The following is a 111790-nucleotide window of genomic DNA, read 5'->3' as shown; positions in this document are numbered from 1 at the left end:
AGAATGTGTCTATGCTTGACCATGTGTGATCTACTATTTAAGAGATTATCCTGCATCTAGAAAAGTTGTATTAAAAAATAGACATAAATAAAATTATAAATTAGTAAATAAATATAACTATAACTATAAAATATTATATAAACAAGGTTTCTGTGAAGATGAGTGCCCTTACATTATAAAGTATATGTCCAAACTGTGTGAAAATGTCTTGGTCATGATCATATAAAAGAAAAATATTTGTAAAAAGAACTAAAGTCTTAAAATCTCTTTTGGTTTGTGGGAACATTTAATGGCAAGATAGGACACTAAGGGAGAACATACCTCATTTGTTTAGAACCAATTAAGTAATAATGTAATTGTAATAAAGGCAACTTTATTAGGATGCTTGAAAGTGCAGGTGTCTTGTCCACAATTATGTATTAAGACAGATATACAGCATTACTCTTTATTGTATACTAAGTGTTATAGCCATTTTCTGACAGAAGTGTTCAAAGAAATTTAAACAATTTCCTTTGCTGCAACATTATATTAGTTGTACTAAAATTTGACAACCACAATGAATTGAAATACACTGCAAAGAGGCAAGCTGCACAAAGCCACCTTGACGAATGATACAAGTGATCATACCATTTCCAAGGAAGCAAAGCTTTCAAGCAAATCACATGCATAAAGTGTTTGTGTTCTTTTTCAGAGCACAGTATTGTAGCTAGAACTGCTGTATCATTTCACAGGCAGAAAAATGCTGATGTCCATATCCCCAACAGCCTTCTCAGATCTATGCCGGAAACATCTCTTGCACTCCCCAAATTTTTATTGCATGATCCACTGTTACCAAGAATCTAATAAAAACCATGTCCAGAGGGTGAGTCAGACTAGTATTTCTATTCAATTGATTAGGGTTTAATTCCCTCTCACTCACCTTGTGGTAAGTGGAGCATGAATATTCAGAAGACTTAAAAAAACTTCCGTAACTCCTAAACAATTGCTGAATTTGCAGAGATTATCTTTCAAACACAGTAAGCACCAGTATCATCTCCTGACATGAGGAATATTATGGAAGACAGTCAGATTCCATACCCGACATATTGCTGGAAGGACAAAATCAGCTTTATAGAACAAAGGCCTCCTTCTGGAGGAAAACAACCAAAGAGTCAAAAAATAAGGAAAATCTAAAGGCAGAAGTCACATTGATATGTTTTAAAAGCAGGGGTAAAAAAGTATGGAATAACCCCATCTTTGGGCGCAAGTGTAAGTGTGTATACAACACTGCTGTCAGTGTGCATCTGTGAGCAAGAGGAGAGGCCTGAGAGGAGGCATGGTGCCAGGGGAGGAAATACACCCCGTGCAAAGCTTAGTACACGGCCCTATGACTCAGACATGCTCTGTACACCTCTTCAGAAACTTACCAGAATGTGACAAGAATCCCAAACAACACTCACCAAACATATCTTTGCTTTGCAATTCCTCCCTCTCTCCCCCATACTGAAATTTCTCTAACTTTTATCATAGCATTCAAAACCAAGAAGTTGTCATTTTTGGCTACATTACTGACAACATTTGAACATTAAGGCCTCCTTCTTTGGTTATACTGTTATCAGAAATTATGATACTGCAGGTAAAACAAGTCAATACACTATTGCATTGGAGATCAATGCAAATGATTACGCTTAATGTTATATTGAATTTTTCTTCCCACCTAACTTTTAAAATCATACAAGGCACAAATGGCTAACAAGTTTTAACAAGGTTCTGTCTCTTCCTTGCTGTTCCTCTTTTGGCCCTGGTTTAACAATCTTCCGTGGCTTCAAGTGATGACAGTGGGTCCCTTTCGTCCTGTCCTCTCATGAATCTGAGATATTTTCAGCGCAATTGCAATAAGAGGACTCAGGACGGCCTAAAGATGAAGAAATACATTGAATTACATAAAGCAGAAATATCAAAAGACATCTTACATTTATAAATCCTTCTTTTAACTGCACAATTATATAATAATAATAGTAAATAAGAATATCAAAAACTGACACAGCTATGGTGTCTATTGCTGTTATACTTGACACAATGAAGTATCATGCTTAGCATATGTTTTGTGAAGTGTTACATTGAGTATATCTAAGCTATGCAGAACAGAGAAACAATAAATATACACTGTACTGATCACTCTCTGTGAAACGGGAAATGTGAAGCTCTTTGAAATCTGCAGTAAAAAACAACCCAGAAATAACAGAGGTAGACCAGCTTCTATTCTGATGAGGGGAAATCAAACAGATGATATTTTCTTCTTTCTCTAAATACACTTAATATGTGAAGCTTAGGGTCAGAAGGGACTGTAACAACCAACTACCTTAACAGAATTCACAGAAGTGTGTTTTGACTAATATCACATGCAACTGTATTAACAGGATAAATTCCAACAGAACAGCATGAACTTTCAAGTTTCAGGCTACAGACTTTATTAAACAGCCATTTATAGGCTTGAATGAGTGAGTACAGATGATAGCTATGATAATACCACATGAAAATCAAGTAAAACACAATTTTTTAAATCACAATTGGATCTTCTTTCAGTTAGTTAAATGATCCACAAAGATAAAATGGCAGAACTGAGTTTTGTGTGAAAATTTTCTTTTCAGAGACTCATATATTTGGTTACCAAACTAATTCTTTTATCCCTAGAGATTTTCTACAGCTGTCTCTTTCAAATAAACTAATTCCAGCTTCACATACATTAGGTTTGAGAATCAAATGAAACAGAACAGTAATTCTGGAGAGCCGAAATTTACAGATACCTTTTTTTATAAGCCTGTATAATCAATACTTTGAATCTGCTTCAGACACCTGACAGTTTCTGACAGGATGAGGTGTTTCTTTACTTATGCAAACAGTCAGACAGTTAAATCAAAAAGAGTGAAGAGACTAACTGTGCAAGCAGAGTCATGGAACAACTCCATGAATGCCACTGGTGTCAAGTGAGTTTATGATTAAGCTCAGTTATGCACAAGTGTGAGCAGTCTGACATGTTATTATTAAAAAAGCTCCATATTTGTAGATATCTATCTTCTGAATAATCACTGAAGCAGAACACAAGTCTATTAAAGTCAAACATACTTAGAGAAGATTAATATGTAGAGCACAAACTCATATCTGTGAGCAAATGCTGCAAAAGTAAATATTAAAATGTGCCAATTTATAAGGTCTGGATGAGACTAAAGCATTTGAAGTTCTCCAGCACACCCCTAAGAAACCTCTTCCTTATTTAATCTAAAAAGTACAAGAAAAATCAAAAAGCAACTGTCCTGACCCACTTTACTGGATCCTGCTTTTTTAGGCAAGAAATGCACTCTGAATTAAAAAAAAAAAAAATCCACATTGAACATTTTACACAATGCTGGAACAAAAACACAGAATCAAATGAGTTTATGTGACACCCATTTACAAAAACAATTCAGCCTGCCAAATGATTCCAATTACTACTAAGTATTCTGCTTGTTGCAATCATGCTTCTCAACAGAGAAAGTCCTTTTTTAATTCTGTCTTTCCACACTTCAATTTAATTTTTATACTTTCTTCATCCAAAATATGTAAAAAAGGCAAAAGTGCATAATATAGGGAATGGCAAGAACAGGACAGAATAACAAGAAACTAGGACTACATATGCCTTTTAAAAATTCCTTTACATCTGCCATGAATAGTTTATATTTCAGCTGCAAGAGATAAATCTCAGCCAACAATCACTTATCACTAATATTCCTCTAGAAAGACTTCTATATCTCAAGGAGATCTTTTGTAAAAGTATTTTTTATTGGTTCTGTCTACTTGAAAAAACTGTAAAACTTTACTATTGACATTTCAACTCTAAGTGACAGTTGAAATTATTCTGGATGTTAAATAGCCCACTTATCTCTTGGCAACTGTTAAGGACATATGGCATGTTACCCTTTAGATAAAATATAAGAATTGAAAATTAACAGAACTGACTTAATCAGAATCTTGCTTTAGTAATCATAGGTAGAAGTTATATCTCTAAAAAAATAGCTTGGAGGAATGATTACGAGAAAATAAATCAAGCAAGCAGATATCTAACATCAGGCACATACAGATTAAAAGCTTTTTCCTTGGGAATAATCTGTACCAGAGCTGTCAGACACAGAGCTGTATAATTCCTCTTGGCTTGTTAGCAATTTTTCTGTCTGTGATCTTGCAAGAAAATTCCATACAATTTCCTCTCTTCTAATCAAGGTCACAGAAAAGATTTTTCCCAATGACGCATCAGGTTTATCAAAAAGTTAGGAAGGGCTGAAATGTACCTGATTGCATGTTAAAAAGCTCAGCATTGTGCCTGTACATCCTGCCGTAGGGGCTCAACACAAAGCTCACCACAGTGTGCTTGCTTTGGCCTTCCATTCCAAAAACACCCAGAAGTCTTTGGAAAGGTTTATGCTAACAGCCACCTGCTCTAAGGATCTAAGGGATGTGGTTCATTGTGAAACAAACTGAACTGACTCTGTAATATGCACAGCACTGGTGGTGTTCGCTTGATTCAGCTGAGAAGAACACATTCCACAGAAAAAAAGGAAACTGACCTCTCTAGTCTTGTGCATAGTCTGCCTGTTAACTCAAACAGAATTACAATAAAGGTCAAGAAACCAGTTGTTCTGCCTCTGGCAATAGAGGAGGGCAGGCATGAAAGGTGAAATAAACAGGAGGAAAATGGAAACCAAGTGGAGCATGAACTTCTCTTATGTTCACAAAAGATTAGTTCTTTTCTAGTACAACTGAAGAGCTTTAAGGAAAAATTAGGTTTGATTAACTAATTTCCTTGATTCGTGGAATATTTGATAACTAGTGTCCCATGATTTATTTCCTTTGCAGTCTCAGTTGATTTAAAATTTCTTCACTCTACAGTATGACTTCGAGAAGAATCTGAAGCTAAATTACCTGAATAGCACAAACATGCTGCATTATCTAAGTGTGTTCAAACAGACATAAGTCTCCACATTCCTCGTGTCCTCTGAGAAAATCTTATGAATTTTAACAGTAAAGGCAAAACTTTTATTATGGTTCAACTCCAGCCAGCAACTAAGTGCTCCACAGCTGCTCGCTCACTTCCCTGACCCTGGCAGATTGGTAGAGAACTGGAAAAATGTAAAACCCATGGACTGAGATAAGCACAGCTTAATAACTGAAATAAATTAAGATACAATAACAAAACTAATAATAAAAGGAAAAAGAGTGAGGAATAAAATCCAAATAAACTCACACAAATTATGCATAATGCAGCACCCACCACCCACTGACTGATGATCAGCCTGACCTGAGCAGCCATCAGCTCCTCACAGCTAACTCCCACACAGTTAATACACCAAACAAGACATGCTGTGGTATGGAATATCCCTTTGGCCAGTTCAGGTCACCCATCACAGCTATGGTCCCTCCCAGATTCTTGTGGACCTCCTCACTAAGAGAGCACAGGAGACTGCAAAGTCCTTGACATGGGTTAACTTCTACTTAGCAACAACTACAACATCAGTGTGTTATCAGCATTATTCTCATACCAAATCCAAAACAGCACTGCACCACCTAGTAAGAAGAAAATTAATTCTAGCCACATGAAACCAGAACAATTTCATATAATTTTTATGGACTGTACTGTCTGTTCTGATAGCTAAACAGAGTAATGCTAAAAACCCCTCAAAAGTAAACAGAGAGGCAATAATTGTCTAGCAAACTGCACTTGTGCTTAGTGTTGTATGTGCCTTGCAAAAACCATACAGATTCCTTTATTTTTGTCCCAGTGAAGTGATATAGAACCCAGGACTTCTGGATTGTTCATCTCAGTTCCCTGCTCTTAGACCATCTCACACCATAAACAATAATTTTCTATAATCACTCATATATACAATCACATATAACAAAAATTTCTCATATACCAAACAAGATCCACCTGCAAATCAGAGGGTTTTTCTCTCTGCTTCTCACTTTTCAAAGCTCATTTCAGAAATTCATGAAATGAATCTTTGATGATCAAGATGTATTTTTAGCCTTTTTTTTTTTTTTTTGTGCTTTTTAATTGGCTTGCCTTTTCCAATAAAAACACAAAGAAGCAAGTCCTGCCCCAAAGTCTTTGCTTGGCTACTGCTAATCTTATGATTAGCATAGTAGCTAACTAGTCCGTTATTTACTAGTCTACAGCAAAAGTAACTGAAGTATTTGTGAGTCACTGCATCCCATTTGAAGAGTACCCAATATAGACTGCACACAACTGAGGGAATTGGTTGATATAATTGCACAGCCACTCTCCCTGATATTTGAAGTCATGGCAGTCAGGGCAAGTCCCAGGTAATTGGAAAAAAGGAAAAACATTGTACCCACCTTTAAGAAGGGTAGAAAGGAGGAATACTGAAAAATACTGACCCGTCAGCCCCACCTCTGCCTGGGAAGATCACAGAACAGATGTCCCTAGAGCTGTGCATACGTAGGACAGGGAGGTGGTTCAGGACAGACAACACAACTGCACCAAGGGCAGATCCTGTCTGATCAAGCCAGTGGCCTTCTGCAGTGGAGTGATGGCATCAGTGGACAAGAGAAGGGTTACAGGTGTCATTTATCTTTATTTTACTGTAAAGCCTTTGGCACAATCCCCCACACCATCCTTCTCTCTTGACTGGAGAGAGATGGACTCAGTGGGTGAACTGTTCAGTGGAATTGGTTTGACAGTCACATCCAGAGGGTGGTGGTCAATGGCTCAGAGTCCCAATGGACTTGAGTGAAAAGTGGTGTCTCTTGGGGGTCCATAATGGCACTAGTGTTATTCAGTATCTTCATTAATGAAATGGACAAAGGGATCAAGTGCATCCTTAGCAGATCTGCAGATGACACCAACCTGAGTGTTGCACTTGACACACCTGAAAGATGGGATGACATCCAGAGTGACCTGCACAAGCTTGAGAAGTGGGCCCATGGAAATCTCACGGAATTTTTAAGACCAAGTGCGAGGTGCTGCCTGTGGGTCAGAGCAGCCCTGGTACCAGCACAGGCTGGGGATGAACAGATCCCAGCAGCCCTGCCCAGAAGGAATTGAGGGTGCTGGTGGCTGAGAGGCTGGACATGACCCAGCCATGGGCACTCCCAGCCCAGAGAGCCACACGTGTCCTGGGCTGCATCCAGAGCAGTGTGGGCAGCAGGGCCAGGGAGGGGATTCTGCCCCTCTGCCCTGCCCTGCTGAGACCCCACCTGCAGGGCTGCATCAGCTCTGGGCTCCCAGCACAGGAAGGACAGGGACCTGTGAAGCAAGTCCAAAGGAGTGACACCAAGCTGAACAGAGGCATGGACCACCTGCCCTATGAGGAAAGGCTGATAGAACTGAATATGTTCAGCCTGGCAAACAGAAGGCTTGGGGGTGGCCTAACTGCAGCCTTCCAGCACCTAAAGGGAGCCTACAAGAAAGAGAGGAACTTTTTACATGTAGTGACAGGGCAAGTGGTAATGGATTAAAACTGAAAGAGCACAGTTTAGATTAGATACTAGGAAGAAATTCTTTACTGTGAGGCTGCTGAGGCACTGGAACAGGCTGTCCTGAGAAGCTGTATATGTCCCAAACTCCATCTTCAAAGTCAGGTGTGGATGGACCTCTGAGCAATCTGGTCTAGTGAGGAAGGCTGGAGCTACATGATCTTTAAGGTCCCTTCCAACCCAAAACATTCTATAATTCTGTGACTCTATGTCAACACCTATTTATTGCTGACAGAACTCACATAATAAATTATAATGTACTGTAAACAGAGCTAATTAAGTCATTAGCAGAATAATGGGGACTAATGACTACTGACACTCTTTTCAGGACATTTACCCTGAAACAGCAGCACAACACGTGGTTGAAGAACACACTGGATTTACAAGTACAATCATGGCAGCTCATTGCTTTCTTTGCCTTTGTATATGAAACTTCCTGTTTGAATCTTATCCAAGTTCAATAATACATCCATGTGGCTAAACAAAGGACAAGACATGTGGGGATGTACAAATATCAAATATTGAGGTAACATAACAAAATAAGGCTGTAAGTGAGATTAAAGGTCAACAAAGTCTTATTTTAGTAGTTCATGCCCATTGAACATCTCTCTACTTTTTATAACTGTATTAAATTTAGGAAAACTCATAACTCTGTTCACTTAGAAAAAGATACATGCCAATGCATAAAAGTCCAATTCATGTAAGATTTCAGAGAGAAGCCTGTTGTTTGTTATAATGAACTGAGCTTTCTGAAATGCTAGTTGGACGTCTATTTGAATAGTTAAAAACTATTTAAAAATAGTTAAAAACTATTTAAAAAGAAATACTTTTTAAATATAAATTTTCCATGTAAAAACTATCTGGAAAGCACTATTCTCAGGAATGCCCAGTGATGAGGGGCATCACTTGTGACAAGCCACATCAACAGAGTGATGTTCAGTTTTAGAGCAGAATATTTCAGTTTTAGAAAAGTGTTCAGACTTTGTTTTAGATCTAGATTGCATCACCACTCTAAGTTATGCAATATTCAAATGAGTAATATATTGAATTGAATTTGATTTGTTTGAATTGAAAACATTGAGTTGTTTCTGATATACTTTGGACAAAGTATGATGTTAATTTTTCTTTATTGCTCCTGATTTTCACTGTTGATACTGGCTTGCAGAAAGAACTGAACAGAAAAAAGCAGCAACCCCTTATTTCGCAGGTGTCCATGAAGCTGCTTCTGCAAATTTCTTTAAATGGATCATTCAACAGCCAGAAGTCATGGCTATTCACATTTGTCCATGACCTCAAACATACATTATTGGCATGTTTTACCACTTTCCTCTGAAGACCTTTGTTGTAAATCAGGAAGTTGTCGGTGCTTTATGCTAGGTAGAAAGTACTACCAATTAATTGTACAAAAGATAGTACTAAAATATGATTTGGGTGACTCTTACATTCATTAACACCCATGGTTTACAACACATACTGGCCTACATATAAACTGGAACAAAAGGTCAAGAAGGTCCAGTTCAACTCAAAAAGTGCCACAATTAGTGTTCCAGAATAATATGCACATCTCAACATGCTTGGAAGATGTAGCTCAGACATTTACTTATCTGTGAAAAATTCAATGTCAAAGACTGCAGAAGCAAAATAAAAGAACTTGAACACTACCGTAAAGTTGGATGATTAATTTTGGAAAAGGCTTTGTCTAGAAAAGGAAAGGGGGTGAGGGGGGAAAGGATGCTGGTATGAGGCAAAGTCAAGCTAATTACCATAAGGATTCCACAAAATGGAACCTCCAACATGACTGAGTTGCCTGTCAAGATGGAGACATTTATTTTCTGTCACAAAAAGCAAAAGATGTATCAAGGTATTTTTGCCTTTCAGTTCAGGTTTTGACTGGAATTGTCACCAGGCAAAAACATGGAGCAGTGCATTATCTAAAACAAGGTGCTGGAAAGACATGGTGCAATAAACAGGACCATCTGAATATTTACTTAAGCAGCTAATCATCAAATAATCTTGTTTTGCTTTATGATATAAAAGGTATGGAAGGGAGATTTTCTTGATCAGCTGTTTCAAAAAGAGTGCAATAATACAGAAACCACATACAATTGTCTCCTCAGCTACAGAAAATATAATTCAAAATGTAACAACTTTCTTAAATACCATAAGGTAATACATAAAGTATACATATATAATTAACATACTCCTTTATGTCAGTGGTTTTTCCATAACTGACCATTTACATATATGCTGTGTTCCTATTACTGACAGCAAATAGGCAACAAAGTTCTTGAAACTACAAATCTGTCACACCTCTTTTAGATGCGTGCATGTCAATATGAACTTTGAAGCAAACTGAACAATAAAGGAACAGTATCAGGAAAACTATGGCACCCCTTTTTAACAATGCTGTTTTCTGAAAAAGGAGTATTTTATTCACATTCTTTTACATACTTCACTGAAGACTATCAAATGTTCTCCTGGGAAACGTTTAGTTATTTTTGTACATGAGGATCTCCTAAAATTTATGCACTGTCTTGAAGTCCGCCATCTGCCTGTCGGATACAACCTATGACCTTGTTGTTTCTAATGCACTCATGTTGTTGGCAAAGCATGCAGCCAGGGCAAGGAAAGAGAAGCAGTGGGAACTGTGCAATATTAAGCAATGAGAAACCAAATAAAGAATTTATTGTATTAATTGAGATGAAACTTCTATTTATCCCAGATGTTATGCACATGGCAGGAGATGAGGAGGGTGTTTACAGTACCATGTATTTCCTGAGGCAGTCTGGATATCAAAATGCCTGTCTGCACTGCATAAATGCAGGAAAGTCCCTGTAGCAAGTTTCAAGGCAATGACGTTTCTGCCCCTGGGATTATTTGTTCACTAGTGAATATTCTGATTAAACAGCCAAAAGTGCTGTGATCTGACAGGCTCTGTTACCAATACAGAAAAAAAATCCCTTCCAACCTTTTTTCTGTTCTTGGGAATAACAGACCCTTTTGGTGTGCTGAATAAAAGACCAAACTCTGAAATCCTTGAGGACAGTCATAAGCTATTCTGACCTGTTTAGGATCCCCTGAGGACTTTCCCCTGCACCCTGGCCAAGGTCCATTACATCCTGTCCATGGGGTGCTGGTCCCTGCCTGAGCTAAGCAGGAGTGCCTGTCTCCAGCCTTATCTCTGCCTCTGCTGCCTGGGTGAACCTCAGGCCCATGCTACGGGCAGCTTCTTTCCCTGAAAGACTGCTTGGATATATGCTGTATCTTGTCTCCAGTTTTGACTTTGACCCTGTCTCCTAAGTAGGTTTACTCATCCTTGTCTCCAGCTTTGTCTCTGGTTCCATTTCTGCTGCCCCAGATGAACCCTGCCTCTGATCCATCACTTGTTGAGGGAGCTTTCTACCAGAGAGCTGCCCTGTCCTCCTCACTTTCCCTGCTGTAGGACTGTCCCCTGGACAAGGAGGGCGCTGCCTGTGGTGCAGCAGGAGGCCTGGCTCCTACTGCCTTGTGCAGCAGACCCATTCCTACTGCTCCCTGGACATGGTCTGTATTCTGGCAAGACTTCATGCACCTCTCTCAAGCAAAAGCAAGCAGAATTTAATAGATCATATCTTCAGGCATGGGATCTGCAACATTTCTGTGACAACTGAAGCACTTTTCATGACTGATATGCGACTGTTTAAAAGCGTAAGAAGAAACTCACTAAGTTTATGGTCAGAATCTGGTGAAGCATCAAACACTTACCTAGAGTTCAAATTCCTTTGACAGCATATGTGCTTTCCTAGATTTGCATTTGCATTCCAGTCATGAAGACACAACTACATGAGACTTAATACTATGGAGTTTTGATTTACTACAAGCAAAATGCTTAACTTCTTTTCCATGAAATATCCTTAGTCCTCTCTTGTATATCACAGCATAAAGAACATTTACTGAGAAGAACTTATGAGTGTGGAGCGTGATTTATTTTATTCATTGCATAAGGCATCTGCTGGACAATCCAGCAGCTTGCTCTTAAGCTTTACTCTTCTTAAGAAAAATTCTGGTTATGATATGAGATAATTCTGAGACAGCTACAAGTCTTTCCCTTACAAGGAATCCCTACATTGTTGAGACTCTGGTATCCACATTTCCTAACTGTACTCTGATTGTGAAGAGTCCTTGGGATGGCCTAATTAAGTGGCTCTCAGATAATCTCCTTCAAAAATGGTTATCTTATTTTTTAAGTACTGTTCCATAAATCAAATCACAACTCTAAAAAACTTCTGAAAAAAATTCTAACTAGAATGACTTCTCTTAACAGACTTGAAGTCATTGATTAAAACTGCTGGTCCTTCCTCAAAAGGTGTACACTTACAAGACCAGGGAAATCATCTACAAACACAGTACATGGGCCAAAGCATTGAGTGCTGCCTCTGATCAAAGATGAAAACCTGTAGCCACTGCTATTACCGAGGCAGTGCTTTACTTACTGACCTACTACGATCCTGTTGCATTACCTGTGGTTCCTTATTGTGTTGGCTAGGATCCTTTTCATAACTCTCTGCATAGATCCGCAGAGTAGCTCTCACATGACTAGAAGCACTCATTCTGAAGATGAGTCTGGAAGCATCTGAAAAAATAATCCGCAGCCCCTAGGAAAGGAGAAGGAACATCATACATGGAACATCATACAGTACCTTAACAAATCACCAGCCACTGCTCCAGAACAAAAGTGAAAGGAAAAGTCATCTGAATGCCATTCTTCTTTCCCCACATTGGGGGGACAACACACTCATTACTCTTTGTTCTCGGTTGACTATATGATGCTTTTATCCTCAATTGTCTTGTTCTGTTTATGCTGAATAATAAGTTTTGCACCTTTAAGACATATTCCAGAGAGTGAAGGGGGGAGAGACACTGCACTCACTCCTCCACACTCCTGCTCCTGGACTGTGATGTCTGCGGATGGATTTGGATCTCTTCCAAATTTACCCTGAACCAGGACACTCTTTTTTCCCCTCTGAACACTAAAAAAGATGTTGTGCATTCCCTCCCACTCCTAATAACAAATACTCTCTTACTGTGGTTTTTCTTTTACTTGATTTGCTCTTACTCTGTTTGGCAAAGCACAAAATCAACAGCCTGAGAAACAGGTATAAGATCACTAAGGGTAAGTGGCTAACAAAACAGCTACAGAATCCCTGGATCAAAAAATAGCTGTCAATAGTGAATACAAGAGACAGGACGAGCTGCTACCCCTCAAATACTACACAGCAATATATGACTGCAAGAATTTTAGTAAGTCTATAGTACAATTTGGAAAACTTAAGGTGTTAATTGATTTCAAGTACATTACTTCATGCACATTAACTTGTGCATAATAAAGAGGATTGATTAATTAATTAACTAAAAATTTGCTCTTTGCTGCCATCTTCACATCTTTTTTTCTTTTATCCTCCCCCCATTGTACTGCACATATGAACATTTTTTTCTACAGACCACAGGTCATATTCTTGGATCCACAGCTTCTGTACAAGAAGGCCATTAAGGCCAGAGGACTAAATTGCACAGATAAATTGTTGTAGTGTTGCAATATTCTACCAGCTGTGCACTAATACACATTCTAGTTCCATTTATGTAAATGGTATCCTTAGACTAAGTACAGCCTATGATAAGCCACTGAACTTTTCTTCCCCTTTGTCCTTCTGCTGTCAAAGGTCTAGTGCACAAACTGAGATCCTTGTTACTTCTGTTTAAAAGGCAGTAAGCCATTAAAAAATGAAAGAAGATAATTAAAAAATATGCATTTTATTTTTCCAGTTTTATCAGCAGCTTGTCAAGACACCGATGTTGGAAATGCAGTGTGTCAATATTCTAAAGTATACGTAAAACCTAAGTAAAACCTTTGTTTCCTTAGATATATGCCAAAACATCTTTAGCACCATATAAGGCATTGTTTGATAATCACAGACTCATAGAATGGTTTGGGTTGGAAAGGACTTCTGAAAGTCATCCAGTCCTGATGTCATCAGGTCATCAAGTTCACTGCAGTGGGCAGGGACATCTTCAATTAGTTGCTCAGAGCCCCATTCAACTTGACCTTGAATGATTACAAGGATGGGGCATCCACCATCCCTCTGGACAACCTGTTCTAGTGTCCCATCACTCCCATTGTAAAAAAAAGTCTTCCTTACATTTAGTCTAAATTTATTCTTTTAGTTTAAAGCCATTACCCCTTGTACTACTGCAGCAGGCTCTGCTAAAAGAATTGTACTCATATTTCTTACAAGCCCTCCTGAAGTACAGAAAGGTCACAATAAGGTCTCCCTGGAGCCTTTGTCTCTTAGTATAATGGCCAACTTTTACCTCTCATCCTTATAATTCAGATTTTACGTAAAAATGCCACTGGTCCCATCCCTGGCTTGCTGGACTCTCAGGAGCAGCATTTTTATGTGCTGATATGTGCAAAAACACAGTACAGCTTTAAAAATTAGAAGTCTTCAAGAACAACAGAATGTTTCATTTGATTTTAAGTCTCATTATTGCAGCATGACAAACAATATTAATGGATTTCAAGAAACAGAATTAATCAGAAGCAACGGTCTGTGTGTATTGTTTGTTTTCTATTTTCTCATTGCTGTGTTTTCTGAATATGTTGTTTATTAACACTGAATAACTACCATGTAGCCAGCTTCTCATTCATTGCAGTTACACTGAATATAAATCTCTCTCCCCTGTGTTCTGGGGAATAACACTTGGCACATGGTCCTGAACACTTAGCTGAAAAATCCACACAAAGCCTATGACAGTCTGAAAGAGATAGCTGCATTTAGATGATGAGCAAGCTACCCAAGGAAAATGGCAGCAGTGAACTGTTGTTTCATTTGCATAGATCAATAACCTCTCCAATTTAGTGTGCTTGGAGAATCCCACTGAGGCTACAGACATATGAAGCTAGGAATGTGTCCTTGCCAAAGGACAAACTGGTTGAACTGTACTCTGAATAAATAGGAGCTACTCCCTATGAAAAGACATGCTTTCTGGTTTTATGGGCTCCCCTTCAGAGTCTGTCTGAAAAACCAAGTCATGTTTCTCTGTTTGTGTTACATGGTGATATGATTAGCAATTATATTCCCCATACAGAGTAAGTGCTTTGGACGAAAAAATTAAGGGAAAGAAAAGTGCAATTAAAATTCACAAGCTGCTTTTTGAACTACAAAGGTCACGAGTTAGCCATGTCTGTAATTTTCCACTCGACTTGGATATGACAATATCCTCATATCTTGTTTCAGCAGTAATACGCAACAAGAAAGTAGCACAGTGGCAGACAGGCTGCTCATATTTTCTGGAGGCAATGATGAATGGAAACTACAAGGACTCTGAGAAGAAAGGCATGACGATAGTTTTAATGGCTTGTAATATCATTTCCTAGGGTCTGTTTAGGTCAAATAATTTAAAAACTAGAGAAACTATGACCATAAAAACATAAACAGCATAAAATCAGGACAAACTTTAATAGGAGTCACAGCTCATATTCTAGTTACTTGAATATAAATTTACACCTGGTAAAAGTACATAATGAATTTCGAGCACATAATGAATTTTGAGCACATAATGAATTTCCAAACACTGAAAGCTCAGTTTGAACTGCAGTTCTTGATAACCAAGGAATCTCAGTCCAGAAGGAGCTGGTAATTTGGGCTAGGGATGTCAAATATGCCTGCACAGGCTACAACCTTCTAAAGTCTTCTGCATCCTACTGGCTACAATAGATTTTTTTTTTTTTAATGGATAGCCAGTGGAGATTTCAGACAGCAAATTGCAAAAGGGAAGACCTTCTTTCTGTATGGTATTTTCTGCTGCTCTGGAAAAGGAACCCTCCCTGTACATGCATTGCTTTCAACAGGGACTTCATCCCATCCTATGCTCACTGCGTCACTATTGTCCCCAGTTATGTACAGCAAGCACAAAATAAAATAAAGGTGGATTATCTTATCCAGGCTGAGCTAATCTTAAGTAGGAAATGCAGTATCTATCACAGCAAGGGAAACACCATCCCATAAATAAATGGACAGTGTTGCCAGCTGAACTTCAGAAACAACACTGTTGGAGACAATATGACAGCTGCAAAATTTTGCTAATCCATCACTACAGACATACCTGTCTTTTGGTCACAGTGCCATCCACAGGATCTATGTACTCAAAGCTGTCTGTTCTTTCCACACTGTAGATATTGTTACCCACAGCAAACTGCTGATGGCTGAATGATTTGTCAGTGATCAAAGCTTCCAGGTCTCTCATTATGAAATACGCTGTTCTGGGTTCCAGTGCTTCGTAATCAAACCTTGCACATACATCAAAAAAAAGATAGAATCAGAAAGTAAGTCCCCAGAGCTGAGAAGACAGTTCTGCTTTCAGAGAACTCGATATACTCAGAGTTAGCAATTTACTACTTACTTCAAAAATTAGAAATGTACCACCGAAATACTGATTGCAAATGAAACCAGCACACACATGCCAATCCTGTGCCATCCAACCATTACATGTGTGCAACCACAGTTCTGCATTGGCCACCTGACTCTAAAATCAACAGAAAGCATCTAGAAAATGCAATTTCTAAAGCAGCACAGAAAACACACAGCTAGCTTTCAAAACTTAATGACACAATCAGTGCAGTGCTCAACAGACAAGTGAAATAGAGAGAACTTTGCTACAAGTTTTGAGGAACAGCTGTGTGCAAAAGATCTTACAAATGGCAAACCCTGGATTAAGAGAGAGGCAGAAGCAAAGATGAAAATGACAGCTAGAACTCACCATACTGAGACCTTAATAAAAATAAGTAAATGTTTTTATCTTTGGAGGAGTTATCCTGAATTGGAAGCAGGCATAGGTTTCAGCTCTCACTAAAACAATGTCACATGGAGGCACTTACAGAAAAAAATGCAGGAACAAATCTTGCTGGGATTATGTTTCTTTTTCAACATCATGTAACAAGGTGCACCTATATATTCCACAAGTAAATAATTCAAATCTTTCTGCCATTCAATATTTTAAAATTACTCATATGCTAGCAGTGACATATACATGTAGCTCCTTTTTCTTACTCCTCCAAAAAAGCCTGTCTACAAAACAGTCATAATCTGAGGCACATTTTCATTCTGTATGAATGCACACCTAAGTGCAGCTGAGCACATCTAAACAAGCAATGATTGTAGCAGAATGCTCCTATCAGCTGCGTAAGTGCCTTTTCCTCAATTTTCTCACCTGCAGTAGTAGTGCCGGCCAAATTTCGCCCAGTGATCCCTGACAATCTCCTCCACACTCTGCTTTCGAGCTGCAAGGATTGAAAGCCAAACTAGCACAGCCCACAGTCCATCTTTCTCTCGAAGGTGGTCAGACCCTAAAGAGACAGACATTAAGCACATTGTTTGGTATCACTGCAAATCTGAAAACAAGGTAAGAAGGCTGGGAAAATGTCTCATTTGACTGTGCATGCCACATAAAAGTAATCAATAGTACTAGCCCCAGCACCTCTGATATGTTCTAGACAGAAAACCAGAACTAATGCTTAAAATGTGATCTATTTATACATGACAAAGCTCATACTTGCAAAGTTAAATAAACATCTGTGCAAGTATCTGAAGATAAACAGTAGCAGTATGAAAACATGTGTAGTCATTATTCCTTCTTACTGATATACAGTGTTTTCACATCTCTGCTGCTGTTTCCCAGAACTGGGCTAGATATGCGAAACCCAGACATGAGCTGAAGATTCTCCTTTGTAGAGTCAAGCTCAACAGCATCTCCTTATCTCTGCAGATGTTCATCTGCAGATGTCAAACTGCAGAGAAAGAACTTCCCAAAATTGGGAAATTTCCAGAATGTTCATGACCTCCAGTCAGGACAACAAGCAAGTGCTTGAAATGATTCTTCCAGAGCGAAAAAAGAAACCAAGCAAACTAGAGAGTGGGACTGCTCCCTTTTTTATACTTCTTCCTACCTCTCAGTGCTAAAGAAGACTGGATGCTCCTGTCTAGATCCCTTCATAGGTTTGTATTTATGAAGAAAAAAATTGTTCCAACAACGAAGACTAGGAACAGTTTTGGAATCCCCCACACGATTCAACATGTGGTCTCAGATCTCAGTAAGATCCAAGTCCACTGGCACACAGTAAATACTGTTGGCAATTTTATAAGCTAACAGACTCAAGAAACTTGAAGAGATATCAAACAGGTAGCCACTGCTCTGGCATAATACTACTAAATTTGGTTAAAGTTTGTTGGCTGCAGCCTTAGGGTTTTCTGTCTAGTCACACATTATTTAAACCATGAGTACAAAGCAAGTGCAGCAATTCAGAAGTTTTGTTTACTTCATGAAGTACCTACTGATTATGGAGGCAACCAATTAAATTATCTGTCCTTAGTTAACAAAAGAGAGGAATCTAAAAACTCTTATGCTGAAAACCTGTTTTCTGAAATATTCTCCTCCTCAAACACAGAAATCCTATTGCAGCAAGACTGCTTTGTACAGCTTGGCTTTACATAACAGGCTGCAAGGTCCACACAGCCAGCCATCTGTCAAAATAGCAGTGTTTTGCTACTGGCAGAGGACAGTTCCCATAATATAAATTGATGAACTGAAGCTGTTAATCTGGTGAAAAATTGTCAACATATTAAAGCCATATAAGGAAAATAACAAGATGTGCAGAGAGACACCATGATTCCTAGGTCAATCACTGCTGTTACCTTGAACTTGCAATCCCTCTTCTTGGGAGAAAGCAACAATCAGCAGCCTCTGCTCATATGGATTTTCTAAGAGCCCATTGTCCTGGGTCTGCCACAGATCTGCCTGCCACTTAGGCTTCCTGCATTACATTCAACCTCAACACTGTTTATTTAACATTAATTATTTTTAACATTAAGTTAACTACCACAGGGTTAAATAAATGCAAATTACTATTCAGCACAATATTCAAGCTGTATAGGAATGATTACTGAACACTTGTTGATGAGGATAAAGATTTGCCTGAAGATTTTGTTTATGTCTGTGTGTTAGGTTTTACAGAAAACAAGAACACTCTGGATGGACTTAAGAGCTGAGACAGTAACATGCCTTCACATTTGCAAAGTAGCTGTCATGATAGTAAGAATATCTCTTTTTTGCTACTGGTTCTGTAATCTGCAAGCTCTCTGCAACAACAGCAGTGCCCTATTACAACAGCCAGAGTTTAGGCCTGGTGCTTGAGGAGCTGCTGGAAGAGGAGACACAGCTCACTCTTATCCCTGCTCCAGTACCGTGAAAGCACGGAGTGCCAACCAGTCACAAAAAAAGGGCAGGGTTATTTATGAGCTCTCAAAGCTTTGCAAATAGCTTCAGATAAGAAAGGAAAACAAACGTCCCTCTACAGAGAGTCAGTCTCTCAGACATTCAGGCATAGAATCACAGAATTGTTAGGGCTGGAAGGGACCTTAAAGGTCATCTCTCACCTCTTCTACTCCCTCACTGCAGAAAGGGAGTAGATCAGCTTAAGGATATCTTCTACAGGAACAGCAGCAATATGTCCTATGTATAATAAAGGCAAAGCAGGTAGCAGAGTCACAGTCATTGTCACCAAAGCCAAGAGTCTGTTCCCAGATAATGGTGCAGGCTTCTGCCGCTGCCACCAAAAGAGAAATCCAGAACAGAGCTTTCACTTCCCCGTGATATATTGTTCCTCTGGTAACAGCAAGGAAAGTTATTACATCACCACAGGGGCTGGGGACGCTCAGGGGACTGGGAAGAGCAGGGCAGGAGCAGCCAGGCCAGCAGCCAGGGCCTGCCCAGTCCCACCACCCGCACAGCAGGGCAGCTGGGGTACCAGGGCAGCCCCAGCTCCAGCCATCAGGCACCTCCTGGGAATGGGAATAGGGCAATACCAGGCCAGGATGTGGGAGCATGGACAGGCCTGGCTTTGGGGAACCCCTGGCCTGGCATGGCAGAGCTGTGGGGAGCTGGACACTGGCCCTGCTGCAGCATTGCTGGGGTGCTGCACCAACAGCCCTGGTGCTGCTCCTGGGCAGAGTGAGGGAGCCCCAGGGCCCAGACAAGGCCCTGGTAACAGCAGGCTCACCCACCATGGCTGTTCCTTTCCCTCTTAACCTGCATGTCTCCCCTTTCAGCCACTCATCCTTAGCACAGAAAAAAATTCTGTTTTGCCTAAAACGTCATCTCTGTTGCTGATTATCAACAGCCATTTAAATGGCTTAAGTGTCTCAACAGACACCAGCAAAAGTGGAGACATGGAACTGAGCTTAACCTCTCAGAAATTTGTCCCAATATGAATGACCACTTATTCTCCTGCTACATAACACTCAGCAGGCTGCAGGCCAGAAAATCACACAGTAAAGAGCACTGCAGTCCTTCAGCAAAATGGTCTATATCATGACAATGGAACAACGGGCTACGCTGAACATTAAAGAGATGAGTTCTGATTTAGCAAACACTTTAAGGATATTTCACTGAACCAAAATGTTCTAGTGAAACATGGACAGAAGCATTTCTGAAGAGCTCTTTGCTACATTCTGAACTTTGTTCTGGTATGGCTTAAGTGCATAAATCTATATGAGGACAGCTGAATGTATTATTCTTCATAAACATTTAGCAGATTTGGCATGTTCTCTATCCTTGCATGCCCCTCAGGACATAAATTGTTGCTTCCCTGGAAAGAGAAAGCAATGGGAGAAGGTAACCAAGAGACAAAAGTCTGGACATCTAGGATCTGGATAACCTGATTCTATTTCAGAATCAAAAATCACCAATTTAAAAATACCAGCCTGACACAAGAACAAAAATTCTTTGTGCCCAGAAAGTGTTTCAGTTTGTTAGTATTAATGGAAGTGAAACTAAAAACATTGATCAGCTGCATACATATATGTTCTTGTACTTATTGCCCTTCCTCCTTTCAGCAAATTAAAATCTATTTCTGCAATTTTGTAACTCTGATTTTCACCATCTGTAGGTGTCTTCACTTGCTCTGTCTTAACTTAGTCCTACTGCCCAGCTCACATTGTAGAAACTCTCGGGAGGGAGTTTCTGCTCTGCTGCCTCAGTTCAGCTAACACCATTCTTTGCTCTACAGATCCAATGAATTTGCAGAGGCAGACCTGTCCTGAACAAAGGGAAGAAGGAAAAGGTGCCTTGCAGCTCTGTATTCCTGAAGTTGCAATACTTACACTGGCCCCAGCTTTCTTGGGGCTCTGAGTAACCTCAGGATGATTCTCAGTGCTACTTTTAATTGAAACATCCTGGAATTAATTAATTCCTGATTCTGTTCAATGACCTGAAGCAGAAAGAGACAGCAGAAAAGAGGAGTAAACGAATTTTTTTTCTGATTAACCCTTTATATTTAATTTGCATTTGTAAGAGAAATTATAATAACTGCAAGTGTTTCAACAAATTATTTTTAAGTTAATTCATTATTTCTCTATATAACAGTAGGAAAAGTTATTTTTTTACTACAGTTAATGGCTATGTCCAAACTCAGAGTAAACAAACTGGGTAAAACTCTCAGAGCATGTTCCCATTCATAGAGAAGTACGCCACTTACACAGTCTGCAATGGAAGAAAAATCTTCAGAGGCAGTAGCTTGAGAAACAAAGCAAAATCATGCAAATATGTTCATATTATGATTTTTCTACTATGTGAAAGCTAATTTTTTTCTGTATCTGAGACATCCAATTCTGATAGGGAAAGCAAACCTTGTGGGTCATATGCATGAATAAAAGATAATTGCTCTTCCATAAATTAGTAATCCCAGTCTATCATACTGCATTCTATAAATGTGATTTTAAAACAAGAAAATCACAGGAGTTCACAAGCTCACACCAAATAATTTTGTTTGCACATACCTGAGTCTTACAAATTTTTCATCCTGCTGAAACTTAGCAATATTTTAGGCAAATGGAGATTTAGGGGCATTCTGATCTGATCATTTTTTCAAATTACTAAGATTATTTTAGATTTGTATTACTGCAATGGGCAATCAAATAGCTCATTTGTGGCTTTCATTCATGTCAGCAATCACACATTTTTATACTCTCCACTAGCTCTTCTTCCAAATAATCTTTCAGGAGAAGGGGGTTGATGTTAATAGAATCTGTGAATTTGGAGATGAAGCAAGCAAATTATGAAAGTTGTAGCATTCAACCTGAAATGGTTTAAACTGCAATAAGATAAATCAGCCACACAGTTCTCCTAATCCTGATTAATAACTTGCTGATGAAATTTAGAAAGTAATTGCTGCTGCCGAGGCCTTCCTTTGAACTCTGTGCCGGGCATTAGTCACAGAACCAGAAAGCTACTAACCTCATCTGACAAGCTCCCCACACTGCTACAAAAATGGAAGAAGTTTTTAAAGCATTGGTTTAGCTCCAAGATCAGCTGCCAGAAAACAAGTTTGGGAAATACAGCTGTATGGGATGTTTTCAACATCTTTTCTCCTTTTATAGCAGAAAATTTGCTTTTATTTACTCACCACACCAAAGTCCCTTATGTTATAAAACCAGGGCTCTGTACTACTTGGAAATTTCAGCTGGGCTTTATTACCTGGCTACACAAACAACTGATTTCCAATGCAGTTTGATGAAAAAGGTGGATTTTTAAAACTCCTTTCTCTTACACAGAGCTGTGAATTTCCCCTTCTGATCACTACGTAGTACACTTACATAATTATTCCATGCTGAAAGCTAAAGAAGTGCCAAATTTCAGTTCCCTAAATAGGTATGACTGGGCAAAAGCTGTAAAATTGATTCAAATGCCCAATACTGGCAGAAACATGTGAGGGTCACACAGCTTAGGACATTACTAAAAGATTCGCAATAAGGTAAATATTTACTGCTAAAAACAGATCACATTGCTAAAGTACTGGTCATCTACAAATCAGAACATGTCTTAAAAATAAACCAACCTCCTGGCATATGAGGACACTTTTCAGACATCTGCACTGAACTGAAAGATGATAAGGAAATTGAGGCAGTGAGAAAAACAAACTTTAGACATCACAGTCATTACATAATTTGCCCCAAAAGTGTCACAGGATCACAGAATGGGTCGGGTTGGAAGGGACCACAACAGGGCATCTGGTTCAATCTCCCTGCTCAAGCAGGCTTATCCCAGAGCACATGGCAAAGGATTGAGTCCAGACGGTTCTTGAGTATCTCCAGTGAGGGAGACTCCACAACCTCTTTAGGAAATATCCTTCTGAATCATACTTTTTTACACAGCAACAACACACGGACTGAGGAATTCAAACCCCGTGCTCAAGTTCTCTGGATGCCCATGGAATCGAATCTTGAGTGTCCAGATTTGCCTTTAGATGGAATTGGATAAAACTGGAGATCAAGAGGCTTTCTGCACTGAAGTGCTGCAGGTACAACAAAGTTAATCTGATCAGAGCATACCGAGATGCCAAGATAATGCTGTAGGCTAGCTCTCCATGCTGGCCAGCAGTATGTTCTTCAAGCACTCATTTACGAGAGTTAGGATTTATGAGGAATCTAAAGAATTGATGATAGAATAGAAGAACCAGACAATGTAAGAACACAGAGTGGTAAGGAATGTAGAGACCAGTCTAAGGTCAGGTCATGCAACTTTGGAAGAGAGGCTATAGTACAGAAGTTTTATAGTACAGAATTGTTTTAAGGCCTCACATTGTTTAAGGCAAAGAAAAATGTCAATGGCAAGTGAAGAGAGGTCAGGGTAATTTTCTTGCCTATCTAGAACAGTCAAACTCTAGAGGCACTTCCATGACCTCCATGAGTGTTTCTCTTCCCAAACACAAACACTACTCAGGAAAATAAAATTAGACCTACAGAGATCATATTGTCCTCATTGTTACAGTAGGTCAAAACACATTTTCATTTCTATGTGACTGCTCTCCAGGGATAAAATCCACCAGTACTTGGGACAACCTGCTTAGCAATACCTGAATGTGCTTTTGCAATGTGAAAGGGAAATCTGATGTTTGTCTTTTTTTATAACTGCACCATAAAGTTTAAATGGCAAGTTACCTCAAAGAAGACACGGCTTCTACTGAGCACAATCAGTAATTCCTCTCTTCTCCCTCAGTCAGAAAGCATCTGAAAGAGTCCTACTCAACACCATCAGATGAAGATGGTCTAGGATAATAACTCCTCAAGCTGAGACAGAGCTGTGGCAGTGGTTTGTCATGACATATGGCACATATGTCATGACAAACCACTACTCTACATATAAGCCTACATGCAGCAGGAGGTGCTGCACTCTGCAGGCTAAGGTACCTAGATATACTTCTAGATATACTTCAACATATGGGAACTCACCACCAAAACTCTTACAAGCTCCTTGTAGTTAAAATCCACACTTAACTTTCTTCAGTAGGATGATGAAGCCAGGAGTTTTCTTCCAAATAATTTGTGTGCTACTGAGGTCCTACCAATGTCTTTAGAACCAGACAAATTTCACCAAAGTATCTGGTTTTGCATGCGCAAGAGGAACTTCAGTTTTTAGACAGAAGAGGTATAGAATTGGCCCAGTGAAAAAGCATTAAAAAGCAGTGAGAGTTGAAAACTCCCCAGTTCACATCTCGCATGGGTTAATGGAAATGCACTTCAACAACACACAACAAATAGCAGTACATTCTGAAAGGTAAAAGATCTTCCTGCCCTTCTCTCCTCAAATTACATCTCTCTGAATGACCTCATAGAACACACTGTAGAGGAAGTTTGCATTCAAAAGATATAGTCAAGGCCATACAAACCTGTGCCACTCAGAGCAAGTAGTGAAGGCATACAGTTTGCCAATCACAGGACATAGGTTCCCATTGGCAACAAAAAGAAAATGATCATTAATTATAAATTTAAATTCTCTTCCTTTTTACATATAAGACCCCCAAAAATACAACATATTTTTTATTCTTGCATCATAGCGCATTCAGATCCATAGAGCAAACAAGAAGATAAATACATGAAGTGCTATGTCTATGGCTGTTTAAGTTATCATTCTTTTTTAAAAAGCAACATTCTGCTCTAATTGATCCCAACCAACAAACATAACACTGGACATAAATCAACTAAAGCAAAATGAAATTTGTAATCAAGTTTCACTGCATGGTAATTAATTTTCTACAAAGAGCTGCAGCCAAGGTATTACACATTCAAAATAGAGAACTCCATAACTCCATAACTCACATCAAAACATAGAATAAACTACTAGCCAGGCAAATTATTAAGTTATTCTGGTCTGTGCTTTTTCAAAGACTTGTAATATAGCCCTACTGATAAACAAAAAGGAAGAATTTCTGTGCCAGAATCCAGGAAAGAAAAAAATAAACACTCTGAAATTTATTTTATCATTCTCATCGACTAAAACCACATTTATGTACATTTATAGACTACATACTTCAATTATTTGCTCTATTTCTTACTGTCAATACTATATTTCTGATGGCTCAAATTTGTCATTTATTCTGCATTCTGTTGTTTGATTGGTTCTTGGGACTGATATGGCAGAAATACCTAGGGAAAACACAAATGCTCACATGCAAGTGAATTTCTTCTAATGATGATTTTATCTGACACTTGAGCAATTGTGATGTTCCAAAAAGGAAAGTCTGAAACAGTTTTCTTAGATGTACCATCAGATATACCAATCCTCTGTACACCTAATCACATTAGGAAAAAACATGTGGCTTCCATATAGGCAAAATCCCTCCAAATGCTGCTGCAGTCTGTGAAGACCTGCAGAGGAACGAGTGAGGCTTTTTTGCATTATGTTCAAGTCAGAAGAGGCACCTCCAGAAGCTGTCTGGGCAGCAGTAAGGTTGCTTGCCTCTGCTGAATATCCATTTCCCGTATTTTTCATGCCTCAAGTGCTGAACACCATACTTACAAGATGAACCTCAAGATGTGAACAACAGAAAGTTCTCTGTTTCAGCACGAGACAGAGCTAATTTGCTGATTGTTCTGGGTTTGACTTGAGGCATCCAGGAAAAATTAAGTTTGTGGTAATTTCTGATTATGTATTACTTACCAGTGCCAAAACTCTCCTCACCACAAAGGGAACAACGTCCAGAGTCCATGAGATTGGAAAAATACCTCCATCCTGCTGGTGTCTCATATACAGGAACCTTCATTACTTTTGCCACTCTGGAAAACATACAATAAAACATCACATGATTAAGATCATGCTTTTTTTTACATATGATCTGAGGTCAGTTGATGAATATTCTACGTCTCATTTCATCTCCTGACAGCTGGAGTAGAAGTAGAAAAATAAAAACCAAAACCAAGAACAGATCAACACTACCATTCAAAACTGATCCTTGTCTCAGTATCTAACTTCAGCCAGAACCCAAGTATGTTTATACATTAAGTGTATTATTTTGGAAAATGTAGGACCTCAGTTCAATAGGCTTTACCAGTATCTTTCCCTTCTTACTGACCAAGAAACAGCTAATCTAAGGATGGACAGTTTTGCTGTACTAATATTTTAATGAAAGTTAAAACATCATGTTGAAGCACCCTCCTTTACAAAATACAGATAGTCAAATATCAAAATGTTTGAAAGATACTTTTACTTCTTGTAATGTCTTCAAAGACAAGAAAATACAGGAATGCTTCCAGTATGTTCTTTAAAAACCTTTCCTAGTCTCAACCTGAATCTCAACTTATTTTCCCTGTCTCCTATCATGTAATACAAGAAACCCACTCACTATCTGTGTGATGTGTCAGTGTTTTCAAGAAGCAAAATTAACAACCTTGTAAGTTGGATATGCATTCTTTTCCCCAGCTTGTTAGCTGGTAAATATTCCTGTTAAAAACTACAATGAAAAAACCCTTGCTTGGACTAAAAAACAAGAAAGAAAGAAAACCCACCCAACAACTCCAAAGAACTCTAAGTCTCAAAATGGGATTTACACAAAATGGGTATAACCAGTCTTCTTTCTAATTATATTTTCTGGTTTTCATTGTGTGCCTAGGGTTTTCAGAACCAACTGTTTTATAACATGGAAAGTAAGAACTGAGATACAGTGAAGCAATCTGACCAACTACCAATGACCTTATGATTGCTTCAACAATCATACCTAACAATACTTCTCAAAGCAAGAGAGTTTACTTAATTTTAACTCCAGTCAAGCCAAAGCAAAGTCAATTAATCAAAGATGGATTCAACACAATACAATCTGTCTAAAAGTGTCAAGGTGAAAGCAGTCACCCTTCTGGTAAAAAAACCACCTGTTTTCTGATGGCACATCTCTCTGTCTTACATTAAGTGCATAAAATAGATGGGATAAACTATCAAAATATGCCAGCACTGACCCCTTCAAAACCTGGTACATAAATATATCTAAATGAGAGAATCACAGAATCGTCAAGGTTGTAAGAGACCTTCAAGATCATCTAGTCCAAACATCAACCTAGCACCACCATAATCACCCCAGGTGCCACATCCAGACACCTCCTGAATACTTCAGAGAGTTACTCTGCCATTTCCACGGCCAATTTATTTCAATGTCTAGCCACTCCTTCAGCGAAAAATCCTTCTAATATTGAATCTGAACCTCACCTTGCACAACTTAAGGCCACTTCCTCTTGCCCTTTCACTTGATACATGGCAGAAGAGATTGACCACCACCTGGTTAAAACCTCCCTGCAGGCAATTATAGAGTGGTAAGGCCTCCCATTTTCTCCAGGTTAAAAAACTTCAGCTCCCTCAGCTGTTCCTCACAGGACTTGTGCTCCAGACTCACCAGCTTCATTGTCCTTCTCTGGACATGCTCCAGCACCTCAGTATCACTATCCAAGTACAGGGGGACAATCCCTGCCCTGCTCCTGCTGGCCACACCATTGCTGGCACAGGCCAGGATGCCATTGGCCTTCTTGGCCACCTGGGCACTGCTGGCTCCTGTTCAGCTGCTGTCACCAGCACCCCCAGGGCCTTTTCCTGTGGCAGCTTTGCAGCCACTCTGCCCCAGCCTGTGGCACTGCCTGGGCTTGCTGTGACCCAAGGGCAGGACCCAGCACTGGGCCTTGTTGAACCTCACACCACTGGCCTTGGCCCATGGTCCAGCCTGTCCAGATCCCTCTGCAGAGCCTTCTGCCCTCCAGCAGATCAGCACTCTGGCCTGATGGTGGTGCTTGTGAAATGACTGAGCTGAATTATATCCCCTCATCCAAATGATTGATAAAGATGTTAAACAGGTCCAGCACCAGTACTGAGCCCTGGGGAACACTACTGGTGACCAGCCACCAACCAGATTTAGTTCCATTCATCACCAAAAGTGGTGTCAATACAGTTCAGCCCTTAAGTATTATCTCTGAAATTTTTTACACTGTTAACCTGCACTGTAATGTAGTCTCCAAATCAACCTTTCTTTTATGTAAGAATATCCATTCTAGGTGCTCATATTACATCTAAAATCAGTGATTTTTAAATCAGATGGAGTAAGAATTGCTGATATTTATTTGAAAAGAGACAAAAATGTACATGAAGAAAAGGTATGTACATATTACCAAAGGGTATTACCAGAACTTTTAATCCTGAACTCAGATTTCATACGTCTACTTTAGAGGTAGGGGCGAGTACATACCTCCTCGTGTTTATACAGCACTACATGTATTATTAACCCTTAGAAATGTTGTTCCATAAAGGGAGGTTTCACGGGGCAGAGCTGAACAGGTATCTGTCTGGCTCTTCAAAAAGTCAAGAGCAAGAAAGAATTTAATCTCTGTGTGACAATAACTTCAGGCTGAAAACAGGACTGTACTGCCAAAAAAAGAGAAAACAATAAACCAGAAGGCAATACCTAACATGCTGGCAGAGCAAAACCAATTCTCTTAAGGTAGCCTAACAATACAGCTGAAATATGTTGGCTTGCAGAAATGTTCCCATATCCTGGTACAGTTTTTGAAGAAGGAAATAATTTCCCATTTACTTTTCTACATTCCTCTAGATGGGGAACAAATAGCCTAGGATGGAGTTACCCTGACCACCACTAAAAGCTTCAAAAGGCTGTAGCTGTTTTCAAAGAGTTCTAGGTATAGGCTAGCAATGAAAATACAAATGTTGTTTCTGTTGGCGTGTGGGCTCACTTTGAACAGAGTTTATAGTACAAATAGTTTGTAGTAGGAATATGACAGATTGTTCCATGCACCTTCTTTTTTCTTATTGTTTCTGGCTCTTAATAATTCAACAAAGTAAGTAAGTAGAAGTACACTGAAAATCAAGCATACTCCTTCCTTACTGACATTTTTCTGAAATAAAGACTCATCACTGGAAGTCTCAACAAATGCAGAATGTGCCTTTATGCAGCCTATAGACATTCACGGTGAAAAATCACCCCAGAAAACATGAGGGGGGGATTCCCACAGAAAGTTGCAAAAATTCTCAAAGCTGCAGACTCTGAGAAATAATATGCTGCATTAGATCAAACACATAATCACACAAAATACAGGAAAACACCCTCAGAGGAAGGAAGCTAATATGTGATGGTGAAATTACTAGATCTTCAAAGCCAGGGAAAACAGAGATTAGATGTGGGAAAGGGGAGGGATTTTTAATGCTCCTACATCTACATCTTTCTAAACTAAAAATATGACTGGGTATTCAGGAGAGAAAAAAAAAAAAAAAAAAAAAACAACCCTCATTTTTCCAGTATTTTTTTCACTCTGTATTTACCAATCTGCTTTTTAATATAGACAAAATTCCTAAATCAGAGCTTTCAATCATTGATACAACAAGAAGCCAGATATTTTTTTAAAGAAGTTCCAGTTGAGACTGATAGAATCCCTGTGGATCAAATTTGAAATTAAGTTTCTGTGTTCTGCTGAACTGAACATTTGCAGCACTATTTAATGGAGCATATGGCTTCCTGACAGGTTTGATAGATGCTAGGCAAATAAATGCTTAGGATAAGGGTTTCAGGAACTTGCAACTCTGCAAGAACTGCTGATGAGTCACGGTAAAGATTTTTATCTTCAACAAATCATAGGTCCATTAATTACATTTTACAATGTTTTTAGAAATGCACCTTCACAGGACAGTTCAACCAAGACTACATATGTACAGCTTTTTAAGTTTCTCTTCTTTCTGTATACTTACACTAGATCCCCAAATTTGGGGAGTTAGAAATGTAAAGTCAAGTAAATGTAAAGAGTTTTGTCTGTATGAGCTCTCTTGATGAGAGAGGATACTCCTTCTCTCAGGAAGTGAGTCTTAGAACTGGTACTACAAGTGGTATTTATCTTGAAGAAGTCCCAGATAACACAGTAAATTTTATATATCCTTAGATATGTATAATGCATCATCAACAAGATACTGATACAGCAGTGCACCTGTAAGGGTGATACCTCAAGCTCCGAGCTTTCATGTTGTAGGTATTGGCTGTTAAAAGGCCTGACTTAATGGATAGAATATACTTCCAGAGCAATTCAAAATAAAAGCTGGGGAAAAATATGCCCTATAAACAGGTTCATTTCCCTAGTCTATTTGAAGTAAAGACATTCTATTTATGTCTAACCACACAGTTGATATACCTGTGTTTATATGTTCCATGAGTATGAACTATGTTGAAAGAAGACAACAAACCATGGACATTCTGGTTCTTGTCATCTTGGACATTTAATGGGACTGACTTCAAACACTACACTTGCTTGCCTTCCTTTAGTTTAAGTGCTCACTACATCAATGAGATTATACAGTAAAGTTTCTTCTGTCTGTGTTTGGCAGTAACTACCCCTTGCTAGACTAGGAAACAGAGTATTTACATTTAGAACCAAACTGTAAGGTAACCTTAGTTATAACCTTAGAATAACCTTAGTTAGTCTGCCCATATCAGAACTAACAGCATTTATGTTCCCAAGATGCTGAAATACTAATTAAGGAGAAAAAGGTTAAATCAAAGAAGAGTGGACTGTACTTTTTGCAATTACACATTATTTATAATTATACTTTGTGAATTTAAAAAATAGTAGGAGCAGATGCTTTTAAATGAGGCTGTAACAAAATGAGTGAAAATAGGAAGATAAATATTGTACAGTTCCATTGTTAAATTTACCCTCCTACTGTTTCACAGTTGCACTGTAATTTTTATTTTGAAGAGCTAGTCCCACGTTACCTATACTGACTGCCCACTTTATTTTTAAAGATAAGAAGAATGTATACAATGCAATGCTGAAAATCAGTTTGAGTTATTTCATCTCTAAAAAATAGAATTATTGGAGTTTAGTACCAACACAGAAATGTGAAGCCAATTCTTGAACTACACAATAAGGCATGACCTCTCACTAAATCATGAGCTGGCCAGCTTATAATAAAGATAATAATGAACATAATTATAGTCTTCTAATAAAGATTAGAATTTTTTAAAATTTCCTGACAAGGAAAAAAAAAAGTAACAGCTAGTTCTAACATTACCCCTGAAAGACCTAACGGACTAATGCGGAAAACTTTACCAGGCAACTGGACTACTTATTGTACAGTTTCACATCTGAATATCACAGGTCTTCTTCCTTACACTTCATAGCCATCTACATGCCACCTAACTAGGAAAACAGAAGGTACAGGACTCTTTGATAGCCCAGATTATTTTCCTTGTAATTCTAAAAATATTAGCCTGCTAAACTGTGTAAAAAAGATTTTCATTTTTCAAACACATTTTTTTATTTAAAAGCGTTAAAGATCCTTGGTTAAAGATCACAAAAGTTATTCATGATAATTTTATTTCAGTTTTCAGTAGACACAACAGACTATTTTTCACAGATTGGCTCATAAAACCAAGTGGTCCTTGATGGTATCTCCCAGACATCGGGGTTTTGCCCTAGCAAAACACCTGTGACACCAGAAGAATGACCCTGACTTACAACAAGAGTCAGAGGGAAGTTTTCTCTAACCTAATCACTACAATGACACAAAAACATCCCGATGAATATAAATCATTCGAATACAACAGCCTGCAGCAAGCTGACTTTCTTGTGCCAGTGAAACTCTTATAACTTCCAAGAATAGATCAGTCAATCAGACAGAATCATCCTGCCAAAGTTGTGATGCCTGTTCACCACAAAGATAAAGGTCACAACACTAGGGGAAGGGCCTTCTTTGACAGGTCTCATGAACTTGTAAAGATTTAAGCGACTGGCTAGAGATTTGTATTGTAGGTGAAATGCTGTCTAGGGTAAACTCCAGCACCACTTTCATTCTGGAGTCTCAATTTGGAGGAAGAAATAGGTATTAATGAAAGAAACACTAGAGAAGCAGCTATACATGTCCTTGTCTCTCATCTTCCACCACCTGTAGGTATCAGCTGACATGTGAAAGATGCTAATAGGCACCTGGATGAACAGGCTTCAAAACACTGCCTGGTGTTCCATGGATACACTGATTTTCAATTCTGCTCCTCTCTGTGGTGCCAGCACTGAGGTAGATAATTCAGAGATGATCCTTCAGCACGTCTTCCTCTGCAGAAGGGTAAGCACTGACAGGCACTAACAATCAGGAATTGAAGGAATTTGTGGGACAGATGTGGGCCACTGAAGGATAGTATGTTGTAGCAGCACTCCAAAAGAGAAAAAACCTCTGTAATGGTTTCTTTCAGAGTTACTATGGCTATAGAAGGAAAAGGTTTCTCACTACATCTTCTAAATCTCTACTTAGCCACTGAAGTAGTCTTTGTTATCTAATCTCCAGCTGATAAAAGCCTAATTTGATTTTAGGTGTGAAGCACATTTTATTTCAAAGACAAGATTATTATTTGACTGAAACTAACAGACACTGTTTTTCTTTCCACTTCTGTAGTTTTGCTTCATGCAAAGAATTAAACATGTCTCAATAAGGGACCTGCATCTGATTTACCAAGAAGATAATTTCTCTAGCTGAAAGCAAGTCTTCACACACAGTCTAACCTTAACCTACAAACCTTTGTATTTGATATTTTACTACCTGAGTTGCTTGGATTTTTTTTCCATCACTCTGGACATTTCTGAGGTCAACACAAGTCATTTCTGTTTGCCTACATCAATTTTGCTATCCTTTTAATAAAGATACTGGGTTGGCTGTTTTCTAACCATATACTACAGAATTTGTCTTAAGTGTACTTGCAACCAGACCCAAAATTTAATGGTTGCATTCTTTTAGACCACTGGGTCCCATCCCATTCTCACTGCACGGTATTTCCACTTGTTCTCTTTTTGGTCTCTTCTTTCCAGTGTTGGAGAGCTCTTTACTACTTCATTTTTCAACTTCTTTAGTCTAATTAATCTCACCTTTGGTCAGTTCTCTCTTCGTTCTTACTATTTCTTAGGATGCAAGAATCAGGAACCAAATGGTTGTAACTTTTTTTTTAGTCCCATCTCTAAGTCTTCACTTTTTATCTATGCAACTGCAATAGACTGTGAGAAATTCATAGTAGCAATGACAGCAGGAGCACTGGCACCAACTATAACATGAAATAGATGTTCTGCTTCTGGATGTTTTCACTCTGTCTGCCCCACCTTCCCTTAAAAGGCTTCAACTGCATATTGTGCAAGGAGCAGAACTAAAACAGTCATCTCCCTAATATGGTCAAGTATTACAGTGTTACTCCTTCCCAGTCTTTAATTTATTAAGCAAAAAGCAGTGGAATGCTAGGCCCTCACACACAACACAGATAACCAGGACATCACTAAGATAAGATGCAAGGTGTCATGTCTGGCAGAGAGGCTGTCAGGACACTGTGGCAGAGAAAAAAATAGACAAGTTCCCTTACTTTTTGCTTTCTACTATGCTACATCCCACAGAGAACAATCCCATAAAATGAATCAATACAGAAAAAGCATCTGGAGACACTTTAACTATGAAGCATCTAAATAAGTTAGGATTATTTTTTGTTTTCCTTCCTCCCAACCCCTGCAATGTTTTAACTAAAGTACTTAATACAGGTGGAATAAAGGTACACTGAACCAAGCTCTGGTGTTCAGGGATAGCTTCTGTCTTGAAAACTGGCAACTTAAGGTGAATTTTTTTTGGCTGACAATAGTCCTAAGTAATGGACTGCTAATAATTGCAGACATCATCAATAAATCTAATCAGTACTAGGTGAATTAGCTTTCTATCGATGGAGCCTCCTGGCATTCATGTAACATAACTTGCGCCAATAAACTGTTCCAGTATTTTCTCCTGCCTCTCAGTCTCATGTTGGCCTCTCTTTGTTTTTGAAATCTTTCAACAGCAGAAACTAAAAACTGCTCTAGCAGAAAGGCAAAGTCATAGAATCGCAAAGTCACAGAATCATAGGAGGAGTTGGATTGCAAGTGACTTTGAAGATCATCTAGTTCCATGGTAAGGATGGAACTAGATGTGACAGGTAAGGATGCTACCCACTACATCACATTGCTCATAGCCCCATCCAACCCGGCCTTGGGCATTTCCAGGGATGGGCTGTCCACAACTTCTCTAGGCAACCTGTTTCAGTGCCTCACTACCCTCACAGTGAAGAATGTTTCCGAATTTCTAATGTCAATCTCTCATATTCAATTTGAAAACATTCCCCCTTGTCCTATCACTACGTGTGCATGTGGAAAGCTGTTCTCCATCTTGTCATAAGCCCTCTTTAGGTACAAAAAGGCTCCCCCAAGGTCTCCCCACAACCTTCTCTTCTACAGGCTGAACAACCCCAAGTCTCTCAGCCTGTCCTCACAGGAGAGGTGCTTCTGACTTCTGATCACCTTCATGGTCCTCTTTTGGACCTGCTACAACAGGTCCACACCTTTCTTGTGCTGAGGACCTCAGAACTGAATGCAGCACAGCAAGTGGGATCTCACAACAACAGAATCCCCTCCCTGACCCTGCTGGGCACCCCTCTTTATGATGCCATGTGGGACCATGTCAGTGGCCTAACACAAACTTAGGTATATGACATCTGTCAGTCTTTGTCAGCCATGGTAATCTGGTAAACTCCATCATACAGGGCCATCAGGCTAGGCACAATTTGTCCTTAGTAAAGCTGTGCTGGCTGCCTTGGATCACCTCCTTGTCTTGCATGTGCCTTAACACTGCTTCCATGAGGATCTGCCCCATGATCGGCACAGTGGTGAGATCACCAGTCTGTAGTTCCCAGTCTTCCTTTCTCCCCTTTTTAAAAACAGGACTGATGTTTTCCTTTTTCTAGTCGCCAGGGGCTTTGCGTGACCACCATAACTCTTCAAATATGATGGAGAATGGCTTGGCAAGAATATCCCTCAGGAACCTTGAGTGTATCTCATCAGCCTTGGGCCTATTTAGCTTCATCAAGTGGTCTCATATCCACTCTTCACTGCCAGTGATATGAACTTGACTCCCCCAGCCCCCACCTGGAGGTTCAGATACTTGAGAGATGTGGAAAGCCTGACTGCCAGTGAAGACTGAGGCAAAGAATTCATTGAGTACCTCAGCCTTTTCCATTTCTGTTTTCACCATTCTTCCTTCTCGTTTACCACGGCCTTTATTTTCAGCCTTCCTTTTCCAAGCTATGTACTTACAGAATTCTTTCTTGGTATTCTTCACATCCCTTGCCAAGTCCCATTCCATCTGTGCCTTAGTTTTCTGACCCATCCTTACACATCAAATCTGTATCTCTGTACTCTTCCCAGATCACCTGTCCTGCTTCCATTGGCTAAGTACTTCCTTCTTATTCCTCAATATGAGAAGCAGGTCCTTGCTCAGCCATACCAGTTTCTGTCCCTCTCTCTTTGATTTTCTAAACACTTGAGCTCAAAGAGTTGCCAGCTATGGTCTGCTCTTCTATCCTTAAGGACAATTTCCCAGGGGATCACATTCACTAATTGTTTAAACAACCGGAAGTTTGCTTTTCTAAAATTCAACATCCATTCTATATTCCTTGCCAGGCCCATGCTCCTTGGGATCATGAACTCAACCCAGGCATGGTCACTACATTCCAGTCAGTCTCCGATCTTAACCACTCTAATGAGCTCATCACTGGCACTAGTCCAGGCCCAGTAATGCTTCTCCTTTGCTCAGTTTAGCTAATAAATCCATTAGTACAATCTACCTGCCTCGTGTCTTGTAATACCAGACACATACAAGCAACTGGGCTACATGGAACTCCTGTTCAGCACAGTCACCACCATACCCAAGGAATATCGTGTGGAAAGTCAGACACTTGACTTTAAACCTCTGAACCAAACAAATTTAAAACTTAGAATCTCCCTTTGGCCCCTTGAAGTTCACTGGACTTCATCTGTCTTCCTTAGGAGCAGACTTGCACCATCACAAGAATGATTAAAGCACTTATCCCAGGACTCAGGCTCCCCAATACCCACAGTGAGGCCTTGCAGTCAGTCATATTCCTTGATGCCACCTGTAGGTCATGGTGTGAACAGACAGCTCCATATTTCACACCAAGTTTTCCTACACAAGCTCTGCAGCACCCCAGCCAAATGATACAAGCACCTTGTGCAACACACAAAAAAGACAGCACTCTTGAAAGTACCTGAGACACTTTACAAAATAACAGAAAACTAATTTGTGTCCCAATCCCCACAGGTAACTTTCTGATTCTATCCCAAAGGGTAAAAGTAAAGTAATTTGCCTAACTGCATAGCCTGATACAGAGCCAGTGGAGCACTGTAGAACTGAAATGCATCTGTAAGCAGGTCAAAAGCTGCAGCACAGATCTAATCAAACCCCAGAGAAAGGACTGCAGAAAGCCATTGCCTCTTCCTTACTCCTCAGGGAGTTAAGTGGTCAAAGTAAAAATAGCCAGCACAGCTCCTTGCTGAGTCTGCCTTTGCCTTCAAAGCTAATGTGATAATCCTGTCCTCTATGGGCAGGAGGTGCAAGGATACTTTTTATGGACACTGTACTCTAGCCTAGTCTCACTAATATGTGATGGGGTGAACTGCAGAACTCACTGGTGAACAGAATGGTAAATGCACCTTTAAAAAATACATGAAGCAGATAGCACACAAAGATGGGATTTATCACCCTACAATTGCAGGTGCTGCAAATAGGTTATTGTTGCAGTGACCAAGGTATGAAATTACTGCCAGGGTTAAAACTATCACGTGAATGCAAGTTATACACATGTTGTAGTGAGACTGTTACCATCCCAAATTTGGAAGTACTATGAGCCATTAAAGAATCTGCTTTCTGGAAGTTAAATCACTTTTAGGAAGTTACGCTGGTGGAGTCCTCATATGCAGGCCTAGGTTTTAAGGCCTGAACTATAACTTTGGCTGGTCAGTCCCCCTCTGAAATGTGGACAATAATACAGAGTTCTAACAACGAGACTCCATAAGAGAAAACAGTCCTCTGAAGAGCTAAATGTTTAATTCCATTTAAATGATGTTTGTACGTATAGAAACTGAGAGCTATCCCTCGTTTTGAGGAAATTCAGCCTTAAAAAATCCTACCATGGATTTTATGAGAAGCCACTCACTTCAGACATGAAACCAGCCAATAAGTCTGAGGCATCTGCTTCTGCTCAGTAAGACTATAATGGTATGGATACTCCTGTCAGCATGAAAGCAGGGTAGGTCAAACTACAAAACACACAATTCCTTGCAGTCTCCAGAAAACAAAAAAACATCACAACCTAAACCTACTCTGTCAGCTTTTAATAAAAATCATAGCAGAGATTTTAGCATGGAGTAGGTCTTCCAAAAGGAATCAGAAATGGATGCAACTCCTAGATAATAGCCTTTGGTACAATAATAATAAAATTTCATCAAAATACCAACTCAGGTGGAGTTTCCTACGAGTAGAGTTACTAAGGAGCACTGTCTTGCTCATCTGTATTAAATACATTGTTAGGTCAAGAGAAAACCCAACATTCCTGCTTTTTTTTAAAGAAAAGTTAATTTAATCATAATGCAAAACCCTTAATTTCAAAGGAAATATTTGTACTCTCATTACAAACAATTAAATCAGTGAATTAACTTTTAACTGCTAGAAATTACCCTTAGTTACCTTTTACTAGGAATAAGTCCATTTTAAAATTCTTTTTCCAAACTATTAATAGCCTTTTGAACTTATCACACTACCAACACTGATCTCTTCTTTCTCTTCCACTGAATGATAAAATTCAGAACGATTCCACTGTGTTTAGAACTAACCCAGACTGTCAACCTGAATGCCTGTATCTGGACTGAGTATCTGTATCTGAGTTTGCAAAGAGCAAGCGTTTATTTTAAGTACGGTATTTCTAATAGTGTTCTTTTCTGCTGTGTGTGCAGGAAAACACAGACATGGCAAGATGAGAATAAACAAGAAAGGAGACTAGAAAAAAGTGTGCTGCATTTCTCAGGGGCAGGTCTACAAAGTTCATAGCCAAACTTTTTGTGGGAGGACTACGGATTTAAGCTCAGCTGCATACTCAGCCACTTTAGGCACCTTTGAAGGTGAATAAAAAATGCCACACTGACCAACAGAGCATGGTGCAGGTACCTTTAAGCTCAGGGTGAAGGAATGATCTGTTAAGCAGGAAGCAGTCTGGGCCCATCAGTGTGGCACTGTGCCCCTGTTGGCTAATCCCCTTCACAGGCCAGGTTTGGTGCTTTGCAGACACAAACAGGCAGTGGGACTCTACAGAATATCATCTGCACTGCCCTGCATAGATACCATGTACATACAGGCTTATCCAGGCTTCCATAAAAAACACCTCACTGCATGAAGAATGTGTAATTCAGGGTCTGATGAGTCTGTTACCTTCCTTAACGGCAGCAGTGTTCACAATGTTCACAAGCTCTACATGATTTCACACTACAGTACCGTCTGTGGACATGCAACCTCATCTTCTGAGTTGTGCTCTTCAGCACTCTTCCCCTTCCATATCTTATGTCCTTCTGGACCAGCTACAGCATGCCACCCACACTGAGATTTATGAAGAGATGCAACCTAGGAGGTTTGTGCTGGGGGATGCTGACTCAGGCACAGCACAGCTTCAATTTCTCCTTTACAGAACAAGTGTTTTATACAAGGGTTCAGTGCCAGAAAAAAATGAGTAAATAATAAATGGATGAAAATAAAAACAAATAAGTAATAAAAACTCCAGTACTTCCATACAGACTTTGTTTTTCCTATATTCTCCATCCATTTATTTTTTTTATTTTTTTAAACTTCTACAAAAGGATTTCTTACTTCCTTTCAAATCTCTAGGGGTTCTCATGAGTCCAAAAGTAAATGTGCTTAATTACTTCCTTAACTGGTACCAAGAGCAAAATGTCAACTATTTTGCTTTACTGAGTGTTTAATAGTTGACATTTTACTCTTTTATTATAAAGCAACATTAGTTATGTGGACTGTAAGAGCTGTTTCCAAAAAATCTGTTAACAAATTCAGTACCTTACAGACAGAAATACCACTCCCTGGGAAGAGGGGAAAAAAGTTATACCAAGGTGAATAGGTCTGTGTATAAATAAAAATAAGTTGGAAGGTTTATTGTTTAAAAAGGAGGGAAGAAGCAATTTCAAAGTACAAAATTTGAGTGTTCGTCCTCTTGCTTCTGATTTCTCATTATAATTTTTAATCTACAGAGAAAAACAGGATGCTGTCAGCATACTGTGCAAAGAAGCCAAATGATTTGTAGTTTAACTACAAATCACTAAGAGGTTTATCTGTGCTGAGACTACAGATTGCAAGGGTTCCTCCTACCTAGCCCCTGCAGACTCCTCCCTTGCCTTTAAGCAGAAGTACCAATAGGAAAATTCTATTTTCTAGAGGAAAAACTCTAACATTCCACTTAAAGCCCATCAAACCAGCTTGACCGAGTATCAGTCACCACCACTAGGTTAACTGTAGCTGAGATGGACTTCAAAGCCTACAGGAGGAAGGCCAATTTGTCAGATCCAGACAAGGAAAGGAAAACTCCTAGAATAAACAGCTACTGAATGTTAAGAAATTAATTTCCTTCACTGAGACTCTGCCCATATAGATTCCACTAACTTGGGGTCACCTTCCAGCACTCTCCCAACTCACGGTAACATTTAAAAGATTTAAAGATAACTAACCAAACAAGGAACATGCAGAACAGCTCTGGGGCATGAGCAACAGGCACAGGAAAAACACAGTGGACTCCTTGCCCATTTTGCCTCAGGTATGGAAATACTCGTAGCCAATGCTTGGCCAAAGCATTTCCAGGACTCTCATCCATTCATTAGTAACAAATTTTAATGTTCTGAATGATTCATTTGAAAAATTTCTAGAAAAGTTACTGCCAGGCTTTCCACAACTCTTTCCAGTGAAACAAAGAATTGACTGATCTGATTTAAAAAAAAAAGAAATCTCTAAAAATTTGACATGTGGGCCTTGATATATCCTTTAATGGTGGCTGTAAAGATAGAAATGGAAGGGTCTGATGGGTTAATTCAAGCTGCAGTTCAGTATCATTACAGTAAATTCAGCAGGACAGTCTACATAATTTCAGTGAGCTACAAGAACTTTAATTAACTCTCTAATTTTGCTGGCTGAGTGATACCCACCACAAAGACAATTTCTGCAAAGGAGCAAAGTCAGATTGAAACTGGACAAGAAGCTTACAGCTCACAGACCGTAATGATGTCAGTAAAATTCTCTAATTGGCAAAAGCAAGAATGAATCAATCATCTTAAGCATTTCTAAATGATGGAGGAGAAAAACAAACTTTATTTGTGCAGAGATTTGACAAAAATAAGCAAACAGAGCTTTAGTTGTACCTGACAGGGAGTTGATTCATTTGAACAAGAGAAAGTACTCTTAGAAATCTATACACAGCAGTGTTCCTGAGACCACATTAATTTGATTTTAGACAACAATTTCTTGTGTTTCTGAAGAACAATTTACTCAATATTCTGTTATCTAGGAGAGGTGTAGAATTAGCTCTTGATTCTGGAAACTTCAAGACCTCATAGCTGGTGTGGACCACTGACAATCAGTGCTGACTGGCCCACAAAGGAGCTATCCTTACAGTCCCATCATGTTCCATCTTCTCTAAGAAATCAATTTGCACTTGGGAGGAAAGATACTGAGAAAAAATACAACACTGGATGATTGCAGAGTTAAAACAGCCCAGTAGACTACTCCATCACTGAGTGATCAGCCAGTCAGGAGCATATCCTAAAGAACTGAATTCCACAATTTACAAGTAGAGCTCTGACTAAGTGAATTTTCTAATACAACTCAGCAGTAACTTTATGGAGACATTTTCTCTATCTATATTATTCCTCTCTGGAATCACAGAAAGATTCTGCAAGCCAGTCAAACCATCCATAACTACACATACTACACCTCAGATCCATTGTACCAAATGAAATAAACAAAAATATCAATCTTTTAAGTAAATTTACAGACTATGGCTTAGTTCACTCAGTAATATTCTGGCAACCTCATGATGTTGCACTAGTGGTAATAAAATGCTACTTGAACTGTGAAACTACACTAATTTTCATCAAAAGCAAAGCCCATACTTCTTATAAACTCAGACAAATTATATAATTGATAAAAGTGATGAAAATAAAAATTCTCACTGGTTTCCCAGTCAAACCAGTTAGGATAAAAAACAATATATATGGGCAACATATCTTCTCTTTAACATAAGTTACACATCCCTCCATGTATAATACACAAGTTTGTGAAAATGCCATAATTGCCTTTGAAATGGACCTTTCCACAAACTCAAAACTTACAAGTCTGATAACTTCCAACAAAGTGTAATGGAGCAACTAATGTTTCTAACTGTTTATCTTGGTTACAAATGTACTGGAAGCTTTGCACAAGTCTGTGTAACTCTTTCTTATTAGGGGGTTGTTTTCCTCAGTGTGTGGGTTGTTAACAGGTGTACTCATCATGATGTTCCACACCAAATGCTGTCTCATGTTGCTTTAGTCATCAGACTGAGATTGAGATCCAAAATGCATAACTTCTCACCCTCTTTTGCAAATGTTTCAAGAGTCAACTCCCAAAAGAAGTATAACCTTCAGGACAGCATGCCTGTGACTCCATGCCTTATGAAAACCTCATTGTCCTTTTCACACAAGCTCTAATAGAATGATTAGAAACAGCTGTTGACATATACAGTATTCAGCTATGGCTGGGCTAGAAGTAAGGATAAAGCAAGAGACAAAAGCTGCTTTGCCACAGACAACTAGCAAATACACACACTTCTTTGAGCATAATGAGAGATGTGCTTTGGCAGCAACATACACCAATAGAATTTTGTCTTTCACATGATAAAACCAGCTGGCACAGTGCTCAGAGTCTTTGTGAGGTGAAATTAGAATCATATAATGTCTCAAGTTGGAAAGGACCCATAAGAATCACCAAGTCCAACTCCCTGCCCCTCACACGATGACCTAACAATTAACCATATGACTGAGATCATTGTGCAGATGCTCCTTGAACTCTGACGAACTTGGTGCTGCAACCACTTCCCTGAAAAGCCTGTTCCAGTGACAAATTGCACACATGTGTACTACATATCCACAGAGAATGAGGTTTGATTGCAGAGTTCACAGTAGTAATGAAGAGAAGTCCAACCAGCTGGAAATCATGCAGCCATGCTCTCCAGATGTACTGCGGTAATCCCTAGGGTTATTCATGCCCTTCCTGGCTGAGATACAAGAACCACTTTTCGTTATTATTTCAGTACTCATGTGCCTATAGAGTAAGTTAACTCCTCATCGGCAGGACGAAGAGAATGCACAGTGATCAGATATGATGACTTCTAGCATTCTGTGAACTTTTACACAATAAATTTAATTCCTTTTAAAATTCCAAGTTTATTTTAGCCTTCAAATTCTGCCATGGCTAAGCAGCAGGAAGATTATGCCTTGCTCTAGAAAAGACACTCTCCACTTCTTTTATGGCAACAACTGACTCAGTATTAGACAGCCTGTCTCTGCCCCATTCCCAAAAGCATGGCCTGTGATGAGCTAAACGCTGTGAGCAAAGGCAGGGTTTTTTGAATATACATACAGAAAACCAGCTGTCATTGCTATGCTGCAGTATGCTGTGTTAACAGCCTGACTTGTTGATGGTTTCCCGAGTAAGACAGGAGACCAATCTTCCTAATGCATGGAAATAATAGAAACAAACAAAAAGGCTGATTATAGCAAGCCAGTCCCTGGAAAATGAAACTTACCTGAGAATGTAAGAAACACCCGAGCACAAAATGACACAAATGAATTTTAGTAGTGGACCTCATCTCATTAAGGAAAAGCTTTGTGTTTAGTGCAACAATGAAATATCAGCCAGGTAATGAACACAAACTACAGAAAAACAAAAAAATCCCAAAGTATGAACAAGGAAAAAACAACAATTAAAGCCTTCTCACCTCCCCACCCTTAAACAAGTACCTTTTCTGTTCTAGTCCCAAGTCCTGCACAGTCACTGCTGCATACAGAACCCATGGGTTTTTCAGCAATACAAAGGTCTATGAAGGCAAGGAGAAATGCTTTCTAAGTTTTCTAATTCAACAGAAACTTTCAGGAAGATTTTATTATATCAGAGAAGAAAAATGGCATGATGAATTGTAAGGTGTAATAAAGAGGTATTCTCCTTTATATTCTTCTGCAGATACTTAGTGAGGTGAACATCAATAATGTCATAACTAAAGACTGGCAAGACCCAGGGTCACTTTCCAGATATGCAATAATCCTATGAACTAAGCACAGGCAAAATACCCTCCACTAACTCGGGAGTACACATCTCATATTCATTAGCCTTTCCTGGCTACTACAGTGAGGTCAGCTGGTTCACTGTGCCTATGCTCATTGATGAAGATGCAAACCAGATGTGAATATATCCCCTACATGTGTTACAAAACTCTGTGTTGCTGCCATTCAAATTGGATTACCCGTACCCTGAATTATCTGAACAACAGCGAAAGAATGGCTTTAGGTACATATCAGAAGTTACTGATTGCCTCCCTAGCTGCTTCTTCCCCTCCTGAGTACCATAATACTACTTCCATCCTCTCATTCAGAGACAGCAGGATAGCTCGGAAAATGATCAGGACAGAAACAATGCAGTTTCTCTAGATGGACAATTCTTTGGTTTTGAAGAAAATTGTAAAAAAATAATATTACGCAACATAATTTTTTTTCTATAAAACACCTTGCTGCTACATAGTAACTACAAGAGTGCAAAGGTGCAGGCAGGCAGGCTCAACAATCTTGGTGGTGTAAGGGCTTTCCTGCAAAGGTCTCTTTATAAGGACACAGTGCTATAACTTAGATTGGAAGTGACCATGGAATGTCTCTAGTCCAACATCCTGGACACAAAACTTGCTTCTTTCAAATTTCTTTGGCCCCTGTCCTTCCACCATGCACAGCTGGAAGTGCCTGGCTCCAGGCAGTGGCTCTCAACAGGCACTCTCTGTAGGTATGGGCAGCTGTTGCTAGGTCCCACCAGAGAAGCCATCCTTCTCCAGGCTGAACAGAGCTCCCAGCCTCTCCTCTCAGGGCCTGTGCTCCAGCCCCCATCTGTGCTGGTGAGCCTATGCTGAACTCACTCCACTTTACTGATGTTTTTCCTATAGTGGGGACCCCAAACCAAACACAAAACAAAATATGGGAGTGGTTTCACACATGATAAGAAGGGAATAATAACTTCCCCCACCCTCTGCACCACTATCTTATTCATATAGCCCAGGATGTCACTGGCCTCTTCTGATTCCAGAGCACACAACTTCTCAGACAACTGTCCCCCAGGATGCTGGCCTGTCTCTGCAGAGCTGCTGCTCAGTTCCTCTGCTGCACTCCACATCACGGCAGGACTCTGCCTTTCTGAGGGCACAGTTTGTCATTGCTGAATTTCATTAGGTCTTTGCCATCCACTCCTGCCAGTTGTCCAGGTTCCCCTGACTGAATCAAGAACAGTGTGGCCAGTAGGGCCAGGGCAGAGATCATCCTCCTGTATTACTCCTGGTGAGGCTGCAGCTGAGTACTATGTCAATTTTTGGGCCATTCATTTCAAAAAGGACTTTGAGATTCTGGAACATGTCCAGAGAAGAGCAACAAGGTTCATGAAGGATCTAGTAAAAAGGAATTTCTGAGGCATCTGCATTTGTTTAGTCTATAAAAAAGGAGGCTCAGGGGAGGCCTAATCACTCTCTACAATTTCTCTGCAAGGAGGTTGTTATTTGGTGGGGGTTGGTCTCTTGTACTGTGGCTACAGTGAGAGGACAAAGGAAATGGCCTTAAGCTAAGAAAGGGGATATTCAGATTAGATAATAGAAAAAAATTTTTCACTGTTAGAGTGGTCAGGCACTGAAATAGGTTGCCCATGGAAGTGGTGGAGTCAATATCCCTGTGTATGTTCAAGAAGCATCTAGATCTGGAGATGGGTTTGGTCGTTTAGGGGCAACAGTGGCAGGCAGTGCCAGGTGAGTGGTCAGACTGGATGCTCTTGTAGGTCTCTTCCAACCTTGATAATTCCATGACTGCTGGCTCTGCTCTCCAGCACATCAACGGGTCCCACACAATTTGGTGTCATCTACAAACTGGGTTTGAGTGTCCTCCATCTCCCCCTTCAGACCACTGACAAATATGTTAAACAGGACGGGTCACAGAACAGACCTCTGCAGTACCCCACTTTTTACCAGTTCATTAACCGATTGCCTGTGAGTCTGAGCATCAAACCAGACTTTTACCTACCTAGCTCTCCACCCATTGAAACATAAAGTTCCTGGATACAGAAATAACATGGGACTGCTAAAATGGCAGTAAATGACATCTACTATCTTAACACCATCAACAGATTCCATCATTTTATCAGCCAGGCAATCCGTTTAGTTAGACACTATTTATTCTAGTAGCTCCCTAATGATGCCATTAAATTGGGATTGCCTGGCTTACACTAGTTTTCCTTTGCTCTCTCGCAAACTGTTCTGTATATTTTAAAGACTGAAAATTGTTAAGTGCTCTTTTTGGTTGTAGGACTTGTCTGGGAAGGGAAAGGAAGAAAGTAGACAAGTATATTATAGTGCTCATAGAAAAAATACAGAAAGAAGAAAGTATAGTATGCCATAGGTATAGACTGTTACTACAGAATCAAAGAATTGTTGATGTTGGAAAGATTTTCCACTTCTTTCATTTCTCCCACAAAAGGAAACAGGAGACAATGTTTCTTCTCCTTCAAAATCAATACAATAATTCAATTGATTATTACTTAAAATAAGATCTGGTCTAACAGGACTCTCCATCTTCTTCAAATAATTTTAAGTTCCCTGGCTCTGCCAGTCTTACAGTGACCTTCAAAACACACAGAATGTAAAGAACAATTTACTGTCCTCTTAATTTCTAAACAACCTAAGAAGATTATACTTTAATACACCCTAGAAGTAGAATTTTAAGCACACTGTTTTGAAATTCTGAGCCAGGGAAATTTTCTTTTAAATCAGCAGGAAGCATTCTCCATGAAGGTCACCCATTGACATAAAAATCCTTTGATGGGAAAGGCTGCTCTTGGGTTGATACCAGCTGTGCTTTCCAGCCTGGGCAAAACATGTTCAGACATGCTGATATACCAATGAGCCTTTCTAAGTTGAAGCATATAATAAGATTGCATAAAACCTGAAAGAAAAGGGGCCTTTAACTTTTAAGTAGTCACAAAATCTTCTGTAACTGACTGGATGCAAAATTCCTCAGATTGTTTTAATTAAAACACTTCTGGACTTTTTACCAGATTTGTAGGAATTCCTGCTCTTTATTCATAGCTGTATACTTTCTGAGATAATTAGACACGTGGCACTAAGAATCTGTGACTTTGTGTTACCTGCCATCAATCTATTGCACACTACAAGGCTTGCTCCAGGCATTTTGCAAAACATTTTTTTCTCAGGTAGTTTTTCAGATACAGCACATTAAGCTTAAACAAAAGTCTGTTTGTTTGTGAGAACTACAAATACACATACATCTAAACAGGAGTCAATCGAGGTTACAAAATATATTTATTTCTCACCAAGCACCAAATCTTTATCTCTCTAAGTCTGGTTGACAAACTGACTTCACTCTCAGCCAAAGATTAAGCTGGAAAGAGAGCACTGCATAGTTTTCAACTCATATTTTCTCTTACATGAAGAAAGCTTTCAAATCACCTTTATGTATTCAGTCCTGCAAGCTTCGCATTGCACAACCAATGAACCTGCTCATTTTAAGCTAAGCAGCTATAGCAGTCCAGTCCATGCACAGGCCAGAATCCAGCTACCTTTGTGTAAAAGTAAGAGCTGTGTGTTGAGTCAGGCTGCTCTGCAGCCTGCCATTCTCAACAGGGAACAGCTGCCTTCAGGCCCAGAACTGGCCATGGAATCCATCTCAGAAGGGAATAATAAAGCTAAGTTGTGTGCCAAGTAAAAGCCATGGGATTGCTTAGCGTCTCTTGCCATTAATCTATAAAGGACAACACAGATACTCAGATATGACTGAAATATCAGTATTCTACTGATATTTCACAGGACAGGACACCATCATGTTTTCTATCCTTTTATTCACGAGCAGCCACTGAAAAACACAAGATTCATTTTCTCCTGTAAATGTCAAGAATATGCAATAGATTATATGCTCATTTTTATCTTTCACTGAAAAAGCGTTTGAGTATCCAACTGCCATTGTCCTGTAAAGTGTTGAGAATAAACATTTACCCCATACACATTTAAAATGTAGCCTGTCATGACTACAGCATGTTTGGACCAGTGTGGGCTAGGATAATGAAACACTGGATAGTCAAGCATATGGTGGGTTTGCAACAGTCAAATATGCCACACTATAGTAAAGCATAACAAATCCACCATCAAAAAAAGCCATAAAGACCAAGACAACTCCCTAAGGATATCTTTGAAAATGTTTGCAATGATAAATCACCTCCACTGATTAAAAACATTCAGGGACAAAAGGATAGCAGCTAGATTACAAGCACACTGTAGAAATAATATCAAGAGGCACAGCTAAAGTAAGAACATCAGTGCTTTGTAATGATAGCTGGTTTTTCCTCCATGAGTCTTCTCAAACATGTCATATCTGTGTAAATAAAACATTTAGCTGTAGAACATATTTGAAAGCTGTTACAGAAAAAAACCCTATTGTTTTACTATATATGCAAGTATACAAAGGATTTATATGGACACTTTTAATATCGCAATGTTACTCTAGAAGTTACAAATCCTAAACACCTTTCCAATCACAGTGCTCCCCAACTTTATATTACACTTCAAACACGTTAAATTACATTCATGAAGGTTTTATGCAGTTGTCCTTCCGCATTCCAGAACACAAATTGTCCTTCTGCTTTATCTAATTTAAAAACTGCTTATATGTGACATGCACTAAGTTTGACAGAGGTGTCTTAAAAAATTCACAGCGAGCCTATTCCAGATAAGAGGGAGTGAGACTGAATTATCATGCTGAAGAAAGATAAAAAGAGGAAGGTCATGGCTGGCATAACTTGAACAAAGCACAGTCACAAAGTGAATACAGTATGAACCATGCAGAAAGGCATATTTATGACTTGGAGAAGCCTTTATGTTGAAAAAAATCCCTTAAACTCAATAGTAAAGGGTGTCCATGCAGGGAAAAAGAAATACACAGTACCTATCCTGCTTCTGGCACACAATTTTTCAGATGACCAACAACATAGAAGAAATGCACAAGAAAAGACAGACAAAAATCCATGCAGGATTTGCATGTTAAGAATTCAAGGAAATAATGACAAAGGCACAAGTAGGATGTGGTGTGTTGTGGCCTGAGGTACATATTTGAAGAAAAAGAGGGGACGCTGAATGGGAAGGAAGTGGGATAAGAGGAACAGGGGAAGACATGGAAATGTGAAAGGTAAGAGAGAACACAAAGATAGATGAAAATAAATGCAGTGTTTCGAGAAAGAAGAGAAGAAATCAAAAATGTAAGAAGAAGAAGGAGGGAGGGAGGGCGGGTGGGCTGGACTTCATGATCTCATTGGTCCTTTCCAACCTAAATGTTTCTATGACATAAGCAAAGCCTCTTGGTGTGCTTCAGACAAAATGGACCACACTCTAAACCGCAATGCTTCTTGCTGTCAGGGGCAGCCTCCTTAAGGCAGATTGGTTAGAGCTCATAGCATCTCTGCCCTCCATGTCAACAGGAGGTAAACAAGCCAGAACACTTATTGTCACCACAGCCCCCCTTAGAAGCTGTCTCTAGATGATCAGACAACAAAGACAATCAGCAGACAGAACACTGATGTGTGGAAGTTGCATTAAGAGACAGGCTCCCAGATGTAAAGTGGCAGGGTACAGCACAGTAAAGTGCTTAGCTTTGCCCAGGCCAAGTGTAATGAAAGCACTTACATGCTGTTGAAAGAACCTTGCCGTAGAAACAACCTATCAGATGCCAGTCTAAGAATATAGTATTCTCTCAGAAACCTTTTTCTCCAGTACCATCTTGACTGCTATTTTATACACACACCCAACTTTGTATTTCCTACAGAAACAATTTTTATTCACCCTTGTGATTCTCATTTTGTACACTGTTAGCAAACATCTCAGTATTTCGTTTCCTTTCCTGTTATGCAGGCATCAGATAAATCAGAATACAAGGATATGAAACAAGAATAGTTTTTTGAACAGGGAATACAGGTTCACATTCCCCAAAACAAAAAGAACACCAGCCTATGAGTACATATTGCCAGAAAATTGAAGTCTGGAGACATACTGCCACAATCCTGTTGATGTTGGAGCATATTAAAGCAGATGTTTCCTGTCAAGTGTTATCCTCTCCCTACAGGCCATACCAGTATATTCCAGCAGTCGCTTCAAGCAAATACAAGCAACACTGGTTAAGTATTTTGAGCGAATTCTCTTGTAATTCACTGCTCCATTTGTTAATGCCATATTTCTAAGCAACATTTAGAGTCTTTTAGATTATTACTTCCTTCTTTTTAAGTTCAATAATGCGCTTTGAAAAAGTCTTAAGCAACACATCATGCACACAAGCAGAAAAGGAACAGATTTTCTAAATCCCTAAGTTATTGTGCATAATTTGTTTTTCTTTAATAGAGCTAAGGAAAAGTTCCAGTTCTATTATTTAGGCTAAACTCTGGCCACACAATATGGACACACCATACAAAGAGGTGGTTTTCATTTGCTGTCTAGCACAGACTTCAGGAAAGATCTCTGTGACCTCAGAAGACAGAAGCCAAGTGGGCAGGAATTGATCCAGTTCTCCCAGAGGAGAGCCACGCTTATTACCAAGGTTCAGAAGCAGGCTAAAGCTCAGTGAACTTCCAAGGAAGTTCCAGGCGTGTACGATACTTCTTAACAGTGTTCTAATCCATGCAGTCAGCCCACACCCACCCACCCAGGGACAGATAAGGACCTACTGAGATTTTAGGGGACAGGATTAAAGGGAGAGCAGTGACTGGAGACATTACAGCTTGAGGGTCTGCCATAGGCCACCTGACCAGGAAGACCAAATGGATAAAGCCCTCTACAAACAGACAGGAGCAGCCTCACCTTCACAGGCCCTGGTGCTCATGGGGGCTTTCAATCACCCTGGTATCTGTTGAATGGACAACACAGCAGGGCATTTACAACACAGGAGTTCCTAGAGGGCGTGGATGAATTTTTTTTTTTTTTTTCTCCAAGTGACAGGGGAGCTAACAAGGAGATATCCTAAGCTGAACCTTGATCTCATCACAACAAGGAGCTGGTGTGGAATGTGAAGTGCACTGACCATGAAATGGTGGAATGCAAGATCCTCAGGGCAGTGAGGAGAGCACACAGCAAGCCCGCTAGCCTGGACTTCAGGAGAGCAGGCTTTGGTCTCTTCAAGGATCTACTCCATAGAGTGCCATGGGACAAAGCCCAGGAGGAAAGAAGGGCACAAGAAAGCTGGGTAACATTCAAGGATCACCTCCTATAGGCTTGACAGAGATGCATCCCAATGAAGAGGAAGTAATGCGAAAACACCAGGAAGCCTGTGTAAATGAACAAGTTGTTCCTGGACAAACTTAAACACAAGAAGAAAGCCTAGACAGTTTAGAAGCAGGGGCAGGTAGCCTGTGAGGAATACAGATTAATTGTCCAAGTAGCTGGAGATAAGGCTAGGAAAGCTAGAGCCCTGATAGAATTAAATCTGGCCAGGGATGTCAAAAGCAGCAAGTATAGTTTCTATAGGTACACTGGTGATTAAAAGAAGACTAAAATGTGGACTCTTTACAGAAAGAAACAGGAGACCTGGTTACTGAGGACATGGAGGAGGCTGAGGAACTCAGTGGCAGCTTTGCCTCAGTCCTTACCAGCTACAGCGCTCCAGCCACACTGCCTGAGTTGCACAACCAGTGGAAGGTATCCTTGCCCATGGCAGGGGGTTTGGAACCACATGATCTGTGTGAAAACTGCACGATCTACACTGAACTACATGACAACATGGAACTCCTAAGTCTTCAAGAAAACAAGGAGAACCACAAAACAAAATTAAAAAATAAATAAATCAAGTGTCCTGGATACAGACTAAACACGTAGTAACAATAAATATTTGTAAGAATGGAAGGGAAAATATTAAGTCCTTCCATGATTATCAGTTGCTCAGTTTTATTTAATAATCAGGCTTAGCTCCACAAAACTAAATAAGGCAGTAATCACCATGAAACAATCTTTGTGCCAGAAGGTCAAGTAAACATCGCAAAGAATATAATTCAAACAGTCACAGAGCATTGACAGGGACTTGAGTTCATGCTTTCTGCCATATTTATCAAACTTTATGAAAAGCAGATAGAAAAACATGTTTAAATGTCACTGTTTCTTCAGTTCTTACAGAAATGCAGATATGGTGTTTACATACAAAATGAATTCTACTTATATTGTATTTCAATGTAACGATAAGGAGATTTTTTGACCACTGAAGAGAATAAACAAAACACACCAAACACTGACCTAACAGTATTTTCTTAAACTAGACTATCTACCCATAAGTAAGGAATATATCCCCAAAGACTCTGTCAATCATTAGAGGAAGCTGCAAGCTCTGAATTTAGTAACACCTCAAAACTTCCTGAATAGGCAAACTGTAGATACAGCAATCAACCTTTCCATACAACCCACCTTTCACTTTAAAATTAATATTTCCTGATTAGACACACTTAAGGGAAGCAGCAGATCACTCTTGTCATAGTAAAGCTATGCAGCCAGATGAATTGAGACACAATTGATTAATAATATGTTAATTTAATGTTAATAATTGATTAATAATATATTAATAATATGTAATCATCTTGTTTTGATATTTACAGTAAACTCAGGCCTAGGTGAAACTTTTTCAAAATTCAGCTGCTAACACAAGATGCTCATATGTCCTCAGTCTAAGGAGAGTTTTGATTTTTTGTATTGAATTATTACTTCATCTTTTTTTAAATTCCACAACTTTCATAAAAAGGGCTGCCTGATTAGGCTGTAAACCATTATTTACTAATAAAAAGAATAAAGTTTTATGGAAGAATACAGTGAAAATATTGGTACATGAGATTTACCAATTTACTTCCTCTCCAAACTGAATTAAACTCTTTTAATGCAAGTAAAAACAGGAAAAATTAGTCTAGGTAAAACCAAAATCTTGTCAAAACCAGTTTAAAAAATAAAGCACATAAAGATTGGGAAAATTAGAAGCTCTTATCAAAAGACTTCACAGTTTTGGAATTGCTATCTAATAAAAAGTAGAGATAACTAATGTAATGACCAAGGTGATACAAATAAATATTTCATCTTACTTGTCCAGAGCTGTGCTGGTAGGCATGCTCCTGCCAAATCCTCGGACACCCATCTGACAAAAGTATGGAATGCAAGACAGATTGGCAGCAATTATAGCCAGTGAATCTGATGCATTAACAAAGAAACCATTTTGGCCAAGGATCATGTAGCGGTCCTGGAGAAGAAAACAGATTTAAAATAGCATCCTAAATTCCATGTATTGAGGACACCTAATTTCTTTTCCAAGATCCACTGGAGGTAGAGAGAAGAAGGGCAGCCTTTGGGTAACTCATATCCCTCTCTGGGCAGAAAAATTTACTGGAATCATCCTGGCATGTTTATAATCTCACTATCACACCATCACTCCCTCCTGCCTTGCAAATCAATGCTCCTGATCAACTTCTAGCTTCTGCCTCCTACGTGTCACTTCAGCAGCTCTGTTTCTGCCAAGAGAATGCCTGTGTAGGAGAATCTTTTTGCCAACGGCACACACTATTATGGGTGTAGGAGAGTGTTTTGTGTTTACTGAGAATAGAAAACAGCTTTTGTTCTTCAGAACCTTTTAATCTTTCTCCCACCTTGTCAGGGCAGAAAGTTCTTTTGTAATACAATGCTTTTTATTATGGTGACAATGCAACATAAAAAAATTAAAATAAACAGAGGTTATGACTCAGTGCTTTGTTTAGCTAAAAAGCCCTTACTTCATGATGCTAACCAAAAAGGACTTAATGTTGTTACTCTTTACTGTGAACAGTCTGTATCATCTACATGCTGTGTGCTCCTAACCAAGGAAAAAAGCGTTACACCAGCACAAGACAAAACCAGCCTGATACTTAAATAATTCTCATCCCACCTTCAAATTCTACTTGATTTTCAGTCATCTGCAGAGAAAAATTACAACATATGTGTCTGATTTATGGGTTGCAAATGTTACCATCTGTACCTGAAAGTAATACCACGTTCAGCTTCAGTGGGTTACTGAAAACCAGATAAATTATACTTACACGTCCCATATCTGACCCCAGACACAATAACAACTACGGTAGAACCTCAGGACAGATCTAAATACTTACTCCATCAGCATCAAAAGCTGCTCCAAATCCATACTCGCCACCTTTCATAGCCTCCAGCAAGGCAGTTGCGTATGTTAAATTTGGATCAGGAGGCTGTCCACCAAAATCCTCCAGAGGAATACAGTTGATGGCAGAATTTGCAGGAGCTCCCAATTCATCACACAAGATTCTTCTCACATAGGGTCCCATAACTGTGAAAACAGAAATCTGCCATGCAATCACAAAAGCATATGCTTGACATTCAAATTTTTCACAGCACTGTGGACATTGCATACAAAACATAATTTCAGCAATTCTATGCATCTGTCCTTGCAACAACCCCCAAACTATTATTTCAAAGTGGAATATGTGATTGTCCTCAAAATAAATAACTAATCATTACGAAAATAATCAATTCAACATGAAAATCAAAATGGTGAAAGACACAGAGGTTTTTTTACAGATTATTAAGTAAAGAAATTATCATACACATAAAGGAGGTTTTCTCACTAAAATAAATAATAAAAAAACACTATTCTATGTGTTTAAATAACACATAATAGCAAGGAAAGTTAACAATAGTAGGTGAATACCTATGGGAAATACACCTACCTTAAGATTACAATTCATGTGAAAATTGCAATAGATATGTCCACTAAAGAATTTTACCACATTTTAGTTGTTACCATGCAGAGAATAAATTAAAATTTTCTCAAAACTAACTCCAAAGTACTTCTTTGTTTTGTTAAAGATATGACCAACTAAAACCCCATGCTGTTACGTACCATAATTACAACCTTCATTTGGTGACTGAAAGGTCACTGCCTGTGCACTCTGCCTCCCTGATGCAGGTGTGAACAGGCCACTCAAAAGTAAAAAATGCATGAGTGACTGCTCTCTCTTTCTCCTACCTTACTCCTAAATCTTGCTAATTGGAGCAGCAGAGACCTGAGGTAAAACTGTGTGAGTGAAAACTCTTCATGAAAATGTAGAGATGTTAATTCCATAAAATATACCGTGATTCAGATTGGTACCTAAAGTGAACTCCTATCAAATTGCTCTTTTCTCTGCCAATGTTAAACTACCAGCATGTACAGCCATAAAAATACATTCCATTTGTATACACTTAATCTACGTGTACTTTAAATTATAGATACCCATCTCTCCACCAAAACGCAAGCTCACAAAGCCAATTCTCTACCACCTTGCAAATAAAGTAAACAAGCTATGTCCTTTAAAATCTTTGTGATGCATCAGTTTTTCTAATCCTAAACAGACTATGCATCTTTTTGACAACTTGTAAAAATTCTGAACATGACAGCTCCAAGGTATTTTAGTAACATTCTCTCCAGTGTAGTACGCGACAAGGGGCAGTGCCTTCCTCACTGCTCCCTCTGCACTGCTAAAGGGCACCATCTGCCTTTCTGACACAGTCTGGCAAAACTGGGTGATCAGAGCTATCACGCTGTACTAGATAAAATGCTTTACAGAAGTTTTCTAAGTCTGTCCAACTCCTTTTATGGGTCTGGTTTTGTAATCCCATTAAAGAATGAAACCTGGTTTGCTTGACGTAATCTGTTTTCCATAAGATAATGCTGAACAGTCTTACTCACGCTCCTATCCTTCAACTCATTATCTGCAGCAATCCTTATTTATATATTCATCATGTAGCCTAAAACAGATCTTATCCTGGTTTGTGTTTCCCCAAGTGACACAGCTTATATTTTTTTAATATCAGTACACCATTGATCCCCTTGCTGTCTTCTATGACACTTTCAGCTTGTCCACAGTACTCTGAAATTTGCTCACTTTTAACATTAGTGAGACAGAGGTCTGAGCTAACTCTTTAATTTATTTGTTCAGACTTTACTAGTTTTATACCATTTATAATTTCCTCTTAGTAGAGACAGCCTTGTAACCTCCTCAGTCACTGGACACTGCAATACACTTCATCACCCTGTCATGGCAAGATTACCTCACCCTGCTTGCTTCCAATGCAGAAAAAAAACTTTTATTGGACACATATGTCCTTACTTATTTATCAAGTAAGATAAATCTCTTTGCCTGGTAAGAAATATAACCTGTTACTAAGACTGTCTTTGTTGTTAGTATAAGGTTCAAATCCTTCCTTATTACCCTTAGCTTCTATTACATAAAAGTCCAACGTTTATATGCTATATGTTATTGGGAAACCACTGCAGTATGCAACTTTTTTTGGGAAGTTATTTCAGAGTACCTACTGAAATTCTGTCCCAACAGCACTTAATTCCATACCTCCATTCATGGCATCAATCCTTATTTTAATCTGATTGGGTCCAGTCAGCAAATTTCTGATGGCGTTGAAGTCAAAAATACTTCGAAGGAGATTGAGGTAGATTTCCACAGAATCCACAATTTCCACTAGAAAAATCACACCAAAAAAGTGACTACAGTTCATCCAAGTTAAGTTATTTCTTCCAGCTCTCTTCCACCCAACAGAACTAAAGTCAGGGCACACAATCCCACATCACACAGCTTTGCTTTGAAAAGAGGAAGAGCCTAAGGCTCCCTCTGCCTTCAGTGTGGCTATTATCAAGCTTTAAGCCTTGAAAAGATCAACAGTTTTGCCTGCCAAAAGACTGCAGAGATAATGTAAGTTGACAGCTCCTATTTCACTGAAGACATTAATGAGTGTACCTTACATCAAAGTAAACTCTTAACAGATTGTTCATTAAACCACTGAAACACTTTGCAAGCTAAGCAGGTTTATTTTCAGAGGAAAAGGATGTTCATGGCAAGTTAACACCACTCAACTTCTACCTGACAGCAGTATCTATCTGCATAATTCCTTCAAGAGAGACATACAATCTATTTTCTAAATTCTGGCACCAGGAATACCTGTGTTCAGTTTGTTGTAGATGGATAGCAAACTATACTTTTGCATTGTAGATCTCATTGATTTAGGCAAGCAAAGGCTCACCGGTATTCTTGCTAAATTCTTGATAACTTGAAATTTAAATTCGTAAAAGGAGAGCACTACAGTTTTTCTAGTTCTTTTGGATGTAAAACATTAAACAAAAATGAATTAATGAAAATAAGTCTGTCATAACAAAAGCAGTAACCAAACAATAGTCAAAAGCCATGCTTCTCAGTCATCTTGGAGTTAATTACTTTTCCTGATTAAATTTAAAAGCATATGTTATACAAATGTCTTTTCATCTGGTTAAATTAGTATCTTGAAATATCTTACTTATAAGTTAAATTATTATTAGAATCTCATCCAATTTTGCACAGAAACACTGACCTCACACTAATGCTCTTCTTTAGAGTAACATGAAAATGAGAGACATGAAAATGAGAGACATTTTTTGAGCCTGAGAAAAACACTTATAATAGATTGTGACAATATGCTTGAAGAAACAAAAAAAGGTTCTCAAGGCTGAAAAATTATCTGTAAAACCTACTTGAAAAAGAGTCAATTCTATGCTATGTGCTGAAAGTTTTAAACACTTACTAGGACTATACTATTTGTCTTCTATGCCCTGCTCCTTACAGCATTTTAGCAGGCCCTAAGCTTTACACATATGAACAAACATGGCAACTCTGGTGGAGCTGCTCACACGTGAATATAAAGCACATGAAGGATTAAAGTCTAAAAATTATTTCAACTCCAGCCAAACCCAACCTCAGTTGTTCCAGCACCTCTTGATTCATAGAGGGTTGGATTCTTGTAGCCTTGATTCACAGAAGTTAGTTCATACAACTGAAGAAAAAGTTTCAAATACATAAGAGAGTATCTTAAATTAATTTTTCTATTATTTTCATTCTATCTGCACCTTCAATCTGCATTGAAATCTGTGTAAACTGTATTTATTTATGCACTTATAAGCCAATTGCATTGCTTCAGTAGAGCTCCCTGATAGCTCTACTGTCTCAGGTTGATGTATTCTTAGAAGATGTGATTGGAAAATGATTTTTTTTTCTTAGAAAAACATACAGAAAACCTGCAAATATTTGTATACACTTTTATACACATTTGGGGGAGAGGACTGTCTCTTTTTGTTTGCCTAAAAAAGCCAAACATGTTCTTTACAATAAAATAAAATACCCCAGGGAAATCCAAATTTAAAGACTTTTTTAAAATGAAAAATTTTATTTCTCAAAATGTAAATGTCTCAAAATTTGAAGTTTGGGTGAAAAACAAAATGGCTTTAATTCTAGGGCATCAGGAATGCAGAAAGTTCTTGAGGCTGCATAGAGTGTTACAGTATTTGAAATATATGAAATATACACTAATTTTGAAATACATATCAGGACCCCTTAATTTGTTTTTGACTCCTTCAAGAAAACAGCTGTGTTAGATAATTTTAAATCAATTGTAAGCATAAAAGTATTCACTATGCCTAAAATTAAACACGTGCTTAAGCAATCCCTTTACATTTGGAGTCACTGGATGTACAAATCCCATAACTTTTCAGAAAGTGTGAACAAAAATGAATAAACTGAGAGTCTCACTTACACTTTTATCAATTAGACTTCAATAAGCAAACCATTCCTAGACCAAAAAGGTTTGTGTTTGGTGTTTAACTACTAGCAAGCATAAATTTAGCAAAGATATTTGGCTGAAAGATGAGGCCTGATTCACTTAAAAGTCTGTAACTCAGAGTCCTGAAATGCAAAACAAACATATTGCTTACCTATAAATGCACACAGCATTGGAGACAAGCAAAAGGAGTTGGAATCCATGGTGCATTTAGAAAAGTATGACCTAACTGCAATCACAGAAACATGGGACATGAGTTACATAACTGGAGCACTGCAGCTGAGGGCTGCAAGCCTTTCAGAAGACACAGGCTGGGTCTTTTCAGACAGACAGGAGGGGTGGGGGTGTTGTGCCCAATGTTAAAGAAGGGTCAGATTGTCAAGAGCTGCCTCTGATAAACAGCCATAAACAGACTGAGACCCTTTGGGTGAAAATCAAGAAGCAGATCAACATAGGGCTCTGTGGTTGGCCACCTGACATGAGGAGTCTGTTGATGAGACCTTTTGCTTTATTTTAAAAAATCCCAAACTCTACCCCCACTGGCAACCTCAAACTTCACTGCAATCTCTCCTCCAGGTTTCCTGGGACTGTGGCTAGCTTTTAGAATACTTCCAGCAGCTGCTTTGATCTTTCAGATGATATATGAAAGATGCATGACCAGCATGATCTATCTAGCCTTCTTAAAGGTTTTTAACACTGGACCACATGGCATCACATCCAATATCTCTGAATTGGAGAGACGTCTGATGACATCTGATCTGATGGATGGACTATTCAACAGAAAAGCAGTTTGCTGGATGGACACAGCCAGATTGTTGTGGTCAATGACTCTATGTCCAGGTTGAGACCAGTGAGGAGTGGGTTCCCTCAAGGCTCTTGGTCTTGGGACCAGTCAGTACCCTTCAATATCTTCAGCAATGACATCAGCAGTGACACTGAGTGATCCTTCAGCAGGTTTGAAGATGACAAAGCTGAGCGGTGCAGCTGACACAACAGAAGAAGGAAGGGAACAAGCTTGAGAAGTGGATTTGTGAGAATCTCCTGAGGTTGCACAAGTCCAAGCATGAAGCGCTGCACCTGGATCAGGGCAGTTCCGGACACAGGTACAGACTGGGAGAAGAACTCACTGAGAGCAGCCCTGCAGAGAAGGACTTGAGGGTTCTTGGGAATGAAAAGCTGGGCATGACCCACAGCCCAGAAAGCCAGTTGTGTCCAGAGCTGCACCCAGAGCAGGGTGGGCAGCAGGGCCAGGGAGGGGATTCTGCCCCTCTGCTGTGCTCTGGTGAGAGCCCACCTGCAGGGCTGCATCAGCTCTGGGGTTCTGAGTACCAGAAAGACATGGACCTGTTGGAGCAAGCCCAAGGGAGTGCCACAAAGATGATCAGAGGGATGGAGAACCACTCCTAAGAGGATGGGGTGAGAGATCTGGAATTGTTCAGCATGGAGAGGTTCTGAAGAGACCTTACAGCTGCCTTCCAGTACCAAAAAGGCAGCTGAGACTTTTGAAACAGGTGAACCGTGTTATGAAAAGGGGGATGGGTTTTAAACTGAAGGAGAAGGGATTTAGATTAGACTTTAGGAAAAAATTCTTTACTGTGAGGGTGGTGATGTACTTGAAGAGGGTGCCCAAAGAAGCTGATGGATGCCCCATACCTGGAAGTGTTCAAGGCAAGGTTGGATGGGACTCTGAGCAACCTGGTCCAATGAAAGGTCTCCCTGCCCATGACAGCACAGCTGGAACAAGATGATTCTGAAGGTACTTTCCACCACAAACCATTTCATGATTCTATACTGTCTCACATTTTGATAACTTTTAGTAAGGCATCTTGAAGAACTGAAGTTCTGCTAATATAATTACCTATTATAATTCTGCAGTAATACTAATATTTAGACTCAATGGATTTAGCATGAGTAAAAGCACACACTGATACCTCGGAAAGGTTTGAATTTGTTCTCCAGATCAAATTCTTGTCTTCCTAGGCGTGATAAATCCACTCTGAGATCAGGACAAATTGCATATTCCTCCAAGGTTTTGCTGATTTGATAGATTTTTTCTGAAACTATATCTGGAGCAGGTCCTATAACAGAAAATAATGTGATGGGTCATTTCTTTTAAATGAAGATTTCCTATTTTAAAGATGAGTGCTATAGCAAACATTTTTCTGAATATATTTGAGTTACTATGGAATAAATAAAAACAAAGTACTGTGGTAAATAAGGTCTGTTCTTTCCCTACAACACAGGTTTAAAACATTTTTCAAAAAAATACAACATGGAAATACACTGCATTACTCACAACATTTTGATTGACAGAGTATTTAAATTATCCAGGGACAGGAAAGATGAGGTAACCACAGTCGTATTTGTTTGGGCTTATTGGTCAAGGACTGCCTTTTTTCACTCTGCAAGGAATCTCAACATAGCTATCAAAGGAAAGCCTGCTCTTCAGCAGCATGTTTTGGTGTTTCATGGGACTTTCTGCACACCTGTGAAGATCAGATAGCTTGGTGTTCCACATTATTTCATTAGGAAAAAAATACCATTTTTAGAAATCTTACCTGTTTAACAGTGGTGCTGTATTGCAGTTTTCCTCCACTACCTGAATGAAACTTATCTTTGTTGGAATGCAAAATACCTTAACTGCTTAACAATTAGCAATTACGACCTGGATTGGTTATGTCATTCAGAAACAGAAAACACATCTTTTGAGTTACTTTGATTGCTACAGCCTGAAAGATGGCTTTATTTTCAAAGATTTACTGTCAAATAAATTAAAGTTGCCAGTTTGATGTGAAAATTACTAGATGAACTATGCCCTACGCAGTGAAAAGGTTGAGTCCGAGCTGCAACTGAGTGTGAATTGCAGCAAGTCCCTTTCTGGCTTATCTGACCCTGCACAGCTTATATTAAAACTATACTTCTACTCTAAAAATTATTTGTTTTATTCCCTCTGTTTTGTTCTCTCTCCTCATCCAAAATGTCTTTGAAGGCTTTTTCAGTACTAACTTTCCATTTGTCTAGCAATGCTGCTATATGCAGTGAATTGCCACGTAAATTAGTGTCTTCCATCTCAGATGCAGTGCACCAGATGGTCCAAATCACTATAATAAAAACCAGCCACTAAACTCTTCATTTAGCTTACAAAATGATTTCTTACTTGTCTACATTCATTTAGCTTCCAAAATGAAATCTTACTTATCTAATCCAAACCCATTCAAAGACTAAGGATGTCATTAGCTACAGATCTTCCTTGATAGATGGATGTATTGTCTACTGATATTTCCAGCTAAGGAGATCCCACAAGTCACTCTACATTCTCTTCTACAGCTACAGAGACAAGCCACTTCTGCTTGACCTGGATCTGCAAAATAGACTGAGCAAGAATATAGAGTAACAATAACCTTCCCTAGGAGCTTGTTGCTGTGCTTAAACACTGTCTTCAAACACCTTGCCTAATACTTAACCCACATTTTCTCAGCTGGAACTTAAACCAACTACTTTTCATTATGGCCTGGCTGATTAACATAAATAATTAAACCTTGTGACCTGTGTTTGAGGAGTGTTTCATACATAAAGCTTAATAGTCTTTTTGAATTCTCTTTAAAAAGGCAAAGCGCACTAGAAAGACCACACCTCCAACTGTTACCCATTTATCAAGCAGATATTAGATGCATGTGGTGTTTTAAAGTTCATAGAGTGCTAATTCATCTAATGGCTCAGCTCTGGTATATGTGTGCTGTGACCCTGGCTTTCTTAGTGGCTGACCTGACATAGTCCCTGTAATCCCTCTGGGATTCAAGCCTATTCTGTTTATAAAATCACACTCATTTAACCCTGCACATTCTTCAATTACACAAGAAAGAAGGGAGAAAGCCCCCCATCTCAAGTTCTCCCACCTTCAAAATAGGGAAAGAAACATTAGATAAGCACTTTCAGTTAATTTTTTTTCAGATGGAAAGCACTCTACATGTGTCAGGTATACAAGGTGTCAGCAACTTCACATAATGTTATATAAGTGTACACAAATCTATAATGTAAACCATACAGAACCTGTAACATACATAGGTAAGTTAGAACCTGTAACAACATAATGTGTTAGCTGTCAATTTCGGAAAACAAGACTTTAGCTATATACAAAAATTCCCTTATTCAATGGTGGAATTGCAGTGGTAAAAGGGTACAACTCCCTACCTGGATAAGTTACTTCCTGGGTAAACATAAGAAGTTTCTCGTTTGCTTTCTTCTACACAAGATAATGAGTTACACTGCTTACAGTATTTCTGAAATTACACACTTTAAGGTAAATGCCAAGACAGGCAATACAGAAATATGAGGAAAACAGAGCTCCCTCATAGGCATCTTTATAAAAGGATCAAAATTGTTACACTAATCTGGATGCCTACATAAATGACTGCAAAAATCAGATGGCAAGTTATTTATAGAAATCTTACAGCTACCCCAAGGGCTTCAATGAACATTTAATGCTTATTTTTCAGACCCATGTACACAAATACACTTATATTATTTAAAGAAAAAGAGATGCCTACATCCTCCACAGTTTTAAGAGAGTAAATAAAAAACACATAATTACAGACAGCTAGTCATCCTCACAAGCCATTTCCAGGATGCCAAGATGCAACGTTGTAGTGTCTTTTTTTTAAAAAACCATACCTCCATTGGCAACTTCAAACTTGACTCCAAATTCTCCTCCAGGTCCCCCAGGACTGTGGCTAGCTGTTAGGATAATTCCACCAGCGGCTTTGATCTTTCGGATGATACATGAAACAGCAGGTGTGGATAAGATCCCATTCTGTCCAATAACCAATCTGCCAATCTACATGGGAAAAACAAGCCAAAGTAGTCTGAGCAGTACTAAACTTTTGAAAATTAGTATACAAACACGCACACAATAGGAATATATATACAGGATAGAAATGGTAAAGTCTTGGTACAGAACATAATCTTTTGCAGAGAAATATCCATGAGTTGGTTGCATGCTAACCTGGAGCAGTGACAAAGAATACTGTAATCTGGCACGTTTAACCCCACTGGCCTGGATGCGACAGTACAGCAAGAGCACAGCAATGACAAGGATTTGCAAAGCTCCCAATCACAACACTAGGCTATCATCCTGCTACCAAAACTTGCCAGGTAACCCCACAAGTCAGCAAATCCTCTCAGATATTAGTAGAGTTTAGGGCTGACCCCATGGATGCATTTGCCGGGCTGGGGCTTTAACAGAAAAAGAAGAGAAAGCAAATTGCCTTTCACAGAGCAGCCTTCCAGTGTAATCACAAGTACCACTCCACATTAGGACCTGCAGTCTCTTGTAGTTACACTTCTATTGCATGACAGCCTTGGATGTCCTGCACCACAGAAAGCATTGCTCCTCCTTCAGCTATCAATGACTCCTTGGCTATTCCAAATGAATAGTTTCCCAGGGCACAGCTGAGCAGGGGAAGTTCCCACCATTCTTAAAATAAAAAAAAAAACCCTTTCAGGTGGTGTTATTAAACACTGACTCAATGTGCTTGGTATTATATGCAGTTCCACTGCAAGGTTCCAATTTCAAAACCATGCCTTCATCCCCTATGCAGATACTACAGTTTCAGTTTAACATAAATAATCTAGGAGCCAACAAGAAATGTATTTACAAAGAAATACAAGAGGAGTTCCAATTTCTGGGGAACGCAAAAGGAAGACGCAAACAAGCAAGGGGAGAAGGGGAGGTAAAGTGTTACAGAGGAGAATTGAGGCAGCTGCGCAAGGAGCTTAAAATGATATTGTTGAAGTCTGGACTTTCTTAATAACATCAATATTTTTAGAAAATCAAATAAACCCCTATCATCACCACCACCACTACTGAGCAGTAGTTTGGGAAGGGGCAAGGCTGTTAGGGTAGGCAGAGGGAAAGGCAGAACACCAAATCCCTCTGACTCCCCATCTGAAAGCAGACTAGGAATTGAACTTCAGACTTCATTCTCTAATTTGAAGGAGATTTGATAGCTCCACAGTCTGTTCAGCAAAGCAACAGCACAGGAGGTGTCACTACCTGCCTCCTGTCCATATGGAGTTGTTCCTTTGTATACAGATGACCTTCTTCTGGGCACTCACAAGAGGACCTTAATGGTTACTTAAAAGTGTGGGTTCAAATAATTTCAGAAGAGCAAAGGATTAGGAGATTATTATTTAAGACGGTTTTGTAAACTATTTTAATTTCAAAAATTAGGACTACAGAGAAATTATCAACTTCTACCATAAATTACTTTTTTGATAATTCTCACCAATCACAAACTATGTCTAACCATTTCTCTTTCAGTAAGAACCACGGGATCTGCTTTTCAATTTTAAAAAATGTGCAGAAAATGCACTCTTCTGAGATTTCTACCTCAAGCTCTGATGAAAGAATAATTGTTTGTCTACCTGCTTCTCTTTTCAGAGTTTTTGCAGATAATTCTGAAGCCTATGGAATGTTGCTAGAAAACAGGAGAGCTAATAAGAAACAAACAAAATATTACCGTGAAAAGAAAAAATTTATTTTAAAAACCTTGAAATTGTTTGTTTTGAATATTGTTCCTCCCTTTTTTTAAACTGTGAAGCATGTAGAAAGCTAGAGCAATGACTCAATCTTCCAAATACAGCTGTCAGAAATGGTTGCCAGCTCTTAAAACAGTATTGTGTATGAGTAAACAAAAGGAATATGACAGCAATGACGTTTTACAAAACGCTTGAAAACAACACTCTGAATCTATCTGGAGGCACTCAAGTATAAACATATTTACACTTGCATGCAGGCTTGTCACAAGCATGGTTTTGGTATTTCTAAATCTAAAGTAGTGAGTTTTAAGTTTATGTCCTCATGCACATCACTGTATTTTTAAAAGTTAGTCCAACCTTAAATTATTCAGAATGCACAAATTACCTAGGACTATCTCTTTGCTATATTTCATTTCTTCCCATTCAGCAGATGTCACACAAACCAGTTTTCCCATTTTTCTGGATGCCAAATATTAATATAAAGATGAGTAATTTGATTTTGCTTTAAGCACTTGTCATGAGGCTACTATTTCTATACTACTTTGAAATATTATTTGTTATGCTAATTTCTGTACTATAGAAATATTGCAATATTTAGCATTCTAAACTAAGGATCCGACAAATCACATTACATAAATGATATAACAGTATTTTATCTGCAGGGACTACTACAAAGTTTCACCTTTTATTAAGGCCATCAGTGCTTCTACAAAACTCCCTCAGGACAGTGCAGACTTTAGAGGTGTAAATGTGCTATCCATCTTCCTTTGCTGTTTTAATTTTGGTGGCAGGAATGCACAAGGTCATCTTCTCAGAATCTCTTCATTTTGAATCAAATGCTAAACTAGCATTAAATTATTTCTTTAATTAATTTAATTAATACTTGTTTTTACAGACTTCTCACAATCTGCGCTAAAACGGTTACCAAACTGTACCCACATACTGGGTCACAATTAAAGTTCCAGTAATATCCTTCTGAAAATCTTGGACAATTTCATAGCATGGAAAGATTATCTCTGGAATTCAAAAACTTGCATGGCTACAAGATCACAGGCATGTAATATCTCTTCTATTACTGTGTCCCTATGCCACATTCTATTTTGTTCCTGTACTTTAGTAACAACAGCAGAAACAAAGATCCTCAGCAAACAGTTACAGCTGAAAGAATAAAGTACCCTAACAAGTACTTTACAAGAACATTTTTATGCAATATTACCACTTGCAGCTGTGCCTTTTCAGACAATTCGGCTGATTACTATGGACTCATTTAATGTTTTTTTTTAATCATTTTTCCCAGTAATCTCTCACATGCCTCAGCCAATTTTACTTGAAAGAACGTGAAGCAAGTACATTACATCCTTCGGGCTCTGCCTTCCTGTATTTTACTAGTATCTTTAGGATACTATAGTAAAATTCAGGAATATGAACACCACGCTCAGTGTAGAAGCAAATAAATACCACACAGACCCAGGGAGGCAGGGAAGATTTGCATGAAAGGCCATGGAAAATAAAACCAACATGGTATTACATAGGAAACAACCAGAAAATTCAACTCTGCCATCTCATACTTCTGCAGCATTACTAGCAATACCCTGCAGTCTCTCTAGCATGTTGTCATGACTTTCCACATTCAAGAGTAACGGCACTGCCTTCTGATCCACCACTGAGACTCACAAATAACAGCTTCTTGTTTAAACGTATCCTAAACCTTCCATTAAAAATTAGACACCCCATCCAGCTGGTGGGTCTAATAGAGTATTTCCATCTAATACATAGATGAATTGTATTGCACTACTACTGGCACAACGCAGGTGAAAAGGGAAATAGACCCTCAAATGATCTGCTACCACCTCTACTTTGTCAAACTGATTGTTGCAACCCAGAATGGTACAGGACCTCTGTCTGCCCTTCCTCACAGTCCCCCACCTTCCCATGACATGCATCCCTTACCCAGCAGTGTTTGTTACCATCCCAGCTGTGTGCCCACTGAGGGGTAACCCTGGCCGGTCACCCTTGGCTCTGAACAGGAGCTGGTGGCACATGTGCTGCTGGCAGCTGCAGAGCATGGGCCAGCCTGTAGCTGCTGCCACCACAGGAAGGCTGTGCAGGCTGCAGCAGTGGTGCATGTACCTGCAGCCTGGAGCTGGAGGGCATGAGCCAGCAGCACCAAGGATGAGTAGAAGGCAGGCCAAGCATTGGCAGCTGACTGAGCAGGGGACCTCATCTCATTCCTTGTACTGGAGCCCATGCCAACCGTGCTAGGCTGTTAGCACAGGGGGAATGTGGGATGAGTCACCCACAAGTTAGAACAAGAGGAACCTAGCAACTCTAAAGGGCAGTCCATTTACAGATGATAATAGAAAATCACATTTATTTTTGTACTCAGCCAGCACAACTAGCCATGGCTCTTGGTACGGGTCTTCCGGCAAGGAGATTAAAGTTCAGTTTATCAGCACTGCTGGCACTCAGAGCAGCTGAACATTTTCAATGCACCTTTCAAGCCTTCCCCATGTTTCATCTGATCCAGCCTACATCAATTCACTTCTTTCCCTGTGATACCAGCTACATGCTTTCTCATGATATTAACCTCATCCAGAGGGACAGATCTTTGCTCAAATGAGTCTCCTCCTCTCCCCCTATTTATATAGCACAGCACTAAACAATGCTATCAAGGAGATTTAGATATTTTCCCAGCAGGTGTATCTTAACAGCCAAAAAATAAAACATACAACTAGTACTAATGAAGTAAATGTGAAACTTACGCATTTACATTGTGCTTGAGAGAAACAGAGGTGAAGATGACCAGGGTGAAGATGTTAAAGAGGGAACAGAGCGTTAGAACATGGAAATAGGAAGCCTTTTCAATAGCTCCCTACCAGCTAGGCTGCTCAATTTCTGAGGACTGTGTCATTAGCAAGAGAATCACATGTGAATTCAGGTATTTGTGAGAACTGTGAGCAGAAACATTAGGAGTTTGGCTTCAGAAAGCACTAGGAAGAAACTGTGCTACTAAGAAACTTGCAGTAACTAAGAAAGGGGAAAGAGCATTATTACAGCAAGGTGTCAGAATCATCTCAAACTGGAAATCTCCTGAGGTCAGAAAGATATTCCAGCAAGATGGGGAATGTGACAGAAGCAGTAGGAAGGAGGCAGGCTGACAGGAAAAATTAAGTCAGTATAACTTGGGCGAGAAGCCTCTGCTCCTCTAAATCCTAAATTTCTTTAGCACCTCAGTTCTTGTGGCCACTCTGCACTGAAACCCATCCCGGTAGCTCCTACCAGCATATGAGGACCTCAGCCTCTGCAGGGCAGCTCTTGCTTTAGCTGTTGCTGCACCTTACCCCACCTGGCCAACAGGTACAGTTCCATCAACGAGACTGTCTCCACTGGGCCACAAGGGCAATGGGGCTCGGGAGCAGCACTCCTCCATGCGCTTCCCACCTTCCTTGCAACTCCCCACACACCAGTCCACTCCTCTGCCCTGCACTCACTCCCTGCACGCTCCCTTCCCGGACACTGCAGGTGGAACCACTGTGCTAGTCTCGCCACTGTCCCCACTTCCACCAGTGTCCCCCACAGAGCCCTCCCACACCCTGGGCCACTTAAACCCTGGCCTCTAACAAGTCCCTATATGAACAGTGATTTTGCACTGGGCAGACAGTATGTAACAAAGTCTCTGAAATCTTAAGGCATCACTGAACATCTGCTTGATATTATCACCATGTTGAGAACATACTTTTGAAGTAAATTTAAAATACTCATTATTCATACAAGGCTGGTTGGTCTTGTATGTGACAGCAAATCAGCAGGGAAAATTCAAACACATATGGAGATTAATTTCAAAATTGAAAGATCTTTTGAAAGGAATGCCTTTTAAGTACTGAGCTTTTGAATTAAAAAAATCCCTATTAAAAAAACCCTACAGAATTATATCACTCCTTCTGCCAAACCTGGAGGATCAGTCTAGGCATCATAACAAGAGATAGCAGTTTCAACTCTGCTTTGAAGCAGGAACTTCAAGCCTGGATTATGTAGTATTTCCAGCTTTCTGTATATACACATTCACACATGAATGCGTATATACAGAAATATCTCTTCTCCACATGCGCAGAGGAGATAAGTTCTCTCTTCTTCTAGCAGAAGAAAAAGTTGTCTTCCTGGGTTCTTTCCTACATTCAAAACTGCACCAAAAAATTTGTATCCCGTCTGACCAGAGGTTTCTGCCACTGGGTCCCCCTGTATTTTATAATTTGTTAGCAAGTGACCAAGAGGAAAGAACTGTTCTTTTCCTAAGGTTGCAGGTAAAATGCTGAATTCCTCTTCCTTCAACAGTACCATTTTCCTCTAAAATATCCTGAGCAGCAGGTGCTTGTTTGATACCTTTGTTCCCCGCGTACTTAGTTTTAACTCTGCTACATTTTCTCCTGCAGAGTGACCCTATGTTTCAGTTCCCATGCCTTCCTCCTTCTAAAATAAGGGGCGAAACAGCACGGCACGGCTGGCAGTCTCCAGAGGTTGCCACCACGCCGATGGGGCCACCGCCTCTCCAAGGCCCGGCGGCACAGCCCGGGGACGCCGGAACGGGCAGGTGCGGGGCTGGCCGTGGCACTGTTTAAGACATAATTTCCTACACAGCCGCAGGCGGGCTCCTCCGCGCTTTATCTGTGCCTCGAGCGCTCTCCGGGATGACACAGGCGGGCTCTGCCCCGCGTTCCCGCGGGCAGGGCGCGGGTGCCGCTGCCAGGGACGGGGAGCAGGGGCACCCGCGGGGCGGCGGGAAGGGCGAGGGGACAGCTTACCCCGTTGGCCGCGGCCATCTGAACGACGATCTCGATGGCGGTCTTGCTGAAGTACCTGCCGTCGCTGCCCACCACCATGGTGCAGCCCTGCCGGTCGCGGAGGTCCACGGAGGAGAGGAGGCTCTGCACGAAGTTGGGCAGGTAGTTGCGCTGGCTCTCGAAGAGCGCCGTGGGCCGCCGCAGGCCCCCTCCGCCCGTGGGGCGCTGGTCCTCGTAGGGCGCCGTCTGCACGGTGAGCACGGGGATGGGGGTCCGCTCCATGGCGGCTGCCGCCCGCCCGCGGCTCCGCTGGCCAGCGGCGGCCCCGGCGCACGCTGCCGAGCCGGCGGTGCGAGCCCAGAGGCGTTCCCCGGGCGGGGCCGCGCTCGCTCGGCCCCCGGCGGCCCCCGGCCGGCGCCCGGCGTGGCGAGGGAGCCGGGGCGGGCTCGGGGGGCGCGCCGCCCCTTGCCCGCCCGCCCCGCCGGGGGCCCCGCCGGCGCCGCGCCGCCCGGCAAGGCGCCCGGGGCTCGCCGGCTCGCTGCCATCAGCATGCGGCGGCCCCGGCCAAAAATAACCCTGGAAAGCGAAGCCGAGAGCCGCGGGCTCCTGCCAGGGATGTAACTGGAGGCACGGAGGAGCGGGCGAGCCAGCGCTGCACACTTGCTCGGGGGGATCACGGTCTGTCAGCGCCGGGGCCCCCGCCGGGACCGGGCACCCTGGGCACGAAGGCAGCACCTCCGGCGGGGCAGCGCCCACACGGAGCGCAGCATCCCGGCGGGGGCGAGGCCGCGCAGTGGTACTGCCCCAGGAGAGGGAACAGCACAGCGGGCAACTAGAGAACGAACAAAGAGAATCGACTTTTTTTCTTTTCTTTCTCTATTGCTCAAAAGCAAGGTTTTTGTATAGTAAGTAAACTTAAAGAGGGGCTTGCTTACTAACTGTTCTAGTTTTTCTCTCCAGGCTCACTGTAAAGCCAACCATGAAGGTGCCTTTCCCTATGCTAAACCAAGGCGTTTCATACAGATGTATGGTAAAGCTTAGTTCATTGGCATGGGTTCATTCTGCTTAAATGAAATGCAGAGGTGGTGGCATTAGCAACTGCAGAGATGCCTGACATTTCCCAGTATAAAGGCTGTGTTTATAGATGCCTGTGACTGTCAAACATCAGCTGAAATTTTCCATCCAAATGCTCTTTTCACACTGGGCCCACACAGCATTGTTTTTTGCCAGGACAACTGTCTTGGTAGGAGAGTTGGGAAAAATAGTCGTGTAACCTCAATGTTATTCTTGTGCTTAGGAAATCCCTGCAGACCTGCATCTGAGTAGGGAAATATAGTTTTTTAAGGCATTTTTCTCATTTCTTTGAAGGAATCTGCTCATACACCGCTCAGAAGCCAGGTGGAGTGTTATGGTTCAACAAAGACACGTGTTTGCTGCAATGACAGGAGATGGCCAGGCAAACATGGGTTAAAACGTTTTTGTCTTCTACAGAGGCTGAGAGTTCATTCAGCAGTTCATTAAGAGTCAGTGAGAGTCACCTGCTGAATAGTAACCAGAGGAACTCAGTCATGGTTTTGAGCCCTATTTCTGCCGGCTTTTTGGTGGTTCATATCAGGTAGAGTGTGACTGTTTAAGACATAATTTCCTACACATACATTTCTTTGGCAGGGGCGGCTGCCATCACAGTTAAAACATTCTACATGCTATGGTAGGCAATGCCCAACAGTTTAGTTTAAACAAAGGAATCCATTTAAGCAGATACAAGAATTCTAGCTCTGTTGGCAGAATACCTTTGTAGTGGGCCATATACTGTAGCAGAGGGCCAGAGCACATACAGGATGACAGTAATCTCATTTCTTTCATCAGACCTAGCCTGTAGTCATGATTGCGGCTTCCTATACTGATTCAGAATGCATCTTAAACAGCAAAAGGGAAAAATCTGCCCTGTGGAAACGCCAGTTCTCATATCCCTAATATAAACAAAGCAAATTTAAATGAGGCAGCTGTATCTTAAATAATTTTGGGCACTGCCAGCAATGAAATCATGACATTGCACTAGTATGCCTTAGTGAAAGCTGAAATAAAATCAGATAACTGGTATCTACCAGAGCAAATGCTCTACAAGGAAACAGAAACAAAGATGGAAAGCATTAGAACAGATAAGATCCCAATAAAGGAAAACGCATGACCAAAGTAAGAAGAAATGTGATAGTCTTTGAAATAAAGAATTGACTGCATTTTTCATATGGATAGAGGGAATGTGTTGAGCATTTAGAAAAAAATATATCAATTTGAATCAATTTTAAACCTCTGCAAACACTGACATTCTCAGAATGTATATTTTAAGATAGGCAATCAATGACAATTTTCCAGAATTGCTTTTCTCCACCTATGTAATTTATGTACAGTAATGAAAAAGTGTATTTTAGAGTCTTTTCAAGCATTGCCTTGACAAAGGCATTACCAGAAATGTAATGGGTTGTACTGAGCACTGTAAAATTTTTAGTTCAAACTCAAGCTCTGCTTTAGGTAAGTCCATCCAGAAGTTTATGTAACCTCTCTTTCATTATGATTCTTGTAATACTTTGTAAAACTATGTTGTAAAGTCATGCTATTTCAGGGAGACCTCAGGTTTTGCTTTAAAAAATAAAATGCCAGCCTTCACAGGAGAAGTGTAAAGGATGAGGAAGTTAATGCAGAGAGCCTGAACATTTTAGTACAAAAGCTGAAGAAAAGGAACAATTTTTTGTCTTTTTTTAGTTCAGTTCTTCAGTTTTCCAGCACCCAGATTAGCATTATGTGGATACATTTATCCATGGGTAAATGTTTCAATTTCTGTTTTATTTTTTTAATACAGTCCTGTTCTGAGCAGATGTCATTGAGAAGTGGAAATTCCTGTAAATGGCCAATGCTGCAGAACATTAACTGATTACTGCTGTGTATCTTCAAAAAATGAATAATTGTCAATTTGGGGTGATATTAAAAGTCTGGAATGTCTCCTTGGGAAACAACAGCTAAATTTATTCTTAGTATTACCAAACTGTGTTGCGAGTGAGTTTTTTAAAGGTTGTTAAAATAAAAACCAGCTTAATGAAGTGACATGAGTGAAAGTTAAATTTGTTCAGTTTCCAACTAAAACAATTAGCTTTCTGAGTGCCAATTTTAGAAACTTGGTTTGACATATGCAATCTAGTTCAGGAACATTTTCACCCTGTAGTTGGTTTCTTACTTGATTCTTAAAGCTTTTTAACTCCTGAGCCTTAAAATGTTTACCATAATTCATTTGTCTTGTGACAACATGGCAGTGTTAATTACTTTAAGAGCTGTATTGTTGTGTTTGCCCATCTTTTTTTTTTTACCAGCATTGTACTAGTACCTTTGTCATTTTAGGCCCAGTTTTTTCATGCACTGAGCTGGGAATTGGGTTGCCTGTGTGGACTTGAAGGAAAGAAGTCTGTCCCATGGCAACAGAAGCCCTTCATAGCCACACAATTACTTCTAATTCAGTGGACCTGGTGGCCTGAAGTGTCCCCTCTGCAAGATGGCAGAAAATACTAATGGATTTTCTTGAAGGTAGATTGTAGAAGCTCAGCCCAGTTCTGATTTGATGCCAACGTACAGGAAATTGCCATGGACATGACACTTCTTTCTGTCAAGGAAAAATATTTTGTATCAACTTGCAGATGTTGCAGGGGAATTGAACTGGTGCCATAAACAAAGCAAGTTTTGCCTTTAAGTTCCCAATTCATCACTAGTATAATACCTGAGTTTTAGATGGAAACACATTTTTACAGTTGTTTCATGCAATATGTGTTCCAGATAGAAATGTGGATACTCAAAATTAATTCAGCCATTCCCCGTGGTGGCATGTTTTGAAGTTCAAATTCTCATCCTCACTGAGCTGGATACTCCAGTTCCACTTGTAGTGCAGTTATCATATGAGGAATAGCATGCACTTACTGTAAGTTTTTAACTTGAAACAAAAAAGTTCTGAAAATACAATGTCAGTTTATTTAAACCACTCAAAAATTGCAATTCAATTAATATATTGTTTTATTTTTATAAATAAAATTATATCTTTTTATTTGCATTATTATGTAATAAGAACAAAACTACTTTTAAACCCCAGTGTTTCCAAGTGGGGCATTTTCTACTTCTTTTTTTAAACTTGCAATGATTTTGTTTCAAAATGTAAATTACTTAGAAGTTTAAAAAAATTAAAAGATAAATTAAAATTGAAAAATTGGTGGATATTTTGACTGACTTTATCTGTCTTGTCTTTCACAAATTAAAGCTTTTCCAGGGAGCATTTCTATTATGTTAGAAAAGGCAGAGAAAATGTATTTTATATTCTTATAGGAAAATTAGTTCCCTTGTTGCAGAGTTTTATTGAGAAGTAGTATTTATGAACTCATGGATATCTATTGAGTTCTTTTCCGGAAATTTTACTTAATCCCCTGAAAGGCTATACTTCACTACAGCTGCAAGTTTGTAATTACTATGAAACAGGGTGATTGTTTTAAGGAACATTTTCACACAAACTTACATGCAAATTGATTTACAAAGCCCAAACGGGAAAAATTCCCTGAAAACATATTTCTCATAACTGATAACTGATGTACTGCTATGCCAGCAACTTATGATTGTTGTGTAAGTCAGGTCTGACTTATAAAGTTGCCTGTTACTATCCATCTAATCAGGAGAAACAGGAAGGAAAAAAAGGATTGAGAGAAGGAACCAGAACAATCAGTCATTAACCTAACAGAGGAAGCAATCCTTATAAAAGGAACATCCTCCAAAAAGTCCAAAGGATGCAGAAAGTTTATTCAAATAGTTTTGCTTACTCTCAAGTGAGTGATACTCTCTCTCAAACTGAAAATAGGTTAGGTAATCTTACTTTATGTAAAATTAAGTGTGCAGTGACCACAGTCTTGCTAGACTGTGTGACAGAGATAGATATAGTCTGTTTAACAAGCTGTTTGTACTGCCAAGTAAGACAACCGTGTTGTCAAGGCCTGATTTAGCAGGAACTTATTTCACAGACACTGTGGAAGTCTTACGCTTCCATTTATGGTTATTTACCAATTATGTCACCAGTCAAGAGTGGAAAATTTATCCATATGATTGTCATTCCAGCACATGATATGCAAAAAATAAAACAGAACTTCCAAACTGTTCCTACTGCTGCAGACCTGCTGATTCCCAGTCTGATTTTCAGAGGTGCAACAAATAGCTACTGCCACTGCATCCAATGAGAGTGACATACGACAAGACCCTCCAGGCTGTAATCCTCAGATGACACAATGTTCTACAATGTTCTACATCTTACAGACACTGCCAACCAAATGGCCTCTTTCACATCATCACCCACTTAAGCACTGTGGGTTCCCAGCAAAAAACTACTTCAGGGTCTGAAGTCCCCTCCTTACAAGTAAGCATGTACCCTGTGTATCTCCGTCCTTCTCAGGAGTGGAATTACTGAGTAAAATGAAAACCTCAGCTCTGACACAATGGTTTGATGCTGGGAGCTGGGCAGTGATAACACAGAAATGGGACATGCTCAAATTTATCCTGCCTATCTACCTCCTAGCCCAGGGATGCTAGGTAGTAAAGGTTGCAGAAATACTGCTGGTTTTCTTGCTGTACTAATAGATTAGTACATGAAAGAGAAACAAAACTGATAGCAGAGATCTATTTTTCAACCATTTTAAAAGCCCACGATTTTTAAAATTAAGTCAAAACACATGAAAAGTTTAAAAACACAGGGAAAGAAATGTTCCCACAACACCTCTTCACCAGCATACCCGAAAGAAGATACACAGTCAACATAATGATTGATACAAGGATTCTTTGCCTTTTATATGTTTGCCTTCTACAACAATAAAGCAAGGGAATAAAGCAAAATACCATCACTCTGCTCTGAGTCATAGCATCTCTGACAAGAACTCAAAGCTTAAACTACTCAGGAACACAAACACAGAAACACAAACAAACAAACTAAAAAAAGGAAGAATAAAGCAGCATAGAAAAACAGCTCCTTCAAATGGAGGAAGATTTTTATTAGCAACTTTATTTCTGAGTTTTTGAGAAAGACACAATATGTTTAAGTCTCAGATCAACAAACAAATTCACTGGCCTTTTAGAAAGCACTTTGACACCTAAGGAGTAAAAAGGCCTGTTTTAAGGAGGAGCCCCAGACAGAATTCCAGTGATTCTTTAATAAATGCCAATATCATGATATAGATCACTTTGCGTAGTTGCTTAACCGTTTGCTTTGGGGTTTTTTTGCACCCACTGAAAAATAAATACTTAACTTCACCATGCCATCTGTATCTTACTCTGCCATTTAAGGGAATACTATTGGACAAAGCACTTGAGATTTTTTTCTCCTTTTAAGAATTCTTCTCTTCCTCATGTCAAGGGTCAAGTAATTTTCCAGCATACATAGTCTAAATTCTGCCTGACAAATTGATTCTGCCAGGGAACTTGTTTTATCTTCTGTCAATGACTGATGAAAGGAAGAAAATTTCTCACAGCAACAACCTGTCTGCTAAACAACCTTTCCATATTCAAGTCACTCTGATTGTTTCTTCTGGAAGATCAGACAGACATGAGAACAGTTCTTTAAAATTATAAAAATAGTCTGGAAGAAACCTTTCACTAAGGTCCAGGGAAAAATTACAGAAAATGAGTCAAGGGTGTAATTTCAGGATACCTCAAGAGATTTGGATCCAAATCCTGACAAGCAGCTGAGGACCCTGGGTGACTGCAGGTGCCACCGTGAGGTGTGGAAAGTGGTGGAGCAGCGCCTCCTTCTGTGGGCATATCTGTTCTCTCAGCCTCTGCAGAGCTCTGTCCGCAGCCAAAGTCTGATTTATTTTTCTGTTTTGTAACCTACCAAACCTTTTGACGCATCTCTGAAGAGTTTGCTCTCAGTTCTCACGACCTGCAAACCAGGAAGGGTGTTTAGTTAGGGATATCCATTAGTACGTATGTAATTTGGAAAATTGTTGTCAGACAAACTAGCTTTCTGTTTTCACGTATCTTCCATTCTTGGTTTTGCCTGACCTTTCATCTGGTTCTGCAGCCTACTACTGCAAAAATGAATCTGTCATTGAACTCGTTTGAACAAGTCAGTCTTACTTAGACCACAGTGCTTTTAGAGGAGTAACATGCTTAGTTACTCTAGAATTACCAGTTCTTTTTCCCCAGGATGCTCCTCTTGCACAGAAGGGAAGGGCTGTTTCTACCTACCTATTTAACTGAGGGTGCTGGTTTGACTTGCTCTTGTTGATCGTTGTCTGTCAGGTTTTACTTTGGATCAGATTATGTCAAACATGCCAATTCCCATCCAGTGACTTTCATGGCTATATAGTTAATAAGCAACACTGTCCATCCTGTAGCATCAGGAATACCTGAGGGTTCAGGGCAGGTAAAAAGAAAATCCCCACCAAACTAAAAAATTTCATGAACACAGCACTTTACACTCTGACCACCTCTTTTTTGAAGAACATGATTAAAGTAATCCCTCCTTCTAAGACAGTGGGGCAGGAAAGCTAAAACTTACCTTCTCAGGCACTTTTGATATCATAATTCAGTCCTGCAACTGTGTCAGCAAAGTGCTCCATCAAAACCATGAAGTCAGTATTCTCTTACTTTAAGAAGAAAGAGGAAAGGATTTGCAGGGGGAAAAAAGCCTTGCTCTGATTTTAGAGTGAACCAGTCACTAGATTCACACTGGAGTGAATCAGCCTAAAGTGATACAGATTTTTATTTTCCATAATCTCTCTCCTTTACCAACTAGGAAAAAAGCTTAAGACCAAAATCAGATAAAATTTCCTAGAAGACTACATCTGCATCGCTGTATAGCTGACAAAGTTGCTGAAACAAATGTTACCACTAGATGACACCAAATACTCGTTTAATATGACTTTTCCTACCTGTGAGTAGATCGACTACTAGAAGGGAAAAAACAAGTGGAGCAGCTGGGATAAATCCTCTTTTGGAACAAATTTGGTTTCCTCTGGAAACAACAGCAGAGTTCTTCACCAAGTAAAATTTTCTTACTTATTGGATAGTAAAGTCTTTATTTCAGTTCAAGTAATATGCTGCTTTTGAGTTGTCCTCTGAGATATGACTTTCTGATATTCCTGTTTGCAAACCAGAACTCTAGCAACTGTGTCAGTTTTCATTTTTACCCACCTTCCTCCAGGTCCTCTAAGAGAGACACTGATCTCACAGGCTTTGTTTCAGAAACAAGTAGCAGAACATTTACCAAGAGGCAAATAAAAACATTATGATTTAAAAAGTTTTTTTTATTCAGGCTGTGATTTATAAGCAAACCGATCTAGTTGAAGATGTCCCTGCTCAGTGCAGGGGTTGGACTGGATGACTTTTAAAGATCCCATCCGAACCAAACTGTTTTATGACTCTGTGATTCTATGGTTATGTTTGAAACCTCCTGGAAAGAACAGCTTAAATGTCATAGGAATGTCAAGCCTTTGATCAGGTAGTCCCCAGTATACTGATGGTAGCCGTATCAGTTTACAACAACCAGGCCCTTTCATCTTGTTGTAACATTACAGTGCAATATATAACATTATGTTGTTATATATTGCTAGCAGGCAATTGTAGTATATATGTAGGGGTTTTGAATAAACTTTATGAGATTCAATGCCATGGTTCTCACCAGCCTCTTGTTAATTAAAACAAAATTCTGCACTGATCAAGACATAGAAATGTAGCCTTTACTGCTGCATTTAAGTGAAATTATAAAAAATACCAATTTTAACAGTATAAGATTATTATTATTAACTGCTCATTTTGATAAAAAAGAAGCTTGAACATTTCAAGAACAGTACAGAGAAATCAATAAAGAAACCAAATAACAAATTAATTGTGCTTGTCAATTGAAATTATTAAACTGAAAGAGATGCAACAAATTTGAATCCTATTAAGAGAGCAATGTGAAATTAGTAGGTATTTCAGACTAGCTAAGTGAGGACAGTAAGATTAGTAAGTCCATTCTGCTCAAAGACTGGAAGCACTACAATGAAACCACAATTTAGACCAATATTTTAAAGTAAATTCAAGTTACAAGTGCTTTACTCATTTCTCGATGGGCAATTCACATCCTAGAATGCTTGACACTTGATCTGTTACAGCTGCACTCTTTTCTGAAAATTTCTGTGGATGTTGGTGTATGAGGCCAAGGTGCACTGGAGCCCTGGTGTCTCTGTGAAGCTGCTGGCCATAGCCAGACTCGGATTTCCTCTTTGTTCCCTTTGCCTGCATGTACATGGCTGGAAGAGCAAAGGACTATGTGTAGGGCACTGGGATGGGAATGTAGCCTTGTCATCCTGCAGGATGCCACTGTCACTGCCAGTAACAGGCTTTGCACTGCATGTGCAGCACCTCAGGGCTGAGGTTTGCCACACCTGGTCTGGCCAATCTTTTCCTGACCCACCTGAAGCTCTGATTACTTCAATTTATTTGTGACATCAGTATCTGTAACTGGCCAGATGTAAATTGCTAATTTGTTTTACTTTTTTATCCTTGGATGTTACAGCTAGTGTTTTTACAGCTAGTAGTTACAAGCTGCCATTCTGTGTAGGATGAGATATTTATGGCTTTAATGTGAGGATGAAGCATAGGGAAACATGACTGATACAGTATCAGTGGCCTTGAGAAGTGGAGACAAGTGTTGTAGAGGAGTACAGGCATTAGGGGTGATAAGAAATGCAGCACAGGCCTAGCACTGGAATCCCACTGCTATAAACAATTCACCTACAATCAGTTAAAACCATGCAGACCTGGATCTGTATTTAGTGTATATAATATATATGCAATTTATATAACAAATCTGGAAGCAATGTGAAGCTGTAGAGCAGTGCAGGATGAGCAAATCATGGTTGCTCATGTGGACTGAGGGAGGAGTAACAAAAAATGGACACTGTTTGGGCCAATGTTCCTGTTAGCAGAGGAAATGCCCCACAAGGAGAGGCAGATGCCGTTCCTGTGAGCTCTGCAGGGCAGCTGGGCTGATGATGGCAGTAGAGAAACAGGGTGGCTCACAAGGACAGCAGGTGGCTGGGAACACAAACCTATCCATCCTGTGTCCCCTCTGGTCACATCTTGACTACAGGAGTTGGAATGGAACATGGAAAACACATTCCATGCTCCAGCAGGTGGGAGTTATACATAAGGATTAAAAAGTAAGAATCTAGTAAAATACTACCAAATTCAGAACTGCCTAAATTTTAAAGGGCATAATAAATTAAACTGTGATCATCCCTTCATCTTCCCAGGTAATTCCTGAAGATTAAACCTAACAGGTGATATAAACAAATGGCACAAGAGTGTAAGGATATAATTTTTGTTAAAGTTTAACGGAGCTCCTAAAAACATGTGGAAAGCATACCATGGGGAAAAATGCTGCTTTGTAAAGTCTATTTCTGTAGATGTCTGACATTCATGAAGGCACAATGATCAAATCATTGCAATTTCCCTCTAGGACAGAAACTCCTCAGCCTCTGCTAGGAAACGAAATGTGTGGGATTTGTTGACAAGATCACTTTCTATCTAGTTTTGTGCTCTTGGTGGAGGGACTGAAGCACCATTATTGTGAGCCATCTGGCTGGGAAGTAAGGCCAGGTCTAGACAGCCATCATTTCTTCAGGTGCGGCTGTGTCCCTGTTGGAACCTGCACAGGAAGAACTGCTAATGTTTGTCTTCACCAGATCCCTCCTCACCTCAACCTGAGCATCCCTGGCTGCCCCACCATCCACATACCACAACCCCAAGACAGGGCTGAGTGGTGTCTGCCTGTCCATTTCACCCTCCCACACAACCTCACTTCAGCCCAATTGTAGCTCCTTGGAGAAGGCCATCCTTGACATAGCTCCCAGTAACACAAATATTATAGTAATTACACAGCTTTTACAGAGCTGTCATTACCTTTCCTTTTATTTTGGTTCTGGCATGATGCAAAGACAAGATATAGCACCCCAGCCTGTGCATGTAAGAACAGATGAGAAAATATTGGTTAAATAAATAACCAAGAAATGTAACTAGTGGTCTTCTTGGGAGATGGGGATAAAGATGAGGTGCTTGGCATTTTTCCAGTGTCATTATGCATGAACAGAATAGACGACAAAGCACTGGGACATCCTGACAGCCAGCAAGAGGAGTACAAACTCCATCCCTGCTGAGGAGCCGCTTGCTCTCCATCCCAAGGGATGCCTTGAAATATGCAGGCAGTTTACAGAAGACAAGCAGACATGACTAGAGTGTCTCTGACATGAGCATTGTAAGCAGTGCAGGGAAAGTCCTAGCAAGAAAGGGTAAGTGGTACCAACATGAGCTATACAGAGTGCAGAGCTTATACTTCCAACTGCAGAAATGCCCCTCTGCAGCAACAAAAGCCTCAGCATATTGACAGTCATCATGGAAATTTTAGCATGTGGTGGAGTGTGTGGTGGGTGAACAAATATTTAAAAATAAGCATCCAAAAATGACTGTGTAAGCCATCCATGCCTTTTTCCCTTATGACTCATGGTTGAAGCTCCTTTTATTAGGTCTCTGAACTTTTTTTCAAATTGAAAGTTAGCAACACTTCAGAGATTAATTGCTTTAAAGAGAACAGAGTTCCTACATTACAGGTATTTTGATCACTTTTCCTGTGACAAATGGAAGCAAAAGCACTAAAAATTATACACGTATTATCCACAAATTTAAATTTATGTGATCTTAATACTCAGTGAATGGCTGTGATGGCAATCATTTGACAAATTCTCATGCAGGACTGTGTGTCATTTATGCAGTCCAAAACAGTGTGAGAACATATACTAGTTTTAAAAATGAAGAGTTCTAACTGCTAAGGGAAACAGTGTCCTTCAGCTATACCAGTTCATTCAGGTGCCACCAAGGTCTGCTAAACAGAAAGCAACATTGTGTAAGCAGATTGTTCTCTCTTTAGACCTTGCTTTAGAGAAAAAAATAAGTCCTGAAAACTACTTCAAGCTATCTAAAGCTATTTCTAATGTGAGGAATGCAGTCATGCCTGCCGATGTATCTACTGGAAGAGTAAAGAGTTCTATGTTAGCTAAGATACATTACTTATTTTAATCAATTGAGACACCAGCTCTGGGCAGTGAAAGATTAATGTCTTCATCCTTAGCTCTTTTGAAAACGAATTCCAAACTCATACGCTGCAGTAGAAGCAAAGTGAAAAAAATTTAAGACTGCTGATACTGCCTGAAGGAGAGATTGAGGGAATGGCCTTCTTTCTTTTCTTTTTAATGTTAGGTGTAAGACAAGTTTCTGCTTATTCAGACACATCACCTAGCATCCACAGCAAGCACTATAGCTAAAAGTCCATCCTTCAGAACTGTATGTCCTAGAATTTCGTTTGCAAACATTTTTAATTCTACATTATCTTCCTGCATTGACTTATTTTGCTTTCACACAGCTGTAGTCAAAATATCCCTCTAAAGCTAAGAGGTGAACAAAGAGTACTGGAGAATGTACAGGGCAAGAAGTTCAACTCTAAATTGTGATTAGCAGAGAGATAAAAGCTTCAGACTAGGTTTTCAAAGTAGTGTCACAGAACCCCATTAGAAATCATGCAGAGCAGCCTGAACATAGTGGAAAGGTGCAGTCCCCAGCTCCCCAGATCCTGAACTGGCAGGGTGATGGCCTATAAGATTGAAGAGTTCAGCTACCTCTTTCAAACTGCTGACTATGTGACCAAACACTGCATGCACAGCTTTTGTGTAGACAGCATTTACTCCATGTGATCTTGTGCCTCTGCTACCTGTGTATTTTTAGTTTCATTACACAACAGGTTTACAGGTAGAACAGTACCTGGGATGGGTGCATACACTCAAAAATCACAAAGCAAGTGGAAAGAGATGGAAGACAGTTTACTAGTAAACACTAAACATTTTGTACTGTGATTATATCACTGGCAATAATCACTATTGCTTCATTCCCAGTGGAACAGCGTTAGGAAGAGAAAGCACTAGGCTTCAAACACGTTTCCCATATCCCTACAGTAATGCTTCACATAGAACATAACAGTCTGTCTCCATTTCTGCACAGTTACATATGTTGCTGACACAGCTTCAGCCGAATCCAAAATAGGAGAATTGTGTTTGATTCTAGACCATAAGAGCTAATCTTAAAGCAGTAGGTCAGCTGGAATACTTAGGAAGACTTCAGGGTTCAACTGTTGCATGAACTGCAAGAGGATATAGAAACTACTATAGCCCATGCCATTCAGTCTTTTCTGCCATAAAATCCTTGCAGGATTAAAACAGACATTTAATCTTTTTTATAGTTTTATGTCAACTGTTTCCTCGTTCTTCTCTCACAGTGGCTATGAATACTTCTTTGATGATCTCCTTATTCAGGTTCCTGCCTGTAAAGAGAAATAAAATATCTAACTGTATTTTACAGTGCATTAAAACACATACAAGTAGCTTCTTTTATCCTAAGGAAGTGTTTATTATATCAATCAGTGACAATAGCAGTATTAAAATTAAGGCAACAACAGACTTCAAGCACAAATAAGGGAAAGGGAAAAAATAGGTTATTTTTGGTAATAAAACACTTTGCACAGCAAACAAATACACAGAAAATAGAAGCACAGAACCTCAGCACTGCAAGATTTTTAGAAACAAAACTGATTTTAAACATTTCAAAGCTATAATAACCTTCCTTACAGTTACTAATATTTGATCAAGCATTCAAACTATTCCCATCACCCAATTTATAATTACAGATTTTAGAAACAAGATTAAATATGCCAACATAATTTATGAAAGCTTGGTATTTTATTGATTTGGTTTGATTTGGTTTGATTTTGGTGGCACTAATAGGGATAGTGTAGACTCCTCTCAGCTGCAATTTTGAACTTCAGGAGGTTTTGATGGATAAGCCTTAAAAAGAGGGTTAAGTTGAACAAACTTACTGCACTAATTCTGGCCAGTTTAGCCTGATTGCTTTTCCCTGGCCAAGTCTGTGAGACTGTCTATGAGAAAACAGCTTTTTAAACTCAAAGAAGGAGATGCATAATTTCCTCTTACCAATTAGGACCAGCCTGTTTGTTCTCTTTTCATCTTCTTTCCAGGGTACTGAAGTCTCTTCTAGGTCATAGAGCTCATGGACACCTTGGACTATCACTTGATGAGATTTGCCTTGAATAGATACCAGTCCCTTATCAGAAAAATAACTGTTAGGGTATATAAACAAAACTTTAAAAATAAAATATGTAAGAGGGGAAACAAAACTTTCAATCTAGTTCAAGCAGGGAGTAGTACTTCTGGCACCTGTGAACTTCTTAGTCAAAATAAACATATATTATCAATCAACACATCTACTCATAACATACATTTTCACATCTCCTTATTTTGTTAAAGGCTAAGAATTACATTTTACCATACTTTGCCTTCTGTTCCTCATTTGTCAGTACCCAGCCTGCCCAAGCAAAAATTAAATGTCATCATCTACTATGCCTCTTTGAATGCATATATGGTGTTTGACATAGGAGTCCATGAAAGCCTGCCTGCCAACAAAATGATGTAAAATGAACAAAAATGTCTGATTTCAGATTAGTCCAATTAAGCTCTTATGCTCAGTATATTTACTTTCCTGAAACAGCATCTCTGAATATTGGGGAAAGAATAAACATCTGTGAAGCAGAACAACTAGCAACAGAATTAGAAAAGATAACAGTCAGCATGAGTCCATTAACTCACATATCAAAAGCTCTATTAAACAGTTTTCATCACCTCATAGCACAATGTTCTAAAATATTTTAGTGGAACACATTCTGTAAAACATATCTTGTACATCCTGGAAGTTCCTCCCAGAATTTGCCCTAAACCAGGACACTTCCCTAAAGAAAGTTTAAAATATTTCATAAAATAGGCCTCCATTTGACCTATTAGTTGGAATTCTATGACTATTACTGCCAAAAGGGCTATGACTGCAGATATAATATAAATATAAAAGCAACAAACTTTGGAACCTGTTCTGTAATTAGTTGCCTGAGGTTCATTTGCTTTGGTGTATTTGTCTGTAACTGAGGGAGAGCACACATGTTACACAGGCTTCACATCTCATAAAGGATTAATTTGATTCCAGTGCTCAATACACCAAAAACAAGCTTGTGCACGGCATTACTGCTTTTCAGGCAGCTTCAGATACATCAGTGGCTACTCTCTTCTATTTGTCAGGAAGGAGAAGACCAGGATACTCTAATTTTGTTGCTGAGAAAGCAAGAAAACAACTTTCCTTCCTATAAAACTAGAATAATTATGTTTCTATCTATGATGGTCAAGGGTTCTCAGGAAACAAACCAGAGCTTTACTTTCTTATATTTCTTACAGCCTGACAAATGACTGACTGGATTCTTATTTTTTGATTATTTACTTGGCTGCTTGGTATAAGGTAAATGAAAGTAGATCCTGAATTGTCACCTCTACTCTTCTCCAAACCAAGCAAGTGAAGAACATATAAGTGCCCATGAAGATGAATGAGCTGTATCTTCAAAACAACAGCCTGACAATACTGTAAAAACTTGTTAATTGTAGACCACAACTACTATTGCATTCCTATGTTACGCCAAACTGAATTTCTGCATATTATGGCAACAATTTTAAGTACACCTAGCAATCTATAGGATCCAATCTACAGTATCCCAACCCTAGATATGGAGATGAATAGTATCTCTCAAAGCAATGGAGGTAGAAAATTAAAAGTGATTTAACTATGGCTTGATTTTTAACCCTGCCACTGATGTTTGGGGACTGTACATCTGCCCTCCCCATTTAAAACAAGTAAGATTAATGTTTGCTCCTCTGCCAGCTCTCTCTTTCTGAGTCATTCATGGAATGACAACTTGCTACTCTCCATATCATCTGCTCTGCTACAGTGATCAGCAGCACCTTTGATAGGTCCATAACTGACAGCACAATGCAGTTTTTTAGGTGTAAAGACAAAAAACACAAAACAAAGAAACTGATAATTTCTGACTAACCTTCAGTCTTATGACATCCATGGTGCATCCAGTCTTATCTTTCACATTCTTCTCCCACAGAAGATTCTATGAAAAGAAAAAGTTATTTCCATAAACAAAGTGGCATGGGATGAGTTTCTTTAAAAAGCTACAATGATTTTTTGAGTTGACAGTGATGTATTACTTACCTGAATAAAGAGATTTAAGTTTTCTTCTTTTATATTTCCTGAAACTTCAAATGTTACTGTAATTATAGCCTGCAAAAGGCAAGATACGCTTATTACCACACTGAATAAACATCCCGTAACAGTAATTTCAAAAAGTGTCCTTTATAACTTGGCCTCATAAAAAGGCAAGTATATGACAACATCAAATAAAAAAAAAACCCAAACCTCTATTTCTGTTCTGCTCTAATTTTCTAAATTAAGCCCTACTTTTTGTTTCTGTTTGGGTGTGCACTTATAGGGCAGATACAATGCCTTGAACAGTTTAGTGCCATTAGCTGCTGCAATGTAATTCTTTGCTGTAGAGACTATTATGATCAAGCTTTCAAATATGGTTAACAATGCTATTTTTTTGGCTTACTGCTCTTAATGACAATACTATCAGACAAAAAATAATCAACAATTTTCATAAAAGACAATCTGTACTTGCCTTATAAAAAAAGCTGTTTATAAACAGACTGTATAGGAATAGAGTCAGAAAATCAAGATGTATGAAGTTAAGTTCTGTGCTAAAGCAACTGCCAGCTAACTGCTCAGGATCAATTACCAAAAGAAAATATAAATATAAAACATATATTTTAAAATTAAACATTTATTCAAAGACTAAATAATGTCTTATTTTTGTCACTATAACTGCTCAATGGTTTGGAAGAACAGAGAGAGAATTACTTCCTGTAATGCTTTCCAACGACTACCTTCTGATGACTAGTCTAAACTTAAGGAAAAAAAAATTAAAGCAACAAGCAGCAAATGTTTGTCTAATGACCAAGTAAACTTATCTAAACAATCAAGAGCTAACACTCTGAGCAGCTTCAAAACACGTCAGACCAAAGTTCACTGTGCTCCAAGCACAGTGCAGTTTGTTTCTGCTGACCTTCAACATGAAGATAATAAGCACACTTTGTCTTACAACAAGGACTTGCAGCCTACTGTGAGAAGTGTTCTGCCCTCATTATGCCTCAAATGTCTCAACAATCATCTTAAATATGTGGGTGTTAAACTAAACACAGATACTAACAATGAATTCTGTCGAATGGCTACACACTACAAAACTAACAATAATCTCCTTAATAATACACACAAGGATACTATAACTCATAACATTCAAGAAGGATTCTACTTAACATTTTCATCTACTTTAGGGATCTATTAAGATTCTATAACTGAGCATATTTAAGAATTTTGATTAAGCAAAAACAATCAGTATTTTCATTGTAATTATAATTAAGCATGAACTGATTTTGCATTTAATCTGTAGTTCCAAAATAATTTATTATTGCCTTTTCCTGTTTCCAAGACTAGCAACTTCACAGTTAAATTATGCAGTTTAAAAATAAAAATACAGGCATTGTATGCATCATATTTTAACCCGAAAATTTAATTTAATTATAGAGACCTTCTGCAGAAAGCTCACTTCTTTTCCAGAACACCTTAAAAAATAGAAGTTTTTACTTTTTTGCATTTTCTTAGGAGACTCGTGGCCTATGGGTGAACTCCACCCACCTATGGACACCCCAAGGAGGACTGTGACCCACAATTCAACTAGAGAGATTTTGTTTTGGATAGAAAACCTATAGGACAGACTGGCTACAAATTTAGGACTTGTTTCTGCAAATACCTAAAAAAAAAGTGGTTCTATTTGGTTCACTAATACTCTCCATGTGAATCAACAAATGATATGACTGTCTGAAAGCCTATAAGCTATTGTTAAAAGTGAGACTTAATATAGTCATTTAGAATCTATCTACAATAAAGCACATTCCTTTTGTGTAATCTAGGTCATCTTCCAAATACCTTAGAACACATTACTCCCTAACTGAAACCTTCTGAAACAGTAACAAAATTAGCATGCAATATTGAACAGCCCTGTTGTTGCAAAAACATCAAAGCAGTATTTTTGGTAATTACCTTATCTAGATGTGCATGTGTTGTCTTTACATGCTCAAGCTTTTTCTGCAAACTGAAAATAAGTGAAGTTAAATGTTTCATTTGAGTAGGATTGGCAAAACGTCATTATTTCAAAATTTTAAAAATTCCAGTATTGTGGAGCAAAGCTGAAATATCAGAGATAGACTATATATTCAGAATAATATATAGTACACTGAAATAATTAATTCAACAGTTAATTTTGAATCTCAAAATAGAAATGTTTAACTATATTTGTTTGATAGTTGTTTGTGTTAGAAAATTATGCTTTTTAAAACATAAAGAGAATTATAGTGCTGATTTGCAGTATCTTCAGCATTAAAAACATTTATACTTCAATGAACACAAGACCCTTGATACTCCTTTCTGCAAAAAAGGCAAACTACATCATTAGAACAAGCAAGAACAAATAAACCGCTAGAATTTATCAAGTTAATAGATGTTCATTTTTAAAAAAAACTTTACAATTATTTGAAAATCAAGAAGAAAAGAATGTACAAAGCTGTTGCTGGAGAGAACAAAATCTGTAACACTTATTGAAATACTGTATACCAGCTTCCACTTCTCAGCTGTACAGCTCACTTGTACTATGCAGTGTGCCTGCTAACTTAAAACAGATACTCTCTACTCAATAAGACCCTAAGTTCAAGCTCTACTTGGGAACCTCTTTTGTAAACTAATATTTAGGGTCTTACTGCATCTTTTCGTGTGAAAATTGTATTGCAACTTTAGATTTCACATGCATATCTGTCTCAATTAATCAAGATAGCACAAAATTTCTTCAAATACCATCTTCTGTACAGTTTCTGTTTTCTCTCTATGTTGTGAATAACACACAGAGAAGAAATACTGTAGCACAAGTTACTATGATGCCCTCTGCCACTTTAGAGAAAATTGCCCATTAAAATCCCTCCTCCTAATTTGATGACTGCAAAATTTTAAGAAGCCTTTAAGGTGGGGAAAAAAGGCACTATCTGCTACAGAAGTAATATTTCACATTCCTACTTCTCCTACTTCCTTTGCTTTGCTGTCTTACTCTCATACTCCCCTTCACAGAATCCAGAATTCATGATGTGCTTCCTGTGACTTCAGGGTATATCCAGACTACAAGGCTCTATCACACAGTCACACCAAACAGATGACATTATCTGTCTGCTGACAGAAATCCTTCCTGCAGTGTGCCATTAAAAGAAAAAAATTATTTATGTCTTGGTGTGTATTTGTGTTCAAGTGGTGTTGGATGCAAAGTTTTTCTTTCTACTCAGGTGATGGCACTGAAACCACCACTAATATTTTATGTAAGAATTTCTGTGTCTAGGAACTAGAAACAGGGTAAGCAATTTTGCTGTGCTGAGTTCAAACATAAAGAAAATAAACTGAACTTTATTTAAGTAGTCTACAATCTTCTTGGTAATTTAGAATTTGTCTTTAAATGCTGACAAATGTTTTAAAGTCCTTCCTCTGTTTTAATACCAAATATTGAGAAGCTCAAAGTAACTGAGTGGGATAAGAGAGAATACTAGATTGAGGAAAGCAATAAAGATTTTTTTTGTCAGTTCCTTAAGAACTTTCTCAGATCTGTGGAGTGCAGCAAACTAGTAAACTTCACAGAACACATCCTAATATTACAAGTAATCAGATCTAACTGTGAACTGCTGTTAACAGGAACAATCTTTTTCTGGTTCACATCTTTTTACTGCTTTATCTCTGCTGTGTGGCTCCAGGATGAGTCAATTCAGTTAGCTGATCCATTATAAGAACTTGGAACATGGATTTATGATCTGGCTTACAAACTAATAGTTATCTATTGCCTCTAAAGGATATACCGGTCTCCTTCCTCCCTTAACTTTGTTTTGGATGCCTAGTTTGGTATTTCGCTGATGCTGCCATTGGTAGAAATCTTGAAACAAACACTACAGTATTTCACTGATTAGACAAAGCCAGTGCCAGCAAAACAAGACAAAACCTATCATTTTGATAGTACTGTACCAGTTCAGAGGGAAATCTCACAAGCACATGTTATCTAATAGATGTTACTAATTTGCATGTCCTGCAATTTCTCCCTACAGAAGAATGAAGCTGATATTACCCTCCTTTTCCCTCCTTTACTTTATGATTGCTCCAGTACTCCTCACTCCCTTTGCTGTTCTTCAGGTCTTTCTGCTCACAATGAACAAAAAGACCTTTCCCCCTTCCTTCCCATTTTACTCCTGCACCCATCCAGGATGCTGAATCATGCATTCAGCATTTAAAACCCCCAGGAATAACAAACATAGTTAGCAGGATTTGTAGAACCTTTGTTTGCTGTGGAACCTCAGTCCCTCATTCTTTTGTGTGAAATCTACAGATGCCTCCATTTCATCACAATACAAAGGAGAAAAAATTTTGAAATACTTTATAAGAACCAGAGAAGTGTACAAATCTACTCTGATACTAAACCAAAACCTGCATTTTGGGGAAAAACCCAACCAACCACACAAACTCTGGCTCATTTAACTTTATAAGGTCAAAAAGGTTTTTGCAGGCATTTGAAGAAGAAAGAAATTCTATCTAATATTACCACTTATAAAGCAGTAATTTTTAAAATGTGACTGTACTGGTCTAGACAGGATGGACTAAACTAGAAATTCTAAGAGAAACTCTGATGCAAATTTGAGCCAAGATTTCAGTGTGTATGTTTCATACACAGGTATTTTTTTCTAATAGAAGAGAAGAAAATTACCATACCTTACTCCAGATAAACTGTCAAAAGCATGCAGGTCCAAGACATTAGAGAGATCAACTCTAAAGAGAGGGGAAAAAAGAAAGCTTTGTATTTTTAATGTATTTAAATGTCATGTTTTAAAGGTGTTTACTGAAGCATATATTTCTTTTCTTGTCTATAAGACTAATGCCATTAATACCTAGGCTTATTTTTGGATATCAGTGGTTGGTACTGTCTTCTACAAGAAAATTCTGTGTTTAGTTACACAATAACATGTAAGCACAGAAACAAAACTTTTAAAATTTTACTGTTATACAGTAAAATACAAGGTATTTCCAAAAGTCTGATAAAATCTCTTATTCATTATGTCTGAATAAAAAATTATTTTCCCTGAAAGGGAAAAGGAACCTTGAGCCTCTCAATACAGACACAAACCCCCAGAATACATGTAGCTTATACTGACACACTGTTAGCAAACAAAACTGAAACAACTTTATGAGGGAAGCACTACTACTAGGAATTTGAACTCTACAATTTGAAACAGACAAATAAAAAATGCAATTCAGAATAGGCAGTACCAATCATATCTGCTTACAAGAATGGCTACCTATAAACTTGCATAAGAAACTTTTCTTCACAAAGCAATACAGACTACAGATTTCACTGCTAATAGCAACTGACAGCTTTTCAGATACACTTGATGACATGGGGCTAAATAAAAAGAACACGACAAGTAAAAAGCCCCACCTCTGGAATACAACCAGAATCATTAAACTTTTACATTCAACAGTAGTTGTACCAAGCAGTTTCTAAGATGAAAGACTTATAATGGAATACACAAACAATTCCTGTGTAAAATTCATGACCAGCTCAGTGTCAGTTGTTCTCAGTAGTGTTCCAAAAAATCACATAGTAACCCTCCCTTTTAAATGTGGGCTTTTGAGGGACAAACCCCTCTTTAGAAGGGGATGTCCTCATACCATGCCAATAAATTAATTTTGTGCTGATTTCACATTTGGAATGTTTAATAATGGAAGAGACTGTATGTGTCATTTGCAGAAGAATATTAACAAGTAACAAAGAGTTGTCATTGAGGACTGAATCTGAGGTCCACTTTATCCCATATCCAAAACGTAGTGCTAGCTGGCATCAGACACCATAAAATATGCAAAGAGATCCCATGTTGGATTTCCCCCTAATGGACATTTAAAACACAAATAATGTAGTTCAGTATCTTCTTCAAAATTGGTCCTATATGATCACCCAACAAGAGCAAGTATTTTTCTCTACAATTTCCAACTACATTTGACAACAACTTTAAAAAGCCAAGTATACTTTATTATGACTATTACCTTCCCTTTAAATTTGCTTAAATCAAAAACCTCTATTTTACAAACACTGACCACAATAATTGATGTAAAAGTGCACAAATCACTCCTAGCAGTCTGGAAGATATACTACTCTCCTAATGCTCCTGGGAATACAGAATCCATTTAAGTCCTTACTAAAGAAGAAATCTGAGTCAGAATTTCAATTAAAAATAGCAAAAACCAGTGTGATATTTTTTTTTGTTGTTCTTGTAACTTCCTTCCACTGCTTTCAAAGTCATTTTGTAGTAACAACTTATTTGCAGCAGCAATGAGAATAAAATTTAGGGTGACACAATTGAAGGAAAACACTGTAGTGCACATACCCAATTATTAGCTCAAAACCAACCTGGCTGTGCAAACTGCTCTTCAGTCACAAGGATGGTTGACTGTGTATCTTTGTGGCCAAGAAGGCCAAAGGTGTCCTGAGGTGCCTTAGGAAGTGCACTACCAGCAGTTCATGAAAGGCAATCCTGCCCCTCCAGTCAGCTCTAGTAAGCCTGTACCTGGAGTTCTGTGCCCATTTCTGGGCCCCTCAGCACAGGAAGACACAGAGCTCCTGGAGGGAGTCCAGGGGAGGGCAACAAAGATGTTTAAAGGACTGAAGCACTTCACTGATGAGGAAAGGCTGAGGGAGCTGGGCCTGTTCAGACTCAAAAAGATGACTGAGAGGGGACCTTCTCAGTGTATAGAAGTACCTGAAGAGAGGGTGGGCCAGGCTCTCAGTGCTGCCAGACAACAGGACAAGAGGGAACAGGCAGAAACTGACACACAGTAAGTTCCACTTGAACATGAGCAAGTACTTTACTGTGTGGGTGATTGGAAGAGATTGCCCAGAGAGGCTGTGGGGTCTCCTTCATGGGGGGTATTCAAAAACCATCTGGACACAATCCTGTGCCATGTGGTCTGGGATGACCCTGCTTGGCAAGAGGGTTGGACAAGATGACCCACTGTGCTCTCTTCCAACCTCACTCATTCTGGTATTCTGTGATATGAACACTAATGAAGAAAAATATAAATTAGAAATACATTTTTACTTCCTCAAAAAAAAAATTTTAGATGCTTATTCATAAAATAAACATTGGATTAATTATTTCTAATTCAATAATTTTCCTTTAATAAAACTGATTTAATAGAACTGATTTAAACTGACACAAAAGAAGCAGGATCTAGTACCTAGTAATAGTGGCCATTTAATACCTTGATCTTTGTGTCTCTAGAATTTTAACAAGTCCATTTATTGACCTAAAATAAAACAGAAAAATCATTAGTTAGATGAAAATATAACTGTGATATATTGTTTGAATATGTTAACCATGGACAGCATCATGTGAAATAGCATCCCAACTCCATTATCAGCTTGTTAAATAACTATCAGATATGGGTTGAGATATTTGGTTTCCACTAACAGCTGGTGAACTTCACAAGTTCTGAGAACAAGATACCACCAGTGAGAACAGCATTTTCCTATCCAAAGCTATTCTCTGCTCAGTCTAAGCACTTTTATTTTCATATTTCAAAAACTTAATACAGTTGATAAGTATTTTAAAAGTTAATGTTTCATTTGGCTTATCATGGTATTGATAGAAAAGAGTAATGTCTTTGATCATTAATTTGATTCAGACCATTGGTTCATCTGCTTCCATGACAATTGTTTGGGACTTTCTCCATATATCTTTCCATTTGCCAGTGAACTCATATTTACCAGCAGATTTTTTTCCACTTCTCCTAATTCTCAAAAAATGGCATCAGCTGCTCAGAAATGTAAAAACATAAACACTTAAGAAAAAGGTCTGTCCTTACTAAACAACATCAAATCTTACCAAGATAGACAAAATGCTAAGATTGTGTAAGTACATAGAAGTACTAAAGTATCTTTCCAAGAGGCAGTCTCTTTTCTCTTGTAAGCTTATCAATTTTGTCCATCTAATAATGAGATCCAATTTCTATTTTAACAGCAGTAAAGAAGTAACTGTGTTTAAATTAATTTTTGAGGAAGTAGTGTTACAGTTATGCCAAAAGTTTCATACCTCACAGATGTTCTGACTTTATTCAATTCTTCTTCTGAAACCAAATCTGTTTTATTGATGATTATAAGATCAGCTAATGCAACCTGCCTATGTATTAAGAAAAAAAAGAGAGGAAAAGACATCACTAACAAACAAGTACTTTATCTGTAAGGCAGAAACATTATCTCCCCCATGGCCCCAAAAGGTAGTATGAACATTGTTAGTACAGAAGGGCAAGCATTGATCAAACTAGAACATGATGGAGAATGATTACAGTACTATTGACTTCTCAATATGTTCTTCTGTGCCCTAACAGATCAAATCAAGGCTTGCTAGATTCTTTTATTTCAGGGCTGCTTTGTTTGTTTGTTTGGATTTTTTATGTCATTTAATCCAAAGTGCTTAGTGATTTAACAACTTTACAAATCCCTATTTGCCAGTGAGATTATATCCTTATGTGATCCTTGTAATGCAGTACTTGAAGTTTCTTTGCTTTATGAAGACTTCAATTGTTACAATAACCCTTAATTATTGTGGCTCCACATTTATTAAAAAGTATTCTTCTATCTCCAGTTCTGCTTCAAGCATGATAGATCCTAACATGAAACTTTTAATTCCCCTAACAAGGGTGCTTCTCATTCTTAAATAAAATCCCATCACTATTAAAATAGAACAGTCCATTCTTGGCAGAAAGATCAAATGAACCATGATGTTACTTTTCCACATTTTACCTCATTACACCAATCTACCTCAGTTTAAGCAAAGCAGGAGCAAAAAGCCCTATTTTAAAGAACCCATTTCCAATGAACTTTTATACAGTGCAATTCCCAACTTGATATATAAAATTAATTTCTACATCCATACCGAGATGCTTCATTAATAAGGCCTTCTGGTTTCTCCTCTGTCAAGTGCTAAACAAAAATTAAAAGAATTGGATTAAACATATTCAAATTAAATTTAAATTGATTTGCAATTAAAGAAGCCAAATCCAATTCAGTTGAGGTCTGTTTTTTGACAAAGCATTGAGGAAGATGGTATCCAGAATCTTTCTGTTAAATGATAGTGAAAAAGTACATTTATATATTCATCATTACATGAATTTATAATTAGCTTAAAGCAAACTCTTCTAATTTATTTTATTATTAGAATGCTAAAGGGTTGGAAAACCTTACATAATATTTAATTACTTTTCAGCTTTACAATGAAGTAAAAAAGTTACCGTAACACACAGTAAAAATGAAAAAATACATCTGGAAGAAAATTAAGGCTCAGTTATTTTACAAAGGAGTGTGAACTCAACTAACTAACAAAACATAGGCTAGGCTTGCAATACAGCTTTCTTATATGTAACTTCACATTCTTTTCCTCTGAAGACTCAAAGACAAATTCTACTTTGATAGTAAAAACTGGTAACTTTTTTCAGGTTTGTATGGATAAACCACTCCTCTTTGGCATGTCTGTCCAAAGTCGGAAGCTACAGGAGTTTCAGTATCATCTCCACTTGTCTGCCCAAGCTAGTGTCTTTGCAGAAGAATTAGTGAAAGGGAAGAAAATACCTGCATCTCAAGCAGCAGCATAACATTTAGCAAGACAAAGGCTTACTTTACTTAGTCACAGCAACAGACTACACTGAAGCAGCAAAGGTCTAGCTACAAGTTATTTTCTGCCCACTCTGCCATGGAAGTAGCAATCTCTAGGATAGAAATGTCACAGACATCTGGAGACAGAAAAACTTCAAACTGGTGCTGTAGTATTAATAAGAACTTGCCACTTATGCTTACATCTCTAGGAAAGTTAGAGTCCTGTGCACTCCTTCATCAGCTCTAAATCTACCAGGAATATTACTTTAAAATCTCAGTTTCCAGTTAGAGAAACAACAAATTAAAAGTGGAATCAATTTGTCATGGGAAATATACAGCTTTTTAAAAACCTTGAAAACTTTTTTTCTTTATTGTAATTATCAGGCATCTAACAGTATTTTACTTGTAGAAAAGCAAAAATAAGTTATTGCATACTGTGAGTCTATCATGTAAAAAGAAACAAAACTATTTCCTGATTGTGCACAACCTAAGCAGAGAATAACAACAAGATGACTCTCAGGAACCTCTCCTCTAACCTCTTCTTTGTAATCCTCTGTGTATTGATTCTGTTCAATTACTGTTTAGGTTTGTTGCCCTGAAAAGATCAAATGTCAGTAGTGCAGATGTCAGGTCCTGGAAGTTGAGGACTGCAACTTCAAGCTGTCCAACTGTTCACCCTCAATTAAAGAAATTAGTATTTCAGATTGCTGTGTGACAAACCTGTTAGATTGATAACCCATGGTATCAATTAGCATGGGGATGGTGGTATGGTTGGTCACAGGGGATGTTTGTCAGCTTTTCTTGTGATGGGTTGGTTCTTTGAAGCATGACATACTTAAATTGCTGCACATTATCTCAATGCCATTACCTGCATGGCTTTCAAAGTTATTTGAATAATAAGCAGCTGTTGAGGTCAGGCTTTGCAATCAGAGGAACTAAACAAGTTAGCAAGTCCTTCTATACCAAAGTTTACTTAGTACACAACTAAGAAAGTCTGAAGTTCCTACTATTCTGTGTAGATGTCAGTGTTTTACAGGTTTACTGATTAGATTATGTATGTTTTCATTGAGGTACCAAAGGTAATAGTAGATAGAAAATTTAAATGTTTCAAAATATTTTTGTGTTGTTTCTGTTATATTACTTGAAAGTCTAGCATTTTAAAACTCATTTTCATTAATAATTTAATGCTGCTGTGTGCAACACAATTATATTTCATCTGAGACAACATTTCAGCACTGCATGAAGATAAACAGAACAACATTTTTGCAAGCAATATATAATATAAAACACATCTGAATTAATATGAGGGAACCCAGCTGAAAAGGGGTTGACCTAAAACATGCTATGATTTCTTGTGATAGTTGAGGTGATTTAGAAGATGGTGACTGCTTGGAAGGGCAAATCATCCCCTTCCCCTCAGTCTTCTACCAACTTCTCCACAAAAGTTCTTGTAGAAAACAATGAACTTAACTTTCCAAATTGCTATGAGGTTCCATTTGTTCTGTTCCAGTCCAAGACAAATTAATGAGAAAACAGGACTGCTAACCTGATTTACCCTTTTGTTAAACTAATCTGATATCCTTTTTTGGTTTTCTTACAAAATTTACCCTTTTGGTAAATCAGCTATCAGATAAGCACAAATGAAAGGAGAAACCCAAGTAATCCAAACAAAAAAAATCTTATGGGAAGAACTACTCTCTTATTCTTAAACCATTATTCTTCAGTTCTCTGAGCCATTTGCAGCCATTGTAAATGCAGAAATACTACAAACACTTTCACAGCATAAAATTTCTATATGATTATTATAGATGGGTAATGTAGTGGCTGGCTCTTGCAATTAAAGGATGAATATTATGTGTACGTAAGAGAAGTTCTATTAATGTAGAGTTACCTTATTGTGATTTGTTGTTTGGACATCCTCTGTTCTCCCCATAGTCCCCCTTTCCCCCTTAAGGTCTTTCTCCTTATTCAGTCCTTTTGTTGTATTTTGTTAAGATTTAATAAGCCTTTGAAATTTTAAAAGCGAGCAGCATTTCTCAAATGATGAAGGCATTTTTTCATATGGTCACTTTTTTTTTAATCCTGCAAAATCAATACCCAATCAAAGCAGTAACCTCCTAAGTTATTAAGTTGCAAATAGTTATATTTACACCCACCTATTACCAAAAAAAAAAAAAAAAAAAAAGCTGAACTATTTGAATTAATCACAATCTTTGCTGACCTAAGTTCACTGTTATATATGTCTGTTCTTACATTATACTTTATATACAGATTACTCTAATACCTGCTCTTTTTGTCTGCTTCCATATATCATGTTAATGTGAAGCGGTACCAGAACACCTGTGCTTTCATTTCTCCCTGCCACAGCTACCATTACATTAGTACCCTTCCCAGGCAGAGCCCTATAAGATGGTATAAGACATCTGTTCTTAGTCCTCTCCTTTCAAGTAACACAGACCAGTGACCAGTTTCTCCATTGTTTTTACAGCAATCCAAATGCCTATTTGGATTAAAAGCAACATTCCTGAGTGAAGAGTTAGAACTATAAGAAACCAAGTACTTAGCAACCTGGCATCTCTTGTCACACCTGTTGCTGTGTCTGTAAGAATGTGAATTCCTGCAAATATCAGTACTTCCTTGTGCCCATCCAAAAGATAGTAATAATGAAATATGTCCTCATTCAATCTAAGAATTACAGCTATTGTTAAAATTAATTAATCCACATGAACATTACTGCAATAGCTGTTCTAATGCTGCAGTTTTAAACGATATAACAAATCTAGTAACTTACCTGCAACCCATGCTTTGCATCAACAACAGACACAATACCTAGAAGAAAACATTAAAATGGAATAGAAATGTGCTAAATGCAGCTGACAGGTTAACAACTTGAAAACCTCCTGTACAAAGGTAACAATATCAGCAAATTTACAACTAGTTATAATAAACTGGAAGCACTGAAAGTATGTGAACAATAAACTTGTTACCTAAGTATTTTTTTATTCATTGTCTTATCTGTCGTAGTAAAATGTCTACAGAACCAGGTGAGACAAATTCTTACAAAGTAGATGCCTCATCTTCCACAAGAGGAAATTGGCTGAGGTATGCTTTTACAGAATATTGAAACAAATTAAGGGACTGACTGATGTATGTAGCCATTCTGATGGTAAAAGACCAGGAATTTGCAAGTCTCTGGCTGAAACTCAAGAAGCTCCTTCTTATTGAACTCAATGTTTCCTTCCTTGGTTAGATGGGTATTTACAGACTGACCAAAATGTTAGTAGGGCATTTTTTAAGCCAAAAAGTAATTTTTTTTCCTACATTAAAAACATTGCTCTTTAACTACATAGTGATGACTTATCTTTCAGTAATCTCAGGTTTTTATTAGAACACAGCAAATATTAGCACCAATGAGTACAATAGGTGAAGAAAGCAGAAAACAAAAGGCAGAAACATCCAGGTGTTGACAATTTATGAATTCAGAAAAATAGTTTTTAGGAAACACTGCATTTCAGTAGAAGGGGAAGAAGGAAGAAAGAGGGGAAAAAAAGCATGCTGTAATATTACTCCTAAATGAGGTTTTATAACCTCTAGCTGTTGTGGTGTGTTTTATGCTTGTTCAGTTTTCCCTCCATTGTTCTCTCAGAAAGTCCTGTCCTGTTAGCAGTTTGTGTCAATCCCCAAACCCCTCCCCAGTTGTCTTGGTTACCAAATGTATCTTTCTTGTTCCCCACCCCTGGCAGCCTGCCTGTCACTCGACACCCCCTGCCTCTTTTTCTAGAGAGTTCGGGCCAGGGTGTCGAGTGATTGGGTTAGGGGCCAGGGTCCCTCCCGCAACTGTGTTTGATGGGTTCTCCGATCATGCCAATCCTTAATGTATCCCTCTCTGATTTGCTATCTTTCACCCCTCCCACCCTCCGTAAAACCGAGGCTTTTTCCCTGCCTCGGGGCTCTCAGCTTCTTCCACCGAACATGCACGTTTCCCTACCAATAAAACCACCCCCCCGAAGAAACTGAGGGTCGCCTCTTCATTTCATCCTGCGACTTCGGAGCTCTTTACTGCGGCCACACGTCCGCAAGGCTTGACATCGCCTTGGGCACAAAGCCCTGACTCCGGGTTGGGGAAGTGCCTTACTGGCTGGAGGTTGGCTGGACACTTATCTAGCCTGGGCGTTTCACTTTTCACCGGCCACTGCTCCAGTTTTGGCGCCCGGCGCGGGGCCCCCCCTTTTCTCGGATTCGTGGACCCCACGGACGGGATTTCGAGAATCCCAGCGGTCGCGGAACTACCCTGTGGTCGAGCAGACCTTGTGCGCGAGGTAGCGCTCCCCGGGGACCCTGGACGGCAGCTCCTTGCACCTGGGAGTCGTCCTGTCGCAGGAAACCCCTCGTTCCAGCTTTTCGTTTGTCGCCTCCGGACTTCGTGAGTATTCTGCTACTCTCCCTGTCGCCTTCCCCTCTATTGGTGTTTCGTCACCACCCTTCTTTTTCTCTAGACAGGGGCCGGGGGTGGGCACCCTTATTTTTTTTTCTTTCGCGTTTACTGGAACGGGGGGGGCTTTTCCGCAGCTGCCACTTATAACATCGAGCGATGGGTGCAAAGTTTTCGCTCTCGGCAGCTCAGAAGGGGCTGTTTTACCAAGTTGTGGGTATCCTAGTTGGGGGGGGTTGTTCCGTTGATAAAAAGGAAGTTAAAAAATTAATCCGATGGCTTTTTTCTGAGTTTCCCGAAGTCTCCCCCGATCAAATTAAAGATCCTGCCTTTTGGCAGAGGGCAAATGCCAAGTTATCAAACTTGATTAGATCAGGAGACACCTCGCTTTCTCCGTTAGCTTTTTGGATTTCACAAATTCGATCTATCTTGAAAGCAGGAGGAAACTCAGAAAAACCTTCGGTCAGTTTTAGTTCGTGCCCCAGTTCTTCTGCCTCTCCCTCTACCCCTAACCCTTCTTCCCGTCCCCATAAACGTAAAACCGGGATTCTGAAAGGTGCAGCGCGCTCCAGCCCCGCGCAGGGTGACCATTCGTCCCCTAGCCCCCTTCAAAATCCTCGGCCCCCCCGCCCTAAGAGTCCTGGCCAGTCTCTTAGGGGCTCCTCGTCTTCCCCTACCTCTCCTGTTCCCGCCCCCAGGTCCTCAGTTTCTAAAACCCCAAAATCCAAAACCCTAATTTCTAAGTCCCCAGTTTGCTCCCAGTCGCCTCCAATTCCCCAAAATGGCTCCTATGGGGCCCAAGATGGAGGCAACCACATGGCTGAAATGGCGGGAAAGCCCTCTTCTTCTCCCCAGAATCCCTTTTTCCCAAGCTCCAACCCCTTCCTGCCAGTCGGCCACTCCCAGTGTTCTACCCCCTCGTCCTTCCCCCCTCCTGGTCCCTCCTCCTTTCCAGAAACCTCCTCTTCAGTAGTCCCTCCCCTTTCTCCTCCCACATCCCCGCCCATAGCTCCTCCCTCGGTCCCTCCCATACCACCTCCCATCTCTCCACCCCCCGCCAGTCAAAAGGTTCCACCCCTTGTCTCCGCCTCCTGGGAGGGTCCCTCGATATCGGATCGCCCTGCTCAAGTTCCCAGCCACGCCCCTACCTCCTCCTCTCCCGGTTCCCACGCTCTCCCTGCCGGCTCCCGCGCTTTGGGTTCCGGGGGGGGGGCAGCAGTTGGGAACCGGGAACCGGGGTCTGCTGCGATACCATCCGCAGCCCCGGTTGTTTACCATCCAGAGGGAGATGGTGGGGTGCGTCGCCAGTGGGTCCCCTTACACCATTCACAAATTAAGGAGCTGTGCAAGGCACAGAAAGATTACGGCCGGGACAGCGAATACTTTCGGGGAGTGTTGCAGGCAACACTTACCGAAGCCGATGTCACCCCCTCTGACATCCGGCGCCTCTTCACGTGTCTGCTCAATCCCACCGAGCGAGCTATGTGGGAGGCAGCCTGGAAGAGGAGAGTGACGGAGGCCCTCCCGAGCCTGTGGGAACGGCCCCACACGGGGCTGGACCTAACGGGCAATGTCCTAGCCATCGATCAACTCCTTGGGACCGGCAACTGGGCAGATGGGCACTCGCAGGCGAGTGCCATCCCCCAGGAAGCACTCCGGGAGTCAGCGCGGGCAGCCGAGAAAGCGTTCCTGGCGCTGCCGGGGGCGGCTCCTCTCCTTTCTTTTTCCAGAATCTTTCAGGGCGCCGAAGAATCTTTCCTCGATTTTGTCGAGCGTCTTCGAAAAGCTGTCGAGCAGCAAGTGGCGGACGAAGTTGCCCGGGAACATATCCTGAAGGAAGTAGCATCCACGAATGCAAACTCTGCATGTAGGGATGCCATCCTCAGCCTCCCGATGCACCCACCCCCCTCGCTGCACGATATGCTCGAAGTCTGCACCCGGAAAGTCCTAATCATGCCATCTAGGGAGGGAGAGAAGAGAAAACAGCTGCCACCCCGAGTCAGCGCCACAGAAGAGGCGCCTGAAAACACCTTCTCTGAAGCCACCTGCCGCTCGCCTGCTCCCGGTCCTTCCGCCGCCAAATCACCCTGCCATCTGTGCGGAAAGCTCGGGCATTGGATGCCCGACTGCCCGCTGCGGCGGGAATTTTATGAATTCAAAAGGGGGCAGGGACTCCTGGGGAAAACCCAGACAAAAAACTAACATCTGAGCGCAGTTCCCCCCTGCGCCATGATAAAAATAGGGCGGGACAACTAACACCACGCAGGGAGGGGAGATCTCAGGGACCGCCGCCTGCCAAACAAGACATATTCTCACCGGACTTGTCACATGTTGCATGTCTCCAACCTAGACCCGTGCTAACTACCTTTTCTGCTTTCAGACCCTTCCGGCTGCAGCTGACGGAGCCACTACATCTTAAGAACTCCGATTTTCAACTCGTGTCAGTCAGCCCAGAATGCCCAGGAAACTGGGGGCGGATAAGGTGTAAGTACGTCGTTGTCGGAGACACTAAGCACACACCTTTAGAGGTGAACATAATTCCAGGTCTTCTGCCATCTGACCCGGGACTGTTCGCCGTGGGGCTGCACTGTGTCCAACCCCCCACTTTCCTGCCCAAGGGACAGGTGATCGCGCAAGCGATCCCTGTTCCCGAAATAACTTGGGCCCTGGGGTTTCCTCCGGCTGAACTCCAAAATCCAACAGTAGCTTGGGCCCAGGTCCTGGGGCGAGAAAGGCCTCATGTCACCTGTCATATCTCAAAAGGGGGAGAGGGCAAGCCTCTTAAAGGCTTGTTGGACACAGGAGCAGATGTAACGATCATTCCTTCCCGGGAATGGCCGTCACATTGGGAATTGCAAAACGCGCCTGGCCACGTCCGAGGTGTCGGGGGTTTACAATTGGCACGTCAATCAAAGAGCGTTGTACAAATTACGGGGCCGGATGGGCAATTGGCTTCAGTGCGCCCATTCGTATTAGATTACACGGAACCCCTGTGGGGGAGAGACCTCTTGGCCCAGTGGGGAGCCCGAATTGACCTCCCAGCAGCTCCCCAGGTTTTTCGGGCAGCGGTCACTGATGAGCGCCCTACCTGGAAACTGAATTGGAAATCTGATAAACCAGTACAGGTAGTGCAGTGGCCGCTCAACAAGCAAAAATTAGCGGCGCTCAATGAGCTTGTTAAGGAGCAGCTACTCAAGGGCAACCTGGTGGAGACCATGTCAGAGTGGAACTCCCCAGTGTTCGTTATCAAAAAGCCCAACAAAGATAAGTGGCGGCTCCTTCACGACCTCCGCCAAATTAACAACATCATTGAAGATATGGGGCCTCTCCAACCAGGGATGCCGTCCCCAACGATGCTCCCCCAAAATTGGAATTTGGTCGTAATTGACATAAAAGATTGCTTTTTCCAAATTCCCTTACACCCGGATGATGCTCCGCGTTTCGCCTTCACGGTTCCTGCCATCAACCGTGAAGCCCCAAGCAAGCGCTATCATTGGCGAGTTCTTCCGCAAGGCCTGAAGGCCAGCCCGATGATCTGCCAATGGTACGTCGCCTCCTTGCTGTCCCCAGTACGTGCAGCCACCAAAGACACCATTATTTACCATTATATGGATGACATCCTAGTGTGCGCTCCGACCAACGACCTACTTACCCATGCGCTTGACCTAACAATCGATGCATTGGTTGTTGCAGGGTTCGAGCTCCAGCAAGATAAGATTCAACAGATGCCACCCTGGAAGTACCTGGGCCTGGAAATAACAAAGCGGACCATTGTTCCGCAAAAATTGGCTATTAAAACTAACATCAAAAACCTGGCAGATGTCCACCAGCTGTGTGGGTCCTTGAATTGGGTAAGGCCTTGGCTAGGCATTCCAACAGAAGACCTAGCCCCCCTTTTCAATTTATTGAAAGGGGGAGAAGAGCTTAGTTCTCCAAGGTCCCTTACCCCAGAGGCCCAGACAGCGCTGGAGAAGATCCAAAACTCCATCTCGGCCAGGCAGGCCCACAGATATCACCCGGGCCTGCCATTTAAATTCATTGTTCTAGGTAAGCTGCCACACCTCCATGGGGTGATTTTCCAGTGGGATGATTCCATCAAGGGCAAGGACCGGGGCTCGGGGGATCCCCTCTTAATCATAGAGTGGGTGTTCCTCAGCCATCACAGGTCCAAAAGGATGACGCAGCCAGCCGAGCTGGTGGCAGAATTGATCAGAAAGGCTAGATCGCGGATCAGAGAGTTGGCAGGTTGTGACTTTGACTGCATCCACATTCCTTTAAAATTCGATTCAGGCCATCTAAAAAGAAAGATGATTGATAACCTTCTGGAAACAAATGAGATGCTTCAACTGGCTTTGGACAGTTACACCGGCCAAATCGCAGTAGATCGGCCGGCCCACAAATTATTCAATCAGGAATTCACATTGTCTCTAAAATCAGTTCAGAGTAGAACTCCTCTGAAGGCTTTGACAGTTTTTACAGACGCGTCTGGAGCATCCCACAAGTCAGTGATGACTTGGAAGGATCCTCAGACTCAGCGGTGGGAGGCAGATGTCACAGAGGTGGAAGGTTCACCTCAAGTTGCTGAGTTGGACGCAGTCGTCAGAGCCTTTGAGAGGTTCTCTGAACCATTCAATTTGGTCACTGATTCAGCCTATGTCGCGGGTGTAGTTTCCAGAGCCGAAAATGCAATTTTACAGGAGGTATCAAACATCCCTTTGTTTAACTTGCTCTCTAAGCTTGTGAACTTAGTCTCCCACCGAGAGCAACCCTTTTATGTGATGCATGTCAGGTCACATACCGATTTGCCTGGGTTTATTGCGGAAGGCAATAGGCGTGCTGACGCCCTTGCCGCTCCTGTTCAAGCTGCCCCACTCCCTGATCTGTTCAGTCAGGCCAAGATCAGCCACCAGCAATTTCATCAGAACGCCCCTGGCCTTGTTCGACAATTCCATCTTACACGCGAACAGGCCAAGGCGATCGTGGCTACATGTCCTCAATGCCAGTCCCACCAGCTCCCAACAATACCCTTGGGAGCTAACCCCAGAGGTCTATCTAGTTGCGAGGTGTGGCAGATGGATGTTACCCACATCCCTGCCTTTGGCCGTCTGCAATTCGTACATGTCTCAGTAGATACCTTCTCCGGCGCAGTCTATGCCTCTGCCCACACAGGGGAAAAAGCAGCAGATTGTGAAAAACACCTAGTTCAAGCATTTGCTGTCCTGGGCATCCCCAAGGTCCTGAAAACAGACAATGGCCCGGCGTATAAATCCAGGGAGCTGCGAAGCTTCCTGCAACAATGGGGAATAGAGCATAAGACCGGCATCCCCTATTCCCCGACAGGCCAAGCCGTGGTAGAAAGGACCCACCAGAGCCTAAAGAGAGTTTTAGAACAACAGCGAGTGGCTGTGAAGGTGGAGTCCCCCCATATCCGTCTCGCGAAGGCGCTTTTTACCATTAACTTCCTAAACTGTTCTTTCGAAAATCTCAATCCGCCTATCGTGCGACATTTCGGGAGACATGAGCAGCTGCAGGCCAGGGTCAGGCCTCCTGTCCTGATTAAGGATCCGGAGACCTGGAAAACGGAGGGGCCTTTCGATCTAGTGACTTGGGGGAGGGGATACGCTTGCGTGTCCACCCCCTCAGGTCCGAGATGGATCCCCGCTAAGTGGGTCAAGCCCTTCCGCCCTGGGAAGACTCTGAGAGCAGAAAACGTAGAACAGGTCACGGAGGCATGTTGGCGGCGGCGGCGGAAGCTCCCAGGGATGGAGCCACTCCCAGTTTAACCCTCTCCCTGCCCCGGGCAGGACCTGATTCAGAGTCATTCCTTATGTCTGTCTCTTGTTTGTTTTTGGTTTTCCCCCAATGGACAGTGTTTGCCCTTACAGTTCTTTTATTTTTAAACGAAAAAGGGGGAGATGTTGTGGTGTGTTTTATGCTTGTTCAGTTTTCCCTCCATTGTTCTCTCAGAAAGTCCTGTCCTGTTAGCAGTTTGTGTCAATCCCCAAACCCCTCCCCAGTTGTCTTGGTTACCAAATGTATCTTTCTTGTTCCCCACCCCTGGCAGCCTGCCTGTCACTCGACACCCCCTGCCTCTTTTTCTAGAGAGTTCGGGCCAGGGTGTCGAGTGATTGGGTTAGGGGCCAGGGTCCCTCCCGCAACTGTGTTTGATGGGTTCTCCGATCATGCCAATCCTTAATGTATCCCTCTCTGATTTGCTATCTTTCACCCCTCCCACCCTCCGTAAAACCGAGGCTTTTTCCCTGCCTCGGGGCTCTCAGCTTCTTCCACCGAACATGCACGTTTCCCTACCAATAAAACCACCCCCCCGAAGAAACTGAGGGTCGCCTCTTCATTTCATCCTGCGACTTCGGAGCTCTTTACTGCGGCCACACGTCCGCAAGGCTTGACATCGCCTTGGGCACAAAGCCCTGACTCCGGGTTGGGGAAGTGCCTTACTGGCTGGAGGTTGGCTGGACACTTATCTAGCCTGGGCGTTTCACTTTTCACCGGCCACTGCTCCATCTAGCTAATGAGATTTTCCCCTTACATCACTGTCAAGAGCTGTCCATATCTGATCCCTTAGAAAAGTATTAAACAACTTTTGCTGGCTTTTGCAAGACTGAGCACCTCCCCAAGTAAATAAACAAGCATCAGAATAAGCAGGGACACCTCTGTGATCAAATCTGCCAGTGTGAAAACCAAGTTCATACATTTCAAACATGTTCTCAAACCTTGCCCTAAAACACCAATAATTCATTACTCTAAATCCAGATATGAAATGCCAATACACAGGAAAATAGGCTTGCACTTACCATCAAGATAGATGTCACTTCCCAGCTCAGAATCAACCCAAAACATGGAGGCCACAGCTCCTAAGAAGTGTAGTAAATATACAGTTGCAAAATTGAGATTTTTCCAGTAAACTACCAACACTGAGGTATTTCATAGAAAAACTCTATTTGCAGTGCTAACAATAAGATCAGTGACTAAAGTCATTCCAACACCTAAAACTGTCCACCTGAAGTGATATGATGCAGTCCTTCAAACACCACTCTGTATCAGACCCAAATACGTGTCAGCTGTTCTAGTGCTTACTCAGGCAAGATATAGCAGGGACCACAACATGAAATCGTTTTCTGGTATCTATTGATTTTTTTCCAAAAAGCTCAATAGTTTTCCAATTTGACTCAAACAGAATTTGTGTGTAACAGAGGCAAAATCAATGTCCTGTCTTTTGAAGAAAATTACTTTATAATGACAACTATTTAGCTTTGAGCTGGAAAGCACCAGTCTCCTAAAGGGGAAACAATTGAATTTCTGATAAGAATTTCCTTCCCTCTCCATCTACAACAGATTTTTAATGTGGATGGTTTAGAGAAAACTGTTTTGGATAGCTAACGTGAGATAAAGTTTAAACACCTTTCTCCTAACATGAGATCAAGTTTAAACACCTTTTTTATAATAAATACTACTAAAGAGCACAGAAGGATTTTGTAAAATCTCTTATTGCTCTTTAAGAAGAACGTACTAGTCTGTTTCACAGTATATTTTACAACTTCACAAAATATAAGGCCTATCACAACCAGTGTAACGATACAACAGATGCTAACTATTTAGATTTAAAAGGAGGAATGTAGAACATCAAAAGCATATTGAAAACTACTAGTTTTAGAGTATGCTTCTCTTTGCTAAGCCCAGTGTCTTCTCTAAATGGAAATATATTTTAGCTGGATTTCTACTAAGCTTTAGATTCAATTTAAACTAAGGTCAGCAAACAGAGCTCAACCAAAGAAGACAATGTCATATCTGCACCTTGAATCAATTCACTGGAGTTTGTACCACCACCAAAGCATAGGCACCTGACAATTCACCACGTTAATATTACAACTGTCAAAGTGAACTAACTGGTGAGCAAATAAGCACTTCATAAAAACAGAATAATTATCATGGTTATGAAAATTGTAATGTGAACTACCTGGATCTGCCAAACCAGTTGTTTCTAACAATATATAGTCAAATTTTCCTCTCCTTTGCATCAGGTTCTCAATTGCTTTCACCCCATTGTCCCTGTAAGAAGAAACAATTAAACCTGAGAACAGAGAAAACAAGCTAAAGCATGTATTTAAATGTATCTTCTGATGCAGAACACAGTGTCAGTATCATCAAAGCAAAAGTTCTGAGACAGGACATTTGCAGACTTACAGTCTGCAACAAAAATTTAGTTATCTGCTGGCACATTATTAGGCAAATTTTAGTTTTCTCCTTCATTTAAGTCTAAAAATAGCATTTGCCTAACCCACCAGGTTTGTTTTCAAACACTGAACAACCTGTAAAGGACAGTAGGGCTGTGTAGATATGGAACTATTTGGTTTGGCAGCTGATATTACAGAAATAAGGGGTGAGGTAGAAGTGAAGCATGCTGCCCTGCCTTTCTACCTCACCTACACCAAGATTACTGTGCCATTTACTTAAATTAGAGCTGATGAAGTCAGCCTAAAGCAGAAATGTATAGCATTTTTTAAAGAAATCATTGTATATAAAACACAGCAGCATATAAAACAGCATATAAAAACAATAAAACAACCAATGTATATAAAACTTTTATGCTTCTCTTAAGACAGCATTCCTTACATCCCAGAACAACAGAATCCAATAAGATTCTCTGTTTTCCACTTACTACCTATTACTATTTAAGGCATAAGACCAGTTCTCCCAAATTTTTAGGGCAAACAGGCCATGACCCTTGTTTACAAACTTAGCACAAACAATTCAGCATTGCAACAAACAGGGAATGTCAAGGGAAAATGTCAAGGGAACAAATACTCTCTTGCTTTTTACCATGACCATCAGCTTACAGATTTGGATACTGTGTTTCATTAGGTCACAGAAGGTTTTCCATTCATCCTTTTTGATGAATACTATATTGAAGTAGTAACCAATGTACAAAGAAAGAAGCAGACTCAGCGTTTTGTGGGGAAATTGGGAAACCTGAGTCCTAGTTCCAGCCTATCTGAATCTTCAGCTCTCTACATGAAAGCACATTATACTAACAATAGAGGGAAAGATCCCTACTCTACAACATCCCCATGCTGTATAAGCTGGTATTTAGATTACTTTTCTGAAAGACACCAAGTCCAAATCCAGCAAGACAGCAATAGGAAATAAATTTCTACCTCCCAAATTCCAATTGTTTCATCCAACAAAAGAAGTCTCAATCAATTCTACCATCAGTTTCAGGAATCAAATCCTGGATGTCTTCTCCCTTCCTCAATTCCCCACAATATCCACTGGAAGAACTTGCACAGAACTTGTACTCACTTTACTGAACAGCACAAGCAGCCATTTCTGAGCTCCAGCCATTCTTCATAGAGTTCTCCCCCTTGACTGATTGCCAGAGATTTCTCCAAGGCACTTCCTGAAAATATAAGTAGTACTATATTTTTAATCTACAATCTTGCATGACAATGCCTGTAAGAGAGAAATATGTGGATTACATTCTTTTCTTCTGAGACCACGTTTCTGACATGTTCTCAAGAAATTTGTATTTTCTATTTTATGAGAAATTTAAAAGCCAAGACAAAGCTCATTCCACAAAGATCAAACCCCACTGGATGATGGTACATCATAAGTGCCACAAACTTTGCTAAAAGAAAGGGACACCAGCCTGTGCCTCCCTGTCAAATAAAGGCTCTGTGTGTACATTTTCTTTTAGGCTCTGTGAACAGAAAAGCTACACACATCTTTATTGATGAAAACAAACAGAGAGCCCCCCACCAACACAGTATAAACTGTAAACAATGTAAGCTTCTGACTATGGTACAGATATGAAATTACAGCTAGAGCAATTAAAAGTTCTGAAAGCAAAGAGTTCAAAGAACCACAGCCATCAAGCACACATCTCCCCATTTTCTTGGTCCATGATAATTTGCGATTTGCAAATAGCTGAGGGGAAAGGAAATTTAAAAAAATATCATCTACCAACATATTATTTCAATTTCCATTTGCTTGAAACTGAGTTAGACAAATGGTGGTATAGCACTTCCAACAGGGTGATGTATTTATTTACTTTACTCTGAGGGCCTACATTTATGTGCAAAATAGATTAATGCACGTCAGTATTTTATGAAAACCAGGAAAAAGACTTTCTGCCCTTCTGAAGACTATGAGGTATGTTAATAATTTCAGTAATGGATTTAAAGTTACAACAGTCTCAGTTTCCAGTAGTTTTATGTACTTGTCATTTTGTGGCAAAAAGAAAGATTTCTGCACGTTTACATACCTTCTCCAAATTCATTCAGAATAACTGCTATTCTTTTATTATGCTGTTCTGTCAGTATGTAATTTAGAAGAGTTGTTTTTCCAGCTCCTAGAACACAGACCATATTTCTATTAAAATGTTAAAAAAAACACGTAACATTTCAAATAAAAGCTAAATACTGTTATGCATGCACACTTTCAGCAATTCTCTTCTAAATAGAAGTTTTCATTCTTATGTCCTACATTCTGTTCTAATGATGTAGAATTAATTTGTAGATATATTTCAACTCATAGAACTATCAGGACATTAAATTGCAGCCTTAAATAACTCACAGTTTTCCCACTCATTAAGTGTCAGTACTTGATAAACTTACAAGCTCCCTACTAGCTGGGCAGATTTCTCCTACGACACTAACTTTTATGCTTCTTTTAACAGAAGGCACACTTAATCTTCTCCCTCTTTACTGCCTCTTCTGACCCGTTCTGCCATGAGTAACCACGATGTGCTACTAACTGCCTTTAAACGGGGTATTGTTATAAAACGTGTTACAAAACGTGTTCTGAGGGGCTTTAGCAGCAGTTTCATCCCATGCACAAGATCACAGAATTGTCAAGGCTGGAGGGAATCTCTGGAGATCATCCAGCCCAAAGCAGGTGACCACTACAACTAGGGAACCTTCCTTACTTGTCCTTAAGAGATTTTTCTTTGCAACAGTGTGATGCAGTACAAAGTTACAATTTTCAGCACAGTGACTGAGATGCTAAATTTAACCAGATTCTTGCAGTCCATAACTGCGTGTATCACGGGAAAAACGCCGAACCTCACATTTTTCAGACTGCAACACAGTCTGCATTTAACTGAGCCAAATGTGTTGCACTATTCTGACGCTAAGTGACCAAGAGCCATTTGTCAATCGTGACCTGCACGAGGCGGCTCCTGAAAGCAGGGTGGTGGAAGCAGCAACCCTTTAGGTGCTTACACCTCTCCTCAGAGTGGCCCTGCAAACTCACGGGAGCGGCCGGAGGGCCCCGCGCTGCTCACCCGGCCCGTGGGGTGCAGGCCCCCGCCCGCCCGGCAGCCCTGGCTCCGCGCTGCTCACCCGGCCCGCCCGGGCCTTCCCTGCCCGCACGCAGTCCCTGCCGAGCGTCGCTCCCGCTCCTCACCCAAATACCCCGTGATGATCGTCACGGGGATCTTCCTGTCGGGGCCGGCATCGGCCAGCTCCGCGCCGCCGGCGCCGATCGGGACCAGGTCTGGGCAGTCCTCGTCCTCCATAAGCGTGGACGGCCCCGGCCCAGCCACCCCCACCTCCGGCGCCCCCTGCCGTCACACTCCTGACGTCGCTCGGGTGGGGTCACCGGAGTGACGTCACCGGGTGGCGTCACGGCCCGCCGCGCCTCGGCCCCAAGGGCACCTCCCCCGCGCGGGGGCTCTGCGCAGGCGCAGCTCGGGGAGCCGGGCGGGGCGGGGTGCTCTCCGTGAAGGGAATGTTGGTCCGCGGGGTCGCGGTGGTGTGTGTCTGCGGCGGCGCCCTGCTCCAGCAGGGACAGCGCAGGGTACATGGTACAGGCGTGTGTCAGGCCGTTCTTGAACATCTCCAGTGTGGGAGACTCGGCATCCGCTCGGGGCAGTCTGTTCCAGTGCTCAGTCACGTCCACAGTAAAAGTTCTTCCCACGTTCAGGTGGAACTTTATCCACTTCTGCCTGTTGCCTCTTGTCCTATAGCCTGGCGCTGCTGAGAGGAGCCTGGCTCCACCGTCTCACACCCTCTTTCAGACGCTGTTAGACACCGATGACGTCCTCTCTTCTCAAGGGGGTGTTTCTTCTTCTTGAGTGTGAACAGGCCCAGCTCCCTCAGCCTTTCTTTGTAAGAGAAACGCTGTCCTTTACTCACACCTCTCTTGCTCTCCGTTGGACCCAGGAGCTCCAGCAGCTCCATGTCTCTCGTGTCCCGAGGAGCCCAGAACTGGACCCAGCACTGCAGGTATAGCCTCAGCAGGGCTGAGTACAGGGGCAGGATCACCTTCCATGACCTGCTGGCAGTGCTCTTCCTAATGCCCCCCAGGATACCATTGGCATTCTTGGTGGTCAGAAGGACACTGCTGGCTCATGGACAGCATGTTGTCCACCAGGACCGCCAGGTCCTTCTCAGCAGAGCTGCTCCCCAGCCTGGTTCGGACACACCGGAGCGCTGAAGGAGCCCCAGTGTGAA

General features: G+C 40.1%; 2 protein-coding genes across 4 annotated transcripts; both read right to left on the bottom strand.

The window, feature by feature from the left end:
- Nucleotides 1–353: 353 nt before the first annotated feature.
- On the bottom strand, nucleotides 354–69477 carry PGM5 (phosphoglucomutase 5). The gene is made up of 11 exons (XM_071425156.1): nucleotides 69079–69477; nucleotides 62414–62576; nucleotides 59674–59820; nucleotides 55495–55620; nucleotides 53242–53432; nucleotides 52189–52343; nucleotides 25537–25652; nucleotides 16756–16891; nucleotides 15652–15835; nucleotides 12009–12143; nucleotides 354–1894 (listed from the first exon to the last, which is right to left on the bottom strand). The coding sequence occupies exons 1-11, from the start codon at nucleotides 69337–69339 to the stop codon at nucleotides 1805–1807; spliced, it is 1704 nt and encodes a 567-aa protein (XP_071281257.1). The 5' UTR covers nucleotides 69340–69477; the 3' UTR covers nucleotides 354–1804.
- A 12482-nt stretch (nucleotides 69478–81959) lies between these two features.
- On the bottom strand, nucleotides 81960–110944 carry LOC139589078 (zinc-regulated GTPase metalloprotein activator 1A-like). Of its 3 annotated transcripts, none has more exons than XR_011678931.1 (15): nucleotides 110742–110943; nucleotides 109600–109686; nucleotides 108639–108735; nucleotides 107296–107387; nucleotides 106133–106192; nucleotides 97680–97717; nucleotides 94173–94219; nucleotides 93330–93416; nucleotides 92500–92544; nucleotides 89956–90012; nucleotides 87211–87262; nucleotides 85267–85335; nucleotides 85100–85165; nucleotides 83145–83255; nucleotides 81960–82477 (listed from the first exon to the last, which is right to left on the bottom strand). XR_011678931.1 is itself a non-coding variant. In XM_071425153.1 (15 exons), exons 1-15 carry the CDS (start codon nucleotides 110851–110853, stop codon nucleotides 82404–82406), a joined length of 1113 nt encoding a protein of 370 aa, XP_071281254.1. In that variant the 5' UTR covers nucleotides 110854–110938; the 3' UTR covers nucleotides 81960–82403. The 3 variants fall into 3 exon arrangements, 2 of the variants coding, with proteins under 2 accessions (XP_071281254.1, XP_071281255.1); XM_071425153.1 differs by having other exon boundaries at nucleotides 83145–83274; nucleotides 110742–110938; XM_071425154.1 differs by lacking the exon at nucleotides 81960–82477 and having other exon boundaries at nucleotides 83153–83290; nucleotides 110742–110944.
- Nucleotides 110945–111790: the final 846 nt, after the last annotated feature.

This window comes from Agelaius tricolor, unplaced genomic scaffold (genome assembly GCF_023055355.1).
Source record: "Agelaius tricolor isolate 1412-34295 unplaced genomic scaffold, bAgeTri1.0.p SCAF_4, whole genome shotgun sequence".
NCBI classification, from domain to species: Eukaryota; Metazoa; Chordata; class Aves; order Passeriformes; family Icteridae; genus Agelaius; species Agelaius tricolor.
The sequence above is the reverse complement of the archived record's forward strand: the minus strand, read 5'-3'. Positions and strand labels throughout refer to the sequence as shown.

Coding starts and splice junctions, on each gene's coding strand:
- PGM5 (XM_071425156.1), bottom strand. CDS start 69,339: ATGGAGCGGACCCCCATCCCCGTGCTCACCGTGCAGACGGCGCCCTAC. Junction 16,892..25,536: donor TGAGGAGAGTTTTGGCACTG/GTAAGTAATACA, acceptor CTGTCTCTTTAG/GGTCTGACCACCTTCGAGAG. Junction 15,836..16,755: donor GGCCGGCACTACTACTGCAG/GTGAGAAAATTG, acceptor TGTATGTGCAAG/GTTTGATTACGAAGCACTGG.
- LOC139589078 (XM_071425153.1), bottom strand. CDS start 110,853: ATGGAGGACGAGGACTGCCCAGACCTGGTCCCGATCGGCGCCGGCGGC. Junction 108,736..109,599: donor TCTGAATGAATTTGGAGAAG/GTATGTAAACGT, acceptor TTATATTTTCAG/GAAGTGCCTTGGAGAAATCT. Junction 107,388..108,638: donor TGCTTGTGCTGTTCAGTAAA/GTGAGTACAAGT, acceptor TTCTTCTTACAG/GGACAATGGGGTGAAAGCAA.